Here is a 139352-nt window from a genome sequence, read left to right as displayed (position 1 = left end):
ATTTATTAGGGGTGCCCGAGTAGAGTTCAGAACCTACTTCTCAGGGTTTTTCCTTCATGCAGACCTCAAGACACACATGTCATTAGAGAATGTACAGCTGGACCTCATAGTCTGTCCTTTTGATGAAGGTTTGGCTGCAGATTTTCCTAACCAGGAGACTAATTTTAGACTCAACACGCCTCTCCTCTTAGATGCAAGGTTTGGGTTGGTTTGTGTTTTGTTTTGATCACCTCAACTAATAAGTCTTCTGTTAATTTCCTGGAGCCTCGTTCTAGTTTTCTGACTGCAAGATAGCAAAGTAATTTTGTCCTGTGTTTAACTGCATTAGCAGCACTCCTGGAGCATGTCTGAAGAAAGGCAATGAAATTGGTGAAGGGTCTGGAGCACAAGTCTGATGAGGAGCGGCTGAGGGAACTGGGGCTGTTCAGCCTGGAGAAAAGGAGGCTGAGGGGAAACCTGATCACTGTCTTACAACTACCTGGAAGGAGGTTGTAGCATGGAGGGTGTTGGTCTCTTCTCCCAAGCAGCAAGTGATAGGACAAGAGGAAATGGCCTCAAGTTGTGCCGGGGAGGTTTAGATTGGCTATTAGGAAGAATTTCTTTATGGAAAGGGTTGTCAGGCATTGGAACAGGCTGCCCAGGGAAGAGGTGGAGTCACCATCCCTGGAGGTGCTTAAAAGACGCGTAGATGAGGTTCTTAGGGACATGGTTTAGAGGTGGACTTGGCAGTGCTAGGTTAACGGTTGGACTTGATGATTTAAAGGTTTTCTGACCAAAATGATTCTATGATTACAGTTCAGGTGAAAGCCTCCAGTGGCTGCCTGCAGCCAGGGGTGAGCACTGGGGCTGACCTGGCCCCTTCCCTGGGCAGGGTGGCCCCTTGGCTGGAGCTGGGCCACGAGCCCACCACACCAGAGGCCTGTGAATGTCTCTGTTGCCTGGAATGGGGCAAACAGGACTGGTGGACACAAACGCTGCCCGGCACGAAGTAGAAGTCTTGTGTGGAGGGATGGCTTTGGTTGTCTTTGTTTCTCAAAGCTTCTGCAGCTCAAGTACTTTGTGGAAAATAAAAAATATTGTTAAAGCTACAGGGGCTTTCCTTCTAAAAGATAGATTGTACTGCTTTTACTTGAATCAGAGGTAGTAGTATTCAAAGTCACGGGTCTTGTTTAAAAACATCATCTTGTGTGTTGATGGTTGATTTCCTTAAGAGTTTTGCACTTGACATTTTGCCTTAAGAAATATCACCTTAATAGAGCTGGTTTTTTTTTTCTTTTTAGTGGCGAACTTTATTAAATAGGGAAATAAACTGGGTGCTAAGTAGCAACTGTAAGGTATATCCATAGGGACGTGCTCTCCTACTTCAGACTCCAGCTTGTGAAATAAGGAAGCTGGTCCAGCATTAGCTTCGTGGAAGCTGCTGAGTAGCAACCTGGCTTGCAAGGGAGCTGGTATTTTAAGGGTGAGTGTAACTCTAACTTGTCAAAGAGGCCGAAATAGAGCATGTAGGGAGGGAGGGAAAGTTGCTGTTAGAGTGAGAAAACGGCTGTTGCATCTTCCAACCTCCTCGTGTCATGTTACCTTCAGTATATCAAAATAATACCCATATTACATTAAAAGACAAAAAAATAGTAAGATGGTATCACAGGAACTTAATGATGTAATGTGTAAATATGAATGGAATTTGTTAATTTCGTTTTTTACAGGTGGTGCTTCAAATATTTTTCTTACAGAAAGGAATGAGAGTTTGGCTTTTTGTAGTTAATCATTTGCCAGGATTTTGCGCTTCCAGCTTGTCGGTACTTGGCATTCTGTGGAACATCAATCAACTGTCCATAAACAAAGGCCGTGTATGTTGTGAAGTCCATTCAGAAAATGTTTCTGCCAAGTGGTTTTATGAAGATATGTTTAGAGATAAAGACCACGTAATGAGAAAAGCATAGCATGCTTCAAAGCAGGATGTTATTTTTATATTAATTTTTCTGTCTTTTTTTCTACAGGTAATCAAGAGGCAGTTCTGTTTTCATAATTTGAAATGTTTGAGTACTTTTAAAGTAAAAGAAACAATAATTAGATAACTGTGCTATGACTTTAAAGATTTTTGTAGCAAAAATTGATTTGTGTTTGTGCCATGACAGCGACCCAACTCATAACTGAGGTTAAGTCATATAGCTTTTAGCTTTGCTTTTTTTATACTGATGCTGGCTTCTCTCTTCTTTTGCAAAGCTACAGTGCTTTAAAGACAACAAACCTGCATAAACTAGTCAGCAGTTAAAGAATACACCTTTTGCCTAGTAGATCTTCAGCTTTCCTGGAGAAAGGAAACTCAGGGGGATCCTGCTCCTGTGTGTAAACACCTGATGGGGGAAGTAAAAAAAAAATGGAGCAAGGCTCTTCTCAGTGGTGCCCAGCGACAGGATGAAAGGGAATAGGCACTGACTGAAATACAGAAGCTTCCACTGAGACAGAAGAAACTTTTCACTGTGAGGATGGTCTAGCACTGGCACGGGCTGCCCGGAGAGGTGTCTGTCCTGCACACAGCCCTGAGTGACCTGTTCCAGTTGACGCTGTTTTGAGCAGAGCTGGACTCTATGTACAGTCTCCAGAGGCACCTTCCACTATCAAGTTTTGTACACTCTCCTCAAATGTACCTGGCAGGGGACTGGTTATGGTGCTGTACCGCTTCTCTTGTGCATGTGAGGATACAAATCCAGCCTCTCTCCTGAAGGACTGAGGGAGTCAGCAAGTGCTTTCAAAAATGCATGTAAAACTGTAATTCCTGACAGTATTTCTATTCTGAGCAGTAGTCTGTGTGCATGTTCACACTGTGGTTGGCTGTCAAATTACTAGGCATGGAGCGTTAACCTGTGTGTGAGGTGATCCTGAACCTTTAATTAAAAATAATTAATGGGCAATTGGTTTACCAAGTCGCTACAAGCAGTCCTTGCTTGTGAAATGAGGGGGAATTCAGCAAGGGCAGTGTATGGAGCTTTAGGTAACCTTGCTCCTTTGCAAGGCAACAGTGGCGCTAAACCTTCAATCTGAACCTGATTTTCTGAGTGCAGATTAAAATGAATGCAGAGAGGAGAGGATATAGGGGTTATGGCTTCTCAAGATGCTTTCACGTGGTTAGTATTTCATGCAAGTAACTTAGCTACCAGACCAGCCTCCCTGCTGATAAAGGAGGGAGCACTGAACCATCAGGTGAGTTTACCCTGGGTCTCTTTTGATGTACCAGGCCACTCCAGCTAACTGTACCCATCACTGATAAAGGTGCTGGATGCTTGGCTTTAGTGCTCTGCAGAACTCCTGCTAGTGAGGTGTGGAACCCAAACCCCAGGAAGAGCTGCTGCCAGAGTGGAGGGGTGGCCTTTGATCAAGTAGCTGTTTCCCCGGGGCCTACAGCATGATGTAGGCTTCTGCACTGGCCATGGTCCTTCTGCTGGTTTTGTCACTGGTCCTGAACCTTGCCCCTTCCTTGGCTCCAGTTACGAGTTCTACTTTACTTACTAGAGTGAAGTGAGGCAGAATATAAGCACATAGTCTCACGCTGTGCTTAAGCCTTACTCTAGCTTAAGGGCGCAGAGCTAGCTGCATGAACCAGCAAGTACTAAGAACCAAAGCAGAAGCTGTTGAGAAGCACACCTGAATTAGCTCATCCTTATGTTGGACTGCTGTACTCACCTCTGGCCTTCCCACTGCTTGGATTAGGACTGTAACTCTATGTTTGAGTGTGTCCTTTTTCATTCCCTTCTCTTGTTCTACCCAAGAGAGCACTGATGGGAAGAAAGCAGAATTTGTTTTTCCTAAGCTAAGGATGACTTTTAGAGAAAGCCTGGAGACCCAGTAATGCTTGCTGTGGTGAGGGGAAATGCAGGGGAACAGCCACAGCCTAGGTGATCCTTCTAGAAAAGATGGCAGGAGAAGATTATTGAAAAGGGACTGGACTATGCTTAATACTGATGACTGAGGCTAATGAACTGCCGCCCACTCCCCCCATCATGCTCTACAAGTCCCAAGATAGTTGGTTCCATTAATGCTCAATTCTCTTAGGACCCCTGGTTGAGACACTCCTGGGGAAAGAAAAAGTATCAGAAATCTGAAAGGCAACTAGCACAACTCTTTCCCTTTCCTTCCTATTCCCCTGAACTACCTATAAGTAGAAAAAAAAGTGTTTAAACTACATTCATTTCCTCACCAGAAAGGACAGCAGAGAAGCATTTGAAAGACTGCACAGCCATAAACCAAGCAGATTTGTCAGATCACCTCACTTCCACAGGTGCCCCATGGCTTAAAAATAAACAAATAAATAAATAAAAAGGAACAAACTGCTTTTGTGCATTGAATTAGGATGAGCACAAGGTGAAGGAAAGTTTGAGATCTGAGGCCATTATGTGTTTGCTATAGTATGGTATCTTTCAAAAATATAGATGGAAAAGGTAGGAAAAGTCATGAATAAAACCAGCTGTTAAATCAGTGACAGTCTTACAGCTAATGCCTTAACCCATGCTAGACAGTTTAAAAATATTTTTTTATATATATTAAAAAAATAATGATCACATAGGAACTAATTCCAGTACACGCACAGTTTTCTGTCCACATCAAGGCATTTTATTGAGGTATAAACTTTGCAGAAGATGAGGTAACGATTGCATAGGACTTATGCAAAATAACTTCACAATTAAAATTTATTTGGCATTAACTACTGCGGGTGGAGAACAACTGATAATTCCCACTTGTTAGATTCTCCTCAATGCACAGTTCTGTTAATGCTAGTGGTAGGACCGTGGAGAAGGTACAGCAGTTGTAGCTAATGAAACCGGTCAGATTGAAAATACTTTTCTAACAAATTATACAGCTTCTTTGCAGAGGTTTGCATTAGAGATCACTGAAGCAGACAACGCTTGCCGGAGTTTAGAGTAAGCTTGTCCAACGCAAAACAGAGGGTGCTCACTTTCCTGTAGCAATGACAGGTGTGGTCTTGTTGTGTTGACTTTTGGTTGGTTTGTGGTGGTGGGGTTTTTTTTAATAAAGCTTTTTAAGTTAATAAAAAGCCCCTGTTTGTCAAAGTTAGTACTTTGAATTTGGCACTTGAGTTGTCAGGCTTGTTAAGGACAAAACATGGAAGTCTTGGTAAAGATACATTCTTGTGCTTTTAAATGCTCCTCTTACATACTTACGTGGAAACAAGTACAGGCTCTAATTCCTCAATTTCAGATTTTACAAAATTCTATCAAGGCATCGTTAGTGTAATCCCCTTGAAGCTTGCAAAATAGTTTCACTTCAGTCATGAAAAATACACAGAAAGTTACCTACAAAAAGTTCAGTTACTGTTTGACATGTAAAACATTCCTTGTTGGTAAATGTGAATATTCTAAGACTTAGTAGCAATTCCTGCAGACAGTAAGAATCATGATATCATTGGAACTATACTATAAAATGTACACAAGCATATTTAGAAAATTAACCATTGAAACATCAGTTGCCTATTGCAAGTCATTTTTCTAAACCAATTAAAAAAGATTATCAAAATACAAAACCAGCTTAAAAAACAGCCTGAGGTAAGAGTTAAACGCAAATAGCAATCTTTTTCTTAAAAAAATAGCTGTATTGAAATTCTAGGTACTTAGAAAGTCACTTACTGTCAATAAAAACTTTTACTAACAAATGTAAAGAGTACTTTAACTAATACGAAAGTATATAAACATTGTACACAGAATAAAAGTTAAAAAGTACAATACTGTACTTTCATTTCATTTAAAAATATATAGTTATGACAATTCAGACTTTTACCATACACACAGTTAACTGGCTTTGGATTAGCTGCTACTGTTGTCCGTGGAACAGTCAGCTAATTCTGTGTGCTGCTGACTGTCAGCTGTGCTGGGACATGGTATTTTACCGAGTCTGTTTGCCTGAGTAAGTCGTTGGCTGTAAAACAAAATGTAAGCTTGAGCCTTGCATACTTCTTCCATAGTGCACATGTTGAGTTTCGAGTCATTGCAGTGTACCCAAAATCCTGCAGCGAAGAAATACACCAAAAAAAGTCGTCAGGATACTGATTTGAGGTGATTGCATTGTATTTCGTGATTAATTACTGAGTCCCCTTTAACAAATTGTGTAGAGATATCCTACCGTTTCAGTGGATCTGCTATATTTGCCTCTATATTTTAAAAACCTGCCTTGGAGCTTGGCTTCCTCCGATTTATGAATTTATGGCCAGAACACGTTTAACGAGCCAATACAAAAACTGCACAGATTTGGTCTACAGAACTACAGTTCTCAGTCCAGGCAGTTCAGCTACATACAAATGACTCCTTTTTGCTTTTGCAAAAAGGCAGTAAGCTTATCAGTTCCGTAAGCTTACCAGTTCAAAACTGCAAACTCCCCTTTCTCCCACTCTCCTTGTTCTCACTGCTGGCTCCTACCTCCTTCTGAATTGTAGCAGTAGGCAGTGTAGTGCCCTGAGCCAAATCCTTTCCCGTGGTGCATGACCACAGCAGACAAGTCGTAGATGAAGCAGTCAGGTAGAAGGGACTTGAGGGACTCTCTGCAGCAATAAGGCTCCATGTTCAGCATTTGATCAAAGTGAACGTGCACGCCAATCTTCTCACGATGATTGCGTCCTGACCACCTGGAAAGTCAAGTTGAATGAAAACTTACATTTTTTGCAAAGCAAGAACACAGCATTCTGAATGATGTTTTAACGTAACAAGTTTTTACTATTGTCTTCATGCACAAAATAAATGCACCTTTGCACGCTTTTAGTTCTAGACTTCCTCTTTCACTTCTCCTTTATTTCAAGGCCTTACAAAATGTGTCCATAGTACCTACTATTCTCATCTTCTGAAATATCCTTTTTAAGATCTGTTTAATGGTGAGTGGCAAGTACTTTCCAGGTATTATATCTACCTCATTGGTATTTCTCATTTATTCTATCTCATTTGTATCTCATTGTATCCAGGACAGACTCTGTACTAATGCACGGACTAAGAATTCACAGAGACACTCTCCACTTCGTTACTCTCAGGCTAATGCATTAATGTATTTGGTTATATGAATATGAGATTTTTCACTTAATACAATCTCGCTTTGTGCATTAGTGAACATGAGCATTTACCTGAAGATAACACAGATTAATTTTTACCAACAGACTTCCCAGCAAGGTTAGTAGGCTTTGATTGAAAAAAAAGGATGACACAATTTTGGTATTAAAGTAGCAAGTAGTTGCAATTCAAAAGTTTCATTCTCTACTTACAGCATATCTCATTGATGTTTAAATTAAACAAGAAAAAGAAGTTTCTAATAACTATTTCTCATTATACTAGTCAACAGAAATGAAACTGATGCTGAACAACACTGATCCTAAACAATGGAAGAGTGGGACTGAATTGGTCAGTTTGCAACACTTTTTGATGTGGTACCACTTACCTGAACCGTTTAAGGTGTAATCTGAGAACCTGAGGTAGTCGACACACCATAAGCTGCTTCTGAGCTTCTGTGAGTATAACAGGTTTAGAAGAAAACTTCCTTCGTTTTGCTGAGGCCAAACACACAGTTACACAATACAAATCTTGATAACAGCCCTGTATTTAAGTCTAAGATTAATCCACCGAATTTGCATGGACCTAAATAGCTCCTGTATGTGCCTCCTGAAAAGGATACACTCCAGGAACCACTTTGCAAGGATTATTTTATGATGCAAGTATAAAATACTTGTGGTCACTCAGGTTAGTCACCTTAATTAAAAAAGCTGATGAGTATCAGAACCCCCACTAGTGTGTGATCAGACTTTATCAAAGAGAAGCACCACGCTTTAAAACTTCCTTTGAACAATTCCATCTTCTACATGGTAATAGCTTGTCAAGTGACCACACCAGGACATAAGGACTTTGTTTGCAACATGCTTTTAAGACACTCAGTATTTTTCTTCTACACTTTCACTGTCAGTTTACTTTACATTTTACACAGAGAACATATGCTTGAGTACATACTGCCTTTACTCACTGTTGCACTGATCACATGCATATATCTTTCCTTCCAAAGCTTCGGTTTCTGTAAACTTGGCCAGCATTTCTGTCAGCAGACACGGATACTGAGACGACATCTCCTTGCCGTTGCAGTGATACCTCTCAGGAAACTCCAGAGACAGGTCCCAGAAAGGTTCTACAGTATTGGATTTATTGTCACAGGCAAGACATGTAACCTGTAAAACAATATTTCACCAGTTGCTTACACTCAAAAACTTACTTAGCTAAAAGTGTACCATAACATAGCTCCAAAAAAAAAAAAAACCAAACCAAACAAAACACAACAAAAACCCAAATCATTTTATTTCCTAGTGATAACGGATGCAACCAAAACCAAGGCACAGTCATTTAACAAAAGGAATGACACATCTAATTTCCTTTATCTGAAGCAGCATGTCCAATGCTATTACCACAAACAGGTAAGTGTTCTTATGTTTTACTGAGAAAGAAAAGCAGTGTCAAAACGGTCGGCCTGGGACTGTCCAAGAGAAAGCAGCTGATGGGAGTTTCGGAAGTCTTTTCTCCAAAACAGAAACACTCCAAAAGGAAAAATTACATGAAAGAGAGAAACTATAGTTTAAGTTAATTAAAAAAAAATTAAAAACCAACAAAACCAAAACAAACCCACAACAACAGCTGGGGATTTTAAAGTCATATCCTTCTTACTTTGTAAGTCTTCCAGGGAAGCCTGGATTAGGAAGCAGACTTCTTCAAAGAAAAATGAACAGGTAAAAATAATTTATTTCTTCTTTCAGTAAGTGGATCCATCGTCACACTAGGGAAAGGACAAGCAGTAAGACAACATAAATAAAATGTCAAAAAGTGAAGTGAGTCAACCTGGAAAATGCAGATAATACAGCAGGGGACAATTAATTTATGATAACATTCAATATTTAGGAAAGTACGTTAAAGCAGTAGCTCTTCTAAGCTGAAATAGCAACACACCAGGTGTTGATTTACAACACAGCTTTATAAATGCCAGCTCAAGCTGCTCGTAGGAGAGTGTCACGTCATTTGAGTTTTCCTCCAAAGGACCTCCACCCTTCCACGATCCATGTGGATGAGTAACTTCTATCAGCAGCTGAAACTATGCAATAGGAAAACTCCATTTAGACTGTAACAACCACAGTTCATAAAGGCTATAAAGAAATACCACTAAATATTAAGAGTATGTGTGTTTGAGACTAAAGATACGTTCACCTTGGTATGTTCAATGCAACCAAGCACAATACAATCCTCAAGAGTAACCTGAGTTTTCTACTGTTAATGTATTTACTTGCTTAAAAGTTGTAGTTGACCACTAACTCAATCAGCTCCAACCTCACTGCTCTAGAAAAGAAGCATTCTGAAAATAAGCTGAATTTCAATTGGGTTCAGATAGCCAGCTTTGACAGAACTTCCAGAAGCAGACAGCATGTTCCAGACCCCTTCCCCAGCAACTAAACTTTCCCTCTAAAAAGATTCAAGGAACTCAAAATTTTCACACAGGACCTGCTGTCAAGATACTGCTATTTATCAGCTCAGAATAACAGGCAGGTGTGATGAGACATCACCACTCATGTTTAACAGTAAAAGAAATATCAAATATCTCCTTAAGTCTGCACCACAAGGGTAAACAATTGCCCAATTAAATCTCTATAAGCATGCTTCCTGTTTAGGAAACCACCACAAGTTATTTGGAACAACTAATACAAAGACGTAGTAATAAAGGAATGAAAATCCACGAGGGATCCAAATACGGTTATTTCACAGGCACGCCTTCATGTTGCTGTTCTACATAAATTCAGTGTCGTTCTCTTCAGTTAGGTTAGTACGCCTAATCAAGTGTAAAAATACACTCAGTTTTGTTCAAGAGCTCTTTTATTTTCCTTCGAAGTTTTGCTGTTATGTAATTATTCACCCTGCCTCGTCTGTTATTTCATGATCTGTCACCTTATACCACCTTCTTCCTAGGTGTTCTTTTGAGTAATTATTTAACGCATTCATTAGCTACAACAGCTTATCCATAATCTATGCATTAGCTACCTAATGCATGTGGGTATTTGTGTACCAGCACACGTGTTCAGCAGGGCCGTAGGAAAGCTGCTAGTTGCTTTAAGTTCTAAGGAGGAGGAAATGCCACTGTTTTGTTCTTAGAAAACAAAACTTTGAACTTACATGGCAGAAAAGAGGAGAATCTTCTGTTCTAATTTACACTGACAGGAGCTTCTTTTGTAACTGCTAACATCTGGCAATGTTTCAAAGCCACAAACTATTAGTAATTCAGAGCTGGAATCTAGACTTGGAGACAAAATGATATGTTTGGCCACAGTTCAAGCTAACTCCAGCATAAACACAGAATGACTAATAGATTTGTGCTGTACAAATGGGTGATTTTGTTGGGCCAAAAGTTTATTTAATTGACGAGTTACTTGAGAATTTGTTGCGCATGAATGCACGCTGAAGATTAATGGGCTCAGGATGAAGTCCATACATGAACTAACTATAGACAATTTTAACAAGTTCTGAAGTTTTAAATTTAGTGTGTAATGCTAACAATCTAAATTATTTTAAGATCCTCTTTCCCAACTAGTTAATAAGGACTATCCCAAAGAAAAAAAAAATAATTGCTCCAGCTTCCAACTTCTGCCTTTCAAAAAAGTTAAACTGATGTAATAGTGCTGCTTCTCATCTCGTCAAGCAACTGTGAGCAAAGCAGATTTGTGTTGACAAAATCCTGCGCAGCTCTGTATCAGTGCTCATTTCCTCAAATGCCAGGCACCCCTCCACCCCATGACGCTGCAGCGGAGTTAAACTCTTAAGAGTTATCTGGGATTTGCGTATTTGCCAACAGCCAAATAACCCGACGTATTTGGATAGGCGTCCACCCAACCATATCAACCGCTGTGCACTAACTGCTCCTGTGCACACTCTCACTCAGGAGGTAAATCAGGGCTGGAACAAAGGTTGGAAGTGTTTTTCTTAGCCAGGCCGGAGCTTACAAATTGGATTACTCCACAAGAAGGAGGATCCCTGCCCTTCTGTGGAATCCATCTGCACTGGGCCTGTCCATCAGCACAGCCTGTACAACACCCCCATCGCTTCTCTTTCTGTCCCAAATGAGACTCCTTTATCTCGTGCCCCACTACCATTCACACAGTGCAACCCGGATTTTTTTTTTCATGAAAAGCACTGAAATTGTATAAATAGTTGAACAAGATGTGCGGTGTTTATAAAAAAACAAACCAAAACAAACCTCAAACATGAACTCAAAAGGCTAGAAAAAAAAATTGTATCTGTCCAATGAAACTTTTTATGGTATGAGTATACACAATAGTAATCAGGAAGCGAGTCTGCTCTAGCAATGTGGTTAGTGACGTTTATCTTTTTACAAATTTAGAATTTTATTTCACCTCCTCATTATATTCCATAAATGCTATTTTAAGAAGCCTTCATGCTGTCACTTATAGCAGAGCTAGATGAGAAGTTTACATTACCTCAAAGCAAGTAAATTACTGTTTTTAGCTAGTCTGCAAACTCTACCTTATGTTCTGCCCTGGCCACCCTCTCACGCCTTGAAACACGGGTACTATATACAATTGTCTGGTTAAAGCTCAGTATTCAATCATGGGCCAAAGGCCAGACTGAAAAGAGCTGGATCAGATTGCTTGACTCAAGCTAAGCATGGAGGCCACTCAGACAAGCATCATTGTGCCCACAACAATTTGACGGACAGCCACTGCCCCGATGGCGTTCAGCCTAAATGCAGCCAAAGAAAATCGTTAACATATTGCCGCAGAAGAAGCCAACTCCATCAGCAGCTGTTTTGCCTACGTTCCCTGAGCTTGCATGGAAGAAAGACAACTGTTACCATCTCTGCTCTAATTCTTTTTTGGTTTTTAAGAACAGTAAAACAGCCAGTCCCATTTTTGTGCTGTCACTACTGCTTAAATTTTTACTATATGAGACATACTTAGAAAGAGTAGTAATTGAATTTTTCCACAGCAAAGTAATCCAAGTAGAAGGGATTTCAAGGATACTGCTATAATACGGAATTCCACGTGACAGTCCACACTGTATTTCTTCAGCTACAAAAAAGCCTAAACTTAAAGTGATGAGCATCACCAAAATGATCTGTATCTGTTTAACAGAATAACATAAGCATAACCACAACAAACCGTGGTCTGTGATTCAATGGCCTCCTATAGATTAACTTAAAATGTCACCTTCATCTAGTTGGAAAGCAACTTGACAACCATTTTGTCATTCAGGCTACACATATCATAAAAGCACAGAGACTAATACCAGAATATAGAAGTCAGTATAGAGGTCGTGGCCCGTTTTAAGTGGAAATCCTCCAATCACCTACCTGAAATTCTCATAGTCTTTAGTAGTCTATTCAGTGGGAGATTTAACACCCAGCACTGCACAAGCCAGCCGCAGCATTCTCCCCCAGACTTTAACTCACAGCATACTACCCAAAACTGAAAGCCTTCAAACAACTCAAAATTGCACATTTCCCCCTCTCTCAGCCAATCTCTCCTGAAACACGCTGGTTGAACGAGTAAATGGTGCAGGACTTGCAAAGAGAGGTACTGCCTTTTAAAACTTCAAACATAGTTTACATTGGTTAGAATCTACATCACTCACCGGGTCTTGACATACTCATTTCTCTGAGCACTGCACACTGTAATTCTGCCATGCTGAGCAGGGCTGAGGGGAGGCATTTTGCTCAGATTCCATCTTAAATATGATCGGGAAGTAATCAAACCTTTTTTTTTTAAGATATCAAAAGCTAGTTTGTACTAGGCTTTGCTATAATAAATGGTGAGTTATTGGGAAAAAACCTCACAAGATAAGTTTGTCCTAAGAAGAAACGGTAACTAATTTGCAGAGGAAACTCGTTACTAAATCAGTACAGCCACTGCTCTTCCCTTTCACTGCTATGTTTGGTGTTGCTGGAACAGAAATCTAGGCAAAGAGCTTTGCCTAAGGCACCACATTCAAAAGCAGTGGAATCCTCACAAGAGACTTCCAAAAGTCACCCCAAATAGTTTCTACAGGGTCCCTCACCACTCTAAAAAGACTTTAAAATGACATTGGCTAGGCATTTCTTTGATCACTTACAATAAATCTGAATTTACTCAACAGCACTCTATAAAGAAATCATCAACAACTACTTACTGTTTGCAACAAGTGCCAGTTCAGTAAAACACTACATTCATAATTCAACATTGATTTTTTTCCTTTAATTAGGTACTCATGCAGCTTTCACATAAATCAGCATAAACCTTATTTTTTCCCTTCCCTTACTGGGTCTTTTTTTAGCCACGGAAAATACTGATTGCCCTTCTCCATCAGTTTGCTTTGAATTAGAAGCTATCCCTGATTAAACTGTTAGAGGGAGCTGGCTGATGATGTTGCAAGGTCGCTCTTTTTCTTCGAAAGGTCCTGGCAAGGTCATGGCAATCAGGGGAAGACATGAAGAAAGCGACACTCCTGTCTTCGAGGAGGAGGATCTGGGGAACTACAAGTCAGCCAACACCACCTTGATCTGCGGGAAGGCTGATGGAACAAAACCTGGAAATCATTTCCAAAGGTATTAAGAATAAGATGATGATTGGAAGCAGGCACCACCGATTTATGATGGGAAAATAATGCTTGACCAACCTGCTGGCCTTCTTCCTACAATGAGATGACAGGTAGAGATAACCAGTGGATGAGTGGAAAACAAGGGATGTTGTTCATCTTCAGTGAGGCTTTCAACACTGTATCCCATAACATCCTCACAGAAAAAATGAAGTGCAGGCTGGATAAACAGACAGCGAGGCTGACTGAAAACTGACTGAGCTGCCAGGTTCAACGGGTTGTGGTCAGCAGCATAAAATGCTGCTGGAGCCCAGCCATAGTGGTGTACCCCAGGGATCGATACCTGAGCAAACTATTTTAAAACCCCAGCAAGTTTGCAGATGACATAAACCTATGCGGAGTGGCTGATACAGCAGAGGGTTGTGCTGCCTTCCAGAGGGAGAGGGACAGGCTGGGGAAACAGGAACCTCTACAGTTCAACAAAGAGAAATGTCACCCAGGCAGGAATAACCCCAGGCACCAGTGCAGACAGGGAAGCAGCTCCCCAGAGGTCTTGATGAACAAGCTGACCATGAGCCAGCAAGGTTCCCTGACGGCCAAGCAGGCCAACAGCCAAAGCAGTTCCCCAGAGAAGGTCTTGATGAACAAGCTGACCGTGAGCCAGCAAGACGCCCTGATGGCCAAGCAGGCCAACAGCCTCCGGGGCTGTGTGCAGCAGAGCATCGCCAGCAGGTCCAGGGAGGTGATCCCTGCCTTCTGCTCAGCCCTGGTCAGACACAGCTGCAGGGCTGGATCCAGTGCTGCCCCTCCCAGTACAAGATACAGACTTACTGGAGGGAGTCCAGCAAAGGGCCAGGAAGATGATGAAAGGGCTTGGAGCATCTGACATAGGACGGGTTGAGTGAGCAGGGAGTGTTCAGCCTGGAGAAAAGAAGCGAGTACCTTCCACAAGAGTACAAGCACTGAGGGACTGAAAAAACTACGACTTTAATAGACATATTGGCGTCTGCTTACAGTCCCAATTGGGTTGAGAGGGAGGAGCCGCTGCTCCAGCAGATCTGCCCCTGAAAGCACAGGTTTACAAGACACAGACTCCTTTGCCCAGGAACTGCTATAGTACAACTTTCTTGAGGTAATCACTGAAGGAAGACTAGCATGTGAAAAAGGAAAGAATAGAGGGGAAGGGTCTTGTAACTACATATTGTATCTTCACTTCCCTTAGATGTATTTGGTACTGAAGTTTCACAGTCTGTACTGCGAGTAAGAAGCTGTAGTCCTAAAAAGGTTATTGGTATGAATAAATAGATAAGAATAAAAAGAAGTCAACAGGCAATCCACCCATGCTATTCCTGGCATTACTCATTACCTATAGTTTAGTATTCCATAAAACACAAAGATTTCAAGTAGTAGACGAGGAAGACTTATTTCAAATCAGCTGAGAACACAACAAAACAAAACCAACTAAGTCATATAAAAGGTGTGATTGTTTTGACATCACCTAAAGCTTTTTCTAGTTATTAAAGAGTAATCTGCATAAAATCTCACACACCGAATTTTCTCCTTTCTTAATCTTATATTCTAAATTTAGTTGCAGTGCTGAACAAGGCAGCCGTTTCAATGGCAACATACCAATAGCAAACTCAGGATTATTACTTCCCCTTAAGTTAAAATAGACAGCTAGAAGAGGAGGGAAAATGTTTTATTGCACATATGAAAGCAATGTGAAACCTAAGTAAACATACAGCTTATCTGCTTTGTAAGTGATCTGTGTGCTGTAGCAAGAGCAGTTCATAGTATTCCTGAGGTTTGAAGGTCAAGACTGACTTCACTGCACTGGAGTATCTCACAGAATCAAATGTCTTTAACTAACACTTTCAGTACAAAGGGATAGTACATGTGATAACTTTTTAGTGATCCTAAGCCAGAAGACAACTGCTGCACAGAAACAAGCTTCTCAGTTACCCTTATTCACTGAATTACAAAGTAATTTATACAATACTCTAGACTAAAATCCCATCCTATTTTTAATAAATGCAGCAGGCTGTGGCTCCAACTATCTTCTAGAGAGAAACTGTAATACTGGTACAGCTTATAGGTAAAGTTAAGCCTACAAGGACAGAGCGTACACTCCTTGCTATTAAGAGATAACACTGTCAAAGATGTGGTGATACAGCAAGAACTCTTTTATATTTTTCTTCAGCCCTGCATGGATGTTTTAATAACTTTTTTTTGTTAATGTTATTATAGCAGTTGGTGCCAGTTCTGACAAACACCTAGCAAAATCATGATGCAGAAATCTTACTGAGGAAAGCAATGGCCTAGTAGAGTTCTGAAAGCTCCTCCTTCCCTGTGCAAACACTGGGGTCTGAATCATTAAGATGACCTGAATCAATTTAATCAAGGAGAAAACGTAAATCTTCAGGGGTTACCTTTTGCTTTCAATATTTATCATGCTCAGAAGCACTAGTGAAGACTAAACTGGAACAAAGGAATGGAAGAAGACAAAGGAAACATTAGTGTTGGACGCTGGCTGTGGGAACTGCCTAATGAGCCAGGGAGAAATTCCTGCGGATAAAACTGCCTCAATTCTCTTCACCTTGTTTCTCTCACTTAGAAACATTCTCAAGCTCATCAAGGCTGTATTTTGCACGCAGACATTGATCAGCTGCAGTAAAAGAGCTGTGTGCTGTAGTCACAGAAGTCACAGGATAGCTCGAAACTGTTTAATTCCCTCTCAGTCTTACTCACTGACGCTTGAGTGAATCATCACTAGACCCCTCCCTGGTTTCAGGAAGGTGGCAGGGTTTCTATAATAGTCACAAGCCTTTTCACATAATAGAGCCAAAAACATGTAAATGATGTGGTACTGCTAAAATTATGCTTAGTGTCTTCAGAGCCTTGAAAATTCTTCCAAAAATGAGTCCGGTTAGAAGGCTTGGAATGCAACCAAGCCGTGCCAGTATACTTAAGCAATTTCTTTTTTTAATAACAAAAATCACTATTGTGGAGAGGACTACGATTTTAAAATAGAAAGCTTTAATGGCATAATATCCAAGACAGTTACAATGCTGATACAAGATATATTAACTACCTCAAGGAAAAGATATATACCACAGAAACGTTCTTACACTGGGCCAAATGGAACACAGAGAATGATCTGCTTTTAATAGTAGATATAATAATTTCTAGTAGTTACATGAAACTTAACATGACCTAAAGCTAAGATATGCTGCAAACAACTCTAAAAGTCCTGTTATCTTATTATAAATTTTATAGATATCATAGAAGTAAACAATCCTACTTTAGTCAAAAACCACTTGGATTTCTGGTGTCACATACTGAAATGTTACACCATCAAACAATCAGAAAAAGGGGAACATCCACCTTTTTGTTAATTTGTGTTAAATCTCTACTCTTTTACACAATGTATCCATTAAACGCTTCTGCACTCCGTCAGCAACGTGTGCATGCATAATAAGACCAATTCCAGGGGGCAAGACCGGCTCAACCTCTGTTCCTGCTGCAATGTGGTTAGTTTTTAGATTAATTCAACATAAGCCAGCATTCGTTTGTTCGGTCAGTTGTCAGACATTTCTACACACACAGTTGGGATATGCATAATAGTAAGCGGACACACTGATGTACTTAACGGGAAGCCGAGAAGAAGAAGAAGAAAACAGGAGGGTAATCAGGGAGGAAAAAGGGAAAACAGTCGTTGCCTCCACCTCACAAATTTGGTTCCTGTGTTGACAGAGCCTTCTGTATCTTTATGTTGTAACAGAAAAGAAGTATTAGTATTCTCCGTACATAGCATAATGACATGCAAATACTCTGTAGTAAAGAATCTCAAATTCAAGCCGTAAAACTGAAATAATACCTGGCTTGGTAACCATTACTTAATCAGTTTCTGCTCAGACGAGATTAACACTTTCCTTAACACTTTTTATCTAGTATCACTATTGTGACAAGCTAGATGCTTAAGATTGCAAATTTTTTATTCCTGCAAATTAGTTGGTGCTTAAGAGCAAAGATAAATATTTCTCAATAGTCATAAAGGTTTGCTTTAAAATATCAAATGTAACACTTTAATGTGTATCAGGTGACTCTTCTATTCAAAGTTTTAGAAGTACTCAAATGACCTTTGCTCTGAAATTTTGTGTATTATATCCTTCCAATCCCTCCTCAGTAGTTATACATTTATTAACCTTTGAAGTATGACCATCACTGACCAGTTTAAATCTGTGACTACAAACCATTACACAGCTTAAAAAAAAAAAAATCATAAAACATACCTGACTTAATAGCTGTCCATGAAAAATGTTGTTAACCACATTCAACACTTGTTTTATAAGTTTTCTTTGAGAAGCAGGGATGAGAGCTGGGTATCTGGTCCCCGTAGTCTCCAGTTCCTGCTGCACTTTATCCAAAAGTTCACAGAGAAATTCCTGAGCATCTTGTTGGGCATATCCTCTGAAGGCTGGAATTAGTCTCCACACAGAATGAAGCATGGCAAAAGGAGACACCAGTGCCCATTTGCCAGACCACATAACTTGGAACAAAGTATGCAGCTCATGACAGAGAGAAATATGCTTTGAACTGGGCTCCCTGGGCTGAATAAGTTCCATATTTCTACTTTTTGATGCTCCCCCACTTAATCCAGAGGATAAACTAGGCCGTCTCACAGAAGATGATCCCTTTACTTTCTCTTGGTTCTCATTCACATGTAAAGTTGAGGCATTTTTTGACAGGTGTTTAGATGAAGATCTGGTTTTACCACTGCTTGCTGTTGCCAGCAGTTCCTGAGTTTGGTTGAGATCAAGCTTTAAAAAGCACTCTCGAAAAATAAGTAAATGACTTAATACCTGCAGGATAGAATTCATATAGCATGTATTTCCCAGGTTTCTCAGTCCTGTTATCCCAGGAGTCACCGTGGGCCTTCGCTTAATAGGAGAGTCACTTACTTTTTTCAGTCTTACTTCACCTGAGGTATACGTTTCTTTCATCTCTGTCACAGATTCCATGTTCTGTGATGTTTTTTGCAGGCAGGGTGCTGGTTTTGAGGACATTCCTATTTGATTTTGTAAACGACTGCTCTTTCTCGGAGGCATCTTTTCCATCTCTGCTTTCAACTCACGCTTTCGTTCTTGCCTTCTTTTCCTAGCTTTGTCCCTTCTTTCCTCTGCTTCTTCCTGACGCCTTTCTTCTTCCAAAATCTTTTTTCCAGTAGGTGTCAACTCAAGCCACGACCTGAATATTTTGCCCAGTAATGCACGCCTTCGGTGCCAGAGAGCTGTGAACATGCGGTCTTCATTCCGAAGCCAGGCTTGGGCACTGCCATGTGAAAGGTAAGGATCATCACTTGTACCCATAGAACGCAGAATCCTCCCACTTCGAGTAGTGCACTCATAGTTTTGACTCTTGATTGCACTTAACGTACTTCGCAACAGTTTTAAATCACCAGTTGCGTTATCGTTAAGAACATAATCATCGCAGAGATAACAGAAAACATACAGCTCATTTACTTCCAATGCCACTGGGTGACTGCTCTCCTGAAAGTGCTTTAGTGCATGTTCTTCAATGTATCTTCCACACGCCACATGCGAGCAGCTGAGGCATGCCCACACCGATTCGGTGGTATTGCAGTCCATGCAATGCCATTTCTGAGGATTCAGAATGGAGTGGTCTTGGGCCAGCCGCAGACGTCCTATGTGCTTACACTTATCCATTGTTAAAACCGAAATTGCAGAGATAGGCTAGCAAAACACATGGTCCAAACTATTTTCTGTCCATGATGTTTCAATCTGCAACAAAAAACAGAAACAAAACCACTATAAGTTAAAGTAGATATATACCCAACTGTATCACTTTCACAGGTATCAGTATACCAAACTCATACTTGAAGTTAAGATCATGATCTCCATTCAACTAAGTCCCACCAAACACATAAAGGCAGTCAGTTATATGAAGCCACATCAACATTACCAACAGCAGTTCCACGTTGAGCCTAAATGGTCTGAATACCACTGTTTATATTCCCAGTACCTTCTGGCTCAGGACTGAAACGTACTAGCTACCCTTCAGGTTAGGCCTGGTTTTGTTTGATGTTGCTGTTGGTTTTGGTTTTTTTGTTTTTTTTTTTTTAAGGAGCACTGATTTAGTTAAAATACACTGTTACAGAGTTTGGAGACTAACTCAAAATGGAACAGGCTACCCAGAGAAATTGTGGATGCCCCATCACTGAAGTGTTCAAAGTCAGGCTGGATGGGGCTCTGAGCAACCTGGTCTAGCAGAAGGTGTCCCTGCCCACAGCAGGAGGGTTGGACTAGGTGATCTTTAAAGGTCCTTTTGAATCCAAAACATTGTGTGACTCTAAAATGTTCCTATTAATTCTACCCCAAAGCATACAGGTGCAGAAGTGCAAAGTTCACTTAGATTTATTATGTTTACACAGTGCCAACAGTTCAGACAAATGAGGCTTTATACAACTCAAACCCTTAATTAAACCACACCTTTAATTAAATCACTGCACCTTTGTGCTCAGGCAAGCCCATTATACCAGTGCTTTCTACAATAATGTATCTTCAATAACTACATTGCAATATGTCATCCTAACACCTCTGAAAGAAAAAGTGTGACAAGGAAAAGCAGAACTTGATTTCTTCAGAAGTCAGGAATACCATTAGATATCTACCTCAGTTGCTGCAAACTTTATAAAAATCTGCATTTTGAACAGATGTTTCTAATCCATGTCTTAAAAATTTGACTAACACTGGCTTACATAATTTAAATAAGTTTACGTGGTAGCATTTATTTTTTCAAAGCTACTGTATTTGCTTTCTCCTGTAAGGTGCATTTACCTGAAACAAATAGGCAGGCTCTGACTAACAAAAAATAAAGAGACTATGATTCATTCTTTCTTTATGTTCTTACCATCTTTCTTTTGACTATCTCTAGCTGAGAGATATCATCTAGACGCAAATGATGCATCAGGAAGCAATTATATTTGATTTGAGGTGTTTGTGCTCAGGATGTCACTGATTAGAAGGAACAAATAGCACACAGCACCAGTATCATTAAGCACAGTGCTTACCAGATGAAACCCAAAAGATTATAGTCCAGCTATTACCCTGTTTCTCCATTTTACAGTTCTGAAATACACAAGAATAGGTTACTCAGTTTAGAACAGATGTCTGGGTTAGAATAAGCATTAGATTGAGGGAACCCTAATAAGCAATGACATGACATTGTCAAGGAAGGGAAACAGGTAAAAGGTTGCAGGTGGATAAGAAAGCAGATGTCTTTTTCATCTGGTACATAGATAAAAACTGTAGTTAAAAGATTTAACAAAAAAGTCTTTGATTGGTTAACTGGCCCACGGATAGTGCCCCTTAAAATGTTACACTACAGATACCAGCATAAGAGCTATAATGACTCTCTAAGCACACAGCCAGCAGCCAGCATCGCGTGTATTGTGCAGGTCTTATTCTGCAACGCAGTAAAGGTTGAGCCAGCTGTAGTGCAACTGCTACAGTGTACGCTGTTTTACATGTCCACATTAATCATTCCCATTTGACTTATTTTAAGAGTTGTCTTCAGTCCCTACTCACTGCACTGAAGAATCTCAGGTGCCATGACCTCTGGTACCCATTCAGTAATTCCCAGATTAAATACCAGCCATAGTGTATCACGGGGGGTCGAGATCACTCGTGTGCTGTGGTCAACAGATCACAAAAATAATGGCTTGCTGAACTTCTTCAGCTTGCTAGCATCCATAACATTAATTCCTTTTAAATGGCAGTCTATTCATAGGCTGCTAATGAGATTCTTTTACAAATGGTTGTGCACACTAAGTTTGCTTTTTTAGACTGTCTTTATCAATAAGACCACTAGCTTTACCCCATGTCTTCTCCTAGTCTGACAACCTGTTTTGCCCAACAAAGCTGAGCTTTTCTAACACTGATAAAACTCACATAAATTCCAGAATTGAAATATGTATGTTAATTCCTCCTGGAATATTAAAGTAATAACTATGTAAAGTGTGCTGCAAGAATTAAATACAGTAGACAGGATTTTAAGAGGTGAGACTCATCTTTGTGTTTTTGGGCTAACAGAAATAGATTTTCCTGCATAGCGTATTAGTAACGGTCCTTTCCGGCAGGCCAGAAAACAACACTAAACCCTGCCTTCCCACAGGACTGTCCCATATAGCAATGCTGACAGTCAGGAGTCTGACAGGTCGACCCTTTCTGGTTTTGTTAAAGACACTGTGAACATTGTGCCTAATTTTTCCTTCTTTTAAAATATTATATGGTCAAAAAAATGCATTTTTCTCCACTTAAAAATATTATCAAGGGTGAAACTACTTACATGCTTCAATGTAAGTGATATCAGACTGAGGACAAAACTGTGTCTGCTGATTTCAGGATGACTACTGTGTAAACCAGGGCTCCACAATCAAGCTCTTCATGCAAAAACAACATGATTCTATGAAAGCGCAAGATCAGCGCCTTGGAGAGAAAAAAAAACCTAAAACCCCAGCTCTCCCATCAGCAACCAAGCCAGCATGACATTCTCCCACCTACATCGATGTGTAGAGAAAGGAGCCGGGGTGGAAAGGGGGGAGGGGGAGGAAATATCTTGCCATGGGAGGAGAAGTCTTTCTTCGAAGAAAATGTGAAGAAATCAAAATGCAGAGTTGGGTCAAAAAGACAGAAATACATGAGGAGACTGCGAAGATGTGAAAAGTACAGAACTGAAACCAAGAAAACTTCAGCTGAATGTCATGCAGCACACAGACAGCACAAATGTTTTACGATGTGGAGCACTGAAGTATCGGGTCACAAAATGTAAAAACTTCACCTTAGACAAGACAGATAGAATAGCTCAGGGAAAAGCAGGAGTGAAGTGACATACAATGGTGGAGAAACCTAAAAACCACTGCATACTCGTTCCCATGCCTACTAGAAATCCGCAGCTGGAATAAAATAGTAGAAGCAAATGCTCCAACGTCAAAATTCCCTAAAGAAAGTTATTCAGCGGTAGTTTCTCCATTCTTCTCTCCCGAGGTTCAGTTCCGTGCACACACACAAAGAAACTGTGAATTAGTTGACCAGCACTTCAGGGATCAAGCCCCCCCTCCGTGTTCTTAGCACAGACCTGCGCTGTGGTAAGCAAAATAACAAGCACTAACATCCAGAATAGCACTGCTGAAAGCATTAAGTTGTCTGGGAAAACAGATATACGAAAGTCTTTCCTTGCACCAAAGCTTTACAAGCTGGAAGTAACGATATACGGGATATTTTTTTTTCATTGAGCCATATTTTAACCTTGTTAACATGCTAGTTTCCTTGGCTTGACTGAAGAATGCCTGGCAAAATGTACATTTTGGGTAACTCATCAGGTGAAAAAGTGCTCGATATTAAAAAAACAACAGCCTAGAAAACAAGAAAATAGATATTTTTCTTCCATTTGTGGTCCATGTAAACAAAATATTAAGATTAATCTGCGCAGCTGCTAAATTTTAGCATTTTAACTCCGAATGTAAACAAAAGGAAATATTTTGCCCCGAGTTACTTCCGCAATTAATTGCTTGGCATGTAAATGAAAAATCAGTCTACTTCAAGTGCTCGACTAGAAGTTCAGTACATAGTTTTACTAATATAAATATATATGTATATATATACTTTTGTGTGCTCGTGCGTCCTGTTAATATTCTGGCTTTTAATCAGATGACAGTTTATCAACTGATTTTCAGTAAGTTCAAAGTACCTGTTTAATATCTGAAAAAAACAGGAATCATGGGTACTTTTAACAACTCAACGTTTTAGATAACAAGTACGCTAACTAAAAGGCAGATGTACTGCTTTACTACCTCCTTCAACATTTAAAACAACAACAAAACACTGATGTGCATAACTTCAAGCTGCAGTACAGTCCTGCAGGCATAACAGTAAAAAATCCTAACAGTAAAAATCAAAGCAGCACTTCAAAAATAAATTTTGTGAATTGTTTCCGATTTTTAACGGTACAGCCTTTGACAAGAAAACTCTCAGCGTCCTTTCTTTGAAGCGATACAGATCGTTATTCAACTTTTTTTTTCCTCTTTTTTTTTTTTTTTTTTGCCAGCTCAGGAATGTATATCCAGTCTGCTGCCCAGAAGTAGCCACTCACCCCAGCGCACCAGACACCGGTACAGCACTACATTGTATCTACACTACAATGTATCTCATTGCACATAACCGCATTTCCTGCAGTTGAGCATTCGAGGTAAACAAACAGTTCGGATTGAAGCGCTTCCACAGAAGCATGAAAAACGCGGCGCTCCTTATGAGTCTGGATTTACACCTGACAGTTTAGGAAAAATAAGCCTCTGTGACAGCTCCCGGGACACCGCCGGGCTCCTGCTGTGACAGCAATGGCAAGTGCATGCGCCCCAGCCGAGCCCACCCGCGGCTCGGTGCCGTGGGACGGCGGGGCGAGCGCGCCCACGGCTGTTTCGCAGGGAAGCTCCGGCGCGTCCCAGCGCCCCGCGACACGGCGCGACTGTCGCCGGCAACGAGCGGCGCGCAGGGGACCCGAGCGGCCGGCCCCCCCCGCCACCCCCTCCTGCTCCCCCCGGCCTCCCTCACCGCCGGGACAGGGGAGGGGACCGGGCCCCGCGCAGGGGCTGCCCGCCACACACCGAGCGCGGCGGGGAGCCGGGGGAGGACGGGCCCGGCGGGCCCGCTGCCCCGCTACAGCCGATCCTACGGCCGCCGCCGAGCGGGGCTCCCGCCCCCGCGGCAACGAGCGGTGCCTCCTCAGGTGCCCCTCCGAGGGCACCGCGCCGCCACTACTGCCCCTTCCCCGGGGGAAGAGGTGCCGCCGGCCCCCGCGGGGCTCCCCCCGGCCGTCCCCGGGCGGCGCGGTGACAGAGCCGCCGTCCCGCTCCCGCCGCCCGCCCCCGCACGCACCCGTCACCCGCCGCCGCCGCCATCTTGGGCGCCCCGAGCCGCAGCCTCCTCGGAGCGGCCCCTCGGCGACGTCAGCGCCGCGCGGAGGCCGCCCCCACACCTCGGCCCCGCCGCGGGCATCCCCGCTCCCCCCCCAGGCGCGGCCGCCGGCCCACGGGCGGGGAGCGGGCGTCAGGGGGTCCGCGGGGAAACGAGAGCGTGGAGCCGGCGGGGGAGCGCCGCCGGGCACCCCCCTAGTCCCCCGCACACACCCGGCCCGACCCGCGCCGCTGCCCCGCACCCACCTGCCGAGCGCGGGGCGGGAAGCGCCGATCGCCATGTGCCGGCGGCGGGTCTGTCACCAGATTTGTAGTGGCAACCGAAGCACTTCCCACGTCTCCTCCCACCTCCCCCGGCCTCCCCCGCCCGCCGCCGGCCCGCGGCCGGACCAAGCGGGCCGGTCCCACGGGGCCGGGCGCACGAAGGCGGGCGGGGAGCGGCGGGGCCGCTGGCCTCGCACGGCGGGCGGGCGTCCGGAGCCGGTTCCCGAGGGGCCGCCGCTGCTCCCGGCGTGTCCCCGCTGGGCACCTGTTTTCCCTCAGGCGGGTCTGTACCGTACCGGGAAGAAGGGGCGCCTGGGGCTTGCCCGCAGCACGTTTCCTCCTTAATTTCTTTCCGACGTTTCTCCCCCGGCTCGCCGGTGCTGGCAGGAGCCACTCCTGGCCCCAGCGCTGCCGGGGGTCGGGCTGCCCAAACGTGACGGTCAAACACGCTTTAGAGGGGACCTCAAACTCCTTCATGTACTCTCCACGTGTGCTGCTTGTGGAGACTTCTGCAAAGCAGCTCACACAAAAAACAACCCAGCTCTTACCAGGCCCCTGTTACCCAACTATCAAGTACTTTTTCAGGCTCAGGTTTCACTACAGAAACTTAAATAAGCAAAAACTTGTAAACTCACATCCTGCAGATGTCCTATTTTGTAAACTAGACGCATCTTTACACTGGTCCTTTTGAAACTGAAGTTTCTGAAACGCAGCCAGCTCTTTTTAGCTCATTTCCAGTTCTGCTTGTCCTGCATTGAATTAACTGATGCTTGCGCATCCCTTCTGCTCTGTCCCGGGATCTACTGGGCAGCCATGCATAGTCCGCCTTTGTTTGGGGCAAGAGGTATCTGGTGAAAACTCCCTCCTGACTGGGCTGATGTTGTGTTTTGCATCCATTCTGAAGCAGGTTGGCTTTGGGTTTATATGAACCTGCCCAGAAAGACGTGTACGGTGCCGCCAGCAATTCCAGAAGGTGGTCAGGGTGCGTGTGCACTACTTCCTAGCCATGAGTGAGGGTTCGATGCAAAGCACGAACACTTCAGATCCCCCTTCTCGTTTTGGATCCATTATGCGTCAGGATGTTTTCATGACGACATCAAAATCTCACACATCTGTTTCTGTGTTTCTAATTGTGTCATCGCGGAAAATGTGTTTTAGTTTAAAACTTTAAATGAAATCTGTTCTCCTCCAGCAGTGCTTTCCAGTCCTCGCTGTTTCTAGTGAGGCTGCTGAGGTGGTGTGAGCAGGATGGGGCCTGGAGAAACACAATTCTTTTTTTTTTTTTTTTGCAGGGTCACTTTATCATGATGCTTTCAGAAGCTTGTAAAAATAGTATATGGCTAAAGTAAACTCACCCATCTTCTTTCATTATTCTGATGTATTACTAACTTGTAACTTTAAAGTGAGGAATACTGTTGCCTAATCAAAATATTTATGAAAACTGTTAATGCACAGTGATTGCACATATTTGCACATCCCTCTTTGGTGTTTTTATGACAAGTTTCACAGTTTTCAGATAACTATGTTTATTTTTGTCTCTTTAGTATCTCCATCTTTAACAGTAGCACGTTTTTCTTCAGTCATCGTTGGGAAACTAACCCTCCCATAGCGATACATCACTGGAATCCTCTTCCAGTTTTCTGTGTACATGTGTGTCTGTTGGTTAAGTGGATGTTGGATCTGCTCTCAAGACTGGACTGACTCACCATCCCTGCTGCACCATCTTCACCTGCATGTGCTTTCACCTGAGCTCCTCAGCCCCTGTAAGTCTCTGGAGGGGAAGAGCCCAAGCTCCTGATGCCCCCACACACGCTGGAGGTCTTGTCCATGTGGTCTGGGTAGATGAAGTCTAGGTGAGGCTCGGGGTATTTCTATTCAAGGCACTGAGAAATAATCCCAAATCCTGGTTTTCCAAAGCATCCAGGGGAGACTTGGATCCTAGGCTGCTCACAGGAAGGCTGAGGGCAGCAATGTGAATGGGAAATGGTGGCGCTCAGCTATGCATATGCTTAACCCCATTCTAGAGCCGATTACTCATCCAGAAACCGCCTGAGGCCTTGTCACCAAACTCCCTTTATGTCCTAAATGGCCACTTTTAGCAGCCATTACCAAACTGATTATAATCCTAAAAAAAATCTTATTTATTTATGCTATTTTTATATTTTGGTAGCCTATCATGTCTCTAATGCACAGTGCTACCTCTTTCTCTTTCACCAGACATCACCTATCTTTCTAAACCCTGTTCTAGAGATAATAGAGATATACCATGTCTCTGCTATCTCTGCAATATCTAATTTAACACAAAATAGATAAAGTTCCCCTTTTTTTTTTTCCTCCGGGGGGTTGGGGAGTGGATTCCCTGTGTAAATGGACAACATTTCAGCTGATTTTCAATAAGCACATTTCATACCTTTATTAGGTTAGGGCAACCTTGCTGCCACGTTGACTAATCCATTGCAAAGTATTGATTTGGAATAGAGATTTGGCTCCAGCATAACAGGTAAATCACAAAATTGCTATGTGCTGCTTTTACCATGTCTATTCTGCTTCATGTGCACCTTCAGGGACATCCTGCTTAAAATTATTCACCTTCCTTTAACCTTTCTCACAGTTTCATTTATTCTCCTAAATAATGGTCACATTAAAAACATTCAAGGCTGGTAAGAGAAGTCCTGAGCCTTAGGGACACATATAAGACCCAGCTCCTTTCCACCAAACAGACATTACAGCTAGAATGTTTGTGATTTATTGAGACAGACAGAGATTGATTTCCCATGTGTAATTAAATTTTAAATTCATTGGGCATTTATGAAAATTGATGCCAGATATGGAATATACTGCCAAGAAGCAAGCAAATGTAATAAATCCCTAAAAGTAATGCAACCTCCTGTCTTACTGTCATGTGTAAAAATATTCTCTGGAGGGGAAAACACCACCTCTGACTCAATGTTAAAACCTTTCCAACATGGTAAATTGTTTTAATGTATTTTTAAATGGTACTCGGCATTATATACACTGTGTGCACTTACAGCGTTAATGAAACTGAAAAGATATTGACCCGGTATGTTTGACAGATGGAGGCATCTTTAGTTGTTATTTCAAATGAGGCATCTAATAAAATTTTAAATTGCTGTCAAATATAAAAATAATTATAAAATAGTAATAGGTTTTGATACTCATGAACAACAAAGGGGTAGATTAACCAAGCCTTCCGAGTCTATCTGGAACAGGTTGCCCAGAGAGGTGGTAGATGCCCCATCCCTGGAGACATCCCAGGCCAGGCTGGATGGGGCTCTGAGCAACCTGATCTAGTTGCAGATGTCCCTGCTCATTGCACGGGGGTTGGACTACATGACCTTTGAGTGTCCCTTCCAACCCAAACTATTCTATGATTCTATGATCTGAAAAGAGAGTTGATGTGACACAGCGTATCAGTAAAGACTGGATGCATGTACATCTGTGTTTCCACTAGGTTTGTGTTGCATGGGTCTGGAGAAAGCCTTATGTAAGTTAAAAAGAATGAAAAGCGAGCTTTAAACAAATGCGGAGCCATCTTTTGCTGTTGCTGATGTGAAAGCTGTCACTTGTTTGCAGCACCCCAGTCAGGGGTGGTGCCCCTGCACGCCCACATCGCTGGCAGGGTATGATGTCACCCTGGCAGCCACACTGCTCGGATGTGAGGTCACGTTTGTCACCACTCTGGTCTCAAGCTGCCTGCATCCACACAGCTTGCATCAGGAAATGATTTGAGTTCAAGCTGCTTCTATATGAAATTTCTCCTCCTGGAGAGCCAGACGGCTTCCTCGAAGTGCAAGGCAGTATTGGTGACCAGGGAATTTGTCCTTTTATGACAGTACAGACATGTCCTCTGTAGACATAAGCAGATGGGTCTGACAATATGGAGTTAATTGCACATCTGAGGCACAGAAAATAGATGGGATGAGGGGAGTGATAATAAATCACAAACTTGCATAGATTAATACGAGTAGCTTGATGCTTTCTAGTTCAAACCCTAGATGATAAATAGAAGCTTTTTCTTTTTTTCTAAAACTGTGGGAGCATTTTAAAAGAGCACATAAAAGGGAGAATCTTGGAAAGCTCCTCTAAAAGCTTGGTATATATACACACCAACTTTTGCATGTTTGGTAATATTTGCATTTTTACCTTCATGAAACACCTACACTGAGTGCTTGTTGTGTTGCCGTGTTCCTTGATACAATCAAAACACTTCCATTTATCTATTAAGAGATTCAGCACTCAAAGTTAAATTCTCTGTGTGCATGACTCTGAAAATAACACAGGATTTTCTCTGGCACATGTGAAACTCTTGGGCTGCAGGTCAGTTCAAGATGAAGAACATACATGTTGGTGTCTACATAAGAACTAAGTATTTTAGTTCACCACAGAGTTGGGGAGGGCAGAGGGGGGACTTGCATAAGTTGTATCTGAGGCACTTCTGGTGTGTAAGACATTCAGACAGGGCTGGCCAACCTGGCACACAACCGACAGGACTGTAGTGCCCTTCTGGAGCAGCATCTGGAGACGAGATGGGGTTACCTATAGCCTCTCAAATGATGTTGGATGCCAAGACAGCAGAACTAAGCACTAGAAATCTCCTTAGTCTGACCCTAAGCAGATAGCATTGAGCAATTGTATCCTGCACTTAGCCTGTGTGCAGGATTTGGGTGTTTGCCTGGTGCACTGGATCCCACCCCTACTCACTTGATTGAACTTCAACTGGGTTTGAACATATAAGATACATTTTGCAAAAATGTATTTTTCACAAATGGGATGAATGTTTGGGAGGGTTCCCGAGTCTTTAAATGATCCACAGGTTTAAAATAGAGCCAAAAATGTAAAGTGTAAATATGACATTATGAATCATCGGATGTTTTTCCAAGGATTTCCCTATTTTTCTACCTAAGAATAAAGAAACCAGAAAATACTCATTTTAATGCTGATTTTAGGGAAAATTGTCACTGTCAAGGTTAACACCATGTTTATTCCTCTTCTTTTCCTCCCATTCAATTTCACTTCTTCACATTGTTTTTTCCACACAAATGCAGACAGACCTATCCCCATGGCTAAAATGGTTTAACAGTGAGGAAGTAGTTTGGCCCAGGGCTTTGAAGGCCTATTGACAATGCTAAATACACCAAAATGCATAATGACACTTTGGATTTTTTTTTTTTTTTTCTTATTATGTCTCATTTTTAAATAGCTTGAAATAGAAGTGAAAATCTTACAAACCGTTGTTTAGGCACGTGCTATTGATTTAAGTCAAAAGGTCTGAGGCTCTAAGGTTCCTTTTCATTATTAGGCATTTGGCTTGCTCTCCTTGTGCTGCTGGTGAGCTTCTGAGTCCCAGCTCTTAACACAGATATTGTTACTAAATATGTTCAGACAGGTCCTCATCCTGACAGTCTTTCATATCAACCAACTAAACATGCATTGGAAGTGTCAAGAGGCAGAATTTAATGCAAAAAAAAGTATCAATAAAATCTTGCTATTGCTCTTTGTAAGGACAAGCATACAGTGATTTTTTTTTTTTTCATTTTCAAACTCAGGGGTCTTTTCCCTAGGACTCTGAGTCCAACATATCCCACTGAAAACACACATGTCAATATTTTCTTTACCTGCTCTACTGGGACACTCAAGAGGTGCTGCAGAGAAGCATGCAGCATGATGGATATCTGATTTTGTTATACTCTCATTAGATCAGACTTTGAGTCTAGGCACCAGAATGCAGATTTCTTAGTGATGTTTGGGTTAACAAACAAAGGAATCTTGCTCTGATTAACTCGTAATTCAAGGGCAGTTTTACACTCCTACTCTGCCGACCAGAAGGAAAGACAGGGGTCCTCCTCTGCAGGCACTGCCTATGTGCACCTTCATATATTGGATGCAGCTGCCAGATGACAGAATGCTCAGAATCTCTTGCATTTTCTCTCTCCCTAAACCCCATATTCATTTTATCTTTCCCTAAGCCCTCTATTCCTCCGCCTTTGCTCTGCATGAGCCTGGAGAGCCATCGTCCCATGTCCTCCCCAGAATACAAAGCCCCGTCAGTGCATGACCCCACTCCTTGGGCAAATGCTGAGCCCTTTTCTTCTGCGCTGAGAGCTTGTTCTGCATGACAGTGCTTGTGTCTTTAACACGTCTTTTGTGTGGCAAAGTTCTGCCCTAAGATTTGCTATGGGTCTCCCATCGAGGTCAATGGATGTGGTAAGTATGTCTGCATAGCTCAACTCTGCTTTACTGTAATTGCAAAGAAAACCAAAGTGCTGGGTTGTGATAAATGTGTCATTCTTCACTCTGGATACTGGATATTGCAGCTGCTGAAGCTCACTGGCTCCTCAGAGGGAAGAATGAGGGCACAGTTTGCTTTGCCCCCAGTCCCTCTCCTATTCCCATCCTCCCAAACCTCCGATGGAGCATCCCTAAAGTCACATAGACTGTCCTTGTTCCTCCTTCCTTATCACAAGGGACCAGATCAAACAAGATCCACTGGTAGGTTTAGACTTAAAGACATGATTTTAGGTTTGGTTTGCTTCAGCCAAGCTGAAGATTCAGCTTATTTCAGCTGCTAGTGGGTGCGTCCGCGGATTTCAGTGGGAGCTGTGGCTGTCAATAGACCTGAACTGGACTTCACTTGGCCTCTAACACAATTTATAATTCCATTAAAGAGGCAGAAGGAGGACATGCTTATCCCATTTGTTTTGCTGATAAATACTTTTTTTTTTTTTTTTTAGTTTTAGTTTTGTAGCTGCGCATTTGATGGCACTTCATTCCCCTTGATTTTATCTGTTTCGTGTCTTCATTGCACTGAGTTTAGTCGTTTATTTACACTTTAATGAGCTTTTTAAATAAGCTTTTTGTTACTGAATATCTCAAGCTTTGCCTGCTTACCTCAGTGGAGAATCAGCTCCTTAAAATACCTCTGCAACTGGAAAAATCAAACCTGCAAAAAAATGGTTTGGATTTGGGGGAATTATTGCTGCCATTGCGCTGCACGATACGATACAACGCCGGTATTTCTGCCTTCAAATGGAAATGCCTGTGCAAATGCCGCTTTTCAATTAAATTGTAGTACAATTCGTTGAAGTTTAGCCAAGGAAAGCCGGTGAATGGAAACACTTAAACGATACATTAGGATTTAGTTACAGACTTTGCATTTGTTTTCTCAACCAAATGTAAAACAATTGTGTAGTGGCCCATAGGAGGGAAGATTGTACTTGGGTTTTGTCTGAGCGTCAGTGTTAACGATCAGTGCTCAAGCGTTTTGGATTTCAATCTTAAATTAGCAATTTAAAGACAACAAAGAATGATTTTCATGCTTGTCAGTTCTGATTAATGTAACATTAACCCCTAGAGAACAGTATATTGCTCCCGTACTTTATTTCAAGTGGCAAGAGACCAGCCCTGGGAAACAATGGAGGGCTGTTTGGGGCTTTTTTTTTTTTTTTTTTAGCTTGAATTGTAAAGATACCACTATCTACTGCTGCTATCACTCCTTGCGGGTCTTGTGGTTGTTATTTTCCAAGGTATGTGACAACGAGAGATTTCCTAAATCACACTCCTACCACGTTAATGCAATTTCATTGCTTCCTGCAGATCCCGGCGCTGGTTTTGCCGCTCCCGTGTTGATCCCGAGGAGCCCCAGTTTGCCGAGCGCTGGTCTGAGCTTTCAAGGGCAAAAACTGCTGGGAGCAGGCACAGGAAATTTATACGTTTTCTCCCCTGCTGAGTAAATTACAGAGAGAGGACACAAAACCAGAATGTGAAAGTGGCACATGAAATAAGAGCAGTTTTGTTGCAAAAGGGGTTGCATTTTGATAACCGCCTGTACAAACAAAATCTGCTGTAATTTCCCTGACTGTAGAAGAGCAGTTTAAATGGTGGCTGTTCGTTATCCCGATTTTGGAGCTTGTGAGATAGGTGTATGAGGAGGATGGTAGAGGCAAGGAGAGGCCATGCAATAGTGCCTTTGTCGTGTGAGGTGGATTAAGGTATGAATGGGCGCCTTCTGGTTCCCCTGGTCCCTTCCCAGAGTAGATTCAGACAGAAAGTCTGTCCATATGAGACAGCAAGAAACCTGCCACTGACACAGATACTGTCCCAAAGAATAAACTGTTGGAAACCTGGTGCTATGTTCGCAGTGTGCTCAGTCGACTCTACAGAAAATGCTCCTCATGCATGTTTAAATGAGGCCTTCAGGCCAGGAAAAAGGTGTGTTGGAAGGGGAAAAAAAAAAAAAAAAAAGAAGAGCAAGCCTTGGAAAGTTTCAGCTTTCCAAACTGCAGCAATTAGATGAACAGTTTTGTATACAAATTTCACAAGACTTCCAAACAATTCGAATATGTCCTCTGATGGTTGCAGTCTCTCTCACCCAGCAATCCCTCTGTGGGAGATGCAAATCCCATGAAACCCCAGTGAGGTGGGAGGGGACGACAAGGAGAAAAAAAGCTTCCACCCCAGTTGTTTATATCTACTTGTGTGTTTCCAGGGGTTCAGGCCACATTTTGTTTTGCTTCCCCTCTCTTACTGCCTAAACATTGGGAGTGGAGAGCCAACAGCTGCCTCACATGAGCCCATCACGCAGCAATGAAGGCAAAGAAAGAAATATCTACTGAGCAACGTGCACTTTTTGTGCTTGCTGTATTTCCCTTGACTCCAGTGGGAGCTTGAGGATCTGCAAGAATCACAGACCTGGTCTTGAAGTGTGATTTAGGCTTCATATATTTATTTTTCCATGGTATTTGTGTATTCGGAAACATTAATAGATTTGAATGCAAGATCGGTGCTTGTCACATACACGTATACATATGGAAACAAGATGGTATGTAATCCATGCAGTAAATAATCATGACTTTTCATTTGTACCAGAACATTTAGAATCATAGAATCATAGAAGGTCCTGAGTTGGAAGGGACTCACAAGGATCATTGAGTCCAACTCCTGTCCCTGCACAGGACAACCCCACAGTTCACACCATGTGTCTGACAGTGTTGTCCAGTCTCTTCTTGAACACTGTCAGGCCTGGGGCTGTGACACCTCCCTGGGGAGCCTGTTCCAGTGCTCCACCACCCTCTGCATGAAGAACCTTTTCCTAATGTCCAACCTGAACCTCCCCTGGCACATCTTCCTGCCATTCCCTTGGGTTCTGTCATCGGTTGCCAGAGAGAAGGGATCGGCACCTGCCCCTCCTCCTCCCCTTGTAAGACCATGAGGTCTCCCCTTAGACTCCACTTCTCCAGGCTGAACAAACCAAGTGACTTTAGCTGCTCCACAGCCTCCAAAACTGACTGTGGATCTTTGGCATGACTTGGTGTCTGAGTCTCCACACAAGCCTTATGCTGGGTGTGGGCAGCTGCCAGCAGATCCTGGAAGGTGGGTGCCCAAAGAGGGGCTGCAGGTTTGCCTCTGCACCTGCCTCCCATGCAGGCTTCTCCAAAGCCACTTGTAAGGCCCACAAGGAGATGCATGCTCAGGTGCTCTCACCACTGCCTCTTTCCCTTTGGATCTCCCCTACCAGCTCCAAGATGTGGCCATATCAACACTACGTGGGGCTAGCAGGACTCACGGCGGGGTGCACAGGGCAAGTGAGGAGCTGCAGCACAGCCTTGCAGGAGCACGAGGGGCAGCTCTGCAGCGGAAGAGCGTGAGGGAGCAACCACGTAAGTTCATCTCCCACAAGATGTGACAGGCTGACAGCTGCATCCTGCTCCTTTAGGCATGGAACAAATGCGTAGCAAGAGGAAGTTCCTACAGTGAAGAGGCTGCATTTTAAGTTGATGATATAGACACAGGGGGTAGGAAGGGAAGTGTATGGTATTAATTTATTGTGGTTGTCATGCTCCTTGGGCTGGTTCACCTGCATGGGGCTAGGTACCAGTAAGTTTTGGCTGACAGCTGGCTTCCCAAAACCTGAGGTGCCTTTCAGAAAGCCCTTACATAAAGAAAAATAATGAACATCTGGAAACATGCTGGAAAGCTCATGATGTTTTCTCCAGAGGGTGGAAGTTCCCTCGCCAGATGAAGGGGAGGACTTGGGGGAGGGAAGCGAAAGCTGAACTTCCGCCATGGATAGAGCTCAGGAGTTAGCCTTTTTGCTCACCTGAACCCTGGTTGCAAACAGGAGCGAGGAAGAGGAAGGCTGGCCAGATCCAGGGGCAGAGATGCTCCTTCAGCCCACAAAGGCAGCCCTGGGAAGAGGGAAATATAATGCCTGCTCCAAATTTTATACATGCATGGAGACACACGCCTTCCTGCCTGCGACAACTTTTTTTTTTTTTTTAATACATGCCTGATGCTATTTTAATAATATTGACACTAGAATATTTAATGTTTATGTTTCACTTTTAAAAAACTTTTTGGAGGCTTCTCTTTCCTCCACCATTTGTTGCTCATGGGGAAAAAACGTAAAAAGAAAGCTTTGACTTCTGAGCCTAACCTAGGATTTTGACAGCTTCTAGTTATCCAGCGCTGACATTTAGCACAGTTTACTGTGCTATTGCAGCAAAGTTTCATAAAAGCTGCGATTACAAAATCAGATGTGACAGTCCAGTTTATGTAGAGGAGGTGGTGGTGTAATTTTTGTGGTTCTATTGCCAAGATAGTCAGGAACCAGGTCTCGTTGCAGACTCTGGTGTACTCTATGTAGGCAGTGAGAGGTTCAAGATGTCACTTTAAGAAACACCAGTTGAAAAAACAATTCTGAAAATATTTCACCTAATATGGGCAAAACTATCTCTTCGGTGTACTAGAACTTGAAGCAATTCAAGGAAACGTCCTTCCTGTTTGTTTACTTCAAACCCTTAACAACACCATGGGCTTAATGAGGTTCACTGCTTGTCTCCTTTCTCTAGCTGTTTGGGGTTTTTTTGGTTCTCCTCCACACTGGTGAGACTTTCATGCAAGATGTGAGAAAATACTGCAATAAAGTGGGAGGACAAGATTGTGAAACCACTAATGGTGACAAAAGGCATTTAGCAGGCATAATCTTTGAAACCACTTTGATTTTTTTAATTGACTAGATTTCAAAGCAGTGATATCATTCTGATTTCCAAGGCTTTTCACCAAAATTAATCTTTTTGGTAGGCTTCTCCTTGAAGCATACGCTAACCTGGGAATACTGCACTGAACTAGGTTCTCCTGTACACCTCATGAGCTCAGTGTCAAAGATCTTTCGGCTTTAGGTTTAAATGTATATTCTCTATGGGGAGTGGCTTGTACAGCATATGTATCTGATTTTGTCATCTGGAAGATCACAGGATCACAGAAATGTAGGTGACATAGTGCTGGGAGGGATGTGAGGAGGTCTCCAGTCCAACCTGCCCCTCAAAGCAGGACCAGCTGTGAGATCAGACCAGGCTGCTCAGAGTTTCATTCTGTTGGGTCTTGAAAGCCTCCAGGGACTGAGACCAGACAGCCTCTCTGGGCAGCCCATCCCACTGTTTGAGTGTCTTCATAGGGAAATAATATCTCCTTATATTCCGTCTGAAAATCATGGTTCACCTCATGCCCATTGCCTTTTGTCTTCCCAGCAGGCTGCGAGCAGCCATAACCCTCTCTTTAGGGGCTGCTGTTGGGTCCCCCCAAAGCTGTCTCAGCTCCAGGCTGAGCCAACCTCTGTCCCTCAGCCCCTCCCTGTGCCTCCCTCCAGGCTGGCCTGACCAGCAGGAGCTGAGGAGGTCTCTTGTGGTGCTTGTCCCATGCTCCCTGCTCCCAGCAGGGGCTTTGCTTGGCCACTGCATCCAGCTGTGGACACTGGCATTTAAGAAACGTGGTGGGCAGGTGCAGAGAGCAACGAAAGGGATGAAAACTGATCTGTTAGGAAAGGCTGAAGGAACTGGTTTTACTTTGGCTGGCAATGAATGGAGTAAGGGTAGAACAAGGAATGAGGGGAAATGGTAACTAAGGTCTTCTGATGGGTAGAGTTTTGTTATATTGCAGGTGGTGGTCACTTGTCCTTGATAGCCATTGGGAGTAAGCAAATAGAAGTTCTGCACAATTCTCAACACAGATGATGTAGGTTGTATATAGGGAAAAATGTTCAAGTGAAGTAAAAGAACAGTGCAGTGCAACTCTCACACCGCAGGGCCTCAATCTTCATGAAAATGGCACATTTTGAGATTTTTTTAAAATCCTCTTTTTCTAGATGTTAAACTAGGAAACAGAAGGATAGCTCTTACACTGCGAGGCTGTACTTCTTTATAGCCTATTCCTTCCCTACTTATACAATCCGCTCAGGGCCCATCGACATGCACCGCAGGCCTCTACAGAAGTCAGTTTTAATCTGAATTGCAGGCAGAGCAGATTTGCCATGCTGCATTGGAAGGTTAGTGCTTGTTCTTCAGCACATCGCCAACACACAACAGTTATCTTCCCATTGCATCCGTCACGGACTAGGGCCTCATGGTCGTGGATGCTGTACTGTAAGATTAAAAGATGGTAAGATGGTCCCTCCACTGAGACACTTAAACTAAACGAAAAGCAAGGAAAAAAACATCAGCAAAGGCAAGGAAGTAGGAAGAAAGATGGAGAAAATAACGCTGCTTTTGCAAGTCAGCTAGGCTCATATTTCCTTGGGTATGTCAGCAGCGATCTCTTGCAAGCAGCAGTAGAAAGGAAATTTGTTGGTAGTGTTCACCACGATGCCACAGGCATTTCCTGCTCTAATTATAGATGTATCTTGGGCATGACACAGCGGGATCACACGGACTTGCCAGACTGCTGCCACACAGCGGATTGCACTGTACAGGCCTTAAATGGTGTGATGACTGGCGATAAGTGCTGGGGCTTTCCAGCGGTGACCACTGTAGGTATTTTGTGGTGGGAAGGATGGCAACCACAGCGAAGAGCTTTCAAATTGTTGTTTAAAGTGAAAGGTAAAACCAGCAGGAGTCTGTGGGCATTTGCAGAGACATCCAGGCTGTTGAAGGGGAAACAAAGCAGTCACTGCGGCTGCAGAAAAGTGTCCATTTTTTACCAGTGTCCTCAGTTAATAGAACTGGTTTTAAATCTAAAAATGCTTGTCATTTTTTTTTTCTTTAATCCAATTTTATTAAATACTGACCAGTATTCTTTATGATATCCTGACTTTGCTTTTTTGGGGGGGTATAAACTGACTCCTACAGGTCCACAGGTGTAGATATCGCTCGTGCTCCCTGGTAGCTGCCCCAGGGCCAGATCTGTACAGGCTCCCTGCAGGACAGCTCAAGCAGAGATTTTAATTTAACCTCCTGGGGAAAGGATGCTATCTTTCTGTTGCGTTTTCATTTGGGACTCTCAAAACACCTGAGAAACACTAATGACCCAGATGTCTTGACCCAGATGTCTTAGACGCCGGGATGTAAGAGAAATTTGAACATCCCTGAGTGTTGCTGGACAAAGCCAGGTTTGGATCTTGCCAGTCCAGATTAGAGGTTAACCTAGAGCGAAGGAAGCTCCTCATTCTCGCTGCGAGTGGCAATTGCTCTGCACCAAATTGGCCTATCCTGAATGCAGAAGTTTTGCACAGGGTTTTCCTGCTTGCCCCATATCTACTTTGTACTCGGGAGAGAAGGGAGACAAAGGAATTATATCATGTATTTAATATTTTCAATGATTTAAAAGCCATTTTTTAAACTCTCTTTAACTGGACCCTCTCAGGCACAGCTTTCCCTCCCTGCCCTCCACCGAGGGCTGCCAGAGGCTCCCAGCCACGCTGTCAAGAGTGAGGGAGGAAAGACATCATGCTGCTTGCCTACAGCCACAGGTGGAGGAAAACAGCTGGGAAAAGTCAAACACAGAACCTGTGCCTCTGCCTCCAGTATCCCCACAGCAGTATCCAACCTTTTTAAAGGTTCGCTGGGGCAGCTGTGGCCTGGGACAGATATCTGGCTCCGGGACTGGGGCAAAACTGTGGGTCCTGTGTGCAAAGCTTCAAGGTTTGTTGGATATCAGGGCATCTGAGGACAAGAGCCAGGAAACAAACTCTGCTGCCAGCAACTCCGGAGGAAACAGCTGGAAGGCAAACCACAGGGGACCCTGCAGAGCCTCCTAGGGCACAGGTAGAGACACGCTTTAATGCCTTGTCTTCAAATCTGTCCTTTTTGAGGTGCATGGTTGGAGCTGGAGTCTGGGTTTCATGTGCCAAAGTTGGCAGGCTGGGAAGTAGAGGCTCAAATGTTGTATTCCCCTCACAAACAGAAGAAAGCCTATGAAAGTCCTCGTGCTCGTGCAACCCATCATCCAAGATGAGTGAAGGCAGTAAAAGTAGTGATAATCCTCTCCACTTTATACAGAGTAAAGGAGATGGCTGAGGCTGAGAAGTGACTTCTAAGTTCCTGAGGGGAACGCAGCCCCCTTTCCCAAGCTGAGGAGCCAGCAGGTAAGGGGGTGTCTCCTGGGGGTGGGCATCTTCACAGCAGGGGCACCTGCCCATCAGAAAGGAACCAGACCTTTATTTATTTTGCTTCCTCATTGGTTTCATGCTTTGCATTTCAGTCTTCTGGCAACTCAGTGCTTTCTTGTTTATATTTTCCTAATTTCAAAGAAAGGTGTCTTGCTGACATTTATACAATAACTGTTTCTTGTGCCAAATGCTTAAGAAAGTTTTAAAGTTGCTGTCTGGGTGGCATAAATGCACTCCCTCCTCTTCTCCATGCAGGACTGTAATGCATAAACCAGGTGTGACTCCTTTTTAGAAAATGAAAGCCTAGAGTATTGCTTTTCCAGATTGAACATCTAAATAAAAGAGGTCACGTTGAGGCTTCATAACTTGGGCAAGGTAACATACACTAAGAGCTGGGAGCCAAACAGGACTGAAAAAAATGTTGATGACTCAAGTATGTGTTCACTTTCTCCACCTACCTCTCTTATCTATAAATCAGCTGTAAAAGGAAATAACTCCTTCCAGAGGGTTGTACTGTCATGCAGGCGATACTATATTCCTTCACCAGCCTGTAAATTGTTGCAGGCAGGAGAGGGCTGTACCTCAGACAGGCTGCTGGTGGTTGGGAGAATGTAGATGTATCAGTGGATTAAATAATCTCTGGCTCTACATGGCTGGAAATGAAAGAGTTTTTCTGCAAGTCAGGTCACTTCTAGTACAAGTAGCATTGCCACTATAGTTTCCTTTCTCTGCCTGGGCATTTGATTGATTTGCAAGGGTCTACATGCTGCAGGTAACGTCCTCGGCCTTTTTCCTGGTCACACAGCTACAAAAGAGCCAGGGCACTGTCCTAGAAGAAGCACTGTCCAGTGGTGGCTTGAGCCAACACCACTTGGGTGCAGAGGTTTTTTTTTTGGCTTCCTTCCAGAGCCAGACCTTACTACTGAAATGTCAGTCGAGCCGTCAGTTCCTTGCAGCTGTGCCTGCAGACTGCTTCCTGCTGGTTTTGATGTGTTTATACACACATGGGTGCATTCACCATGCCTGGGTCGCTGTGATGAACAGCTGGCTATGTGGCCCTCTCCTGCTGTCCTCTAGCGGGTGGCTTCAGAAGAGCTCTGGCACCCTGCAAGGCCCCATCTCTGGTGGAAACGCTTTAAGTCAAGAGTAACAGCCCTGAGATCTGAAGGGCATGAGGTGTCAGTGTCACCACCACAAGGCTCCAAGTGTCCACGCAGCCACTGCATTGTGGACTGTGAAGGCTCAGGTGACAGCGAAAGCACACTCTTAGTCCTCTCTCTACTCTTCGTGCAGACTGCATGGCTGAAGTAAGTGGCTGCTGCTGTTTTAAAGCATTTGCACATTGGGTTGATGCGGTGAATCCACAAATTGTCATAGAATATTTTGGGTTGGAAGGGACCTTCAAAGCTCATCTAGTCCAACCCCCCTGCAATGAGCAGGAACATCTTCAACTGGGTCAGCTTGCTCAGAGCCCCATCCAGCCTGGCCTTGGATGTTTCCAGGGACAGGGAATATACAACCTCTCTGGGCAACATGCACCAGTGTTTCACGACCTTCATTGTAAAAAATTTCTTCCTCACGTCTAACCTGAATCTCCCCTCTTCTAGTTTAAAACCATTGCCTCATCTTTCTTATAGGTCCCTTTTAAGTAAAGGCTGCAACAAGGTCTCCCCAGAACCTTCTCTTCTCCGGGCTGAACAACCCCAACTGTCTCAGCCTGTTCTCACAGGAGAAGTGTTCCAGCCTTCTGATCACCTTGGTGGCCTCCTCTGGCCCCTCTCCAACAGGTCCATGTCTTCCCTGTACTGAGGGCTCCAGAGCTGGACACAGGACTCCAGGTGGGGTCTCACCAGAGCAGAGCAGAGGGCAGAATCACCTCCCTTGACCTGCTGGTCAGGCTCCTTTTGATGCAGCCCAAGATAGGATTGTCCTTCCTCCCCACTCTTACTCTAAAACAGTGAGAAACTCCTTTGCTCTTCACTGTCAGCCCCACGCTAGCCACTGTGTGTGGGTGAGACGAGTTCCCTGGGGAGGAGCAGCCAGGACCAAAGCGTGCAGAGAGGCTTGGGAGGGCTGGGGAGGTTGCCCTGCCTGCGGCCACCTGCTTGCTCATTGCCACTCATGTTTGGGGTTGTTGTCCTGTGCTGAGCCCTCCCACATACACGCGCTTGTCTGCAGCCAGCTGAGATGGCCTCTAGGATCAATCTGGTGGCCAGCAATTTTGCCACCCTGGTCTTCTGGAGCTTTCTGCAGCAGGGAAGAGCTTGCCTGTGGGTTCAGCAAAGCCTTGTCAGCTGCTGGCCCCTGGGTTTGAGAAACTCCTTCAGATTGCCAAGATTTGGAGGCCATTGGCAACCTTCATCCTACATGAAAGACACTTTCGTGAAGTCAGGCCTTCTGTAACCTATGTGAAGAGCAGTATGTATGTGTGCGTACATGCATGAGCATGTTATAAAACTTCCCAAACACCCCGCCACCCCCCAGCTGGACACACTTCTGCTGGAGGAGGAAAGACAGGAGAGCACAAGGGTACCGGACGGTGGCCAAGCTGCTGGGCAGGGGTTTGGCAGTGCTTGGGCACAGCAGGACAAACTGGTGACAGGACCTGTATGGGGCAGAAAGAAATCAGGCAACCATGACTTCTTCTATCTTGTTGTTCAGTAATTTTTAAGACTAGAATTTTCAGTAACTGAGCTTGCAAAACCTTCGAAAAGCCTAAGGTAACCTCCAGTGTAAAATTTTGCCATAAGAGGGCAGTCTGAGATAACTGCACGATTAAGTTATCTTGCACAGGCCAGTTTTTCTTATAAAAAAAGACAAGACTGATAGAAATTAATGAGTTGTCTCAAACCAAAGTATTATGTTTAACTTTTGAAGGGAATTTTGCAAATGTGACATAAAATGAGTGTAAAAGAGGAGCATTTACAGCAAACACAATTAAATTCCTGCTTTCCTGTAGAGACATAAAATGATGTCTGAGTCCTGAACTTGGGAGTTAGAGGGATGAGATTCAACTTTGTACAGCAGTATTCTCCCACTAGGAACGTGGGGTTTTAATGTTCCCTTCAGAGGAAAAACTGCATGGTCTAACGTGGGAAGTGGACCATGGGAACACATGCTTCTGGTGAAAGAGCTACTGCAAGGCAGGGATGGGGCACTACGGCATCTTTATAGAAGTGTTTGTAAGGAACTCTCAGGTCTTGTGCCCTGTTGAGGAGGTTAAGTACTGCCAAAAGGGGACGGGCAACCATGACCCTCCTGGTTCCTGCTGAGTTTTTCCCAGCGCATGTAATCTCTAACATTGAAAAAGCCAGCCTGGCGCAGTGCTTGGAAAGGTTGCCTGCTGCTAGTCTGATTGCTGGGGTCTGGAAGAGAAAAATCTCATCCTCTTTAAGCCCTGACTTGTCTTCCTGTGGTGCTGGCCAAGGCACTTGTGTCTCCTAAGCATAAGCCACTGATGAATGGATGCAAAATACTTCCCACAGCGTCGTTCACTGGCTGCCTCTTGCGGAGTGCCTTGAAATGCTGCTGCCGCTCTTCCATGTCTGGTGGTGCCACTCCAGCCACTGGTTGCAGTTCTTGGCCATCCCCTGGCACAAAAGGTAGGTCCCGGGGAAAAGAGGAGTAGAGCTGTGGAGGCTTCTGCCTCTTGAAGTGCTGCTGAGGGACTGGTGGTGTAGCTGGAGAGAGGACAACCCCAGAGTGGGTGGCGAGATTCAGCTCCAGAGCTGGGAGAGCTGATGGGATGCCACCTCTTCTTCCCTCCTTTATTTGGGCATCACGGTGGCTCAAAGCAAGCCCCAAACATCTTTTCGCAAGAAACATCCTTTTGCTATGCTCTTTATCCAATCCAGGGTACATTTCATGCTTTCATTAGCTCAGACAAATACATTTGCTTCATGACGCAGCTGAAGGGCAGCTGTTCAGTCAATAAAAACTGAAGAGAGAGAAAATGTTGTTTGTGTCCCAGTATCATCCTGGAGGGCAAAAAAAGTCAATCTCAGCCTCTCCTGGAAGAAGAACCACGGAGGGGAACAAACACCAGAGCCAACTGGTGACATTGTGACACCAGAGCACAGAAGCAGGATCACGTTCAAACCACAGCAGCCCTCAAAGTCTGGAGACCTAACCCCTGGTGTGAATTGCTGTCATGGAAATTGAAGAGCTGTGCTCTCCAGGCTGTGCTGTAACAGAGCATCCAGCTGAGAAAGCTTCAACAGTTCTTTTTGATGTAATTGAAGCTACCAAGGAAAGAGGTTTGAACATGCTCTTGGAGGATTTGTCCTCTGGTGTTGCAGAAAACTATCTGTGCACCTAATATACTGCAGAATCTCTTCAGGTATAGTTTAGGTTTTAAGAAAATAAAGTTCTCATGAACTCTCACAATCACTACAGCCTCAGAGGTTTGCCAGATAAGCGCCTCTGCATAAATGAGCTGTGCTTTAGCTGGGACAGTGAAATCTGGAATCAGAAGGGAGGTTTGAGTCAGGGCTGATTCTAGTTTAAGCTGCTGATACTGGGTTTGTCCTATTTTATAATAACAATATTTGTTGATGAACCTCAGGGCTGCATGAGTCCCCCCCTGCTCTTATATGGGGGGAGGATGAAGCCCCATCGTGTTTCTCGCACGCTGCTCCCTGTGCTCGCTTCGGCACCCTCAGCAGAGCCCTGCTGTCCCCCTCAGCCAGCAACTCATCTTCTGGTAACATGCCTTTAGCTTCTCCTTGTCTTGAGCTGGGTGTCTCCAGCCTAGGTCAGCCTAGAGGTAATTTTGTCTGAGATGAGGTACTGAATGGCAGGGTTATAGCAAGCTGTAGCCATGTTATAGCCATAGTTATAGCAAAGCTCTGCCATGGCTTTTGGATGCAAAATTAGATTTTAGTAGTTCCAGTTAAAGGTTCTTTGCTGTGCCTTTTGCAATGTTGTTTTTCAAGAATGGAAACAAAAATATACACAAAATATTTGTTATTCCCTCCTCAAGTCCGCTTTTACTATCACATATAATGCAATAACATAAATCATTAAAGATAAACCACCAGATACTCAGAAACAACAGCCTGTGGGAGGAAGGAACTGGAAGCTTCCCAACCTGTTCCAACCTCAATAATCTGAAAAAAACCCACACCAATTTCAAGGTTTTTTGGGGAGAAGGAGATAGAAGAAGTGGGATATTTCACGCCCATGCTATCACCATGGGTTTATTGTCTGTCATGGCCAAAAAAAAAAAAAGAAAGAACAATCTTTTTATTTTGAGCTCAAGATCACAACATGTAATAGTTAATAAAATTGTTCTTGGGAAAATCCAAGGTCAATCAAATACCCACTCAGTTTTACTGTAATTATTGTGTTAAATACAATGAAGTGTTTAACTAGTAGTTAGAAATAGAGATGATCTTGCTTTTGATCTTTAATGACAGTGATCCTTTGCCATCTCTGCCTACTGTTTTACCTTTAAAACTGAGAGAGCAGGCAAATAGCTCCACAGCCGAAGGGAGTTTGCAGTTTACTATAAATGCGCACAGAGGCTTCATAAGAGCAAACTGAATTCCTCAGCTGTATACGGGCAAATTCCTTAAATCAGTGCAGTCATGCTCACAGAAGTAAAAAATGGACCTGTCATCTCTGAGGAGTGGTTAGTCCACTGCTGTGCTCCCATGGGAAAGGGAAAGGCAATTTTCCCAACCGAAGGAATTGCTCCATAATGTGAGAGATCATTGAAATGCAAGTAATAAACCAAAACAGATGAAATATGCACAAAGTAAATAGATCAAAGACATTGAGATAATTAATTAACGGCGGTCCAGTTCTCAGAGAAAGGCTGTTCATTCACAAAGAAGCTACTGTACCAAACACTTCCCAATATTGGTGTCTACAGCACGGATTTGCTGATGTTTGTTAATGAGTAAAGACAGAATTATTATGGCAGATAACTGTCTACCCTAAGAGTTTATGTTCTGTTATGATAATGCCTTGGCCTACAAATAAACTTAACTACACTAATAACGTTTTATTTAAGAAAAAGTGCCAAGTCCATGTTCATATTTACTAATGTGGGAGTTTTGATCTCTATCTGCTAATCATTTGTGTGTTTACATAGCCATTTCAAAAGAAAACTCAATGGCATTTTGAACCCAAATTCTCTTAATTCTTAGTGCCTGGATACCCATCTTTTTAATCCCATTAGCACAGTGGGAATATTTCTGCTGTAAGGACAGCAAGCGTGGAAAAGATGAAGCCCTGCATTAGTGCTGGCTCTTTGTCTGCCCGCAAACTGAGATGGTCTCATCTCCTAAGGAATTACTGGAATGATATAAAAAAATGGACTGGATTTATTTTGCGCTGCACGCTCTGGTCTGATGGGGTGCTGAGCACCTCGAAGGCACGATAAGGCTTGTGGCCACAGGGTTATTTCTGCGAGGAGAAGTGTGGTATGCACCTGGTGCGAACACTAGATTTTAGTTGCTCTGAGTCTGCAAACCCAAAGGTTTGCCAGGTGAGAAGATCTGCTGGGAGCAGGCGCCAAGCTGAAATGCACCAGGAGGAGTGAGGAAAGATGCTGGTTGCTACCTAGGGGTGGCACCAGGCACCTACCTGCTGCTGGAAACACCAAGAGCTCGATTTAGCCATTAGGTATCTAAATCTCTTTGAAGAGTGGTATTTGAAGCATTCCAGGGAAGCTGTGTGTTTCTTAGAGAGTTTCTGAGGGATGCTGAGGGTGTTCACCCTACCCATCCCCAGCACCTTCTCTGCTGTGCCCTTCAGCCCCTAATTTTGACTTTTAAACACTTGGCGGGCGGCTGAGGGCACTGGGCTGGAGGTCTGGGCCCTGCAGTTTCTCCCACTCCTTAAAAGACAGCAAAACACTTTCCTGAAGAGAGGACCAGTACACTGCAAAGGAGTCCGGACAGTGGTGGGGAGGTCAGGACAAGTGAGAGGCAAGTCTATCATGTAGGCAGGTGTTAGTGATTCAGGACTTTTGATGTCCCAGCTCTAGCTCTGTGTCTCCTGGAAACTCTTGACTCCACTCAGGTGAGACTCCAGTCTTGTGGAGCTGCCTGAAGGATGGGTGGTGCCATAGATCAGGATTTCACCCACTGACACGGGACCTGTGAGCCCATGAAGGGACAGAGCAGGTGACTTCACCATTAGGTGACAACAAGGGAGGGAGGAGGACAAATAGCTAAGGGGAGCGACTGCTGGGACGTGAGTGGGGAGAGGTGGGGAGCTCTGGGGTGGAGGGTGGCTCTGACATGGATGCAGGAGATGGGAGGGCTCTGGGAAATGGGGGGTGTACAGTGCAGTGCCCCAGTTTGGAAGCATTGATGGCTGTGGACAAGACTGGGATGATACCTTGTGGGGAATGGAGATGCATGTGAGGGGCAAGCTTGAGCTCTGCAGCACATGGGATGGGGACCAGGGGCTTTGGGGCAAGAAGGATGCAGGATTCAGGAGGAAGAAGGTGGTGTTGGGGTGGAGCAGTCTTTCCGTCCCCTCTCCTGTCTTTTTTTTTTCTTTCTAAAAAACAGAGCAACCCTCACCTAGATGGATGGAGGGATGAAGGGATGGATGGATAATTGTCAAGGGGTGACTGGTTCATCCTCTTCCAGGATTATCCCCAAACAATTATATCCCAACTAACCGTGTTCAAACCAGATGGGCTTCCGAGTGTTTTCCTGTGAAAATTTGTCACAGAGTCTTTCTCTCTTTTAACAACATCACAGCAACTATAAAAAAAACCCTGGATAAAGTGCTCTCCATCTATTTATATGAACGAGGGGGCTGCGGGACATCAGCTGTGAGACTTTGGGCTTGGTATCTGGCAAAGACTCCACCATTGTCAGGACGTAACCATGTCTCCAGCTTTAACACTTTCCCAGAATAGTGTCTTCCCGCCAGGTTATAGAGACTAAGCCAAGGGATTTCAGGAGCAGCAAGTGATAGGGGACAAGTGTGAAGGCTTAGTTTACTTGGTTTAACACAGACCTTTAAATTTAGCCATGGCAAATATAATAAGGCCTTTTCTTTATTTATCTATGCAGCCATGGGGCAGAAAGGGCAGAGGAGCTTAAAAGACTTACTCATGCAAACGAAGCTGCTGTGCTAAGTCCACTATTTACACACTGCGAATGTATTTCATTCACATTAATGCAGTGTGGAGGAAAATGGATGCAAATCATGTGCCTTCAACTCCATGGCAGCGCAGAGGCTGACAGTGCAACCAGAGGCTAGCTATCTTTGTATTCACTCTTCCACAAAATGGAAAGCTCACCTATGTACATGGCTGAAAGTGTTTTCTAAGACACCCATAAAAGAAAAAAAATTTGCTCATGTCCTGGGGCTCAGGGACTGATTAAAAAATTCTCTATCATGTCTCTGTCTGTTCTATTTTAAGTAGAATGATTTCCCAGCTAAGGGAGAAGTAGTTCAAGTCTGAGACTTAATTAGCAATTTTCAAGAATTCCTGCTTCTAGTCTCTTGCTTGTGCCAGGCAAACTGGTCTTGCTGAACTTCAGCACCATTTATGGAGAATATTTCAACATGTTACAGGCAGACGTTTGGGCTGTAGATTGGTGAAACCTTGGTACAAGCACAGAAAAAAGGCAAAAACGTAAGTCACCTATGCAAGTTGCATTCCTGAAGTAGTTTAACTGTTCCCATGCAGCTATTGTGATACTGAAATGAACTGGGATTTTAAGATGAGAAGAACTGAAAAATCAAGGCCAAAATAGCTCTTTTGCACCCAGAAACCTGTGTTGGGGCTGGGGACCAGAGGAGTGCTGCGTGACAGGATGCCATCTATTCCCAGGGGGGCTCCAGCAGCCAGAAGGGACACGGGGTCCCTGTCTGCAGGTCATGCCCGGCTGTCACCAGTCCCCCTGGCAAATTTGCCAGCCCTGCAAATGCTGCTGAAGCTGTGACAGCCATTCAGCTGTTCTTGCTGGTGCATTTTGTCCTCCACGTGGCCAGTGCCAGGCCATACAGAGGCCCTGAGCAAGGTGTCCCAGCTCTGCTCGTCCACTGGCACTGGGGACACTCGAGCTGGGGCTCCGCACAGCACTTTGGATGCCACCATGAGATGACAAAGCAGTAAAGAGACATCACCTTTCCCGTCCCTGCACCCTGTCCAACACCAGCACCCCTTTCCCTCCAGCTCTGCCACAGCCGAAAACACACCATTAACAGCCTGCCAGTCCTACTGGATGAGGATTCCTGAAATAATACCTTCTCCCACGCCTCCCTGCCTGGAGCAGGGTTATTTGCCAACTCAACACAAGGACTAACCTGTACCATGGGAGCACCTATTTAAAGAGATGATATTTTTTTAGCTACTGCTTTTCATAGCTAAAGTGCCTGGAGAGAAGCCAAGAATGATTCTCAGGCATCTCTGAGCTGCTGGGTAATTCGGCTGTCGCAGAAGCACTGGGATGTGGGGGCCAGGGTGGCAGAGGACCAGTTTTATCTGGCTCCCAGTTTTACAGTCACTCTTTCCAGGAACATGTTCAGAACTACTCTGGTTCAAAAGGTGCGTTTCTTTGCTCAGCCATCCTTGTTTCTCAGGTGATTTCCTGATTTCTGTCCTGGCTTGAACATTTCAAAAAAGGATGCCCGCTAGGAAGTCACTGCTGGAAAGCTGCAGCCTTCCTTCTTGTCTCTTATGGTTTAGCAAGGCCACGGAGACCAAAACACATGTTTTTCCTACTGCATTAAACATTCTGAATGTATGCTAAAAATGTTAATACGTTATTGAAGGGACTGGAATTTTTCCTTCAGGCGTGATGCCTTTAGGCCATTTGTGCTTCACACACGATTGCAGGTAAGGGCTTGTTACACTGGCAGAAACATGCACTTAATGAAATGTTATTCTCTGTCTTATTATAGCAGCAATGGGAAGGAGCCCAAGAAGGAGGAGGAGAGAGCACTGAAGACCAGCAGGAATAAAACCTCTGGAAATAAAAAGGAACGGTGGGGGCAAGGCACCGGATTTTGTCTTCTCTCTGGTGATGTACCAGCGTGATTTCGCTGATGGCCCCATCCTTGGTAAAGCTGCACAGATGTAGTGCCACAGTCCAAAGCAGCAAGGAGGCTCCCTGAGGGGTCAGGGCTGTCCCTGGGTGGTGTCCAGAGGCAAAACGTGCATGGGAGGGCAGATGGCCTGGGGCTGCCTGGGCTGGCACCCCAGCAGTGAGCCGCACAGCCCTGGGGGGATCCAGTCAGTCCCCATGGCCCAGAGGGGTTGTAGGCCGGCTTCACACCGGGGTTGTACGGCAAGGTTAGTGGCACAAGCCCTTGTGCTTGGAGAAGCATCATACTCCCTTTGACAGCTTTTCAGAAGTTGCCTGCTCTGCTCTACTCTGCTCAGGTAATACCTAAATGGGGTGTCCACCTCAGGGGATCCCATGGCTGTTTCAGAGGCTTTGATTTTCCTTTCTGGCTAGATTTATCATCTGTTGTGGTGTGGTCATTTAATTCTCATTGGATATTATAGGTTAAAATAGTCCCATGCTGGCTTATCTTTATCTTGAAGCCTCACAAGGCGAGTGGGCTGAGTTCTTCTCCTGAAGGAGTTGATTCCCATGGATAAGGGCTGGAGTTTTGCAGTATAACTTGAACTAGCATTGGCTTTCGTTTGGGTTTCTCAATTCAGATTTAACTTTAGGCAATTCGAAAATGCTAAGGTAGCGAAAGGCACATCCCCAGGTAGCTGCACTTAGTACATAGGCACAGGCTTTCTTGCTAGATGTTGGCAGAGTCTTATTGCATATCCACGAGCAGTGTCTTGGGGGACAGAGCACGTTCAGGGCATTAGAGGTGAATAAAAAAGCTCCACGTGCAAGGAGATGGATTCATTTGGCTTTTCAGAAGGGAAGGATTTTGGAGGGGAATGCTGGGCTGAGCAAGACCCTGTGTGCCAAGTGTCCTCAAACCTCACTGTGTGACACAGAGCTCATTGACTTGGCTGGGAGGGGAGTGTGTTCCATTCCCACCGCCATCCTCACCACCTTGCAGGACCATGCCTGTATTCTGAGTCCAAAACCTGTGGCCTCAGCGTGGCTGGGCACCGGTCCCAGCCTCTCCAGCAAGCAGAGCGTGCTGTTCTGTCCGCTCGTGGCTTTCGCCTTTCTTCTGTCCTCCTGCTATTCTATTGCTACCATAAAACGCAGTTCTGACCTTTTTGTCCTTGGCAAGCTATTCATTTAAAATACAAATGCTGTCCTCAAACAGCAGTCATTAATATGAGGCAGCAAATTCTTTTCTTTGTTCTTTATTGTTGATTTCCCCTCATTGGGAAACTGGGTGGCAGGAGAACTGCATAGCTGCAGGAGCTGCTTGCTAATTGCATACTTTCAAATACTAATTTGTATGGGTTTGTTTGGTTATAAAGGGAGAAAGAAACGAGCCAGGGGGTCATAAAAAAAGTCAAGGTTATAAACCCCACAGAAGCTCTCTAGCCTGGAATTTTTATTAATTATTTAAATGTAAATTGCGGGCCCACGGCTGCACATCCATGCCTCCCGTCGAGCACCAGGTAGCACAGTGCAATTTGCCCTACAGACCTTCGGTGCAGTACTCAACGTGAGGAGCTGAGCTCTGCCCTCAGCTGCCCGGGGGCAAGGCTGGTGAGATGCCAACCAGGCCACTGTTCCCATCATGGGAATCGCTCCCAGCTTGTGCCCAGCCAGCTGATCTGAAGGGGATCAGATCGTGGAGGGGAGCGAACCCTTTTCTGCCTTTGGGGAGCCGTGATTTGGAGTGCTACCATAGAATCATAGAATAGTTTGGGTTGGAAGAGACCTCTAAAGGTCATCTAGTCCATCACCCTGCAATGAGTAGGGACATCTTCCACTAGATCAGGTTGCTCAGAGCCCCGTCCAGCCTGGCCTTGAATGTTTCCAGGGATGGGGAATCTACCATCTCTCTGGGCAACCTGTGCCAGTGTTTTGCCACCCAGTAATGTTGTGTCTTCGATGGTCTAAGGAAAGAGGTGAAAGAAGGTACACACCAAGGAGTGTCTATTTTTACTAAACCAAGAGGGATAGCTGAAAAAAAGACAAGTCGTTGAGCACCTGTGCTGAGATTGCTGCCCAGAGTTTCCCCTGGGTGTGTGAACCTCTCAGCCATACCAAGGAAAATGCTTACGAAACATGAACTGCAAGCTCCCACCGTTCTGTAAAGCAATTGGAAGATTTGTTATGGAAAGCAAACCCAAACTTATGGATATTCAACTCTTTTAAGTGCTCAGGCCCTTGGGTACCAGTTCCTACTAGGTTATTAGCAATGTTTTTTTGAACAGATGTCTTTTTTGCCTGTTTCCAGGGTTTTTTTGCCATACTTGATGTCTTCCTATAGGTTCTCCCATCCCACCCATGGATGTCTGCCACTTTTCTTCTCTTTTTAAAAAGATATTTTTACATGACCTCTTCTAAGAAGCTCACAATGCCCATGCATGGTACTCACGCATAGCAGCGGCGTTTCTGCCTACAGCAATCAAATCTGCCCCATTTGGACATTATTATCACTTTATCTCCTGCCCTGTCTCTGTTGCTTGCAGTCGCAGGTTTGGAGAAGCACCCCAACACCCAGCAAGAGCAGAGCATCCCACGCTCACCCTCAGCACCAGCACTGCCCTTGCACCCCAGGACCGTGGCTGCTGGTGGCCCATCCCCCATCAGGGCTGCTGCCCGTGCCAGGATGCCTTGAAACATGTGCCAAGCTGCTGCAAATGTGACAGACAAATAGCTCTAAGGACCTGCTGTGGTGCTCCTCTATGAATGATGTGACAGCAGCCAGTGCCAGGAGGGACCTTCCCAGGGCAGCGAGGGTTGAAGGGACGAGCATGGCACAGGGACCCACGATTCACCATCACCCTGGTCAGAGCTGCCACCGTATCAGCAGCTAAAGATACCAGAGGGCTCCAAGGCTGTGAATGTGAGGGAGGCAAAGTCAAGGAAAAAATGTATTAACCATGTTATTTTGTGTCTGTTTGCACAGGAAGGGTAGCTATCTCTGTTTTTTCACTCTCTTGTTGTCACATTACATGATACAGAGTCAAAATGGACTTTATTGTTTACTATCTGCATTAAAAAAATAAAATTGTTTACCAGTATATACTGCAATAGGCTACCGTTTGTGGTTTTTTTCCTCCTCTGCTTAATAAAGTAACCATAGTTGCATGACAGTATCAAGGGGAAAAAAAAATATGCAGAGGCACCAGCTCTATCAAAAATAACTTATATTTCATTGATGAGAAAAAGTCAGAGTCATTGGCCAAGTCATACGGTTCGAGTGGGTTTACAGTGAAAAGCACTGTGACAGCAGGATGGCACAGCAACAAAACCAATATCTAATTATAACACAAATGTTGTGTTGGCTGGGAACTGATACTTGAAGGTTGTTTCTTGGTTTATAACAGGCAACATAGTGGATCCCTTGACAGGAATCCTTGGGTTTTTTTGAGTTATGTGATGCTTAACATAATTGAACCAATTGATTTCCTTAACTGGAAGAGACGAGCCAATAACCTTTATGGCTCATTATTATTAAAATACTGTTTATTCAAGGGGTGACAAGGAGAGAACTGGAGTGGAGGTCAGTGTTCAGCAGCTTATGAGTCATTAGGATAAAGCCACTTAGCCACAGCAAGGAGGACCCGTAGCACCTCTGGTTTTTATTAGGTGACCCTTGCTGGTTTTCAACCCCCCCCACTCTCTCAGTAGAGGGATTCTCCCTGTCCCAGTCTACCAGAGATGGGCTGTGCTGGGCTCTGGATCGACGCTTCCCATTTTGTCATGGCTTTCCTGTGCTCTGGAAAACAGAAGGTGGGTGGATTTAAAACCATAATGAGTGTTTTACTACCATATATATCTTGCTCTTAGCAGGCTAAGAATTACCTAGCTAAGCCATCACTAGGAGACCGGCTGCTGGCTCATGTGCTCCCCAGGACCAGGAGTCCTGTGGCCACATGGTGGGTTCTGCCTCTGGCCCTGTGGCATCTGTGGCTCGCTGGTGGCCTGCTGGTGGAGGGGACGGGCTGCCCAACCTTCTGCAAAACTGTGTCGGGACTGTGGCAAGTGAGAGCTGTGGTGGTCTCACCATGAGAGCACTGCTGGTTGTGAAAGCCCAGCCTTGCTCTGCTCCTGAGTAGTGCCAGAGAAAGAAAACGAAATCCAGCCAGCAAGACAAGGGTGACAACATTTCTCCCCCAAGCCCTGGTCTCCCTGGAACCCTCAGACCCTGCAGACTTTGGTGGAAAACCTCTTTGAGCAGCATCTCGTGTAACCCAGCACCAGCCTCCACCAACAAGCTGGTTGCAGTTGCTGCCCTGACCAAGGAGTGCGAATTGGGAAGACTATAGCACTGTTACTCCTCAGCCTTTTTCCACAGATATATTTCCATGGGCTACAGATAGTTAAAATGAAGTATGATGAAGAAACATTCAGAAGATTTCAGAAACTATACTAAAATCATGGTAACACTCAGTCTTTTACCAGCAAAGCATCAGTCTTCCTTTATTGCAATTCGTTCAGAGAAAAAACATCCTTAACATAACATGAAAGCAAAATCCTTGCTTCCCCAGGTGAGGGAAACTCAGGGATTAGCCATGTAGGTTTCTTATTCCGGATGCCTTTGGATAAGCTGTTGCCCAGAATGCGCTATGCTGCTAACTCACACTGCAGGAAAAATAACAGCGCAGAAATTGTAGCATGAAGCAAGGAGTTCTCTCAGTTGTGGATTTGAGCTTGAAATTGGCATCCAGCTGGCAGAGACCGGATGGCTATTAAATATGTCAACAGCCGCCGATAAATGCCAGGATAGCCTTGTGAACAGGAACTCCTGATGGTCTTCTCTCTTGTACAGTTGCTATTTCAGCTCTATTTGTTTTCTCTCTAGTTTGGATGTTACATAGAGGAAAAAAAAGATGCTGCACAGCTAGAGAAAACAGAGTCCTGGAAGGAGAAGAAAGTGGATGCCAGCTGGTCACTTCTTTGCTCCTGGCTAATATAACTGCTACACGTTCGATTTTTTCCAAATCACAAAAGGGTTTAAATGACAGGTATGGTATGTCATCATCTGCTGGGTATTCAAGGATTTCTAAGGATTTAAGCTTGCCTGCTGCTTGAATACAGGATAAGCAGCGATCCCTGTTCTCTGGCATGCGTAGGGCTTCCCTGAGGGTGGAAAGGGAGCCTGGAATTCAAAGCAATTTTCATTTATTTAGTATTTCCCTGTACAAAAGCCAGGAGTTTTCCAAAGCTGACTGGAGTGCAGTCATTTGTGGAGAACAACCTGTGGCTGCTACCTGGGCTATGTCGGCATGTAACAATACCTGTCTGCCTCATGAATGTCAGACAAAGCTGTCATAAATCTTCAAGCCCGGCAGTAAAATTAATGGGAATTGCAGAGAGCAGGACCTTGTCAGCTTCATAATAGGTCTGTGGGTGGAAAAAAAATTCTCGTGCTTTCCTTCAGGCATTAGGCAACCCAGCTACTGATGCTCAGTGGCCATTATCCAATTATAAGTGCTTTTTTCCTCAGAAGAATTCAGTTGTTATCGCTTTTAATGTGTTAAATAGTCACCAGCCTGGGCAAAGGATCAGACCCTGCTGCAGACTGTGGCAGAAGTTCCCCAGGCCATCTCCTCCACTCACAATTCGGTCTTGAAGCTCTTTGCCACATCGTGTGTATTTTGCCATTTGCGATATTGCTTTGTCATTTCAGAGGTGACCGGGGCACAGCGGGGGCCTGGCCGATCGGTATCAGTCTGGGGTGGGGTGTCCTGTTTACGTCCCTGAGCAGGACTGGGAGTGCTGGCCCGTCTCACCAGCACTGTCCCCGGTCCCCGGAGCGCTGCCACGGGGCGTCAGGCTCCTTGGAGTGCCAACACCGGGCTGTTTGTCCGTGCTGCATTGAATTGTGTTTACAGAGCCTTTTGGGATTTTTGCCGGTCACCCACTGTGACCAGAGAAATATTTTTTTCCTCCTCTGCCGCATAACTTGGCTTCTGTTTTCTTGTTGTTGTCTTTTTCCTCCTGCCTTTGTAGCTGTTGGCTGCGGCCGGGGCCAAGTCACGGGGCAGGATGTGCCGCTTCTCCGGAGGTAGGGACATGCAAATAAATTACATAGTTTTCAGGAACTTTTCCGGGCACTGGAAGGTGATGATCTGTAGTGCCACACTGTTAGCACGGCTTCCGGCACAGCTCTGACCCACACCACTTCATCCCCTCCCGATCCCCTGTCATGGGGGCTGCTGAGGGCCGAGATCCCTCCCAAAATGTCTGTTTCAGAGGTGTCCGAAGGTGCAGACAAGGGCGGTTTGAGCTGCAGAGTGGCTCTGGGCATGCCGTGTTTACACCGGCAGCTCTGTGTGGATGTTGCCAAACCCCTTTGGTGGCTGCCAGCTGCACGTGTGGCAGTGACCCGTCACAGGCTCGGCGTCAGGTGAGTGCCACCAAATTGGCCCCCCTGTTCAGTCATCTCAGTGGCTCTGGGGGCCTTTTAGAGGACCTGATTTGCAGGTCAAGAAACGACCCCCTGTTGCAGCTCTCAGGTCTCTGAGGAAGAGGCTGATCAGGTCTGGGCAGCCATGCCAAGCAAGCGGTGATGTCAGCAATGACTGAGGCTTCCTCGTCTCCCACCACCGCAGCTCCTTGTCCTTGTGTTTGCCCACAGCTGCAGAGGTGGTGGTGTCCCCGCTTGGGCCTCTGCTCTGTTTAACTTCCCTGCCCCTATGGAAGTTAGGGGAGGTTAATTCCCTGCTCTTCTGCAGGTGGTGATGCTCTTTGAGCTACAAAAGTACCTGTACACCTGCCTGCCCCCCTGACCTGCCCCTCTGGGGAAGCTGGGCAGCTCTAATGGCCTCTTAAGGGTGCTCCTGGGTCTCTTCTGCAGCCCTGGGGGGATCAGAGGACCCTTGCACAACCACCACCTGTCACTGACACCTCATGTTAGGTGGGGCGCATCTCCAGCCCTTGTTGGGGTACCCAAAATGTTTCCTTATCTCCTACAGGTGTTACTCAGGTACAGCCCAAGTAGAGATTATGCGGCAGATTTGACCACATAAATATTCAAGGTCCAGGCACGAGTTGCACCTGATACAAACAAAGGAAAGGAAAACCAGTTCCTATGAAGAGGAGACAGAGAGTAATCGTGGGGTTTTTTTACAGCCATACACTCTAAGATTATAATGTTAGAAATATTTCCTACTGAACCAGGTAGGGATGATGTGTCTGAATCAGGCATGGGAAATACAGTGATTAATGTTCTTTACTCCAGGTTAATGTCAGCATAATGGATGGTTGCTCACTTTTGATCTCTTTTTCCTTTGTTTCAGTACCTTAGCCTGTGTCCCAAGCCTGAAGCCCAACTGCATTTTGCACTTGCTGAAAGGGGTACATATCCATGTCCACAGCAAGTCAGTTCAGGGAAACATCACTAATGTTGCATTTTGGAACAATTCTATTATTCTCAGCAATTTTCATATAGATTCAAGGGCCTTTTGGCAGCTCTGTTTTCCAGATGACTTAAAATCCAGGTCCTGTGCTCAATAAATACATATGACTTCTATGCATAAGACTGAGAGAAGAGGCCAAAGAAAGGAATGACAGCAGTGCGAGCAACCTACTCTGTCAGAGGGAGCTCAGAGGTGTGAGCAGAGAAACCACCCTCTGGGAAAGGAAGCAGTCCTGTGGGGATGCTCATGCACACACCTGCACCCACACCTACAGCCCCACTCAGACCTCTCAGAAGCCTGATAAACTTCTTTTACACATCCTCTACTGCTGACAGAGCACCCAGGTAGAGCTTGGAGATACCCTGAACTGTGGATCACATTGTGGGGTATAGGACCTGGCCGCAACAAAATCTTGCCTGGCCTATGTGCATCAGTGGGGCTTAGGCCTATATGCGAGTGCATCACACCTGTGAGCACATGACACCTGTGAGTGCATCACACTTGTGAGCATATCACGCTTGTGAGCACATCACGCTTGTGAGCACATCACCTCTGCAAGCAGCCCAGCGTTATTTTATCTCCAAAGGAGTCACTAGAGTGCTGGAGAAGTGAGGAGATGAGCATAGCCTGGAGCTGGGCTGAACACACAGAGCGGCTCTCCCGATGCCCGCTGCAGCACATTGGCCTCTTGGCCATAATAACATTTTCAATACGCCTACAAGTTTCCCATATATAGTATATTTCCCAGCCTGTGAGATTTGCCATGGCCTCATTGCATTTCCTTGAAGCAATAACAGGCATTAGTGATATTTCTGTGCTGAACTGTGGGAAAAGAGTGGCAAGAAGTTGTGACCCCTGGGCAAGGGCATGCTTTGGAAACACCGTCATTGAAAAATCGACACATCAGCCCAGAAGGCCCACAGGCAGCCCATCTCCTCCTGCATTATCGGAGAGAGGGCTTCTCTGGATGCTAAGGCAGCAGCCACTGGACATATTTGAGATGTTTGCTCTATCCAGTGTTGATGCTGAAGTCAATACGATAACTAAAAATAAAGATTAAAAAATATGCTACAGCTATTTGTTCCCGCGTTGTTATGTTTACCCATACCAGCCAGGCTTTCCATTTAGGCAGGCCGGTAGTACCAGATGTTCAGTCATTTTCAGCAACATGGTCATATCCCAAAAGATTTTAGGCTGCCAGAGCAACTATATTAAACATGCCTGTAATTTTCCACTGTGACTGGAAGATCGTGTCCCTCTGGGGCGATGGCTGGCTGGATGGGCCCCACGCACGTGCAGCCGGCACAGCCTCAAGCCCTATCCCAGATCTTGCAGTGGTTGGAGGGGACACCTTTCTGTGGCTCTGCCAGGGCTTGGTCTGGCAGTTGCCGAGGATGGAGGAGGCCCCTGGCAGTAGGACCTCCTGGGACGTGATGAGACATGCTGTTGGGGTCCACAGGCTGCCCAGCCACTCTACGGCCAGCTGCTGCTGTGGGGAAGGATGTGGCCAGGGCTGCAGGCAGCTTCTCCCCCATCCCTCCTTGTATTCGCAGCCTGTAGGTGTCTGTTGAGGTGGTCTGAAGAGAAAAATGCTCTTTAACAGAAGAAAAGCAGATGTTTTACCTCATCACCTCTCTCTGGCCACCTCCTGCTTCCTGATTAATGTGCTGAGCAGAGGTACCCAGCTCACAGGGTCCACAGAGACGGGGAGCACTCACCCCATTTGCAGATGTTTACTAGCAAGCAATCAGGGGTGTAAGGTGACCTCCCTGAAGGAGGATGTGGGACACATCTGAGTACGGCCTCCCCCAAGCACCCAGCTTCAGGTTAGTGAAAACTGATGGGCAGATTCAGGTGGCTTGTCCTGCTTTCTTCCACAAGTAGCACAGGTGGCACAGAATGGTGGAGAAGGCTTCACTTGCACAGAACCATATGGATTTATCTTACTGCCTGGTCCTGACAGCCCTCATGGCACAGGATTTGGTCTCAGAGAGATGCATGGTAGAAGGAGGGAGTGAAAACTTGTTACTGGGGCTGGGTGTTCCCCTTCTCTGTGCTGAAGTGTCTGCTGAGAGCTCATGTGTGAACCCACTAGAAAGACCAAAAGATGTCTCCCATGTGTGCCTAGGGGTAACATGGGTTGGATCATGTGTAGACACACTGGAGGGGCTGTATTTGCTGCATCTGCTTTGCTGTGGTGGCAGCTGGCTCCAACACACCCAAGTGCTTCACCTGCACCAACCCAAGTGCACGTCACCAGCTGAGACTCACTCCTGCAATGCCCCCAGACAACCAGGAGCACAGGGTCCCTGGCAGCCACCCCTGGTCCCTGTCACTGACCCCCAGCTTACATCCAGCCTCCTGCACTGGAAACAGGGATGGTTGAAGACCACCAGGCTTCCTTCAGGTGCAGATGAGGCATGAGGACAGCATCACAGAATCACAGAATCACAGAACGTTAGGGATTGGAAGGGACCTCAAAAGATCATCTAGTCCAACTTCCCTGCCAGAGCAGGAACACCCAGATGAGGTTACACAGGAAGGCGTCCAGGCGGGTTTTGAATGTCTCCAGAGAAGGAGACTCCACAACCTCCCTGGGCAGCCTGTTCCAGTGTTCCATCACCCTCACTGAGAAGAAGTTTCTTCTCAAATTTAAGTGGAACCTCTTGTGTTCCAGCTTGAACCCATTACCCCTTGTCTTACTGTTGGTTGTCACCGAGAAGAGCCTGGTTCCATCCTTGTGACACTCACCCTTTACATATTTATAACCATGAATGGGGTCACCCCTCAGTCTCCTCCAAGCTAAAGAGCCCCAGCTCCCTCAGCCTTTCCTCATAAGGGAGATGCTCCACTCCCTTCATCATCTTTGTTGCCCTGCGCTGGACTCTCTCCAGCAGTTCCCTGTCCTTCTTGAACTGAGGGGCCCAGAACTGGACACAATATTCCAGATGAGGTCTCACCAGGGCAGAGTAGAGGGGAAGGAGAACCTCTCTCGACCTACTAACCACCCCCCTTCTAATACACCCCAGGATGCCATTGGCCTTCTTGGCCACAAGGGCAGAGTGCTGGCTCATGGTCATCCTGCTGTTCACCAGGACGCCCAGGTCCCTTTCCCTACACTGCTCCCTAATAGGTCATTCCCCAGCCTGGGGTTGTTCCTGCCCAGATGCAAGACTCTACATTTTCCCTTGTTATATTTCATTAAATTTTTCCCTGCCCATGGAGATGCTGTGCGGACAGCTGCTGCCACTGCTTTGGTCCTTAAAACCCCAGCACTCACCTCTCCTCTCCAGGAGCAGCACAGTCCAGAGAGGGGCAGCTCAGTCTCTGGGGGGCTGCCAGCTTTGCCTCCATTACCAGCTCTTGTCTGTAAGGCCAGAGGTGTATTTCTGGAAGAAAAGACCCTGTTGTGGATACTGCTGCCAACTTTGACTGTGACCAGGTTGGTTTTCCTGCCACTGATTTTTGTCACACAGCAGGATCAGCCAAGGCATTGCTACCTCTGGAGTCATCAAGCAACAAATCTGCTCTTCAGGCAGGCAGGGACAGACATCCTATTATACACATAACAGATAGGATGAAACAGATAAACCAGGCAGGCTGCTTACATGAACTCACTCAGCTGCAAATATTTACTGTCCAAAGAAGCTTTTCTGGCTGAGACGGCCTTGGCTGGCCATCTTGTCCCTGTGAGGTGATCTCATATGGATGGAGGGATATCCAGATCACCCACTCTCGGTAAAGGGATATTTCTCCTTCCAGTCAAAATCCCCTCACAGAAATCTCTCATGGGCACATTTGTCCTATGGAAACTATCTTTTCTTCATAAAATCATCAGTGCCCAGACCCAAGGCTGGGACGCGGCTCAGACAAGGTGCCATAAGCAGCATCTGCTGCTGGAGCCATCCTGGCTCCCTGCAGTGCCTGAGCCAGCCGGCACTGCGGGCCTCTCCGCTCACACCCTCCAGCTTCCACAGTGCCACGTTAATCAACTAGCCATTGCAAATGGAGTTTTAATGGCATTAAAATAAAATCAAGCTGAAAATACATCAAGTGGGTCTCCCCCTGCCCTCCGCCCCGCTGGGGAGATGGTGCTGCCGCAGTGCAATGCTCCGGCTGTCACTCATTAACCACCCACCCAAGGAGGTGCTGCCCACGCTGGGGTTACGCCTCGACCTGCCGGCTGCTCATTTCTGATGCTTGACTACACTCTGCAGTGTTTTTATAGACCTTTTGCCACAGTGTTCATTTCCCACAGCCTTTTTTTTTTTTTTTTTTTTTTTTCTTTTCTTCTTTACAGTTTCAGATGTAGAGAGTGAGCCTGATTTCTGCCATCCCCAGTTTGCTTTTTCTGGGTAACTCCTCTGCAGCTCAGCCATTGGGCCTGTGTGGATGCAAGGATCTGGCCAGCTTTGAAAATATTTAGGTGCAATTTCCCTTCTTCTGAGAAAAGTCTATGATTAAGCCTCTCAAAACAGAGGTGAAAGGGGATTTCTGTGAGCCAACAGTGCTGCTTGGCTTTTTACCAGAAGGTGAACATTACTCTCCTCGAGAGGAAAATATCCCCCATGGCAGCTTCTCCCCACTCAGTGCCACCTTTCTCTTGCTCTTTCGTGCAGGTGGAAAGGCTGCATTGCCAGTGGCATAAACTGTAGCAGGAGATGAAGATGTTGAAATCATATTATATTTATTACATACATGAGATATAAAAACAAATTACCAAAATAGTATCATTTTTTTTGTGAGTCCACAGGACCTCGAAAGAAAAATACATACTTAAAGCAGATTGGTAGCCTCGTGGCTTTTCTGGTGTTGTACGTCTTCCTTTTCTTTCCCCTCGCGCTTATGAACAAAATAGACTCTATGCAATGTTGTTTAAAGATGCTTTACAAAAAAGATATATTTTAGTGCTGAAAACCGCAGAAACTGTGCTATATTCCATACTGGTGTTAATGAGGAAGTATAGTGGCCGTATATGTTGCAAACAATAACACAGAAGAAAACAAATAAAATGTTCAGTTTTAAATACTAACATAAAAATAAAATAAACTCCAGGCCCACCACGAATTGCTGGGTTGCGAATGCAAGTCCTTTCCGTTCTCTGCATCCATTCCTTTTCCTGCAGGCAGAGTTTTGCTCCTCTGGCAATTGCATTTCTTATCTCAAAGTCTCTTCTTCTTCTCACACTGTTTGCGAAGTCTCGCTGGAGTCCTGCCCACAGGATCCAAGCGCTGGTCTGTAGCTGGGACTTCAGTGCAAATACTTTATCTTTCAGGTTGCAATCTCAGATATTCTGAGTGGTCAGTGCCAGGCTGGCCATTCCCTTTATACCATTAACACCGTCCAACTGAGGGGGGTCTTCAGGAGTGCTTCTGTTTCAGGAAGTTTTTTCACATGTCACCTTCAGCCTCTTCTTTCCCCAACACAATTAGACTTCCCGCACTGTGAAGTGGCAGGTAGTAAAGTGCTTTATACAATGAAATATTTACACTAGGGCTAGCTTCATTTTTTAACACTTCAAGGACAAAAGCTCAGAGATGCTGCACCCTCCAGCTTTTCTCTGTGGCTGTGCAGTGGGTGGAGACCCAGCCTCTGCCCCACACCACACTTGTGCCACGGCAGAGGGATTGAATTCACTCTGGCAGCTCCATCTCACCAGAGAATGTAGCCCCCAAAACCTTCAGCAGAGTGACCAGGGTAAAAGCACGCAGTGCCCGATTCTCTTTGAGGAGCGCCATGTCTGAACCCAAGGGGGTGTTTCTAAAGAGCAGTTGTCACTGCCATGCTGCCGCCACCACCTGCCCACTGCTGCGGGCATCGCCTTCCCCACAGCATCTTCCGGGAGCCTCTGGAAGTCGCTCAGGATCCATGCTGGCAGCATTGGCAGCGGTGTTTTGCTTCTCAGCTGTAGCTTGTGGGCATGCTTTCCCTCTCTAGGGAGGCAATTTAGTCAGTGGCTTCATAGGAGCTGCTCCGACATCGCACTGGAGCAAGACAAGTGTCCGCCCTTCCTTTTGTTTCCCTCAACATATCAACGAGCTGGGCTCAGGCGAGCCCTTGGCAAAGAAGCTACAGGCAAGTGAATGAACGTTGGACAGGAAGGAATAAATTAGACAGCGCCTACAACTCTGAATGCCTTGCTACATGTTTTGGCACTATTTTCTTACATTCCAGTTTTCGTCCTAGAGATCTTCTCTCTGTGAAGGCTGATGCATTTTGTGCATAAAGAAATGCCCCAGGCGGTCGCTCACCTCTAGTTGCAGTCTGTTTTCAAAATCTCCAGGACCTTTCTTCCGAGAGCTGACTTCCACTGATGGACAAAACTTTTCATGTTGACGATGAGTCTGCCTGTTCGGACATCCTCATGTCCCGCCACGAGATACTCCAAGCCTGCAAACCAGCAAAGTGGTCAGGGACTGCACAGAACTACGCTTAAGATGCCTATTGATTCTACAAACTTAGCCTGGATATCTAGTCCTGTGCAAAAAGCACTATTTGAACAAATATTTATACATATTGATTCTCTCCTATGTCAGTATATCCATACCTCTATCTGTATCTATGGAAAAACCCTAGGTCCCTAGTCCCTAGGACCCAAGGGAATGGCAGGAAGATGTACCAGGGAAGGTTTAGGTTGGACATTAGGAAAAGGTTCTTCTCCCAGAGGGTGGTGGAGCACTGGAACAGGCTCCCCAGGGAGGTGTCAGAGCCCCAAGCCTGACAAGTGTTCAAGAAGAGACTGGACAACACCGTCAGACACATGGTGTGAACTGTGGGGTTGTCCTGTGCAGGGACAGGAGTTGGACTTGATGATCCTTGTGAGTCCCTTCCAGCTCAGGATGTTCTATGATTCTATGAAAAACGACATCTGGGGCACATCTGTCAGTGACATGCAGCATACAAACTTCGATTTTGTTGGCTTTTAAATATAAATTGAAGCTGATATCTGGGGCCAGCACTACGAGTTTTTATACCTTGTTTGGGAACTGCTATTACCTTCATTTGGCAGTCACCTGCCTCACCCTTCCCTGGGTCTCTCCCAGTGCTCTCAGTCTCCCCACTCCATCCTGACCACAGCGGGGAGTTTGTTCATGTTTACTTGGGTTTTTGTTTTGTAGTTCAGAATAAAGGGAGGGTGTCCCCTAGTTAAAGGTCAAGCATGTTTTTCTTTAATTCAATACAATTTGTTATCTACTTTATCTGAGTTTTTGGGCACATACATCCTCTCTTCTGCCAAGTAAACACAGGATATGTGTATGGCAGTATCACCCTTTGCAAGACATTCATTTTGGCCATGTCAGTTCTGCTGTTATAAACATCACTCTTCAAGGGCTCCTAAATCTAACTCCCTTGAGAGAGAAATGTGGCGTGCACCCTCAGAGAGCAAGCAAATATTGCCGCAGTTGCTGATTCAGTAGGGCTTTCTAGATTTTTCAACCTGATGTTGCAGAAGTGTAAACTTAAAATGAATCAAACAACTGAGACGCCACAAGCCAGGACTTGAGGCTGTGTGTTTTGCTGTGCGTCGCTGGCAGACGGCTCTCTGCTTATTTGTGTCTGTGCTTGGCAGAGCCAAGGAGGAGAAGGGGCTCCTGTTCCCTTGAGTAAGGCTGAGACCTTTAAACCTTTCAGCTCAGTGTCCCCTCAAGAAATCCAACCTGTCTCTGTGGGTGGGTTTGGAGGGGAAAGTGTGTGTGGATAGTGAATATCCTCTCGTAGGAAGTTAAGCATATTTATCATCTGAAAACAGCCCACGGAGACTTGATAAATGCTTGGAGTTCTTATTTCTTGCCACAGCCTTTAAGAGCCTCCCCTCCTTCTGGTATCCTTGTAGTGCTGTGAAACAGAATAAAAATAAGTTTTGTTTATTTTATTTTTATCTTTGATCTCCTCTATGTTTGTGGAAGATGTGATTTCCACTATAGCTATATGTCAGGAAATCATTTTATGTCAGCTTGGCTTTTTATCCAGCTGTTGTTGGTTTATTCATCTGCAGGTCATAAGCTCCTACTCTGAGAGGGTTGAATCTGCTAATACAGTATTGCCAACCATTCAGAAATGAATGTGGTAGCTTAAGAAAATAATGAGATTTAAAAAAATATTTGAGATCTCTTTTTCCCTTTGAAATGACTGAATCCTAAAGATGCACGCAGTTGATGTTTTCAAGTTTCTCATTAGGACTAAGCTTCACAACTTCTTTCCAACATGAGTCATAGAATCATAGAATACGAGGTTGAAAGGGACCACAAATGAAAGCTGAGATCAATTTACACTTGTGGGACTCCAGCAGCTGTGTTTCAAGACAATATCAAACTTTGCAGTGTAAATCATAAGAGCTGGTAAGGGAGTAACATCTGATGTGTCAGACACCTGGATTACCCCTAAAGACAATTGCACGTCCACCCTTCTACAGATGTCCAAGGGATCTTCATTGATTTTGTGATTACTACTGTCTTTTCCTCTGCTGGGGAAAATCAGTGAAGTTCCTCTGAAGTCAGTGGAAGTCACAAAGCTGGGTGTCAGGTGCAGGGCTGCCCCGCACGCTCTGTGTCTGACAGCTTTCATGGTGTTCCTCCAGGTTCATATTAAGGCAGCCACATCTGGGCTTTCTTCTTGTGTTTGCATTGCATATGGGAAAATAAAACAGCTGTATCTATTTAATTGTAGATTTATGGTGTTTTACCAATATCCAAAGTCTTACTGCACTTAAACAGTAATGTCCTGCCTAACACTGCTGATTCATCTGACTCTTGCACCTCACAAGGCTTCCCGACTACAGCTGTGCTGTCACAGCAGCCGCCTTCAAAGCCAAAGACCGTCAGTCTGGTCGAGATAAAAGAAGACTGCAAACACCTCATCAATGAATAACCTTTCTGCGGGATTCAGCCTTGCAGACAGCCCTTTCCCCCTGAAGGAAGCTCCAAATGCTGCATATGTAAAGGATGTCTCAGCACTGAAGTTGATGTTTCAATCAGTGATTTCCAAGAGATGTGTGCACCTCATGGAAACAAAACCCTTTATCTGAATTATTTGGTAACTGTTGGTTTATCTCAGAGCTGTAAAGAAAGGTGTGCCAGCTGACACAGTTTTGCTCTATTGAAAAAACCCTTGAGTTTGCATCTCCTCGTCTATACCAGAGACTGGATGCACTGTTTGGCCACCACTGGTTATACTCCAGTGAAAAACAAAGAAGATGAGCAAAAAACGTGAAGCCAAAGCTGTCCTCTCACTGCATAAGAGAATCTCTTCCAAATCTTGTAGATGCAAATTAGTGTTTCTTTCAAAGATACATCTTCCCTTGAGTTTAGATTAGAACTTCAGTACAATATAATGACTCAAGTTAGATTTAAATGCATTTTTATGGATTCGAATTAGCATTAGTTTTGAAAAGATATGTCATGTAGTTGTGGCATGATATGCACCTCCCTCCCTCTGCGAACAGATTAAGACTAGTAAATCTGTTATTCTGCTTCATAAAGAGAATTGTATGTTTCAAAGTCTATAGAATGATCCAAGTATTTCTCTATAAAACTCAAATTTGATGGAGATTGCTGTTGGAATTCAAATGATGTAACAGTAAATAATTTAATCAACAATGGGCTGCAATCTCAGCTCATTGGCATGAGGGGACCGAGGGATGTGAATGAAATCTGTGTAAATGTGGTGGGGATGTACTGCTTGGGGAGTCAAACCTACCGGGATTGAGGATGGGACAAGTGCAGCCTCTGTTAGTCCAGGATTCAGGGTAGAGTGTCCTCTTGCCCCGTAGGATCTTCAGCTTTGTGGATTTCAAGACTTTCTTGATCTTCACGTTGACTTCTGCGTGGGAGCCTTTGTCATGAGCTGACAAGATCTTCGTCTTGATCACTGGGAAGACACGAATTCAAAACCAGGAACGTATAAACTATTTACAGTGTTGGTTTTTTTTTTTTTTTGGTCTAATTCAGGTGTCTGGGTGAAGCAGTGAGGACAATTACTTTGGAGTTAGTCCAATGCTCCTTGCTAGGGAGCCCAGAGTCAGTGCAGCCACCAAGGGAACACATACATAGGATGAGGGGCAATGGGCATAGACCGAAACATAAGAGATTCCATCTGAATATATGGAGAAACTTCTTTACCTTGAGGGTGACAGAGCACTGGAACAGGCTGCCCAGAGAGGTTGTGGAGTCTCCTCTGGAGACATTCAAAACTCACCTGGACACATTCCTGTGCAGTCTGCTCTGGCTGAACCTGCTTTAGCAGGTGAATTTGACTAGATGATCTCCAGAGGTCCCTTCCAACTCCAACCATTCTGTGATTCTGTGATACACCCCTATACCCATAGGCTGGAATGCTGTCAATTGGTTTGACCATGGCCCCTGGCAGCAGGAGAGGTCCAGTGATCTGATTTTCAAAACTTGCAAAAGCCTACCCCCCCAACCATGCTGATACCTCCACTGGTAGGTATCACCCTATGGTGGTGCTTTATTCGGTGCTGCACATTAGGAAGCTCAGAGAAACCTCTCCTCCTACTGTATGGCCTCCTGAAGCTCATGATGAGCCCTGTAATTCATCTGTCTCTCCAGTTTAGCTGACACCTTTGCACATCGAATGATGAAAGGGTGGGAAGACTGAGTGCACTTTAGATAAGATTTATGAACTTGAGGTTTTTGTGAGGTGTGTTTTTTTTTTTTTTAATTTCTTATCTTTTGCAAGATTAAACATGGTCACTATAGCAGCCAGGGAGCAAAGCAAAGCAGAACCAGATTTTTTCCTAATATTGTTAAGCCAGGGCTATATTTCAACAGCTGGCGGCCCCTTGAACTTCCCTTTATAGGTTGCTCCACAGCCTGCAGAGGTAGGGGTTATCTCTCTCTGCATTTTCAACTTCAGTGCAAGATGGAACAGGTGCAACAGGTCCCTGGAAGCCTGGGAAGGAAGGGAGCGCTACACAAAGCATTCCTGGCTCTGCTGTGGTATGGAGGAGGTGGTTCACTGGCACACACTGGAGAAGTCTTGGCAAACAAAGAACCTCCTCTCATTCATTTAAATCCAATAGACATATGGACAATATATAGCACCCCTTTGCAATAGCTGAGCTTTGCTGAGAGGGGGAAGCTCCCAGTAGCTGCCAGAGCCGTTTTCTCCGTGTAGTGGCCTGTGTGGTGATCACTGTCCCTTCTTACACTCAGTGTAATTGGGCTCTAGCAGTTTCTAGACCGTTCTTGGGGCATCTGGTCTACAGACAGTTTTAGTGACCTGTTTTTGGTAACAGTGCTTTCCAGTCTGTCTTGGATCTAGACAACCTCTTAGGGGCCCTTCCAGCTTTTGTCCTCCCATGATTTCAACATAAGAGTATTTTGGTAGCAAGAGGGGTGGGTAATAGAGCAAGACGCTTCACCCACCTTGATGTAGCACCATGATATCCATATATTTTAGAAAGGTCGAAGATTTGCCCCTAAGTAGACCATGGATTTGAAGGGACAGAGTGGTGCGCACAGCAGCACTTCTCATGCTTTGCACTCTTGCAGCACCTCCCTTCACCCATGACTCACCGTAGGTGTACTTCATCCCGCAGAAGACCTTGGGATTCCCTAAAACTTGCTCTTTGCATTCGCATTTACCTGGGGAAAGAGAAAGAGGCAAACAGCTGTGGATTATACTTTAAAGACAGGAGCCTTCCTGGGCAGAGCTTGGGACTTGCCAGAGGTTTCCATGTGGCCCACAATCCCCGTGCAAAAAAAAGCCCTGTTTTCAGACCTAGGCTGAATATACAATCTTAGTCCAAGGGCAATTATTCCTTGTTTACAATTAGAGGAGAAGGGAAACAAAGGCCTTATTATTTTGCCTCGGGATGCAAATAACACGCATGTCTTTCCCCGTGGTATTTTCCACGCCGTAATGTACCAGACAAAATTTTAAAAGGAAGTGTTGCAGAGGTTAAGGCAGATTAATGACTTCCGTGATCTTAGAACAAAGAATAACATGATATACTTATTTATGTTTAAAATGAAGTTGCTCAGACAAATGATGGAGCTTTGCCCTCAATTAACTCAATTATTGTATCTCTGAGATTTTATCATGCTGCTTTCTGAAAATGCAGGAAATGACGTTTGCCTGTTTGCATGCAGCGACTGCAAAGGAGGATGGTTCGATGCTGCGCCACAGGGCCAACCTGCTTCGCAGCAACCTCACGCAGCACCCATCTCCTCCAGACTGGGGGGAAATAACTTCTCCAGCTGACACTGTAGCCAAAATGCCAGGCAATCTCTAATTGCATCATAAACTGCAATTGATGCAAAATTGTTATGGGTATCAGGGAAGCACATTTTTATATGGAAACTTCCAGTTCCCTGCCCATGTTACGACAGAACAAGGGGTGATGGTTTTAAACTAAATGAGGGGAGATTCAGGCCAAACATGAGGAAGAAATTTTTTACACTGAGGGTGGTGAAACACTGGCCCAGGTTGCCCAGAGAGGTAGTAGATGCCCCATCCCTGGAGACATCCCAGGCCAGGCTGGACGGGGCTCTGAGCAACCTGATCTGGTTGAAGATGTCCCTGCTCATCGCAGGGGGTTGGACTAGATGAGCTTTGAAGGTCGCTTCCAACCCAAACTGTTCTATGATTCTATGAAAACCACCCTCTAAATAATGTTGCCCATTTCTCCAACATGTAGTACTAGTGAATACAAAGACACATTTAAAAGGTGATGGACAAAACAAAGAGTGTATTCAGCCTTGAAATTCAGAGCTGGGGATGCAAATTCAGGCAAGCAACACTTGCCTCATCAACAGCTGAACACTGCGTGCAGGCTTTCAGCATGGTGCATCTGCCTAAAGGGTCTGCATGTCCTCACATCGATAGGACCAGCCATAACGTTCCTCCAGCTCATGGAGGGGAAGGAGGTGGTTGCACAGGACACTAATGGGGGGAATGACCATCCCCTCCTGCAACTGCCAGGGCGCTAACTACAAACCAGTGCAGAAGACTGCATCTGCGCTGGCTGCTGATGGGAGGGATGGGGCAGGGAAACAGGCGTGAAGCCGCCGTCCTACCGGAGTGCCGGAGCGCTGAGAAGCCCTGCTCATCCTCCCAGCCCCAGGTGGGCTCACTGTCGTTGAGCACTGCCTTGAAAGGAGGTGCTTCGTGGTGCCAGGTCACATCTGAGCTGTTGGGAAAGGGAGACAGTTAACCTTCCTCCTGGAGTCGGCCAAAAGAAGAGTCAATACCAACCTGTCCTCTGGGCACAACGTGACTGCACATTGTGGTGGTGTTAAATATAAGGGGCAGTTTTGGAAAGTGAACAGGTTGAGTGTTGTCAGAGTGGGTCATGAAACCATTTTGTGTTTAAAACACATTATAGGAATTTATATGCTATAAATAGCCTCAGTATGGTAAAAAAACCCTCAACATATAAGATCCAGAGAGTGGGGTACTATCAAAATGTGCTGTCTTCTACAAGTCAGAAGTTGACTCTAAGTCCAACAGTCAATACAAGCTGAGTTGCAACAGTGGCACTATTAATCCTTTGGTCTTCTCTCACTCAGATGTCCCTGAGGCCCATATTTTGCTTGTGGAGAGGAAGCAGCTGTGAAGGTTATGGAAAACACCCGATACGTTAACACCAGTACTGAGAGCCAATAATCCAACATCACCAGTGCCCCACCACGGTGTGCTGGGCAGCCTCATCTCCTGCTCCACCCCCAACTCCTGACCATACCAAACTCCAAACATTTTATATAATGGATATTTTTCAGCCCGCTTGCCACGCATAAATAGCGCTGGTGCAGTGCCTTCCCTGGGTCGGGGATTGCAGGGGTCTGGTGAGGCTGGGGGGGTGGCCGAGACCCCCTAACTCACCTGCTGTTGCGGCAGTCGCCGGTGTGGGGGTCACAGCTGCGGGCGCAGTCGCAGGGGCGGCAGCCGTAGGCACCGAAGCCCCAGTAGCCGGGGAGGCAGCGGTCGCAGCGGGGCCCCGCCACGCCGGGCTTGCAGGGGCAGTCGCCGGTGCTGGGGTCGCAGAAGGTTTGGGGGCCCAGGGGGAGCGCGGCCGATCCCAGCGGGTGGCAGGAACAGGCTGCAGGGACACCATGGCGGGAGAGAGCATCTGTGAGTGCAAAAGCTCTGCGGGATGAAGGCGCAGGAGACACCGCTCTGCCTAGCGACAATGATGTTTCTCAGCTTTTTTTTCCTCTTTTCCCTTTAAATCTGACCAGAATTTCCCTGGAAACCACATGACTTTAACTTTTGTGAGGCATCTTAATTAGTCAACTTACTCTGGTTTCATGTTATGTTTTGCCAAACAGGACTTTATTACTCTCCTTATGGCATCTGGACTCCAGTCCAGTCAATTGCCCAGAGATGTGCCTGGCTCACACTGATATTTAAGCAGCTGTGAGTTCTTCCTTGGAAAAATGAATTAGAGCATAATTGCTTTCTAAAGTAATAACAACTGTCTTGCATCCAGGAGGTTAAAAACCCCCCTCAGAATGGTCATTTTAATTAAAGTGGAGGCTGAGTGAAAAGTACCCCTCTATCTCTGTCTGATTTTCTTTTAAAGCCATCATTTCAAAACATTAAAAAACCAGAATGAGGACACTGACAGATCAGAGATATGCTTTCGCGTTTACTCCAGGACATTAGTTTGCAGAGCACATGTCAGAAACGCCGGCTGCTCCTTTGTCCTCCCCCGCAGCCCCTTGCACTAGAACGATGCACTGGAAGCATACTGGGACACACTGGGAGAAATGGCCATTGTCACAAATCAGAATGGATGCCCTAAAATAGGTGATGTGAAGTTTTCCTTGCCTACTTCTTAGGATTTTTCTTTTGCATAAATGTAATTTGTGTCTGTTGCAAGACTACAATAGGTTTTTTTCCCCAAAGATGTTAATCTTTTCGAAGATCAGAAACACAGTTATCAAAAGTATGAGCCAAACCTCTGACCATGTGGCCTGACCAGGAGGCAGCGCAGTGCCCCACAGGACCAGTAGTTGGATGACTTGTGCTCTCCTTCCCTCAGGGTTTTCTTCTCTGACCAGGATGTGTTATGGTCAGCCTTGTACATTATGGCAAAATTTCCCTGCTGAAAGCTTTTGTCTAAAATTCCATTTACAAAAAAATTGGATTTCCTGAGAAAATTTTGATTGGAGGGAAAATTTTTTACCAAATTCTAATACAAATATTTAAATTTTGCACCTGTGGAGGCAGTAAAGCAGAAAAGCCACTGCATGCAACACAATCTTTCTCTTAAAATACTTATTGCTGCACACATATATTAATTTTGCTCTGACAACATTTTTGTGGTTTCAGGGATTTGACATACCTGGAGTGTTGTTTCAAAATATTAAAAGATAGATTAATATTGGCAGTTAACTTAGAGGCAACTACGATTCCAAAATCTTTGCCAGAGTAATCCCCAAATTTTCCCCACCCTTTCCATTCCCAAACAAATATAATTATATAAAATTAAAAGATTACAAAGCCTGTCCAAAAACTGCATAACTAGCTGCAGGCAGTGAACTCCGGTAACTTTAATAACATAGTTTTCAACAGCGCTCACCAAGACTCGCATACCTTTCTCCTGAAGTCTGTGAAGTGTTTTACACCTGACACATGTAGCCAAATGGTCTCTTTCCCTACTAGATGTGGTGGGTATTTCTGGCATTCCTCAGCCCCTTCAGGGGAAATATCAAGCACTCAAAGCTCTTCTATTCTCTGGTAGTCAATGAGCTAAACCCACTGCTCAGAAAGAGATTGGGCCCTGTTTCAGTCAGGTTTCAGCTGAGTTTTACACCCAAACCTATTTGGGTTCAAGCTTTTTATGTTTTAGACAATGCCTGCGCACAATTTTTTTCCTAATGGAAAATTTAATGGCAGTGGCAACACCATGGTGAGGCCAGAATACTAAATTTACAAAGGCTGTTATGAAAAATACAGCTGTAAGTTCATAGGCAATTAAAAGGGCAATTAAAAATGAGACCATAGTTGGCTGTATTTTTTAACAAGAGCTGTGAAGAGATGTGTTGCAAAGGTTGTGCACCCACCCACATGGACCCCATCCTTGGCTGCTCCCCCATGAGCTACCAAGGCACCGACCTGCTTTCCATCAGCAGCTGGCAAATTGAAGCTTTTTGGTCTTGCGTGTTGGGCGGAGGCCCAAGATGACACTAAGTGGTGCTGATCTGGATGCTTTGGGTGGCAAATTTACAACATGGTAAATGTTTGTGACATGCTGCAGCGGGAACATGCTGAGCAATGCAGAGACATGAAGTGTCACTATGCGCTGAGGGCAGAAATGAGACTGCAGAGCTCAAATGTGGGTTGTATGAACTTTGAAAGAAATGCATGAAAATAGGACCAAGTGCTTCCATACTATGGCAATGGCAGGAAGAAAAAGACCACAGGATTGATGATACGACACTTGGCAGCTGCAGCTATGGCTCCCTCATGGGCTGAGTGTTGGGTTTTAGACCCTGTTTTCCTCCTTCCACCCAATCTGCACCTCACTGCGGCACAGGTAGTAGGAGATCCACCTCTAGGAAGGCGAGAGGAGCAGCCAAGCAGCAGATAAAGCAGCTACAGACAGTGTTGATGGCACTTCATGGTGGATATACAGGCACAGAGTGTGGGACTCTCAGTGAGAGGCTTCTGGGTTGTGCCCGTCTCATGTGCTGTGGCCATCCCACCAGGGAGGCTGGAGGTTTCCACAGCCAAGGGAACTCCCATGAGAGAAAGGCTGGTTGGGCATCAGTAGCTTGGGACCAGGGAAACCTTCCACAAGCTTGATCTTAAAAGGCCAATTTATCCTGCTGTACTACATGGTAATATTCTGCACATGACTTTGACAAACACATGAATTAACAGCCACCTGTCCTGGAGTCACATGTGCTGACTGGGATCAAAATCCAGTGAGTGGGACTCCAGCAGAGCTGGATTTCCCCGCGCTGGATTGGTGATACTGTTGTGGTTTCTTCAGCTACCAGCTAACCTTTGGAAATGACAAATATTTACCCTCAAAAAACTACAGCTGAAAAGCAAAAATAAACTCGGCAATTATAAAACCCGATTTATTGTCTGCAATTATACTGTAGCTGAGGCTTAAAAATTCATGAGGAATGTAAAGAAAAGGACCGATAGCATGGTGGGGGGAAAGAGTCACCAGATTGCTGTTTTAAATGGCAGAACGTCTCGTTTTATCGGGTACACACCTACTCCTGAGCAAATATCATATACACTCTTCGCCTAAAAGAATCTTTAAAGTATCCTTAAAGATTATGGCTTAACAACTCCTTTATTTACTTTGACCTTGGTATTTTTAAATTTTCACTGCTACGCCGCAGTTGAGCAATAACGGTGCCTTGAGCCAGAAGCAAGCAGGCAACACCGTGGCCTTCCTGGGAAGAATAACAGGGCACCACGCACATCCCTTGTTATTGCAGACTATGGCACGGGCCTTGGAAATGTGCCAGGCATAGGCTGTAATTGGTCTTATATAATTGAATTTAACAGTCATTAGTAATTTCCTATGGCCCTGCAAGCTGGCGGGCTTCCCCCTGAGATGCTGGGTCCCCGGGTGCGGGGAGCAGCCCCAGCAGTAGCAGACCAGAAGGGAAATGGTGAAGAGGTCTTAGGGAGCAGAGAATTTGTGAGGCTTTGAAAAGCCCCAAGAGAAATAATCTGTGTGTTTGTAGCAATAGGGTCTCTGAAAGGAAAGCACTCAGGTAATCCGTACGTTTTTGTGGAACCCAGCCTATGCCAGGGCAAGTTGTCTCCCTGAGATACTTGAGTATTTCATGCTCTGTAATTCATAAATACCGAAAAAAAAAAAAAAGAAAAAAAAGAGCAACAAAATAGATGTACTTAATGTAGAAGGTAAATAAATGTAGACTTTTTCTCACTGTGCTCAAAGCTATCTTACAGTTCTTGTCAAATATATGTTACCTTTGGCCTTTAAATACCAGAGTTCATGAATACATAGTGGCCCATAAAGAGGCTGGATTGTTGCACTGAAGAGTAATGGAAGCAAATGTATAGTCTTTATGTCAGGCACACTTTTTTGGGGGGTAAAAATGTGGAAAGTGGAATGCTATGTGCTGATGATTTAGAGATGAAGGCGGAAAGTCAAGAGGACTGAGCACCAGCATACGTCAACAAAAATACCCATTAATCATTAATCATCTCCACAACTTCCTCCTGCCCAGAAGAAACTTTTTAATTGAGTCTCCTGGGATTTGGCTAATGTATAGCTAATGACGTGATGTAATGCCTGACTTCATTAGCGCTGCTCTAACTCGCACACAGGCACGTGCACCCTGTTGGCAGCCTTCCTTTCGAGCCATGGCCATTTTGCAGCGGTACGTCCCGAGACCTCTGCTTCCATCTTATTTTTCAAGGAAAGAGGCTCTGTGCTGATCAGCCCAGGAGGTGCCATTTGATTTCCTCTTAGACCCTCCAAGCAGCCACAGGATTTGCACTGGGTGTTCTGGCACCAGGGAAACTCTATGATGTGTCCCTTGTGAAACTCCATCTCCTTCATGAGAGGTCACAGGAGACAGTGGCCACTCCTACCATCTTTAAGGTAAAAGGCATTATTTTCAGGTGTTTAGAAGACCGCACTCAAATGAGTGCCAGAGCTTGATTTGGCTTCAACGGCCTTGGAAAAGTGTGTGCTCTTCCCTGATGGGAGCTGGCATGTAAAGAGCACCAGGAATTGCAATCCTAGCAAAAGTAGCACAACCTCAGTAAAAGAACATTTTGGAGATTGAGGGTCCCGTACAGAATTTATTTCAGTCTTTCATCCTGTGTTATCTTCCAGGAATTGATTAATCCAATGAGTTAGAAAAAACCCCTCAAGCCTCTGCTTCGGGTCTAAGTGCAAGTTTTAAACCTGTGTTTTTACTAATGAGACTCCAAACCAATAGTTTGTCACCTAAGTTCTGGTAATAATTAGAGAGGGAAAGTACCTGATGTTTCAGAGAAGGAGACTTGGAACTTCAGTGTACAGAAGTAGGTAAAGGAACTTCGAAAAGTCATTAAATTAGGGAGCATAGAATTTGTGAGGCTTTGAAAAGCCCCAAGAGAAATAATCTGTGTGTTTGTAGCAATAGGATCTGTAAGATAGCCTTGAGCACAGTGAGAAAAAGTCTACATTTATTTACCTTCTACATTAAGTACATCTACTTTGTTGCTCTTTTTTTCTTTTTTTTTTGGTATTTATGAATTACAGAGCATGAAATACTCAATACAAAAAAGTTTGTATACATACTACAGAAGTGAAATAATTATATACACAAGTAATAGAGAACTGTGGTCAATTCTGTTTTCATAAAGAGAATTAGAGTTGTAAAACAGGCGTGTCAGCTGTTGCTACTCCTCCTTGCAACAAGTGAAAGGTGGAGAGGAGGAGGAGGACTTCTGCAACGGGCTGCTGGGGCCACCGGCATTCTCACGAGGATGATGCACAGCGAGGGAGTGGGACAGAAGTGGTTGTTCCCCACCCAGCCCCACAGACAAGAGTGAAACCGCACACACCCTTCCCATTCCAGGGTGCAGCTCTGCACCCCAGAAGGGTTTCTCTTCCTTTAAATGAAGGTACTTCTCCTTTGGAGGAGAGAGATGTGCTCAGTGTCCCCTCAAATGACACAAGCAGGGTGTCAGTCAGATTTTTTTCTACCACCCATGAAGGTCCTACTCCAGATGTAGGTCAGTGAAGAGAAGTCTGGTGAAGCCGGTGGGTGGCTGTAGGTGCAGAGCAGAGAGCACGCCTGCACCCTATATTTAGCTGACCAGCGTAATGTGCTCAGCGCAGTTTGGGGATGTGGAGTCCCCCACGGTGAGTCACCATCCTCAGAGTGGTCCCTGGGGAACGTGGCTTCTGGATCGCTGCTTTTGCTTGGGAAATATTTAATTTCACATGTGGCTGAGTCATTGCCTTTGGCCCGGCCTCCTCGGTGTCACACCTTCTGGAATATCACTTAACTCGTGTTCCCGTCTCTCCCTCCATACCTACCTGCTGCTGCTGAGAACACGCACAGGTGGGTGAGGCTATTTACCAGCTGCACCCCTGTTGGCTGAGGCACCCCACTTCTGAGGCTGCGGCAATCACCAAACAAGGAGAGCATGCCAACATGATGGAGCTTTTGCACTCCAAAAATAGCAGGAGAAAGTCAATGAATCACCTCTCTTCCCCCTGTCTCCATGCTACAGGAATCCTTGAGAGATTTGTCAACAGCATCTGCAGGCTTTTGCCCTGCAAACGGCACCATTGCCTTTTGCTAACAGCATCAAAAAAGGGAATTCAAAGAGCTCTCTGTCTTTCACTGAAGCAAAAATATTACTCCAAGGAGGGGCAGGAAGATCTCACCTTTCCTTTGACACCCTCCCACTTGAGAAGCATTTTACCAGTAAAAAGGTCTCTGACTTACGTTTGCAGGCATCAGGGGCAGAGAAGGGCTTCCTGAGGTCCCGGTAGAAGCCCGGCTTGCAGCGCTGGCAGTGCTGCCCTTCCGTGTTGTGCTGACAGTTGTCGCAGACACCGCCACTGCGATTGCCTGATGCCAGCCACGCATCCATGTCAAAATGACAAGTATCAGCGTGCCCATTACACTTGCAAGCTGAGATGAAGCCAAAGGGAACAAAAAGGCTCATTAAAGCAGTGGAAGACGTTGATTTACAGAAAAGAGACACGAAAACTCAAACCATGTTTTGGAATGCGAGACTTGATCAATGAACCCATTAATCATTCAAATGCATGAAGTATCGTCACATTTTCATCCACACTTCCCAACCTCTAGAGGTGACATTTAAGAAAAAATAATTTCTTTAACTCTTAAAAATTTCCAGTACAAGTTTCCCAGTACAGGGACAGCAACTAGGTCAGGCCAGTGCAGAGAGACCTCCTGCATTCACTGGTTCTGCTGGGGCAGGATTCTTCCCTCCCTGCTTTAGAAATCAGCAGTGCCCCATACAGCATCTGCCACACAGGTGCTATCAGGATGCAGGATGCATCCTCCCCTGATGGAGGGGAAAAGGCATGTGGAGGGGATGTGTATGAGAGAAGGTGAGGAACTCCCTCTTCCTGCGCTGGCAGTGGAGGAAGTCTGGATGCCCACACATCTGAATTCAGTGGCCAAGTGAGATCTGTTCCAACCCCTGCTCCTCAAATGCTGCTGGTGGAAACAGGGAATCCCCATCATTCCCTTGGGGAACATCCATCCTGCAGCGAGTGGGACCGCAGCCCACACAGGCAGGCTGATGCCAGCTGAGGTGTTCACAGCATCATAGCCGCAGCAGGACGGCAGTCAGTACGCCCACAAACCTTCCCAGGGTGGTGTGGTTAATCCTCAGCACCTTTCTGGCTAGTCTGCTGCTGTTAGTGGAGCAGATTGCCTTGTGACCTCTGTGGTCCCCTGCAGCCTGCACTCACCCTGCGCATCCCTCCCTGGCACCACAGAAGTAATCCTCAAACCCCCACCAAAGCCCACGGCTCCTCCTGCCCCCAGCCCCTGGGGGGTGAGTAGAGCCCATGTCCAGCAGCAGAAGGCCATACCTCCTGCAAACGTGTTTGTCAGCAGTGCTCATGGAGGGGACAATGCTGGCCCCCCATCACCTCCAAAGCACCCTGATAGGCTGCAGTCTGCTCGCAGCAGAAGACCATATCTCAAAAGAGATGTGCTTGGGTCCTCCAGAAAGGACACACCAATAAATAACAGTCTTATGAGGATTTCCAAGCAAGAGGCTTTGCGAACAGGGCCATCCCCACCACACAAAGATGCAGTGGGTGCTGGGAGGAGCTGGCGTTGGTTCTCCACTGGCTGAGCTGCCTTGCAAGCAACTGCCCATCGCCCTGGTATCTGCTGCCTCTTGGAAACACAGGAGAAAGGCATAAAAAGAGAATCATAGAACTGTTTTGGTTGGAAGAGACTCTCAAGGTCATTGAGTCCAACTATTAACCTAATTCTGACACTAAACCATGTCCCTAAGAACCTCATCTATGCACCTTTTAAATACCTCCAGGGATAGTGACTCAACCACTTCCCTGGGCAGCCTGTTCCAATGCCTGACAACCCTTTCTATGCAGAAATTTTTCCTAATATTCAATCTAAACCTCCCCTTGGTGCAACTTGAGGCCATTTCCTCTTGTCCTATCACTTGCTACTCAGGAGAAGAGAACAACACCCTCCATGCTACAATCTCCTTTTAGGTAGTTGTAGACAGCAATCAGGTCTCCCCTCAGCCTAAGAAGCAGCTTTTCACCCTGACAGAGGCTCTGGAGAGCTGTTCCCAGCTGACTACTTACACTGACACTCTTTGGGGTCTCCGGTTTTGCCGTCGGCAGCCTGCCAAGGCTGGTCGTTGTAGAGCGGGGCGCAGTGCTGACAGTGGGACCCTGCTGTGTTGTGCTTGCACATACATTTCCCATGGACCTGGTAGGGGAAAGAGAGCAAGGATCACCCACAGCAAAGCCCAAAGGGTCTCTGGAGCACAGGCAAGGCCCACGTATAGGAGATACCGTGCCAGCTAGGTGCTATTACATAGACTAGAAAGAGGGCTAGCATGATGTGTGCCTTGATGTCCAATTCAGTCAAAGGCAAACATTCTGCAGTTACACTTGCAATTAGATGAGTGTTTGTGGATCTGCATGTCACGGTATTGTGTAATCATACCTTTTTTTTTTTAAGATCTAAAAGAATGTTTAGCGGAGAGTTTCCAGCTGCAGCATGAATTTCCAGGAGAAATTTAAAAAAGCCAAGATTCAAAGCATCCTTGGGAAACACTGTAAAACCTTCCACTTTTTCTCCCTCCCAAACATGAATACACCTTTGCAGTACTGTAGGAATAGCACCCACAGCCTCAGCATCCAGCTCTGTGTGCCCAGCCATCACCAACATAAATAAGTACAACAAAAAAAAATTCAAATCCCTGCAACGTAGATATCTACTCATCCTAGGCAGAATTTTTGCCCCACAAAGGAAGAACCAAGGATAGCACAAGGACCATGAGTGACTGCACTTGGATGTGTTCATGACAGAGAGATAATTTAACAGCTAGACAGCCTAGTGTAAGGGGGTAATTAGAGATGAAAAGCCAGCGTAGCACGCTTGGTGCCAGCTGTCCTGTCAGCCGCTGGCATTACTCATACTGTTGGCAAATCCAAAGAAAACAGGACGTAGCCAGAGGGCAAGAACAGCCTGGCAGCCCCTGGATGCAATGAAATCCAGCTCCGAAGCAGCACAGCTCTGCGGGCAAGGCTGAAGGTCCTGCCTTTTCCTGTGGAGCGTGGTGGGCAGCTACCTACCATAGCTATTTCAGCGGCTGCCTGTGCTTGCAGCTTTACTCTGCTAGACGTTTTGCTTGTAAATACAGCTTCACCAAGAACATTTCGGCTGCAAGTCTCTCCAGATGTCTGATGCATGGCCACGCTCGGGCCATGACCGGTGTTCTGCATTTGCTGAAGCACGAGCTGAACGGTGCCTCACCACCCTGGTGCCCTGTCCTTCCCCAGCTGCAGGGAAAGTGATAGAGAAGGAGGACAATAAACAGTAACGAGCTGGAGACCTCAGCCCCTGCCCTGCCAGCGTGGTCCCGTGCCCATGCCACAGGCTGGCCACAAAACCAACGGAGCTGGGGAGCTGCACCAACCACTGGCTGCTTCCAGCATCGGGAGGGACACAGAGTGGTGGGGGTGGCTGGTGATCTGGCCCGGAGCTGGGGCACGGCTTTAGCTGCTACTGGGAAATGCTGCCTTCCACTCTGTTTGACTTGTGGTTTTACAAATGTGCTGCTCCTGACTGTGTGACCTGCTGCCGAGATCTGCCACAAAAAAAAGGCTCCTGTGAAAAACCTGAACAGTAAACAAAACAGAAGAGGACCTTGAACATGTTGTAAACAGCTCCTGCTTGTTACATAGGTGCATACACACATACCCCCCACGCACTCCTGGCTAATGATGACTTTCGGATTTATTTATTTTTGATGAATATATTTCAGCTGCTATATCACAGGGGTTGAATGTAACCAGTACAGATAAAACTTCAAGATTGACCTTGAAAGTCCTTAAAAGACTTTTCAGGAGCAATGCAAATAGCAGCATCTTTCAAAAACTTTTCAAGTGATCCTTTCCTGCCTTATGAAAATGTCTGCATCATCAAAGCAGGAATAAGCAAAATACAGTACAGCAACTGGACTGCATAAGCAATGGACAGATACAGATGGAGTCAGACAGAATGCGCAAATATCTAAGCTAAAGTGCAAATACTAAGATAACATCGGTTTCTGTGCTATTTGGCCTCACCGCAGATAACAGTTGGTCTCACTGCAGATACTAGTTGGTCTGTCTGGCTTATCATATTGATATATGCTTAAATGTTTGCTAATGTTTGAAAAGAATGAGAAGCAAATATAGAAAAGGAACAAAACAAATTTGCAGAGGGAATATTTCATTCTCAAAGTGTGTCTTGTGTTCTTATATTTTCATTTTTGCTACCACTTACAAAACATTCCTCAAACTCTCAGATGCCTCACTTTCCTAAATTATCATTCTTCAACAAAATTTCTCTCATATAGTTTTTAGGCAAAGTCAACACACACAAACCAATGTTACAGAGCTACTTCCCACACATTATAAAGCGTCCACTTGCATGGAAACAGAAATTGGTTAAACCTGTGTTGATCATGGGGTCATCTTCTGGTGGTTTTGATGGAACCCTAACTCTTTGATGCCATTTTTGGTAGGGTTTTCTTGCAAGCCCTTTGACCATTGAGTGGGTAGGGCTAAACAGGTTGTAGTAGCCTGAATCACATCTGTGACCAGAGAAATCCTTTAGCTTGTTCCTCACAGGACTGTCCCAGCTGTTGGGGTAGAGGGACCCACCAGACCCGGGCCGTGGATGATCAGGAAGGGAAGGTGACCTGAGGGAGCCAGAGGGTGCCATGGTCAAAAGCAGGTGACCCCTTGGTGCTTTGGCCCTCATGATGCTGAAGTAAGAAGGATGTGGGAGAAGACTTGCAAACAGGGATATGTATATCTAAGACACAGGGACTCTTGGGATCACTGTGGGGACATGTGCTCCCCCTGCCTGTGCCTGCAGCCTGCAGCCTCATCCCTCAAATTGGGCTCCCCCCTTGCCAAAGCCACACAAAGAATCAGTGGGGTCTCAACCAATCAGACAGCGGATACTCAGCATTAATAATGTACAACTCTGAAACTCAGAAGCACCTAAGAAACCCTCAAAGGATTAAGGGTCCCAAGACACCAGCAGAGACTGAGACTAAACTCCCCGCCAAGGAACATTCATGCTCCCAAGGCATAAGAGCCTGCATTTTCTGAAAGCCCAAGTACTGTATAATAGAGCGTACTGTGTTGCCAGAACAGGGGGAGGTGGGTGAAAATAAAACAGAAGACGACGGGTATCCCAAGAACCTGATGTGCAGTCATTAATTTGGCACACCGAGCTAATAAGTAATCCACTGAATAGCTGTGCACTGACTTATTAATATTAATCTGTATGTGAACTCTAAAGAAAGAGGGTTCACAATCTTGAAAAAGTGCTGCACCAAGAGTGGGCCTGTGGGGTCTCAGATGTTGTGGCAAGGAGTGCTGCAAAAGAGCCACATTTGGACATGGTGCAAATCAAGCCAGCTGCTGTTTAGATAGACCCCGAGGCAGAGCAGGGCATGATGCTCCTTGCATTGCTAATAGCTAGTAAAGGTACGATGCACCTTGGGGGAAGGAAATGAATGATCTGGCTTAAAAGCTTAAAAATTAATAGAATAGCATGATTCTGACTTCTGTGCAAAGGCGAGTTTTGGGTTTGGGCTATCCAGCTGAACTCCGTGGGTGCTGCCACCATCTGGGTCAGGAGGAGCCATGTGTTCTCAGTCATAAGGGCTGTGATTTGCATTCACCTTTCCCCCAGATTTTATCACAACCAGATGCATTAGCATCTTCATCAGATGTTCCCTCCCAAGCCCAAATCCCACTGTGGACCCTGCACCCCCTCTGCTCACCTTGGCATGGGCTGGGATGGCCGTGCAGTAGCCCAGCCTGCACGCACACTTTGCAAACCCATGCACCCCTGCTTGCTGTGGGGCTGGGGACTCATCACCTCAGTGGGATTCACATCTGGATGAGCACCAAGAGAGGCATGGGACACGATGGCTCAGCTGGCCCCGCTTCTGCATTGGATGCAGCCACCCAGGCTCCAGTCTTTGGAAGCAAGCTTTGGAAAAGGCGGCAGGGTTCTCAATTCCCGCTGTGCTGAGCCTTTACAGAGGTGCTACTCAAATGGGCTGGACCTGATGAAACCTCTGCCTCTCCGAGGTCACTCCAGGTCCCACGGTGGCCCAAGCCTTCTTGGCCAGGCAGAGTGGGGTGCAGACCCACTAATGAACAAGCAAAACAGCTAAATGGCCAGTCTCAGCTGAATGAGGGGAGGGAATCGGGGTCTTTAATAACTTGTTTCTCCGTGTAACAGTTCAGTTAATATCCTTTTTTCCCTTTTTCCCAGAAATTTAACAGAAGTCGGACCTAAGCGCTTCAAAAACCTTGCCTCGGGCTGATGTATTTATTCTGTTTCAATAGCATTACAATGATTACCCTGCAAAAGAGCTCTGCTTTAAAAAAATCTCTCTATCCTACCTTTATCCCATTGAAGAAAATATCTTTTTTTCTTCTACTTAATTCCAGCATGACAGAAAAGACTTTCATGCATTGGAAACAACAAAAGAAGGTGGATGTTAGCAAGCCCTTTCTTGCAGTCCATAGGCAGAAAGGTATTTTTTTTCAGTTACGAAGAAATACTGTGACAGCTGAAATCAGGAGAAAGACAGGACAACAAGAAGGGGTAATAGAAGGAAAAGAGAAGTGCTGGCAGGTGAAAGACAGCCAACAGACTATCTACACTGGGCAAAATTAATGCCTGTAAGAACTGTAGGAGGGCCAGACTCCAGACTGCGGTGCCCTGTAAATTCCTGGTCGTGCCACAGAGCTCCTGGGAGCTGCGGCTGAGGAACCAGCCCAGCAGCTCTGCTGGGACCCAAGGCAGAGTGGGGGAATGATGTACCCAGCCCCGAGGATTTCTCCAGCATCTCAGCACCTTTCTGAATGCAGAATGTGACCCCCATACATCGACAAGGGAAGGAGGATGGTTTTTCTTCCCTTTTCCTTCACCTCCATTTACATTTAACTGTCAGGCGTACCCACTTGGGTCATTCTGGAGCATCGCTAAGTACACAAACACAATTCCCAGTACGTCTCACCCCTTTAAGCATTCACACGGCTCTTGAATCGTTTAAGCGGCAAAGCCTTCTCATACCATTTTTCATTTTGTCATGGAGTCTTTGCATCCCAGTTCACTTTCACACTGTTTCCCTTCTTAGCTCGACAGCCCCGTCACAACGTCAGTCATTAGAGGGCACAATGCAAACAGTGTTACAAAAGTTGACTTCTCTAAGATAAACGAGCGACTGATTTCTCTATACAAAGACAGTTGCTAGGGCATGCTTCCTTCCAGAGCCTTTTGTTGCTGAATTATAACCTTCCAGCACTTCCTTTCAGATTGCAAATACATAGGGTTTTTTCTTTTTTTTAATACTTCCCCCCTTATTTATCATGTTCTAAATTGTTGGGCAGTGAGAAAGAAATGCATCGAGAGAAAAATGCTTTCAGTCACCTGCTATGAACTGATTTATATTGCAAGAACTCAGCCACTATATAGAGTCTAACACAAATGCATGCTAAAAGAAAATCAATGTCCCAAAGACCTGATAGCGTAAATAGGCTAAATAGCTGGGAGGGGCAACTGGTTTTAATAGAGTTTCTTTCTTGGAACTGCTAAAATAGTATTTTCTCCATTGTGGTGGGGTTTTTTTGTTTTGTTTTTGTTTTTGTTTTTTTCCTATGTTCCTAGAAAATGGGCATGATATGAGGCTAAAGGAAAATCACAGCATTCATGCTGAGTCTCTGACGATAGCTTTTAAACTGTGTTGAGCTTGAGCCACTGTGCCAGTTTTAGAACTGATGCCTGCTGGCTGCTGTCAGCATGCCGGGAGGTATTCTTTCCCAAAGCACCAGACAACCAAATTTATGCATGAGAAAATTCTCATATCCTATCTTGCTCTTGTGAAAGAATACAAAGCTTGTTGTCCAGGGTGTGGGGGCCGTCTGGTGGGGTTTTTTTAATTCCTGGTACAATAGGCTTCTGTCAGTGCTGCTGGAGAAGACCTTCAGCATCTTTTGATGTCAATAGCACAGCGGCAATTTATAACAGCAACTGGGTTGGCCATGTGGGAAGGGGGAGGAATATTCACCCTGCTCGACTATACGGAAGTGCTTCAGCATGGTAGCACAGTCTACCAGGATCTCAGCCATAGTGTATCCTCACTCCCCTTCATAACTATGGAGGGAGCGCAGGGAGATGAGCTGGCTAACTTAGGTACATCAACTGCACGCCTAAAATTAGGTGAGGTATATATGTGCCTCAGTGCCTAATTGTCAGGCAGCTGCCAGAAATCAAGTTCAGATGCATTCACTGGTCAGTTCCCTGAAGTGGTTTGTCTGTTCAGCCTAGAAAATAAAGGACAGTTCCTGGAAAAGTCCTTGGCTTACACTAACACAGCACCTGGGACTACTACCAAAGCGTGTAAGTGTAATGGCAGCAGTACCATCTTGGTAGGGCAGCAGCACCACACCAAACTGCTTTGGGCACATGTCTTAAGTGGGTTGAAGCTTCTTCATCCCCAGGTTCTAGTTTCCCATTTTCTTTCTTCAGAGCAAAGATAGCTGCTGTATCATGTTATTAAAACTGTCATGGAGAGGAAAAAGAGAACAAGAGGAAGAAAAAAACAGAGCGCTTCGTTAGTTCTCACCCTGTTCAGTGCAGGTGAAAGACATGCAGACAGGGCTGCACTGGTGGGAGTGCAGGAGAGGAAAGGCACGACAGAACAGGAAACTTTAGACAGTATTGGATTATCAATGAGATAACGAAGTCATCAGTTGATAATGGATCTCATCTCATAGGGGTGAAAGCATGAAGCCTCAGGAATGGCATAGCCTCTAAGACTGATAACTCAGGCCATCCATGAAAACCACTCTGTTTGCATCCTGCACCCTGCCCACCCCAAGCATGTCCTGGGTCTGTATTATCCAAAACTGTCAGCTTCTAGCACACGATGGCCCATCCCTCGAGAAAAAATACATCTGATGGGGGAAATCCTGTGACAGTGAGTTGGGCCGATGTCCTGAGCTGAGTGGAGCATCCTGGCCCCCCAGGTCAGGTCCCTGCACCAAAACTGCCCAAGCAGGAGCCACCAGGATCCTTGCATCCCCACATGGCTTAGTCAGATCCTCTCTGGATGAGCCAGCTGAAATGCTTCTGGTCACTTTGCAAGATCTGCCCAAGACCTGGCACTGCACCCAGTGCTACCACGACACCCCGGCTTACTGCCCAGAGCAGCCCAAGAGAAAAACAAACACATCACGTCCAGTTTTGCTGGCCAAGGAGGGACTGAAACCAAGCCTGCAGTTAGGATTTTGCCTGTGGGCTGAGACCAAGTAGGGAGTTAAGAAAACTTGCATATACTTTTTTTGGATTTTTTTTTTAAAAGGATCTTAAACTTGCTTAAATGTTGATGTTAACTCTAACTTAGGGGATATTCTTCAGGAGTGCTCTGGTCTAAACAAGTATTAAAACCAGAGGTAGATTTTATAATCAGATTATGAAATGGTAATGTGCTTCCTGGCTTTTGCTGTCCTCAGTATTACAGTGAAGGTTCTGCTAAAACCCCATGTAGATCACTACATAAAGGCAAGACTGAAGTCCCCATCTCACCCTTGAATGACTGACCGTAATTTTTCAGAATTTTCTTTTATGCAACCTTTTCAGGTGAAATGTACAAAAATGTTTCCTCTCAGAAATCCTACTCTCTTTTCAGAAGTTTCTCTGACTTCTCCCAGCTAATCAGCCACAGACCTCGCAATCTTCTGTCCCTTTTCTGCTCCTTCACGTGTCTTGCTATCATCTTGGAAATAATTCTTTCTTCCCATCCTGAAGCAACGCACTGGCAAACCCCAGCACAGTATGCACAAATGGGGTGCTACCACAGTCCCAGATGACAGCAGCCTTGCACCAGGCAGGAGCCTGGCATGGACTGGGCTCAGCCCCAGCTGCCCTGGTCCTGTGGTGGAAAAAATGGTATTAGGAGAGGAAATATCTTACTATTCCCCGACCCTCCCTGCAAACCATGAGGCTACGTCACTCCTACGCCAGCACATCCCTTATGGGATATGTGGAACAAGCCGTAAGGCACAGTGAAATGAGTCAGCCTCACTGCAGAAATGTCACCTTTGTGACTTCTGCCACATACATATTTATAACTGAAGATGAATTTCCAGTCCCCTTGAGGCCGGCGCCGGGGCTTGTTGCTATTTCTTGCTTTGGTTTTCAGTGCGATTTTGGCACTTGATTCCTTCCCACAGCATCACCTGCTACCTGCACACTATGGTTTCCATAGGCTATAGTTGTACTGGAAGTGTATTTGGCTGCAAGCTCTGCTTTGACTCTCAGCGGTATGCCGGTGCACGCTCCTGTGCAATTGTATCCCACTGAAATAATCCCGAGCTAACAGCTCCTTTCAAAGACTTTCGCTCAGGGAACATCTGTGGAAAACAGAGCAGCGCTACTTGAAACAGCCTTATCAATCATAGCACTGCACTCTTTCAGATGGGTATATTTTCAAGACGTTGCAAGACTGGCTCTATGAGAAGGGAAACATGCTGTCTGCTCTATGTCAGAGACAATAATTTAAGTGAGAGTTTCCCGAAGAGCTGGACAGATGCCAGACCTCCTTACCTCGAGTAACCGCCTTAAGTTTTTACAATGTCTCCCTTTCTAACAGTATTCAGTGCAATATTTCTAGCTGCCTTGGATTTCCCTACTGCTCCTCTGCCAGCAAAGCCAGGACTTTCTGAGACAGGAAGAAAAGACAAGGTGTGTTGGAGGCAGCAAGAGCAAGGGCTGCCACCCAGGCTGGCAGGGCACAGGCAAGTCACAGCTGTCCAGCTCACTGGCTGCTGCCGTGTCCATCACCTCCCCAAAGGGTCAGCGGCTCTCACTTCTTTGGGATGTAGGAGGTCTGGATTTTGGGTGTGGGTCAGTCTCAAGGGATTTGAGCTCAGAGCTCTTGTGATGGGAGCTCCCTTGAAACTGGAGCACAAGTTTTTGGAAAGTGCAATGGAAAGCCTGGGAATGAGAGGCAAACCCCAGCTCTCCTGCCTTTCAGCTGAGGAGCCCACCCAGTATCTGAGGATCCTCCAGAAGAAACAGCAGTCGCAAGATCCCTAGTACCTTCGGAGAAGCTCTCCTTCCTCTCTCTCATCAAAATGTCCTGCATTTATTATCTTTTAGATATTGTGTTATTAAGAATTAGCATTTGGGGAAAGAAAGGAGTTATCAGCTTTATTTTTTTTAAGTATCCAGCTAAAATATAAAAATTACTGTGGAGTACCCTTGAAGGATGAGAGACCTGGCAGACCCTACACTGAAACATGAGGGAAGCCCAGTGCCTCAGCCCAGCGCCTCAGCCCAGCATGGAGACCAAGACCTTTCTAAAGACTGCTTTTGCTCACTGTGCTTGGAATTCAGGGCATCACATGTCAAATACCATATACTTGGACCTATACTGTACCCTATACCGTTCCCTATAATTTTTAAAACTTCTCTCCTGCAATGCAGATGTTTTTGAGTGTGGGTACATACCACGTGGAAGACACCGGCCGCCTTGAGGGGCTTGAATCCGGCGACGGGGACGCAGTGGTCAGCGTGGCCGTTGCAGAAGCAGCTGCCCTTCACGATGAAGTCGTAGACGGCGTAGTGCAGGGGCAGCGGAGGGTTTGGGGACTGGGGACCCGGGCCCGCCAGGAGGCAGGGGCAGCCCTGCCGCTCCAGCAGCCTCACCCGCAGGTTAGTTATCTTCAGCTGTGCCTGGGCTTCTGCGCTGTACGGGTCCTCTGCAGCGTAAGGTGGTGACAGGGCTCGGTAGATCACCTGGGCAGAGAAATGCCAGCAAGGGAAGCAGAAAGGAGGATGTCAGCCAGCCCCGCGGTGGGCCAGGCGGTGGGATAGCGATGGGAGCATCCCTTGGGAACACACATCGGGCTCCCTTGATGCTCCTCCCCCTCCGCAAGTGGTGAGAGCAGCAAATCCACCTCTACCCTGGTGTGTGTGAAGTGACCCCCTGTGATCCCCTATGCCCCTTTCCACATGAAGTCTGGACCCTCTAGGTGTCAAACAACATTTTGCCATTAATTTAAAGCAGAGGTGGGTGCCACTGGTGCGCAGTGTGGCCCAGCGCAGGGACCAGCAGTCCCGCAGGCAATGCTCAGGTAGGGGACTCTTCATTAACCTTCCCTCCCCCAGAATGGGTGTATTTTTTAACAAATAAAGCTCAGATTTCCAAATATTTGGCTCCTATCAGTCCCAGGCTGCTTCCTAGTGGAAAAGTGATTAGGAGCGGCAATTAGTGACAGCAAGCTGATAGCTGAGAAAACTGAGATAAGAAAGAAAGAAAAGTGGGGGGCTTCTGAAGTTTAAACAAATACTTATCAGTCAGTCTTGATTTTAACTTCAGCCTGATTGAATAGGTAAATATTGGCTCAAGTTGAAAATTGAGAGCACTAGATAAAAATAACCAATTTTCTTGAAGAGGTTTATTTCAAACTTGTTGGTCTAGCTGCCTACAGTGTGACATCAGAAACAGCATATAATTCATATAACTGCCATTCTTATAAAATGATGTATTTACAACACATGTATTAGCTACTCATACATTGAATTTACAATGACACTTTCTAAATAATCAAATAGCTCTTCACTGAGTAGCCGCCGAAGGCTGAATGAAATACGAAATTTGTACGCAACATTCAATCAGTCGCTTGACCAGTGTTTGAGGGTGTGATGCAGTCTAATGGTTTGATGTACTGTTCCTGGCAGTGGCTTAAAATGTCCTCAAACCACCTCACTGTCCCACTGACAACCTACACCACCCAAAACACCGGCCAGCCTCCTATGGGCAGCAAGGAGGTGTGTGGCAGCAAAGGGCGACTATTGTTTCTTATCACAGAATCATAGAATCATCTTGGTTGGAAGAGACCCTCAAGGTCATCAAGTCCAACCATTAACCTAACACTGGCACTAAACCATGTCTCTAAGAACCTCATCTATGTGTTTTTTAAACACCTTCAAGGATGGCAACTCAATCACTTCCATGGGCAGACAACATTGGATATGTCCAATGCCTGATGACCCCTTCCATAAAGAAATTTCTTCCTAATATCCAATCTAAACCTCCCCGGCACAACTTGAGCCTGTTTCCTCTCATCCTATCACTTGCTACTAGGGAGAAGAGACCAACACCCTCCATGCTACAACCTCCTTTCAGGTAGTCGTAGACAGCAACAAGGTCTCCCCTCAGCCTCCTTTTCTCCAGGCTGAACAGCCCCAGTTCCCTCAGCTGCTCCTCATCAGACTTGTGCTCCAGGCTCCTCACCAGCTTCGTTGCCCTTCTCTGAACTCTCTCCAGCACCTCAATGTCTTTCCTGTAGTGAGGGGCTGAAAACAGTATTCAAGGTTGGGCCTCACCTGCATCAAGTACAGTGATCAAGATCACTTCTCTAGTCCTGCTGACCACACTATTCCTGATACAAGCCAGGATGCTGTTGGCCTTTTTGGCCACCTGGGCACACTGCTGGCTCATGTTCAGCCGACTGTTGATCAACACCCCCGGGTTCTTTTCTGCCAGGCAGTTTCCAGCCACTCTTCCCCGAGCCTGTAGCGCTGCCTGGAGTTGTTGTGACCCAAGTGCAGGACCTGGCACTTGGCCTTGTTAAACCTCATACAATTGGCCTCAGCCCATCGATCCAGACGGTCCAGATCCCTCTGTAGAGCCTTCCTACTCTCGGGCAGACCAACACTCCCACCCAACTTGGTGTCATCTGCAAACTTCCTGAGGATGCACTTGATCCCTTCATCCAGATCATTGATAAAGAGATTAACCAGAACTGGCCAGGAGCTTCTGCGGGGTGCCCAGCTGTGGGGTGCCTGATGCCACTTACAGTCATCACAGCCTCCTCTCCCTAAATCCACTACTCCCAAAGGATGCAGCTGATACATTTCGGCTAGTGAAGGCTTCTTTTCTATTTCACCAGGATTAATGTATCCTGGAAATAATGCCCCCGTTGCTGCCAGCTCGCCTGCCTGTGGGCTTTGCCTGCCGGCTGCCTGGCTTTTCTCCAGGACTGCCAGGATCCAGTTGGAGGAAGCTTCGTTCTGGCCTGGAAGGAGATTTAGAACTCATTTTGGAGCTGAATAGTGGCAGTGTGCTTTTGCACATCCCCTCAACCTGCCAAGTGCGGTTGCTCCCAGCACACTGGTGACTGCAGGGCTTGGGCGTGCTGGTGCCCAGAGACACTGTACACTGGCAAGCACGTCAGGGATGCAGCCCCACACTGCCATCCTGCAGATGCTCCCTCTCAAAGGTATTTCAGCATCTTCTGCCAGAAAGACATCGATATGGGAGAAGGTTAACCAGGAGAGGTGGTAAGAGGGCAAGGCTGGTGACCTGTACACCCCTTGTGTGGCAGCGTGGAGTCTGATGAGGGATATTAATAAATAGTAACACATTTCAAAAGGGTGGGTTATTTTCTCCGCTCTTTTAGGAATATACAGTCTTTTCTGCTTTCCCAAAAAAAAAAAAAAAAAAAATCAAGGAGATACGAACGGAAACCCAGTGAACCAAATTATCAGGCCCTGCACCTCTTCCCAAGGCGTGTTATTTACCCAAATTTAAATCAATGTCATTCTGATCACATTTATTCATTACTGGCTTTGTGAACACAAGATGCTTTCAGATACGGAAAGAGAATGTCTTGGAAAACATCCAAGCTGGAGACATTGATTTTCTTTTAGTGGAGATGATGGAAAATGTCAGGCTGAGAATACTTCATAAAAACTAGCGGTTTGGGTGACTTGCAATTACATAAATTGCTTCTCAGATAATTCTTTGTTTGTCCTGATTTGGATGAGAGTGGTGAAGGAAATACATAACTGAGAAGAAGTTATGCTAGATGCAGCTGTAGAATCCTCTCATCATTTTCAGTTTTTCTTGTTTATCTATCCCCATTTAATGCACGTGACAATCGCAGCAAGGAAATCAATAATGCTGAGTGCCTTTGTGCCAAGAGAGTTAAATCTTGTCTGTGTGGAATTCAGGGGGAGTTATGCTGCTGATTTCAATGGAGTCTGTATTCCCTCTCAGGCCTTAAAACACTACAAACATTTCTTTTTATGGCTACTTGAAAACAGTGATGCTAAACATGAACCCTATCTGTAATTCCCAGGGGCTGTGGGCTCTCAGCTGCTCCCCCGCAGCTGCCCCGTATTGCTCAGGCTGTGCCCAGCAGCCCTGGCCCCGGTTTCGGAGCCACCCTGCACCCCACAGCAGTGCAATGGAACAGGGTGAGCCTGGTCTCAGTGCTGCCAAGAAAGTAAACATCCTCATCCCTCCGTCCCAAATGCTAGTAGCTTTGCTTTAATAAAACACAAACCAGTCATTATAACACGTAGGACGTCATACCAATAGCAATTCTTTGCTCTGCCCCAGCAGAGTGAGCTGGAGCCCCTAGAGGCTGTACAATAAGGTCAAGGATGTGTTTCCCAGCAGAATTTGCCTGTTCAGTCGTTAATGTTGCTCATTCATCCCAGCCTGTCCTGGGAGCCAGGGCCACACTGTCCTCATACGGCTGTTATGGGTCTGCCCAGCACCACACACACGGGCAGGTAACAGCTTTCCTGCTTTTACCTTTCCTTGGACTTTTCTATGCAATTGTCTCGCTGATAGGATGAGCCCTGGTCTGCAGCATCCCATCTATGAATGAACCATGGTTTGCACAGCAAATCTGACTGGGTTTTCACACCTACAGTTCTGCCGGCAGCCCCTGGCTGCTGCGGTCAGACGACTCCTCAACCAAAATATTCTTTAATTTTAATGGCACAGAAGAAACATGGGCAGGATTTGAGAAGCACATACTGCTAACATGCATGTGTATCTGATGATGGGGTTTTGCGAGCCCATCATCTCCCTGGTGCCACCGGGCAGGATTTCCCTCTGATAGACTCTGTCGGGCCAGTGCTCCCCAGCCACCCAGCTCCCCAAAGCCCTCCAGGTTTATCTTGCTAAAACCACACAGAAAACACAGGCGCCTGGCTCAACCCACAGGGACAGAAACTCTCCCCAGCGGCTCCGCCACTGTGGTCGTGGTCTTGGCACATGTCATGTCAGCTTTTTAGCTGTTCAGGCAGCCCCTCTGCCGGACACGATGCGGGGACAGCAGTTCCCTCTCTCCCCCCAGAGAAGTTGCTGACTGCAGAGCCATCAAGTCCATTACACTTCCTATCCCAAAAGCACTGGGAGAAGTCATGTCTGAGGGTCCTGTCAAAGAAAGCTGTGTTGTGATTACACAAGGGAGATAAATAGCTCAACGAGGTACAGGAGAACATCCTTTCTGACAGCTGACGCCACTCTTGTTTTCACAGAGCAAGGCCTCTGCCAGGAGAAAGCTCCGCAACACCCAGGGGATTTCACCCAGCCCCTTGGTAAAGGAGCAACAGCAGCAAAATCTGACCATTTCATCAGCAGCGAGCCTCACCAGAAAGCACCCCACGGTGACCAGACCTCTGACTTTCCCACTCAAGTCTGTCTGCATGCCGGTGTCTTACCAACCATATGACAAAGCCCAGCATTACAAAGCTGAGTAGACAATGTGACTTCACCCAGTAGTCAGCGCCATGTATGATAGTAAATGGTGGTAGGCCTGGATCTTTACATCAGCAGCTCTATAGTGCATGCACTAATCCAAATTTTCTATTTTGTAGAACAAGTAGTAAGTAATAAATTGAAAACCCACAGCACTTCTATGCTAGACATGCCATAATATATCCTATCAGAAAGATATTTTAATCCCCAGTGTTGCTAGCTTGCAATAAATCTTATGATATTTAGGATTGTTGATAGCTCATGATAAATCTTATGAGATTTGGGGTTGTTGCTAGCTCACTATAAATCCTACAGTATTTGGGGTTCTTCTTAAACACAATCCCAGGAACTAAATCTTTATCTCAGCTTCCATTTAATACTAAGTATCTAGCAATTTCTCATATCTGGAGTGCAAATGACACAAACCAGGAGGTAAATAAAAAGAAACTGTCTTTAAAACAAAATATCAGTATTTGGGGTATTGCTGCTTCCACATCCCATGGAATTATGCTGTTGGATAAGTGATTTAGAACTTGCATGAGGATTTTTTGGTGGGGGAGAAGTCTTTCTACACAGTCAAATAGGAACCGTGGACTGCAATCCCTGAGTGAGGAAAGCCACTGCTAGGCCTTGAGAGGGTTGGGTTCCCTGACCCTCCCAGTGGGATGCTCGGCGGTGGCAGGAGGGACCCCACTCCACTCCCAGGGGAGCAGAAGCAGAGAAGCTGCCCCACAGCACCTCACACATGCCATGGAATAAAAATATTCTGTTCTTCAGCCAGGCCGCTCCAGCTGTCTGCAATTTGGGCATACAATTACACAGACACCCTCTAATAAATTTCCACAGTGTTTCAATTTCCTTGTGGGCTGTCATGAGCAACTCTTGCTGTGTTGATTACTTTATTTTGTCTTACTGATGCAAGAAGCCTTAGCTATTTGCCATTCCACAGATGCAATAAGGTAGCCCTGTATATAAATAAAATGGCAGCCATGAACGTGGTGCACTCAAGTAACCACTTGCACCAGAATGACCTTGATTTATAAATACATAAAAGTCCCTTTGCAAGAAGTACCCTAGTATGTTTACACTTGAAAGGCAATGAAAGGACATCTTTATATATATCCACAGTGGGAAGGAAAATGCTAATGAATGATGCTGAGAGCAACAAAATTGGCTCTGAAGTCAAAGTTGCCTGAGGAAGTCAACAAAACCAATGAAAGATTTGCCGCCAGCAAATCCTTCTCGATGAGTCACAGGCACATCTCAGACCACTGGAGCCTTCACCTGCTGCAGCTGCACGGGCCCGGACCTTTGCCAAGTTACAAGTGTCCACAGAGATAAAATGGGGCCCTTTGGGTTGCAAATGCCCACGACATTGAAGAGATACACGTGATCAACAAGAAGCTTCTTCCTCACAGACCTTCAGAAACAGGCACAGTCGTAGAGGCCATGGGCAAGGGACCTGCAGCCCCCAGGCATGTGCCCCTTCCCCAGGTCTGGGTACCTGACTGGAGGCACAACCCTACAACCAGGAGACCAGCCTCAGCCAGAGCTGCTCCCCGCAAGCCTGGAAAGCATCAAGAGATGGTTCACAAAATGACAAGACCAGTAAACTACAGACAGAGGGAATAAATGGATGACAGACTCAAGAAGCGTATATGCATGGGAACAAGCCAGGTAATGGGAATACAGCAGAAATAAAAGCAATAAACAAATATTTAAAACACAACCACATTTTCATTCGGGTGTAAATGAAAACCAAGGTGGTAACACTGCACAAAGTGGTCCGTGGTTCCTTTCCAACAAGATCTTCAGATAAAAGACATTGATGGACTGTACCCTGCGTCATCCAACCTGGATGCATAAGAATGTATCTATAAATAAGCACTCTATAATAATAACCTGTCCATATTAGTGATCCACCTATTCGGCTCATGTGCATTTGATAAATTCAGTATGGCTTTATTTGATTTTTTTAAAAATTTTATTCCTTTCAACATGTTTTTCAGGAAAATGGGGAAAAAACCCAATAAGAATGAAGAGAACATAAGGTTTGTTGTCTTGTCCACATGGAGAGACAGCAAAGGCAAAGGGATGTGCACTACCATACAAAGGGGCATGTGATGTCTAGGTAAGTGTTTAAAGGAAAAGTTAAGGTTTTCATGAGGAGTCTCCAGTGTCTCTTGGCATGCAGGCACTAAATACATGTGGCTAATTGGCCTGTACTATGGGGCCCTGTTGAATCTTGATGTCACAGGAAGCTATCTGGTTCATTTAGTGAGGCAGATATACCTTAAAGGCATCAAGCTCCTAAAAGTTTCATGAAAACAATCTTGTTCCTTCAGAAACCCAAGCCTGGTGGGCTCCTTCCCCTGTGAAGAAGCCACAGTGCTGGTACCCTCTATTGGCAAAACAGACTTATCTGAGGTATTACCACAAGCAAAAGAGCTTTTAAGAGAGAAAACCATGTGTATCTCTGTGCTATGTCCATTGCAATGATCCTACGCTAAAAAAAGCCTTTCTGGTAGATGCTGTAAATTATTCACATGGTGTGGGAAGATCATCAGCCTGAACTGGGCAAGTATCACCCACTGGCTCTTCTAATATAATTTTTTTTTTGCCTGTCAGATGAAGTGGACTGCAGGGAAGAAGAGCCTCTCTTTTTTTGTCACAGAGAGGTCTGACAATCCCCTGCATGTGCATGTTCACACTTCAGCGTCACCCAGGAGAGATGATACAACATGAGAAATTGGGAAACCTGCCTCGTCACTGCAGAGAGGTGACCGTCAGAGACACTAAGGTCAAACTGAGCAGTGGAGCCTGTCTTCTGTGCAACAGCGTGAAGCACTCTGTCCATGTCCCCAAGTGATGGTGACAGAAACTCACTGTGTACCACCAGTGGTAGTTCCTGAGCGCCTTGAGGTGCTGGAGAAATGGCACTCCATTTTGGCCCATGCCTACAGCCCTACTACAGCACATAAACCAAGGCAAATAATCCCTTGTCTCACCATCCAAAAGTTAGGCAATCTTATAAAGAATTCAGGAGGAAAATCCAACTATTTCAAATAACTGGCCCTTGCAGAGATCTTGGAAAGTTATTTTATACCGAGGCAACATTTATCTTTTGGGAAAGTCAAGGCATTCTTCTGCCATTCTCAAAAGCAAGAAGCTGTATGGGATGAACTCCTACTCACTCACAGCAGCCAGCTTGTGAGGGGCTGGGAAAGGCATGAGGACAGCTAGGCAAGAGCTCTGGGATTTTTTCAGGATCCTCGACTACTCTGGCAATAATCAATCAGATGAGAGTCATCTTCTCAGCTTCCCTTCAACATCCCACCACACAATTTCATTAGATGAAAATGAAACACTGCTAGGTCATGCCTGTCTTCATGGACACAATGACCACAGAAGTAATATTCTTACCAGACAAATCTCTCTCCAGCTCAAAACAGCTCAAAATGTTTGGATTTCTTCACCTCCAGTTAACAATGCTTCTCCAAGAATCGACAGTTTATTCCACAATGGCTTTATTTTGCCTAATCACTACATTCACTCATCAAACAGATAGAAACACTCAGCTTCTTGGCTCACAAAATCTTCCAGATGCATGATATAATCAGCTATGCACTATCAAGGAAAATAATTTTTTCTCATCTTCAGAATCCCTGTTTCCAAGGCTGCACTATGCCTCATAGGAAAATAAACCAGCACATTTCAGCTGATGATACGAAGAAGCCCTTTGACCGATCAGCAAGAAAGATGGTATTTAAATACTCTTCCCTCCAGCAATTCCCCTCCTTTCCCCATCCCCACAAAGATTTATGTTCTCAGCTTTGGCCTGCCGGCAGTACCTGTTGTATGTGTAGAAGACCAAGAAAACCTGGAACTACCTCCAAAGAGCCAGAGAGAGAACTGGACTTGCTTGTTTGTAGGCAGGGCTGTAAGGAAAGCTGGCTCGCTCCCCAGAGCTGCAGAATAACCCCTTTAACAGCTTCTGAGCATGACGCACCACTGCAAAAGCCTGCAAGGCAGAAGGTTAGCGTGTCGGCAAGAATGCCTGTGACAGTACTAGGGCTCAAGGGGATTTCTTTCAGCCTAAGAGGAACCCAATTTCATGAATATTTTTCAATTGCCCTTGTCTTCAATGAAAAGGCTTTGCGCCTAGAGAGCTGGTGGCTTAAACCATCTAGTTACCATAGGCTACACTTAATTTTGGGAAAAAGAACACCTGTCTGAATTATATGTAAATACACCTAGTCAAAAGGGCCATGAAAAACAGCACTGCCCTTTCAACTCATGGCTACAAATTTTGACCACAGCAGTGAGGGATGCTGTGCAGAGACTGGTGATAGAGAACCATGGTGTATGTGTCTAGTAAGTTTGGTTTTGGGCATTAACTTCTTTTCTTCCTGGAAATGTTGCCCAGGGAGAAATTGAGGACTTCACCATTTGCATGGGATTTTGAATGTTGGTGGACTAGTTATCTCATGCTGACACCCATTGTGGATGGCAATTAATCTCAGATTAAGTCCCCATGAGATTTTGATCCAAAACTTCTGAGATGTGTCAATTCACTGCTTTAGGTTACACACTTCCCATGTAACCAGTTGTAGCCAGAAATTCCAAAGAGAAACATGGCAGCTTCACTTTCCAGACAGAAAACTGGGAGCTGAATAAGTGAGCCAGTCCTCCCTTCGTGCCAAAAATGAACTGTGAAGTGAAGCAGTGGGGTGCAGTGCCTGGAGAGAGGCTCTGGCTGCTCCTCTAAAATCCCATGGCACTTTTCTCAAGGGAAGCAATAGTCTTGCTACCAAGGCCAGATGCCAATTTAGAGAATTAAATTCTGCCTCCCCAAATTCCTCTTGTTTCATGTGGGTACAGGGTTCTTCACTTCCTACATAAGAAATTTGGAAAGGATCTCCTGGAGCCCTGGGACTCATTCCCTCCTGCTGTTGGCAGCCTACAATATACCCCCTTTCACAGACTGGTCAAGCTCACTCCGAGGAATAATTTGTTTTAGCCATAATTGGAGGCTGATCCAGAAGCCTTGATGTGCAGTTGTTAGAAACTTGCTGTTCTAAATGGAGGACTGCTGATACGCACTGTTAAACACTGGCTATGCTCCATCGCAGGGGTGGCTGCATTTCAAGAGCTGGCCAAGCAGAGGGACAATCTCCAAGTGTCAAAAGCACTAGGAAAGCCAGAGAGAAAAGGCGACGAGACCTTCCTGTGGGGTACCTGCAACGGGGGGAACAATGGTGAGGATCATCAAGCAGGTTGGAGAAGCATCTTGCCCCTTGCACATCCTGGTTCTCCGGAAATGCAGAGCACCCGGGAGGCCCAGCAAAGGGACATGTCACTGCTCTGGGACTGCCTGTGGCAGACAGAGATGGTTTTGACACAACCTGGCCCAGGGACCTGGCAGTATCATCTCTGGTACTCCATGTGCGGAAAAATTAAAAAGCAGGTGGCTGGTGCCTGGAAAACAGCAGTTGTGTTGCTCAGCCCTGATGGTGCCCAGTCTCTGGAGGGAAAGTACCTTTCACAGTAAAACTCCCTGGAGACCAAAGCTTTATCTCGATGTGTGCCCAGAACTGTCCTTGCCTCCTGTCCTCCCAGGCACAGATTAAAAACTAACCTCAGGTTTATCCTTTTTCTCTGAATCCCCTTTTTGCTGCCCCATTATTTAAAGGGAGAAGCTTCCCTCCACCCACTGTGCTAAAACCAGTGAAAACCCCACACAGGGCTTTGGATGACAGGATCTCCAGGGTCCTACATAATTTCACTGACTCCAGCCTGTCTTCATTTACATTGTCTCATTAACTTTTCCACTATAAATCATTATTCTCGGGCTTATGAAATAATGGCTCCCATGTCTAGCTAAATTCACTGATATGATCTTGGGCTGGGTCTGGCCATCACCCTCATCACTGCTGGCCCCCAGCTGAATAGACCTTCCTTTGCACGTGGCATTTCTGTACAGAGCCTGATAATTAACATTTTCCCAAAGACAGAATGATCAGGAAGATGCTGTTAAAGACTGTTTGTTTGTTTGGGGTTTTTTTCCCATAAAGTGCACTTCTACACAATGTAGAGATGGAACTTGAAAACATACTTCCCCAGCCATGTCCTCAGCCATGTCCTCACGTGTCCCTAGCATTGTTGAACATCAGCCAGGATCCTTCTTTCCTTCTGGTCAATTTGGGTCTTTGTTTTCTCTCTGTGCAGACACCAGTGGCACAGGATGATTGAAAAAGTCATTTGCAGGCCTCTAATGGGCTGACATCCCAGGCTGTTTTGAGGTTCTTGCACATTTGCCCAGGTTCTTTGTGGAGTCTCATTTCCAGCAAGTGACTGAACTCAAATCTCCCATGACTCAGAGATCCTTGGAAGATCTCAGAGCAATGGAGATGTAGCTTCAGTTAAGGACAGCAATGATAAGCTTAAAAATAAACTTATTTGGGCCTAAAAGGCAAAAAAGGCCAAAATCTTCTAGGCTGCAACAGAGTGCTTCTATAACCCAAAATTAGGGCTCTAAAACAAAGATCATTGAGTACCTTTAACTCCTGCTTGTGTCAGCGAGCATTACAATTTCTTACTGTCTATCAGGGCCAAACTTGCGAGTAGCAGGACACAATTTAATTCTCTACACAGCTAATTTCAGGTAGAACCAGTAGGGCTGGTGCTCAGACCCTTAAGGAATGGAGGCAGGCTGCATGCAGTGCAAGGCAAAACATTTGAAGGTTTTTCTGCTACAGAGACACATGAGATCAACAGAATTGTCAGTGAGACACACACCCCACAGTAAAACAGCAGTATGTGATGTTTTAGAAGTTAAAAGCACCTTAGAATTTGTTGCTGGAATACAGTCAAGCTGCAAATACGCCTCTCCTATTAATAGCAAACAGCAACAATAGCTGAGGTCTCCAAGTGATTTATTAGCAGTATTCTGAATAGATGAATGCTCAAATAAGTTACCAGTTTACTAAAATCTTGTCAAGGAGACTCTGCTTCAGTAAGTCCTTTTATCCTGGAGCTTGTCTAAATGGGGACACTCAGGCGAGCTAATCTGAATTGACCACAAATGGGAATGTAATGTGAATGAGATAATTGCAGTGCAGAGTGGACAGTCATTCTCCCTCACAGTTAAAGAATTAACATCTGCAAAGGGCCCCTTGTCCATGAGCCTGTAACAGTGATCAGATTAGAAGAAACATTAATACGATCTGAACTATGGGAGGGAAGATAGCCTTTTATGCATACTAATAAAATTGGCATTCCTGTCTGAGCACGAAGCTGAAATAGTTTATTTCTGCCTCTTGTTTACTTAGATCAGGTTATATTTGGCTGGTGAATCCAGTTCTGGTTTCCCTTGCAATAATGTGGCTGAAGGGTTACGCTCTGGAAAATGGTGGAAATACTCTGGATTTGTAGCACTTTTGTATGATCCAGGCTAAAATTTGGTCTTAGTCTTTTCTCTTAAGACACCGATGATGTAAGGCCAGCATTTAGAGGTTTCTGTCTCTGTTAAACAAACTACTGCTGTGAAACAACAGATTCACTAAATGAAGCATGGAGAAAATCTTTAGTGATCCCTCTGTGTGCAGCTGAACCAAAATTATTCTCTGACAGGGAAGGAGTTTCTTGTCCCTTTCACAGTGTTGCAAACCTAACCCCTCAAATTGGCAGATCCTTGAAGCTTGCTGGAAACCCAGGTTGGTTGTACTGAGGTTTCCTCTTCCTTCTCGCTTCTCCTTTGCCCGTACCAGACGGGTCCCATGACGAGGGACAGCCTGGCCCCAGGTGTCAAACAGTGAGCGCTCCCGAGGGCGGTGCCAGCCTGCAGGTAGGTTTCTTTACAGGAGGCACTGAGTGCCTGGGGATGCCAGGGCAGGACATGGGCACCCACCATCTGCCTCTTTTCGTCTGTTCCCTACCGAGGAGGGGTTCAGATGTTTTGTGTGGCTCCTAGATCTTTGCAGAGAAGTTTTTGCTTTCCTGGCTGCTGAAAGGGTGGCTCTTCTTTGCACAAGGCCAGACTACAGCCGGGCCACTCCAGCATGGGGCTCAGCTCAGCAAAGTCCCTGAGCACACGCTGACCTGTGAACTCATGCTTCTTTCCACCGAGAAAGCTTTTAAGACCAAACCCAGGGCATCAGTGCAGTGTTCCTGACATCACCGCTCTGCCATACAACCTTCAACCTTTTTCCTCCACAGCTCTGTCCAGATCTGCCCTTTCCTTCCTAATTCCAGCCCCTGGCCTGTTTATCCTCCAGCTCATGCCTGCTTCAGAGTAGAGGACTCAGACGCACCCACAGCAGAGGATAACCACGCCTGGTGGTTTTGCAGCATCAAGGACAGGTAGCAAAGAAGAGCAGAGACCTGCCAAGTCCCTGCCAAGGTGACTCTACTCATCAGTAGACCTGCCAAGTGCCACACAGGGCATGTGACGATACCACTGCCGGCTCCCACCGCTGTGGTGGCTTTCAGCTTGGGTGACTGCAGCACGGTGACAGCCTGCAACCGCGCCATGCAGACTGCTCTCCCAATGCCCTCCACCACCCTGGTCCCACCACTGCAAAGGGAAGCCCAGAGACACTCTACTACAGAAGAAAGATGAAAGGTGTCTCCCAGAGCCAATACAGCATCTCTCATTTCTCCACCAGCTCTGAACTCTAGATCTCTGAAATGAACCCAGGGGCCTGGCAGCCTGCTTTCTGTGGTATCATAAATCTCCTCAAGATCAACATCATGGCAAGTTGTGATGAGGGAGGATTTTTGTTGTAAGAGTTGAACTAGGCATCTAAGGAATGACTCATAATGATGAGGGCAGAAGACATGTAAAAGGCTGATTTTTCTGTTCAATAAAAATTGAAGCAGATACACCTTTGCTCCAAATTAACACATGTGATTTATTAAAAAGATGCCGTAAGTCCCTGAATACTACGAGCTTCTGCATGCTGCTGCCTTGAAACAGGGCTCGCACATGCCATAATGCTCAGCAGAAACATGGCTGGATCAGCTCTGGTGCCATTTGGGGTGAGCCATCATCTCCTGAGGCCTCCTCTGAGCTCTGCAAACTGATCATCCAGGAGGACAGCCAGCAGTGGCTGAGCTGCCAGCAGCGTGCAGACATCCTGACATCCTGCAAAACCCTGCAAGCCCTGTCTCTGCGCCTGGAAATGCACGTGTGGTGTTGAAATGTTTGAAGTGTGAGAAAGTGGTATACAGGCGGTGTGATACACAGTTTGGATCACAGCTTACAGTTGTCGCATTGCAGTTAACAAACTCTAAAAAGTTAAAGAAGAAATCCAGTAGCACTCGCAGAATTTACGTTTGTGCTTTAAAGAAAACTGCAGCAATTGAGCTGCAATTAAATAATACCCTTCAGGCTTGGACATTTCAGATAACTGTATATTTGAAACCACTGTTTCAAGTGAAATTACTTTTTCCATATGTCTGAAATTAGGTGCTACCAGAAGTGGGAGTAAAGCACAACATAACTCCAAACAGAACACAAAACTCTGATGTTTCTTTAGGTGAGATACATGTTGCTATTGGCAGTTACGAGTAATTGCTGGAATGTAGCACACTGTAATAAATTAAATGTGATATTTGCTAAGCACGCAGGCTTGCCATCTGGTCACCAGAGAGCTGCTGTTATTACTTTGCAGGTAAAAAGTGATGTTTAAGTGCAGGGAACTGAAGTGTGCCATATAAATAACATCTTATAAGCTCCAGCCCCTTGGACTTAACATTTGTTTAAAACCTGGAATAATCAAATGATTTTGACTTTTATAGCTTCTTTGCAATAACACTAAGTAAAGCAATGCCAAAAGAAAAGATCCCATGGGAGCAAGCTTGGCAAATAGCCTGTTTTTGCAGCGTGCTACTGCAGATGCATCAAACGCCACCAAATTCCTTTCCTTCTTGAAATACATAGGCACAGGTTTCTACACACACGATCTCGATCCTCCTGTCCCCGTGCACTGCACTGACCTGTGGAGGAGCTGGCCTGAGGTTGGAATTTCATAGAACCATATCATGTCCTGAGTTGGAAGAGACCTACAAGGATCACCACGTCCAACTCCTGTCCATGCATAGGACAACCCCCCAAAAATTTGCACAGGTTCTCACCAGGCACAGCCCCTGTCTTGGTATGTGGGTACATCACTGTGGTGACCACACTGAAAACTGTGCCGGGGTGCTGGCTACATGGAACCCGGCACAAATGAGGCAAATACTGCCCTGAGTGACACCCTGGGTTTCTCACCCCTGAGAATGATCCCTGGGAAAGCTGAAAAAGGAGCGTACAGGTCAGAGTACCCCAGACATGTCCCACTGGCTGGCCTGAGAGCTATAGATTTCAGTCCCTGCCCTGCATCACAGGCTGGCACAGCCTCGTGATTCAGGTGGTGGGACACAGAGGCTGACAGGAGTGCTGAGGGCCTGGAAAATTCCCAGTGAGGTACATCCATAATTTCTTTTGCAACATTTTGTAGTTAGCCCCAATTCAGAACCACAGAATGGCTTCAGTTGGAAGAGACCTTTAAACATCATCTAGTCCAACCTCCCTGCCGTGGGCAGGGACATCTCCCACCAGACCAGGTTGCTCAAAACCCCCTCCAGCCTGACCTTGAACACTTCCAGGGATGGGGAATCCCACCTTCTCCGTGCAGCCTGTTCCAGTGTCTCACCACCCTCATCATAAAAAATGTCTTCCTTATATGCAATCTAAATCAATTTCAGTTTAAAACCATTGCCAATTGTCCTGTCAGAACCAGCCCTGGTGAAAAGCCTCCATTTTCCTTATAAATCCCCTTTATGTGTTTCACTGTGAAAGGAAGTTCAGGCAGCTTTTTGGGGGCATGAGCACAGGGAGGCAGGAGAAGAGAGGAAGATAACACTCTCTTTCGCCAGCCGCCTGATTTAAACCCTTTTCTGGGTCTGTCTGGCAGGTTTGGAGATCCTTGTGTCTGAGCTGACGAGAGCACAGAGCAGCTTCTCCTAGAGCAGGACATTGGCTGCCTCCTGAGACGCAGATAAGAGATGCACTTTGGTGAACAAACAGCTCTCAGTATTTCTGTAAAGAGTAGCTTGCTAGTCAGAGCATGGCCAGAGCTGACCCCAAATGACTGCAGAGGGATCTGAACAAGTGACTTTTCTCAGACGTGAATGCTGGTCAGAGGGCAATTTTAAGTGTGATTAAACTTCCAGACAAACTCATTAAATGAGGCCACTAGAGGGAGCAGCCTTTAAAGTCCGGGACTGGTCACTGGGGGCACCTCCCCACCAGTGGGGATGTGGGCGGGCAGCCCCACGGCTGTGGGACCCAGAGGAGTCTTTCCAGCACTGTGGGACAGGCTTAGGCACCAAAGAGAAAAGTATTACTGGCAGCACCTCCAAGTGCATGGTTTGTTATCTGCTGCTTCTGATATTGAAAGTAAACTGATTTTTTCACAGAAATTTTTGCTTTTAGCAAACATATTCTTCTTCATTTTTTCAAGCTTTTTTCATATGAGAATACGTGTGTACAGAAAAAAAAAAAAGAAAAAAAGATGAGGAATAAATTTATTAATTACCTGGCTAATCTGGTTTATGGCAACCATGGTTCAGTGTGGTTAGTAGCTTTTTTCACTGGTTACACACTTCTCCGTGAAGGCAATCACTATTAAAAGTAAATCTGGACACATTCAATTTTAACGTAGCTGCATTTTAGTCAAAGTCACCCCAAAACCACAAGACTGCCAGATCTGGAAAAGACTGTCAAGAGCAACATCCCCTTTGGATTTCCCGAGAAACTGGGAGCATCCACCTCGTTTGCAGTTATGTGAGGGAGTTTCCCCGGGTGAGAGGAGAGGAGCTTTTAGGAAAGAGAAGGGGATTATGAGCTCAGCAAAGCAAGAGGCAGAGTGGTGCCTGCATCGCCTTGGAATGAATTATGTTAATTCACCTTGTGAAGTAAATTCAATGACAAGGGATGCCAGTGCAATAAATAAGCATAAAGACTGGAGTGGAGATTGCAGACGGAAAGGGGGCTCAGTGAGGGCTTTCCCTTCCTGAATCTGGCAGACCTACCTCTCCTCTCGTGCAGGGGAAGGGACTCGAATATCTGGAAGTGCAAATGGCTCCTCTCTGCTTCACATCGTCCTCCAGCCCGAAGGTGGCCGAGCAGTTAGCAGCAAAGTATTTGTAAGGCTTCCATGTCTCACCGAAGTCCTGGGAGCGCTCCAGCACCATGGCGGCCGGCCTGGGCGATTTGAAGACCAAAATCAAGTGGGTGAAGTAGAAGGCGGTTTCCAGGTCCAGTCGGATGGTCTCCTGGGGGGCGTCCTGGGCCGCCTGCCACCAGGTGCGGGGCAGGCGGAAGGGGGAGTCGGCCATGGCGGCAGGGGGGTGGGCCAGCCCTGCGTGGGCCGCGCTGCAGCGGCCGCAGGCCAGGCGCTTGCAGCGGCGCAGGGCGTCCTCGGCGTAGGCGCAGAAGGGCTCGGCGGCATGGCGCCCACAGGCCGTCTCCGTCCGCAGCGCCCGCCCGTGCGCCAGGTTGCCCATCCGGGGGTTGCAGGCTTTTTCGCAGGGGCTGCCCGCGGCCGCCACACCGCCCAGACCTGTGAGGCAGAGAGAATCATAGAATCATAGAATTGTTTCAGTTGGAAGAGACTCTCAGGATCGAGTCCAACCATAACCTAACCTAACTCTAGTGCTAAACCATGTCCCTAAGAACCTCGTCTAAATGCCTTTTAAACACCTCCAGGGATGGTGACTCCACCACTTCCCTGGGCAGCCTGTTCCAATGCCTGACAACCCTTTCCACGGAGAAATTTTTCCTAATATCCAATCTAAAACTCCCTGGGTGGAACTTGAGGCCATTTCCTCTTGTCCTATCACTTGCTACTTGGGAGAGGAGTCCAACGCCCTCCATGCTACAACCTCCTTTCAGGCAGTTGCAGACAGCGATCAGGTCTCCCCTCAGCCTCCTTTTCTCCAGGCTGAACAGCCCCAGTTCCCTCAGCTGCTCCTCATCAGACTTGTGCTCCAGGCCCCTCAACAGCTTCGTCACCCTCCTCTGCACTCTCTCCAGCACCTCAATGTCTTTCTTATGATGAAGGGCACAAAACTGAACAGTGTTCAAGGTGCAGCCTCACCAGTGCTGAGTACAGTGGCACAGTCACTTGTCTAAGAGAAGAGCAGGGGGATGAGGCTGGCTCCCGAGGCGGGTGCACCACACCTCGGCCGGAGCAGACGTGCCCCATGGCACGCTTTTTGGTGACACTGCCTCTGCCAAGACCATGTGCCGCCAGTATCGTCGACCCCAGGAAGGGCTGAGGGAGACCGTGGCACAGCTGCTCATCACTCCCCTCCATGGAGCTCAGTGTGTCTATAACAGCAAAACAAACCAAAAACCCCTCAGGGCTTCCCCGCTTGGGAAAATCACCACCGAGTTGCAGAGCAGAGCAGGCAGCATGGCAGGAGGGATGCGTCCACCTCACACTGCTGTCCCAAGGGAGCCAGAGCAGGGCTGAGGCTCTGGGGGCAGCGGCCATGGCCAAGCCGCTCCTGCACCGAGGCCTCCAAGGGGATCCAGGTGGTGCTGGGGAAGGGGAGAAGCCGCCAGCGACACTGGGGCAGCCAAGGCGGCGTGCTGGTGGGAGACCAGGAGATGGCTGTGGGGGGAAAGCATCACCGCACTCCAGCTCACCACGTGACAGATCAGGTGTTGGGGGTGCAAAAGCTGGTGGGAATATCTCCTGCCACAAATGACCTCAAATTTTCACCCCCTTTCCCACCCCTTCATCCCTAGCCCAAATCTTGCTGCAGTCCCAAACTGCTGCTGAGGCCAGGGTTGAACTGAAACAATGCTTAAGTTTGGGAAGGCTGTCACTGATGTGTATAAAGGGGGAAAAACAATAAATAATCCTTGGTTGAAATGATGCTGGCAAGCTGCCTCACAGCTGAGGCTCTGTGGTTTTTGTTCAAGTTTCTCTGGAAGCCTTGTCGATTTAAAAATCCACAGTTAAAGTGTCAAAGAAAAATAAAATCACCATGGGGTTTGGTGTGAAACCATCTGCAATGTAACCCTCCTGGTACAGGAATGTTTGATTAGCGGCTCTCCACCTCTTTATTAATAAATGTAACAGTAGGTCAAGGCTGTATTTCATGAACCGTAACTGTTTAAAATAAAAAAAAAGCTCTGATGCCTTGGATGTGGGCAAGCTAAACCACCTGAGGTGCATAATGTCTTCTTTATCACTGGGCCAGTCATACACAGTCAGCTTTGTGCACCAGTTATTATGACCTCTTCTTGGCATTTTTATGATGTTCAAAGGTTGTTTCAGTTTAGCATCCAATAAATCCTTTATTTGGGGTTTATTCAGCTTTTGTCTACATTGTCATAGTTGCAATTAAGCTATATTATGTACTAGCAGAGGCTAAGCCTTCAGAGCCTGACAGCACTTCCCACTCCTTCTGCTCCTCAAGAAAACACCCTGGAAAGAAAACATTTCTACCACCACAGGTCTATAGAGGTTTTCTATACCAATTATTCAGAACAGATGTGGACCGCTGCTTGTTATGCACCCATTACAAAGCACTTCTGAATCCAGTCTCTGGATTTCACTGGGCAAGCAGTCCTGGGAAATTCTTAGTGAACAAGAAATACTCAGTCGAGTTAGCTTCTACAGGGACCCAGTAAAACTGTGTCTGAGATGATCTATATTAACTGTGCAGAATACATTTGCTGTAGAAAAGTAAACACATATAACTGTAAAATTGATGTAATATCACTTATGTCTCCTGAACATCCTTTTCAAAGCACTGTATAAACATTAACTAACATATGCAGCTCTCCTGAGGGGTAGGTAAGTGCTATTATCATATTATCAGTTAGGCTTGCCACAAGTTTGCCTAATTTATGTCTTTGGCTGCTTTCCTGAATTCTTTGGCTACGTGTAACACAGCGCAGTTAGTCACAAAACAAATAGATGAACATTTACCGTGGTTCCCTCTGTTGCGGGATTTCAAAGCAGATTTGGAAAGACATAAAAAGAGCAGGGCTCAGTCAGCACCCTGAGACAGGTCGAGATTATTGTTTGTGTTCATCAAGTCCTTTTGTTTTTTTGCAAACCACCAATTACTGCCCCTGGGGAGGCAGTGGAGGAGGACACAGCCGGTGGGAGGTTTCCTGGTGACTGGGGTGGTGGCAGAACTCAGCATAGCTGTCCCCAGAGCAGAGGAAAGGCTCTGCTGGAGCCCAGCCAGGAGGAGTTGGCTACCAAATTCCCATGTGAGACTCCAGGAGGCGAGAGTACTTGATTGCTCCCAGCTCCTGGTATGCTCCAAGTCCGCTCACCCACGGTCACTGACTGCAGTTGTCTTTGGGCCAGGCATGGAGGGTCCCTTCCTCACCTACGACCAGATTTGGGGCCAGGGACCTCAGCTTCAATAGGGTTTGAGAAACGCTGCTGGCACACAGACCCCACTTCCCATCCCAGGGGCGGGAGGTGGGGGAGAGGAAACCCCCTTTGAAAGGGTGTTTGTTTTCACTTGAATTGGAAAGAGTTGCATGACGGATGCAGAGCACTGTATGTTATGAAAAGTGACAGCTTTCTAGTGTAACACTGGCTGCCACAGGAATTCAGTAAAAGGACAAATGAGAGCATAAAGATTTCCATGCCGTCAGCCACAAGCTCACGACTGCTCTGCCACAGCCCTGGAAAAGGTGTTTTTCCTTAGTTGCGCTTAATGAATCTGCCCAACTAAGTACTCCCATCCTATATACTGTACATGCCACGGGACGGGGATCTTCAGTAATGAGTAAGAGCATGCAGCAAATACCGTGACTCACCTGTAAAACATCCATGGAAAATCATATGCTTCCTGCTTAAGCATTTTAGCAACACTTGCCTTGTGATGTTTCATTTATATCTTGTGCCTGATTAGATGTTTGTTTCCCATCTGGGTTTTTTCTCCTTTTTAAAGAAGAAAATTGGCACTCGGCTTGCGACCGGCCGAGGAAGCGTTATGCAAACTGTTTATGCCCAATTGTCTCCGCTGTGGCGCGGCAGGACGCCGCTGCGGGCAGATTTGAGCGCAAAGTGTTTATGCTGCGGGAGGGGGCTTTGAAAACCCTGCCCTCCTTGCCTCGCCTGCCGCACTCCGCACCCCGACGGCTCGGGGCACCGTCACCCAAAAGTGATGCGGAGCCCTCAGCGCCTTTCCTCCGCGTCCCGCCGCTGCCCACCGCAGCGCTCCGCGGCCGGGCCCCGCTCCCGTGGCATCCCCCGGCTCCCCCGTGCTCAGCCCCCGGGCCGAACTCTCCCGGCCCCGGCTCCCCCCGCAGCTCCGCCGGAGCCTCGGCGCGCCCGGACCCCTCTTTGTCTGCGCCGAGGGGCGCGGGGCTGGGAGCGCAGCCCCGGCCCCTTCCACATAGATACACACATACCTACAAACATACTGTGTACGTACATATGCATACACAGCATGTACGCACATATGCGCGCATGCACATTCATATGTGCGTGTATATATATACGTGCATACATGTGTGTATATAGGTGCGCACACGGATTCGTGCTACTCGATGCAGGCGCGCACCTATGCACACACACACATACGTGTGCGCACACGTAAGCATATATACGTACCTATACGTGTATGTACACACACGCACACATACGCACGCACGGCCCCGTATCTACCTCGTACGCCTGCGGAGTACGGAGAACGCCGAGCGCCGGATGGTCGCGACCCACCTGCAGCGGCGGCGGCGGCGCCCAGCAGCAGCGCCAGCCACATCCCGCGCCCCATGGCCGAGCGCCCCGCGGCCGAGCGCCCCACGGCCGCCCGCCCTGCGCGCCCCGCCGCCCCGCGGCGCGACCGGCCCTGCGCGGCATCAGCGCCCCGCGCGGCACCGGCGGGCGGGCGCGCGCCGCCCCGCCGCCCGCCGCCGCACCGCGCCGCCCCGCCGCCCGCCGCGCCGCGCCCCGCCGCCGCCCGCCCCCGAGCCCCGCTCCGCCCCGCCGCCGCTCTGCCCTCCCCACCCTCCCCTCCTGCCCCGCCGGGGCGGCCCCGCCGCGGGGGGCGGTTGCCGGTGCGCGGCGAGGCGCGGTACTGCAGCGGAGGGAACCCCCGACCCGTCTTCCCGCACCTCGGGGCGGGCGGGCTGGTGCCCGGGAGAGAGACCCGCGCCCCGGGGTAGGGGGCTGCCCGCACCAGTCCCCGGGAGGCGCCGGCTCCTGAGCCCGGGCGCACTGTCGGGGCGGAGAGGGTGGAAGCTTTGAGCCGCAGCCTGCCTCCGGCCCGGCTCGGTTTGAAAAGAGAGACCTAACTAGTCGCTGACTAAACTCTCAACTTTGAAGACGTTTCTTGTTTCCCTGGCTCTTTCCTGGTATCTGAAGGACTGAGCGATGGAGCCACGTAAACGTAAGAGGTTTTCCTGTCTTTCCCAGGACTTGGCAATCCGTGGATTAGCTCACAGTTTTTAAGAGACAGAAAGTCCCATGCAGTCTGATCAGTTCAATAGCATCCATCATCATACCTGAACAGAAGTTTAGGGCTCTGAAAATAGGAAAAGACACAGCCATCCCTATTTTTTCCCACCAGACCATTATCTTTTAGATCTCAGCAGAGCAACATTAGGAGAACAAGGGTGGAGCGCTTCTGAGCAGTCACTTTTTTTACTTACCTGAATCTAACCTGAGAGGTGAGCATGTTGCAAGCATTACAAAAGTTTCATACTTCTTACTCCACACTTAGAACTGGGATAACTTCAGAGTGGCTCTGTTTTAAAACCCAGCCTGATTGTATCTCAAGGCCGCTGTGCTGCCTTCTGCAACGCAATGCCACGCATTTGGGGTTGCTTGGGGTTATATGGCCACCAAAATGCTCCCTGAGAGGTATTTAGTCTATAATCGACCGATAGCAGTTGAACATCTGACTCACAGGAAGGTGTTGTTGCTATTATCTATACATTAAAAGGTACAGGTAGGCTGATCTTTGTAATCTTTCAAATTTTTTAGTGCTGCCTTACATACCACAGAGAAATATTTTGCTTGCATTGCTGCTGTCATTTTCTCTGCCCTCCAGATGAGCGCGTCTAGACAAGGACTTCCAGCCCCCAGGCACCCACTGAGCCCCCATGGCTGCTTGTGAGCTACTCAGGGGCTTGTCCTGCTGCCTGCTCATCCCAGCGAGGGCTGCACCCACCCTTCTGAGCCTCCTCATGGCAGTGGCCATGGAGGAAAAGGATGTTCTGAAGTGTTTCTGCCTCATGCCTCACAAAAGGGTAATGTGTTGCTGAGGAATCACACAGGTGTCTGTGTTGTTACAATCAGGTTGCAGCAGGCACATCATACAGGGGTAGGAAAGGCAAAGTGCAAGCCATGGGCAAGGAGTTTATCTCCATCGTAACTCATCACTCATAGTTCCTCCTGCGTTGAAATTGCCAGGTGATAAGTCTTCCGTAGGGTGGTAAGTCTGGGCGGACCAGAGCAAGAGCTCACTACAGGTGTCAGGAGCACAGGGCAGTTGATGTCTGTGAGCAGGAGGAGTAATTGGAAAGGAGAAGAAAGGGCTGGCTGGGGCAGAGGATGGCTCTGGAGAAATCCCTGGGGCATGAGGGAAAGAGAGGATCCAGACTGAAAAACTGTGGAACAAAATCCTGAGGGAGTAGATGGATGATGGTATCAGCGGCTGGAGAGGAAGAGAGCAACCAGGCTTGGGCTTGAGTTAGAAATGAGAGGGAAGAGCAGTGGCCATCAAGGGAAAATGGGAGTGGGGAGGAGGGAGGGTAAGAAATTGTTGGGATAGGAGAGAGAAAGAGCGTGTAGTAAGGACAGGCTTACAGCAGGGGCAGGAGGTCTGATATTGCTGAAACAGGTCCATTGCATAAAGAACTGGAGAGAATAATGGACAATTTCCAGATAACCGCAAGTAGGACATCCAAAAGCCAGCTGGAGCATGCAAATAGTAAGAACTCTTGAGCTGTCCTCACCTTGGTAACATAAGCCTGCTCCTTCGAGATGCTGCTGGATCACATGCCTTGGTCTTCATAAGCCAAATAATTGGATCATACCTTCTTTCCTATCTAGCACCTCTGCAACCTGATAAAACCTGTTTGGTCTTCCTAGATGAATTTGTTTTACTTCCTGGAGGCCACACAGCTTGCAAGTCCAGCCACGGGCAGCTCAGATCCCCCTGACACCCCCTCCTGGCTCTTGGTCGCTCCACAGGACCTGCACAAACATGAAACCATGAGTGCACCCAAGTTGGTGGTTCAGTGAATACTCCCTGCAGAGCTGTGCATGGCCACAAGCTGTGGGCATCCTGCCAGGGCAGGCATGGTTGCCCGCTGCTTCACAGGGCTGGTGGGAGTTCAGCGGAGGGTAGGAAGCATGCATAGATGTTTCAGCACAGTTTTATTTTCTTTGTCTGTTGGTGTTGCCTCTTGAGGTGCCAGAAGAGGAAACCACATAACTACGGGGAGGAGTTAACCTCTCCCCAAACATTTTTCAGGATCATAGCCTTTTGGGTTCATACTCTACTGCTGGTTAAGCAAGAACAAGAGGTATTTCCAGCTGTCACTCCTGCAGTGTGGTTATAAGTAGCCAAGTAGATGGAAAGGCCCAGAAATGTGAAGATCGCCTGTCTTTGTCTGGTCTTTGCATTTCTCCATTACACTTAAGAAGTCTTTGAAGAGTGATGGTGTTCCCTGAATATACGTGTCCCAGTATGTTAGAGAGGAACAAGCACAGGTGACAGGCCCGGAAGACGACCTCTGCCACCTCAGAGATGCTGAGGAGGTAACTTGGAGGAAGGAGCAAAGCCTGCTCCTTTGGCAGAGGTCCCCAGAGATGGCATCACGTCCCTGGGGAGAGGTGGCAGAAACCCTTCAGTCTTTTCTGTCAGGGTGAAATCCTCACACCTGAACTGGGCGACAAGAGAGGATCCTCTGTGAATTTCTTCCCCCAAGTGCCCTGCCAAGGGTAGGGTTGAGCCCAGATTAACATTTTCAAGTGAGCGTGTGAAACTAATTTTAGAAGCAAACCACGAGTGGAATACCTCAGCTACCAGACAGTCAGAGCCATTTGGCCTAGACTTTTGTCAGAAAAATCTCAAAAATTCAAAAGATCAGATTTACTTTTTAACTAGAGGCTTGTTCAGAGGTCACCATTTCCTATATTGGCATCCGTGTAAGTATGCAGGACACTTGTTACAGTTTAACAGGAGGCCCTTGGGGCCAACACAGTCCTTCAGACACGCCTGATGGACCAGGCATGGCCCTCTTGGTTCTGTGCGGGGAGCGGAGGTGATAACCCAAATGGAGCATCACCCTTTGGCGGGGAAGATGAGAGGCTGTATTGGAGTGCTCTCTGCCAAGGAGTGTAACTGCCGGGCAGCAATTCCAGTTGAACAATTACCTACAGGCATTAACTCTAGAGATGCTTATTTTCAATTTGTTATTTTTCATTGATGAGCACTTTCAGGTGTTCTCTGGGCAGGACTGGATGGATCTCCCACACTGCTCAGCAGTAGGTTGCTGGTGGGACAGACGGGGGGCAAAGGATCCTCCCCTCACACTGGTGCAAAGTGCTTTGTGCAAGAAGAGCCACCACATTCCTGTAGAGTCCTTCCCCATGGCAGCTACACCTTGCTCCTTATCATTTTCACGGACGTGTTTTGCCTTTTCCCAATGTTTTTGTTGACCAACATAACATACCAAGTGATATCATACTTGAGCTTTGCTCTACTGTGTGGGAGATGGTGATGCTACTGTCTTTACAAGGGACCTACTGGTTTAGCAGTCCTTTTGACTTCAGAGAAAATTTGGCTCATCCAGATCTGGTGGCTGTTGCTGTCTTCAAAAGATGATCCACTCCTCCATTCATGAACAGAGGTTAACATACCACACACACATTTAAACATATTAAAAGATCTTTGTTGAAAGGAATAGTATTTTTTTTTTTGTCTAAAGAAAAAATATGGTCTTGATTGAAAGTCCACTGAAGTTAATGGAAGTTGACAACTGATCAGTGGATTTTGGATGGAGTCTGAAGCCACCTCACTCTTGTCTGCTTTGGTACCACATCTTTAATGTTTTATATTAAAATCCCCTTGTTAAGTCTTGCACTTCTCAATTTTTTGGCAAATCACTGAAAATTTTCCAGCCATCATCAAATGAGCAATGAAAACATTTCCCTGACTCATCGTGTTTTGAAACAGCTTGATTCCTCAGTTTTCTGTATGAAATTAAACCAGAGGATAATCCAGAGTGACAATTACTGATTAAAACTTCATCTTTCCCTTTTTTTTTAAAAAAAAAAGTTCCCATTAAAGCTGAGTTCTGATATATGGCACCACCATACAGACGATTGAAGAAAATGAGGGAACCAAAGTGCCATTACTTTCCCTGTGCCCAGTGATCAACTTTTTGTAGCAAAGTATTTTATATGCCGGATCAGTGTGGATCCAAGAATGGGAGACTTTTAGTGGGATTTAGTGTAATTGGAAGTCAAATCACAGAAACATTATGGCAAAGATAGCACTGTTCTTCAGAAGTCTGTAACAAGGATGAAAAGGACCCTATTTCTGCCTACCTCAGAGAAAAATACAAAGGGTCAGTAGGGAACCTGGAAAAGAGAGGAAGAAGAAACCCTGGAGCTACTCACTGAGGTCCATTTTATGTGGAGGCAAAGCTGAGACCATCACAGTCTTTGGGTAGACTTCTACACATTGCACGTAATGAAAAATGCCCTTACTGAGCACAGACAAATCCATTTACTTTGTAGTCTGGCAAAGATTTAAATAACCCTTCTCCCTCTGGTTACAGCATTACCCTTTTAGTCCGCAAAAGGGTCTCCTCGCAGCAGTCAAAGGAAACCCTGCACTGCAGCAAGAGTTCATCACCTGGTCATGAAATCAGGTATTGCTTCCACTTACAGTCTTCTCTTGGGATTCATGGGACGGACAAGAGGATTAAGGCTTGTCCTGGAGTCCAGGAGGTCCGATAGCAGCTACACTTCTATGACTAATAGCACCAAAATGCCTTCTGACAAGGATTTGTTTTAGGAAGGAAGGTCAGCCCCCAAGCCCAGTGTCTCAGGGGATTGCCTGGTAGCACACAGGGCTGGATCCAGGTGCATTAAATTCTGTGCATCCACTGCTAAAAAAAACCCCAAAAAACACCAAACCCTATATTCAACAATACTTTTCAAAGGTTCTGCTGTTTCTGGTAGTAAGGCTTGAATTGGCGTTTTGCTCTCCAGACCCTAGCAACTCAAAACCCACATCAATTATTTTTCATGTGCAGCCGGTTTTTGTCCACAAACCATGGATCCAGACATTTTGAAGGGTTTTTTTTCCTCTCTGTCTCCCCCTCTCTTCTTACCATCCATTTTGGACAAGCAGGAATGAAGGAGAAACAGCTAATCTGCCCATGTTCCATTTACAGGGGATTCAGGAGGGAAAAAAGCAAAGCAAAAGAGAGAAAGAGATTGGGAGGACTTGCTGAAGAAAGCAAAGTGTTGGTAGGCAGTTGGCATAATTTTTTGCAATAGGACCTGTACTTGCCGCATTATTGCCATCACTGTTTTCTTAGCTCCCGTGTAACCTCTGCCCCTCCTCCTTCCTTCCTTTCCTGGGTAATTGATAGGCAGATATCAAGACAATGATGAAATTTGAATGCCATAGAAATCCACAGCACCAACGCTTTCTATGGCAGCTCTCCACTCCATCCTGCAAGCTGCAAATTATGAGGAGGATTAACCTGCCAGCTGCTTCCTGAAAGCCACTTCTGCCAACTTCAGCATCTAGCCAGGAAAAGCCTCCGAAATGCTCCCGGCAGCCAGGGAGAGCAGCCGGGGCGGCGAGAGGTGGCCAGGGCAGCAAGGCAGCCATCCACGGCCACCAGCGTTAGGGCTGGCAGTGGGACAAGGCTGGGCACAGCCCTCCCGGGCGCTGGCTGCCTCTTGTTTCAGCCCTGGCGCCGGGCTCAAAAGCTGGGAGTGGGGTGCCAGAGGTCAGCCCAGGAGCCAGCAGTGGCTGCAGGATGTGGGGCCAGGAGGAGTGAGCTGGGGGGCAGAGGGAGAGGGGTTAGGTGAGGACGTCTGCTGTCACCTCTCCTCTGCCCTCTGAGCTGTCTGGGGAGCAGGTCCAGACACTGCCTTGTGCTGGGAAGCCACCAAGTGCAGCAGGGTCAGCACATCTTGCGTCTCTGAGAAACGCCTGGCTGGCCACAGCGTACTGCAGCTTGTTTCTCAATTCCTGACAGGGGAATAGGGCTCAGCGCTGCTCTGCCTCACTGCTGCACCACAGTATAAAAAGGATATAAAGCTACTGAGGAGTGTCCAGAGGAAGGCCACAAAGTTGGTGAAGGGTTTAGAGGGGAAGCCGTATGAGGAGCGGCTAAAGTCGCTTGATTTGTTCAGCCTGGAGAAGAAGAGACTGAGAGGAGACCTCATCGTGGTCTACAGCTTCCTCACAAGGGGAGAAGGGGCAGACGCTGATCTCTCTAGTGACCAATGACAGAACCTGAGGGAATGGCAGGAAGATGTGCCAGGGGAGGTTTAGGTTGGACATTAGGAAAAGGTTCTTCCCCCAGAGGGTGGTGGACACTGGAACAGGCTCCCCAGGGAGGTGTCACGGCCCCAAGCCTGACAGTGTTCAAGAAGAGACTGGACAACACCCTCAGACACATGGTGTGACCTTTTGGGGTTGTCCTGTGCAGGGACAGGAGTTGGACTTGGTGATGCTTGTGAGTCCCTTCCAGCTCAGGACATCCTGAGATTCTGTGATTCTATGACGTAAGGTGAGCCAAATCCCCAAAGCTGGGATTCAGGGTGACTGAGGGATGTGTCCTCTGCCAGGTGGCATTAATACGTGTGTGGAGACAGAAACCACCATGCTGTGCTCCCCTCTGTGCCTTCTCCAGTGGGAAGGGAGGGCAAGGCAGCTGTGTTTGCTTCTACCTCTCAGCCAGAGCATCTGCTGGCAGGACATGTTTGCAGGACCTCAAATGTGTGGAGATACAGATGTTGGCAGGGCTATGCCACCTCCCTCTGGCATTTGCTCTTTGACTTTTGGTTTAGTCCCTGAGTATCATCCTTCCACGATCCTCCTCACCCCTGAGCTGCCAAGCAGACTAGGCTCCCCGGGGACTGTCACAGCATCCAGCTCTTCCATGGTGACTCAACTGACAGGAATTTGGCACTGAAGTGCACACACAAGCCTGTTGCAGGACACCTTACAGAAAGTTAATTAAGCAGAGACAGCTGCAGGAACTCTGAGATGCAAACACGGAATGCCATTTAGAAAATGGGCTTAAAATGCAACTTCATAAGTCAAGAGCAGGCACTGGATGGTCAGCGCTTCCTCCAGGACAGTGACTCACTGCTGAACATGCTTCCTCAGCGGGACCCTTTGAGACCCATGTTACATTTGAATCAAAGTAGGTTTAATAGCCTTCAGTTACAATGACTACTCATGTGGAGGAAGGATGGTATTAGTAGAAAGCAAGACTGGAAAAATGTGCCTCTGTCTGCCTGATAACAGGGTAAGCAATGAAAATCTGACAAACTGAGTTTAGAAAAGAAGCATTTGGCAGCAGTTTCATGGCAAACTTGGGAGGAAGGAGGGTTAGGGAGTTGTAAATCATCCCCTTCAGATGTCATGGGTCAATTTAAATAATAAAATTCTATCAAACATGGCAATTAAGACAGCATTTGGAGAAAGGAGGTTGTTGTTTCGTGATCTTATTGGGCTCCATTGAAAGAGAAACAGAAATGACTGTCAGATAAAATGTGGAAAAACATTGACTTAATAGTTGCACTTTGACTGGATGAGCCATTGGAAAAGAAAGTTCCTCCCTGGGCCTAAGAGGTATCATGAGCATTGGTCCCCTCTTGAGCATGAGTCCCTTTGGAAAGCATTGCAAAGGCTCCCACCCTACAGGCTCTGCAGACTTTTTGCCAGGTGCATGGTTCAACCTCCAAAGAGGAACAGAGCTCTCTAGTCTGAATGTCCTCTCCTTCAGCTTAAAACCATCACCCCTTGTCCTATTGCAACAGGCCCTGCCAAAACGTCTGTCCTCATCTTTCTTATAGGCCCCTTTTAAGTACTGAAAGGCCTCAATAGGATCTCCCTGGAGCCTTCTCTTCTCCAGGCTGAACAACCCGAACTTTCTCAGCCTGTCCTCACGGGAGAGCTGTTCCATCCCTCTGATCATTGTTGTGGCCTCCTCTGGACCCTCTCCAACACGTCCATGTCTTTCCTGTACTGAGGGCTCCAGAGCTGGACACAGGACTCCAGGTGGGGTCTCACCAGAGCAGAGCAGAGGGGCAGAATCACCTCCCTCGACCTGCTGGTCGGGCTCCTTTTGATGCAGCCAAAGATATTATTTGCTTTCTGGGCTGCAAGAGCACATTGCCAGCTCATATCCAATCTTTCATCCACCAGTACCCCCAAGTCCTTCTTGGCAGGGCTGCTCTCAATCCTTTCATCCCCCAGCCTGTATTGATACTGGGGGTTGCCCTGACCCAGGTGCAGGACCTTGCACTTGGCCTTGTTGGACCTCATGAGGTCTGCATGGGCCCACTTCTTGAGCTTGTCTACATCCCTCTGGATGGCATCCCACCCCTCAGGCATGTCAGCTGCACCATTCAGCTTGGTGTCATCTGCAAACCTGCTGAGGGTGCACTTGGTCCTACTCTCTATGTCATTGACGAAGATATTAAACAATACTGGTCCCCGTACAGACCCCTGAGGAACACCACTTGTCACCGGTGTCCATCCAGACATTGTGCCATTGACCACCACTCTCTGGGTGTGACCATCCAGCCAGTTCCTCATCCACCAAACAGTCCACCCATCAAATCCCTACCTCTCCAATTTAGAGAGAAGGATGTTGTGGGGACCATGTCAAAGGCTTTACAGAAGTCCGGATAGATGACATTTGTAGCCCTTCCTTTGTCCACTGATACAGTTACTCCATCACAGAAGGCCACTAGGTTGGTCAGGCAGGACTTGCCCTTGGTGAAGCTGTGCTGGCTGTCTCAAATCACCTCCCTGTCCTCCATGTGCCTTAGCATAGCTTCTAGGAGGATCTGTTCTATGATTTTCCCAGGCACAGAGGTGAGGCCAACAGGTCAGTAGTTCCAGGGGTCCTTCCTACCCTTTTTAAAAATGGGTGCAATGCCTCCCTTTTTCCGGTCACCAGGGACTTCACCTGACTGCCATGACTTCTCAAATATCACTGAGAGTGGCTTGGCAACATCAGCCAGTTCCCTCAGGACTCTGAGATGTATCTCATCAAGTCCCATAGACTTCTGTATGTTCAGGTTCCTCAAGTGGTCACGAACCTGATCTTCACTTACAGTGGGAGGGACTTTGCTCCCCCAGTCCCTGTCTTGCAGTTCATTTTCCACTTGAGAAATGTGGTAAGAGAGCTTGCCAGTGAAGACCGAAGCAAAGAAGTTGTGTACTTCAGCCTTCTCCTTGTCCATTGTTACCAGTTTACCAGTCTTGCTCATCAGTGCGGAAGATACACTTTCTTTGACCTTCCTTTTCCAATACAGTGACATCACTAGTGCTTACTATGATCTTTACATCTAAGGAAACTTAAGTATCCCCACTAGAAAATTCAACATCTGAGATAGTTCGTATATACTAAAGAGAGTACGAATAATATACAGGGTAAAGAGATGACCCTCTTGATCAAAACACAAGGCTGTCTTTAAAATCTTGACCTTCAGCATGTTAGAGAAATCTGTTTATTCCCATGCCCCTTTTCTTAGTATCAAAATCTCAGCTCAGATGTTGCTTTTTCTATGGGGTCTTGGCAGCTCTTCCACTTGTTCTAGACATTGTTTTGCTTTCTGCTGGATGTACACACAGGGTGACATCATGGCTATTTCTGGTCTCTGATAATAATCTCATCTCTTTTGATAGGCAGAGGACTAAGCCATTTCATATTTACAATTTCTTGACCCATATGAGACTGAAGTGCAGGAAAATGTGTGCAGCAAGACTCATCACACTGGGATGCAGTAGAAAGCCTCTGTGTCAGAAAGAGCTCGTGCTAGTCTAGGTGCACTCATTACAGTCAGACTTAATGCTGCAGGTTACTGGGTGTGAGTATTACTGAGTTCTGCCCTAATTTATAGTGGAAAACACACCTTAAATGGGGAATTTCTTCTTCTATATGTCTAACACGCACCTAGCAAATTATCTGGAGTATATCACATAGTCAAATGAATTAGCTTCTAGTAAGTGTAAACAGAAGACCACTTAGCTCTTTAATCTAAAAGAGCTCCATGAATGTGGAACGTGCTGTGTCTGTACTGTTGCGGCGGCATCATGTAGCAGAGCTACAAATTCACGTAGCTCGTGCCTGTGAATCTGCATTTAGTCTAGTCACCCTTTGGCTGCTTCCAAGCTTGGATCACTAGGGAGCTTTTAAACATCATTTTTTATAGGTAGTTAAATATGACAGCCCTGGTTGTTCAGTGTGTTCATGGATATAGGACACGTACGGAGTGGGCAGACAGCCAGGGAACCAGCCTAAGTAACACTGGTCCTAGCTGCCTTATTCTGGCATCTGCTAAAGATGCCAGGGGCCTTATGGCTTTTGCTCTGGTTGAAAATTGAACAATTAAGCTAAATTAGCCTGTATTAAGCTCTTGCTCACAGCTAGTTTTGGTACCTCTAAAGCATGCTGCAGGCAGCAGTGAAGACATGAAATATCGTCACGGCCAGAAAGAAGCCTGATCTCCTTTGAGGGAGTCCTCTGGGGAATCTCTATCCTCCTCAAAGCAGCTCAGATCTCCAGGCTGTGGTGTGCATGCCTCTGATTCCACAACATCCAGCAGGAACATGGGGATCTGGAGATATTTTGCAGCACATACCAGTAAAATGACAGATTGTTACCAGAGGACATGCTGGCCACATGCCTTTACCCAAGAGGTTTAGGAGGAGCTCTCAGAGGAGAAAAAGAAGTTGAGCCAGCTTCACTCTGCACAGCCTCTTCTCACCCAGCATAGACAGAGGCTGATCTGATCAATTAACAGAAGGAACAGAAGGTATAGGTGCTATAGGGTTGGAAGGCCTTAAATGCCCGATTTCCTTCTGCAAATGGGCTTTGGGCACTGCTGAGAAGTCACTCATTTTGCCTGAGTCCTACGTAAGGGCAGAAGAAGATCCAAATGCCGCCAGATGCAATAGTTCATCTAGGTCTTTTAGCAAGGTCCCGCAGACTCATATAAAGACATTTCAATAGGCAAGCCTTCTTTGAGTGTTTGCTTTAAACTCTGCCTGAAATCCACAGGGTTATTTTGATAGCTGGTGGCTGAAGACCACTTTTGGTGGGCAACTGGCACCTCCTTCAAGTCCCACTACTTTCAAGGAAGGAAGGAAGGAAGGAAGGAAGGAAGGAAAAAGCACACAATAAGGGACAGATAACAGCCAGATGCCACTTAGTTTGCATGAATTAGATCGTTCTATAAACAGCCCTGACAGTCTTGCTCATAAGGGTATGCTAATTCAGGGGGCAATAGGGACATTTTCACAGTATTTTTGAAGAAGGGGCTAGAGTTCTGCGTATGCTTAGACTGCGACATGCCAAAAAGGGGAGGGCTGCTCTCTTTTTGTTGTTGCTCTTAACTTGGTTCCCTGCCAGGTTTGCTGTTAAGTCTTCGATGGGATGTCTGTTTGGGGTCAGTTGGCACAGCTTACACTGATGCTTACATTGGGGAGATTCAGCTCACTCATTTACTGAGACTCCTGAAGGTCCTTGGCAGACATGACAGTGTCGATCCTCATGGATTTCCAAGCTGTCTCAATGGCAGGCCCCTGATATCACTGAGGGTCAGGGTGCTTCTGTAGCACCTCAAGGTCATGGAAGTATCATTTGCAAGAAAATAAAAACAGCTACCTAGGACTGAGTCAGTAGCTGTTTTTTTCACTTCATCATCTGATCAGAAATGTGGTTATTTTCTTATTGGACAGCCTCACATTAAACAAATGGAACAATGCTAATCGTACCAGTTTCTTATTTCTGAAATGAAAATTGAAACACCACTGATTTTTGGAGCACCTTTCTTCACATCTTTAGATGTTATCACTGGCTAGGGTCCCTCAAAGTTTTGCTGTTTGCCATTTTCAGCTTACTGAAACACCAAGTTCCCATAGCACCTGAAGGAGTGAAAGACGCCCTCACCCATGAAGAGTAAAGTATTGGTTTGAGTCCTGGGCAGAGTTAAATCTCCTTCTCAGGAAAGCATCCTAATCAACCAGCTATTGTAGGCTGAATTGTTCTGTGTTTTTTCTTGCTCCTTCAGATTCGCTTAGCAAATTTCACCGCAAGCTGTGGCAGAAAGATTGTGTATGAGAGGATGGCTTTATCATCTGGTGCTTTGGGCACCAGACTAGGAAGAACGGCCCATCTCTACAATGATATATATCCAAATGCAAAGAGGCATCGTGCCAGCAGAAGCGAGCAAAAGCAGCATACCTCAAAACACCCACCAAACCCCAGAGCAGTGTGGTAGGAGATATGAGTGCAAATACCTGCAGGTAGAGAAAGAGCTTGAACCAAGGTCTCCTGCATCCTGAAGGATGCATCCTGGATGCACAGCTGTTTCTACTGGGATCACACCAGTCAATATTGATAATGTTACTGCTTGACTTTAAACTTTTGCCTTTATCACAAATGAGTAATAAACGTTGCTGTGGATATTATGAAAAGGTTTATTCCAGCATTTCCCAATCATTATTTCTTGTTATAGCCAAATCTATGTACTTAATCCACAAATATTTTCAGATACTTCAAACTGCATCTTTCAGTGAATGAAAGCTTTGACAGGGATTTTTTTTCTTCTTGTCCTGAGCTGATCAGCTGAAACATACACCATCCTCATCAGGGAGAAAACATTTGGTCTGTTTGGGCTGGAAAATAAAAACGAGCTTTCATTTCTATTGCACCTTTTCTTGATCTCCTCTTCTTGTTTTCTTCTTTACTGTTGATTCTCCTTGAGTCTCAAACTCTCTGCTTTTCCATGTTGCAGCCTACATCCATCCTTTACTTCTGCCATCATGACCTTTAATTCTCTCCTGTTCACAAAACCACTCCTACCGCTATAGCTTACACCTGATTTCAGTCTTCTCATCCCTGACCTGCCATTCATACCCACCCTCTGCATTTCCATTTTTCTCTTCCCTCATTCCCTTTCTGCTGGTATCTTTTTTAGCAAATTAGTGTAATTGTGTGTAAGAAATCACCTGTAAAGAATATTAGACAATCAAATAGTAAAGGAAATGCTCAAGCATGATGTACCATACTTTTCTGGCTCATTATAACATTCCTTACTTCATGCTATAAAGCATGAGTTCAAAAGCCAAGTGATCTGTGGAACTAAAATGTGTGAGATGATCACTCTTCGTGTTTTCTGTCTTTACAAAATGAGTTTAGAACTCTTGTAAAGTGTCCTATTGTTAGCCTTCAAATCCCTCCTTCACTGGACAAGCACAGTATCGCAGTGACAGAGTAACTTTCCAGATTCCCCAAGCCAGGTCCCAGCTCTTCAAAGCTTTACCCACATCCTTAGCTGTGCAGTCCCACTGAAGCTGGTGGAGGTTTGTGTCTAAAATTTTGCACATAAGCGAGTGTTACAGAGACCAGATTTGTGCTTAGCATCTGAAAACAACAAGGTCCAGCAGTGCAGTGACAAGTTTCCACTGTTATGCCCGTAAAATCTCTGAAAATCAAACATGGGAGTAGTCTTGGCACTGCAGGAGTAGTAGTGCAGTTTGTAAACATAATGCCTGATAATTTCCACTTAGTGGTCAGTGGTTGGATTTGCAGAGCCGTTCTGGCACATGAGAACAAGATTTCCTTCCAAGACTACTAAACCGGAGGCTCTGCTCCAGGTGAGCATCAGCAGCACTCCAGCACCCAGGGGCACATATGGGTTCACACAAAACGGCTGGTGCTTCGGGCAGCTATAAGCCACATGCATGACAGAGACATTACAGCCCAAAGAAAACCCTTGGATGTGTGCATGGTAGACATTGCTTTGACTTACTGATCCATCTAGCATGATGAATTACTTGCTTATGTCCAGACCCCTGCTGTCCCACTCATCCATTTACAATGAGGGTGGTGAAACACTGGCCCAGGTTGCCCAGAGAGGTGGTAGATGCCCCATCCCTGGAGACATCCCAGGCCAGGCTGGACGGGGCTCTGAGCAACCTGATCTGGTTGAAGATGTCCCTGCTCATTGCAGGGGGTTGGACTAGATGACCTTTGAAGGTCCCTTCCAACCCAAACTATTCAATGATTCAATGATTCGATGATTCTACGATTCCTGGGCACCTAGCGCTGCCCATCCCCTTACAGGGAGCACAGACAACTAACTCAGGGCAACACCAACATGAAGGTGGTAAGATGCCTACAAGGCAGATGACAGGACACTCGGATTTGCAACACTTCTATCTATTTGTGGCCCCAGTCCCAGTGGAAATTGCGTTCCTACTCGGTGAAGCACCACTAAGCCTTTCAACCCTAGTCCTTTCATTTGAGTTTTATGATGCCAGGGGGATTGGGCTCACTGCCTGCCGACGACACAGGCAATGAATTAATGCTCCTTGTGCCATAAGATCTTTTCTGTAACAGAAAAATTCCTTAGAGAGGACTTACAGGGCTGTTCACAGCCTTGGGAACTCCACTGTTGGAAAGATGCTGACACCCTGAAGGGATTCATACAAGAGCAGGAGGAATCAAAGTGGGAGGACAAACCTCTGCCAGACAGACAGAGAACTAAGTCTGATCTGGCTGAACAACAACCGTGGAGAAATACTGACCATATACTGACTGTATATGAGTCATGGTATGGTTGTTTGAGGCAGTACAGTGCGCAGCACAGCTGAGCAAAAGAAAGTCATAACTGAATGCCAGGAAAAAAAATAAATTAAAGAAGAAATAGTGAAAGAAGAAATGGAAGAAGTTTAGGGGATTTCCACCTCCATTAAAAGCCCTAATAATAGACAACACAATAATATTGCAGCACTGATAGAGTGAGACAGATGAGAGATTCCTTTTTCCGTTTCCAGTTTCAGTATCTCTACAGACTGTAAAACAGAATGTGCTGACCTGCAGAGCTGAGATTTTTGAGGGAAGTGAATAAACACATACATAGTTGCAGATGAATGAACAGTTTGTAGCAATAGACAGGATCAAAAACTTTTTTAAGACACAGAGCAGACACTAAACTGTGGGGAATATCTCTGATTATGGTCAAATAATTTCATAATTTTCCATTCTGGGCTTACTTGGCTCTTCGCCAGGTCTTGGCTGTTCTCAGAGATGGGACACTGAGTGACTGAATTATGACTAAGATAATGTTCTTTCTCTGTTTAAAAACAAAAAGCACAGGAAAAGCATGAAAAGAGATAAGTAATGCTTAAGAGGAAAATTCAGAATGATTCAGGAATTAGTAAGGCTGGGAATATTTTTTATAGCTTTGCGATTTTGGCATCGGACAAAATTATAAATACATTCCTGACAGATGAGATCCCCAAACATCTGGAAAGATACAAGACGATAAGAAGCCACTTATTCTCATTTCTTAAAGGATAAATTTAGACATTTCTAATAGCTGAAGTGACTGTGAAAGTTGGACACAAGCTGTCAGAAGGTCAGCAGGGAAATGGTCTGGAAGTCAGGCTGGAGATCAAGGCTTTACCTTGCCATCGGTAAGGGGGGGATTTTCCAAGTGCAAGGGGGTAACAAAATTCTCTCCATGTCCCACATGGACCACTGCACATCCAGGTGGTGAGAACGAGTTCCTGTAGCTCCTGTAGGCCAGTGATATCCTAACCCCCCTATAGGTACCTGGGCAGAAATGTCTCTAGGAGTCTATAGACTGAAATAATAGCTTTGAAACCTATCTGTCCCCAGTGTCCTTTGGAAACCTGCTGCTTTGGGGAGTGCACTTCTAAGAACCCTGGCAGGGACACGGGTCTCCCCCAGGTCCCTTTTTCATGCTGGGTTCTGGCCATGGGTTTCAGCAGCTTTGCATTATTGCAGCACTGGCAGCACTGTGCCCTACAAGGGAGGGGATGGCCAGGACAAGCCTCAGACCACGAACTGCGAGGTATTTTGGCACCTTACTGGCCCTGCCTAAATATGTCTGAGCTTCTGGAAACCAGACAGGATCGGGAAGACCACACGACAAATGTCTCAGGTTTTTAATGGGTTTAAAATAGGTTTGAAATCAAAGAAGATGAGATCCAGTGATCCAATGTCGACGGATGTTCCTGAGAGGCAGACAAGAAGAACAAGCTGCCTTTCAGAAACCTGCTGAAGAACAAAGGAGAGAAGCTGGAGATGAAAGGGAGAATGGAAAAAAGCATGAAGCCACCAGCTTAATACACGTATCTCGCAGAGGGCTACCATATCAGCACTAGTGCCTAATGAGGTCAGATGAAAAAGGATTTTTCTTTCAATCAAAGCAAGTTGCTGTGTTTGAAATGTCTCTGATTTTAATAAGAAAATAATTTCTAATTTCTAAACATATTTCAAGCCATGAATTCCCTTTCCAGCCTGGATGGAAGCAAAACAAGTTTGGGGCTTTGATATGGTTTAAAGGGAATTATAGGGGTAATTTTTCTTTCTCCTCCCATCCTCCAATGTATAAAGCAATATTGCCTTTATGTTTGCTGATCTGAACTGAAGTATCTCCCTTACTCTGTAGTTTTTATTTCTCCTTTCTAGTGTAGAAAGGCCAGAGAAAAGGAAGAAGCAAAAATGAAAGTCACTCTGTTTTTTCTATAAGGGCTTAAATTAAAAAAAGTTTTATACCTGTCTGAAACCATGTTTTTAAAGTCATTTCACCAAAAATTGTGTTCTAAAGTGTTCCAACAGAAAGTAATACTCATTTTGATCTGCTGTTTTATTTAACGTACAGCATGTTTCTCATTGCTGCAGCAATACATCACTAAATCTGAGCAAATTTCACTATTCTTTGAAAGGCAACGAGCTGTGGAGCCCATTATTTCTACATTTTATGGACAGGAATGCAGAGACAATGAAAGTAATCAAATTATCATGGCCTGCAAAGGAAGGTCAGAGGCAGAACCAAGTGCACAGGTTCAAAACAGAGCCTGGAGAAAAGTCAGCAGTGACTCACTAGGTTGCAGTTTTGAAGGGTTAGTTCCCAGCATTCATCTTCAGTGCAGTGATTTATATTTTCTATCTTGGGACATTTTTTTCAGTGTGTAATTATATGGGTTTGTCTGTGGCCCCCTACGCACAGAAGCTCTGTATTCTGTGGAAAGCAATGTCCAGTGGGATCGACATTGAACCATCTGTCAGCAGATTTTAGTGTTCAGTAAGCAGCAATGGTTGCTTGTATTTTTGAAAGCACAAATGGATATGAAACACAGTTTGGGTTTCTTTTCCCTAGTGAATTTTCAAGAGACTAAAGCACAACCCCCAAACCCCAGCAACCAGTTTGCCTATGTCCACTTTACAACCATAACATTCATTATGTTGCTGGGACATGCGCTGTCTTTACAGGCTCTTGGTGTAAGAATTTTAATTTATCTTAAGTTAAAATTTTAAAGCTTGTGCTAGCTTGTTCCAAAGACCTTTTGTAATATTAACTGAATTATGTTAAGTGTTTTCTGTCAGCTATAAGATTTGTCATAAATCACAAGAAATCTTGTAATAATGTAGTTCTGAGCATTAGGTCTCCAAAAAGCCCCTTTCATAATGGGAAATACTGTCTTATGTTTTTAATGTCTTTCTTTCCTCCCTTCCCTTGGGCTGTGCTTTTTTCTTTACTTTGTCCTTTCTAGGGAAATTAAAGCTTTCCTTTTGACTGACTGGAGAAAATCAACTATTTAGTTAAATTCTATGTTTGTATCTTCTTTATCTCCCTGTAATAGAGGCAATTTCCTTTCATCTGCACAAATATTTAGTACACTGGACTCTACATTTACCATTTAGTTTCTCCTCAGTAATTTCCCACTTGAGATCTTTTAGCAAAGATGGACATGAGTGAGCCTATGGAAGACTTCTAGATGCTGGGGACATTCAGTCCAGGGCCAAAACCACCCCTTGTGAATAAGCAACATCTACAAACATCCAACACAAAATACCAGAACCAGGTAATGCTGCCTGTTGAAGCAGATACTCCAAAAAAAAGAGATCTCCTAGATGTCATTGTTCTTCTTGTATGTCTTTGGGAGTCCCAGGGCAGAGGATGCTATGCCGCTGGCACAAGGATGCCCAGAGCAAAGGTAAGGGAGCTGAGCTGGACCACCTGTCCATTTGCAAAAGGTTATTCCCCTGGGCAGGGCTCAGAGGTAAGCCAGGGCCATGCACTTCAGTCCCTAACACTGAAGGAGCATGTGAAACAGGAGAAAGGAGATGCTGGAACTAAACAAAGCCACTGAAGAGCTGTCTCTGAGGAGGGAACCCATCCAGGACCAGCTGACAGGCGAGCCTGTGTCCCAGCTGACGTTACCACTCTGCGGTGACTCAAGGCTGGCAGCAGCTCTGGCCGAGCTGCACACGGCAGAGTTGCTGGGAGATGGCCATTTACTTGTTTCGGATCAAAACATGAATGGAGCAGCTGCTGCAGCCTCTTCAGTTTCAAGAAAAGCCTCACAGGAGTGTGCAAGTGTTTGGGGAACATGTCTGTGCAAGGCTTGCACATCAAGTCTCATACTGCGGACTTTGATGTACTTGTGCAGTGGACTGAGAATCCTGTTTTGATCATGTTGCTTCACCTCTTCTCCCTTCTTTCGAAGAGCGCTCGCCCCATCACTGTGTGACGGTAAGCTTTGAGGCTGGTCTGATCAATGGGAGTCCTTGCCGAGAAGCAGCTGGCTCCTGCTCAGAGTCACCTCAGCATGTGGGTCTCATCTTCAAGGAGGGACGAGTGAAGCTGGGTGACACTGTCAGGTCACCTCATGAGACAGAGACAGATGCAGCAATGCAACGAAGAAGAATTTGATTCCAGGGCTCTGCTCCAGAGCCTTGTTCAGTGTGGACTTTACGCCCTGAGGTACTCCTGAAATGCCATGTAGCCACTCAGAAAGGCTTTGAGCAGCAACTAAGTGACGGGCAGGAGCCCAATACCAGCCTGCTGCAGATCCCCTGGTCAGAGCCACTCAGGGCAGTCACGCAGCAGAGAGTGTGTTATTTTGGGAAATGAGTGTGAAGCTTTTTTTTTTTTTTTTTAAAAAACCCCATTAACTTACTATCTGGACAAATAATTTTCCAGCTATGGTTGTCCTACAAAATGCTGGCTACCATGTTCCCCTAACGAACCTTTGTGACCAGGGTGACTGGCGGGTGAGCCAGCACTGTTCCTGATTCCCTAAGCAAACACCAACATTTCCTAGCATGAGCAAGTTGAGTGGTAAGCAGTGACTAATGAACAGCTGGTATGAATTCTTGACACTCCTGGAATCCAGAAACATGTTGATGAACTCTGGCAGAAGCCCAAATATTTGCAAAGTAATGGCCAAGGTGGTAATGAACTACAGCTGACTGGCTTATTCATATTCAGAGGCTCAGCGGTTTATTCCATTGTACATGCAGCACCTCTGGCCCAGTTCTGGGTCACCTCTTCACATCTGGAAGGTGGTGGGTGCCTGGAGATGCTACAAGCACAGCTGCAGGACAGGGACCCACAGAAGTATCAGTGCTTGGCTGCATGATGCACACGTTCCATCTCAAGGCAACCAGGACTTCTGGCTTGCCTGAAGGCTCCGAGCCCCTTCATATCTACAAGGGAAGGTGCACAAGCAGCTTCACAAACACAGACCCAGGGAGAGTAGGTACCACACAGAAGGTGGCAACTGAGCATCAAATTAGGAAATGTCAGTGGCCTCACTCCGTACAAGGAGCAGTGCAGAGAAGACTAAAGCTGATGAAGGAGAGTGAGAGACTGCCAGGTCAGCAGGGACTGCAAGATTTAGGATTAGATAATTTCAAATTGGAAAGAGGATTATTCTCTGGAAATAAAACCCATACATGAACAACAGAGAAGGAGGGGAAAAATCTATGCTAAAGAGCATAGGTTCTATACTGTGAACCTATGTACTTACAGATGCTGATAGGAACTAGTAAACCTTGTTCACTTCTACTGGCTCACTTTTGAAAACAAGATCTAGGGTGACACAACATTTTTGAACACACTGCCTCCTGATGAGGCATATGCTAGATTTATATCAATGCCCTGCAGTGATTTTGATAGGGTTTCTCTTGAGATTTACAAAGACAAATATGATCAGACTGTCCCTCAGTCTTCCTGCAATAGCTGGGTACGTATCTGGCTTGTCTTCCAGCCCTCCTGTGTAAGTAGATACATTCAATATCTATGAAGACAGGCACATACCCTGCATGGGCTGGGAATGCCGCTCACAAATTTCCTTGGGTAGGTTCAGGCAGACATCTCAAAATAAACTAAACTCAACCCAACAAATGGCCTCACTTTCCCTTTCCCCTTTTTTGAAAGGAATTTATTCTAATGATAAATGAATTTAACCGGCAAGCAAAACCACAGATGGGTGAACAAGACAGATTGATGTAGCCAGATGGAATCATGTTTGTTTTAATCCGCAATCAGTAAGCATAGCAGCGACAGCCTTTTCATGCTGCTTTACAGGAATCAAGCACTCTGAAACTTGATTGGAATTACGTCATGAGAAATAAGTAGCCCAGATTGAGCCAGAGATAACAGAGGGTGCAAGGCAACAGCAGTGAAATATTGCTTCAGGGAGAAAAATGCATCTGGATGCTGTTGAATGGAACAAACTCAAGGACTGGGAGGAATAAGCGGGACATTTTGGCTGTCTCTGAACCCTTGTCAGCCAGCAGCAAAGGTCCCCACAGCATTCAGGAGCAGCATAAAAATGCAGCCCTGAAATAGCAAAAGGTATTTCTTGGCAAGTGCTATTTTTTTGCTGCTACAACTGCTGGCCTCCTCCTGCCTCACCATCAGCACCGGATGTGGACCTCCACTGTGGGGACATGAACCCCACCATCTGTGGGCCATCTCCACCGCACACATCCACTGGCCAGTGGGCTTTCTGTTGACACACGGAGGCTTTGCATCAGGGCAGGGATTTGCATCAGGCCAGGGGTTTGCTCTCGTGAACCCTTTATTTTAGTTTGCTCACCACCAGATTAGGAAAGAGGAATCTGAACCGCTGATGAAGTTCTCCCCTCTCCCCGCTGGAGCCTCTGACGCTTTTGTCAGGAACAAGCAATAGCTGTTATCGCTTTCCAAGAAAAGCAGCAGTGTTTTGCTAAAAGTGCCGGCTGGCAGCCGGTTGGCATTGGGTGTCTTTGTTAAAAGATGACAGAGCTTACGTTTTCTGGGAGAAAGAAAAGTCCTATTGATATAATAATATCATGCCAGGCAGACAGCCCTGCTTGTGTAATCCACTTTGAGCACAATGGCGTGCTGTGGCTCGAGCATTGTTTCCAGCTGAAAAGTGGCTGTGATTTGCCTGGTCAAGGGCGTTATCCTGACTGACAGGTCTACAAAAGGAGACGGTATGTGTGGCGGGCTGAGAGGCAGGGGGAGTCCACCTGAGGGGCGAGGGGATGGAGTGGGGACCAGGGTGTGGGAGCCCTCCCACATGTGTACCTCCCTCCTGCAGGCTGAAAAGGTGCTGGGGCATCCCATGATGCCAGTGGTATCCCACAGTGCTGGTGGCATCCCACACTGATGGGCTTCTGCTTCCCTGGTGCAGCAAGGATTCCCAACAACGTCCATCAGGTTAAGTAGCTTCTACTGACAGGCACATGGCCAGAGCAGAGGAGAAGGAGGAATCCACGCTGGAAAAGTTACGCCCAAGCCCAACTCTCCTTAAGGGTGATAGTTTCATACTTTACCAGAAACATGATGATGTCTCTCTTCGGAAAGACTGAAGGTGGATGGTACCTGCCCCAGTCAAGATTTTCTTCCCATGCAGCAGTCAAAATGTTCCCAGACATGCTTTGTAAGGGGTTATCGCTGAAATCCTGATATGCCAGAGATGAGAGCTTACAACTGCAGTAGCAAACTCCCAATACCACTAAGACCTTCTCCCTTTTCTTACTTTGCCACCAGAGGTATAGAAGTACTCACCTTGGACACTGAAATGGTCCTTCTCTTTCAGAGCTATGATGCCTGAGAAAGGCTGGGCATTTAAAGCGTTAATTGTTAAATGCTCATTGACAGTTGCTGAGGTACTCACGTTTTGGATGAGTACTTTCCTACTGGGGAGAAGTAGAAATGGAAATAATGGATTAATATTAGACTAGAGCATAGCAGGTGGATCTGTCCTCACACTCCACCACTAGCACACCGTCTTGTTCAATCAGATGTCCTAGAAGTCACAGTAAATAATGGAAAACATCAGCAAAGCTGTGCTGATTGTGTACATAACTAACAAAGGAGAGCTTTTTTATGTTCAAATTAAAACATATTGACAGTTTTTGCCTACCTAGAATCAGCAACTAGCTGCAAGCAGAACACTGATATTTCTAAATCTGACAGCATTACATAAAAAGAATGAGACATGATTTGCCAAAAAAATTTTCACTTCGTATTTAAAAAAAAATTACTTTTGCTGTTTACTGGCTACTGAAAAGCCAAACTGGTTCAGACTCTCAAAAGGTGTGATGAATGTGATGATGTTTCTTAACAAAGAGTTACAAGATAGCACCGTGTTGTAGGCAGGAATATGCCTTTGGTTTAGATCTGTAAATTGCCCCTTTACCTTCTGTCTCTTTTTCACTTGGGTACAATTCAGGTGAAATCAGAAGCACGTCATAACTTCAAGATGTTGATCCTGGCTTGCTTTGAACAAGACATCAATTCTGTGGCAAAGATGATGAACCTTGTGGGCATTTCTGTCACCTGATGGGATGAGCTTTGTGTTAGCAACATAGCTAGGGAATTAGAGAGTTTTTAAAGTTTTGTAGCAGAAAGTCTGCTGCAAAGTTTTGCATGTGTTGGTACTAAACTTTCTCCAAACATTGAGCATTTGTCATCAGCAAAGTGTTGTCTTCTATGTAAAGTGGTTTATTACAACCACTTGTGTTGTAATGACCATCCCTAAGCTGTTTGCAAAACCTTCTTTAGGGCTAAACTCAGCTATCAGCTATGAAGTGATAAGTCTGGTTCATACTGAAGTCTTACACAGGTTGTTCATGGGTCTCTCACTCACCATTTAGACAGAGGCTGAACTTCACTCAAACATGAGAAATATGTAGCAGCAGCATGGCCAGGTGAGTGTAGGGATTAGATGGATAAGCAGGACAAAGAATATAGGAAATAAGAGAATATTTCTCTTTGGAGCTTGATACCTCAATCAACATCCTTCCTGTAGCAAAAAATATTTAAGTATTTTACTGATGAGAAATGAGCATCTGCACCAGTCCAGCCTGAACCATCAGCTCTTTCATTATGTATTAAAGGGATGGCTCTAGGAGATGGCACTGTGCAGATGGCCAGCACACACATTCTGCAGCATCAAAGTCCTTCTCTGCTGGTTTTCAAAATCAGGCTGGTTTTCCCCCTTTGCAGGGAAAAATGAGTGTGAAGTGTTATGTATGTAATTAAACCAAACTTTGCTCCAGACATGCAAGCTAAGCGTGGCTGTGGCAGTAGCTGATTACTGAGAAAAGTGCATCACCTGCAGTCTCTGAGACCACTCCTAGCTACGGCAGATAATTCTTTGACAACTTTCCATCCAGTACTGACCGGGTCTGAACATGCTTAATTAGTGAGATCTGACGAGTACTAAGCCTGAGGTTGTATTAGGCTTGCTTCTAAATTTGGACACGTGCTTTGAACTAGTAATACAGGAGTTAAAAGTATCGTGTAAACAGGATTAGACTTGGCTCGCAAAACCTTGGCTTCTTCCTTGTTCGAGGGAATAAGAGACAGCAAGAAAGCAAACAGTAGAGCAGATGCTTCACACAAAAATGGCTAGTAACTCTTAAAAAACATAGCTTTCAGCATCTATCGCTGAGCGTGTAAGAACATGGCATACCTGGGGTCCCGCGATGGGCGCCAGCACTTGCAGGTGGGATGAGGAGCCTGGGAGGGCAGTGGGTCTCAGCTGCAGTGGGGAAGGGGTCTGCCCACAACCCCCGCTGAGCACAGGCCTGGCTGCCCCATTCAGAGATATGTGTCCGTGGGACGTTGTTGCACATTTGCAGTGACTGGAGCAGCCAGTGTAGTGGAGCAGCCTGGGAAGGTGCAGCATGGTCCTACCTCCCTGCTGAGACGGAGGTCAGGAAACACAGGGCCCATACAGGGAGCTGGCAAAAGCCACCTGAGCAAGACTTTCAGGTGGAAAACAAAGGAAGTGTCCAGGAAAAAAAGCCCTTGTGAGGTTTGCCCCATGGCTGCGACACAGCGCTCTGGCTGTTCCCTGGATCCAGATCTTAGAAGCAGAATCATAGAACCATTTTGGTTGGAAGAAACGCTTAAGATCATCAAGTCCAACCATAACCTAACTCTGGCACTAAATCATGTCCCTAAGAACCTCATCCACATGTCTTTTAAACACTCCCAGGGATGGTGACTCCACCACTTCCCTGGGCAGCCTGTTCCAATGCCTGACAACCCTTTGCGTGAAGAAATTTTTCCCAATATCCAATCTAAACCTCCCCTGGCACAACTTGAGGCCATTTCCTCTCACCCTATCACTTGTTACTTGGGAAAAGAGACCAACACCCTCCATGCTACAACCTCCTTTCAGGTAGTTGTAGACAGCGATAAGGTCTCCCCTCAGCCTCCTTTTCTCCAATCTTCTGTTGCTGGAGCTCAGAGCTCAGGGACCAGGCAACCACAGGGCTTGGAGCAGCACTGCTTCCAACCAAGGCACAGACGCGATGCAGGGAGCACCAGAGGAAATCAAATGTAGAAGCCTTCTACTCAGTGGCACGGTGCAGGCATTTATCCAGGGATTTGCTGATGCTGCAGGAAGGCACAAAGAATGTGTGGAGCTTGATGGGTCTGCAAATATGTCAGACAGCACCCAAACCCATGCACCATGTACACAACTTATATCTCAAGTATAGTTTAATGAGAGAAATTCAAGCTTTCAGGTGGGGAGTAACTTTCCAAGAGAGTGTTTTCATATGTGTAATTTCAGCCCAGCACATGAGAATCCAGATTCTGATCTGATTGCTTGACAATCCCTATGTAAGTACTAAATGATATGTCTTCTGAATATAATCGTGGTTGCCCCTCAGTTTTGCAGCTTTGGGTGACACAGACACTCTTAGAAATGTATGTTCATATCATTCCTGTCCAGTCTCCAGCATCAATCTCCCAAACTAGTCAGAATTCTTTCATTTGCATTTCCGTTTGAGAGTCAAAACCCCTTTATGTGCTATTTTGCCTTCTTTTCTTTCTCTCATTTATCTGCAGATGTTTTGGGACTGGAGCAGAGTTCTTAGAAGAAATCACTCAGCTGATGAACAAAAGACAGAATTTAATTTAGTTACTTTCAAGTAATCCAGTCAAGCCATTCAGACATTTGTTGCCAAACAAGATCACCAAGGCTAAGAAGCTTGTATATACTATTCCTATTGTTCTGGTGAGTTATTTGCCATGTACTTAGAGCAGTCTGTAATCTGTTTTTCTCTGTATAATGAGAAGGAATTTTACACATGTAAAGTATTCTCCATGTTTTGGTTTACAGATGTGATTCAACAGTTCTTGCCTTTGGAGAGCTTGACAGAGAAATATCTGAGGTATTTAAAATATTATAAGAGACGTCAGAAATGGCACTGAGAACTCAGGGTTGACTGCTTTTCTGGACTCATTTAGCCTGCTGACTTTAGGAAAGTGTTTAATAGGCTTGGAAGGAAGTGTACAAAAGCCAAAAACATCTCCTGGAGAGTTTGAAAAACATCCTCTTTTTTACTTTACATGTTTGTTTTCCCATTGAAAACTAGTTTCAGTGAGACATATTGAAATGGCTCGCTGTGAAGGCTTTCCAAACATTATTAAAATTGAATCCCAGTAAGAAGAATATTGGTGCAGATATTTTATTTGAGATTTTAAGATGCATGTGTCACTGGGGGGCTGCAACCAACACAGCTCTGTTAGTGGCTCTGAGATGCAACACTGAAACCTTTGCTCCTTTGGACTACATATCTTTTGACCCAGCCAAGTTTTGTATTTCTTTTTTCTCAGCCTTTTCAAATTCAGTGCTGAAAATGAACTTGGAAGCAAAGCACCTGTTGTCTAGTTATGGATGTTGGAAGATGGGGCACCATCAGATGGAGTCCATCCATGTGCAAGTGCAGCAACCACTTCAAACAAAAGCCTTCAGCAAGAGTGTGACCACTTTCAAATTTGAAGGCAATTCAGAAATACACAGTCATCTCCAGGAAGATCAGTGTTTTCCATCCTAGAAGACATTTCCACACCTGAGAAGATCATTATTTACAACACACTTAAAGACAAATAAATCCAACAGAATGTGTATTTTCACAGTCAGACATTTTTTTTTTTCTGCATGAGTAAGTTTTGACCACTTGAAGAAAGCTTTTTTGATATTAGTTTGGTAAGCCAGAGTTCCTTGGAAATAGATAAGAAAGCTTGTTCTCTGCTTTGTACTGTGTGCTTAAAGGCAATTCAAGCATACGAATCTGCTCCAGAAAACTGGACACTGGTGTCATTGGTGAATCCCCTGGAGGAAGGTTTCTAGAGGAAAGTCTCTCCACTGTACGTGGCTGCCTCCCTCCCAGGGCCATTTTACTGTGTACAAACCCCCAGCTGCTCTCCTGCCTACACCGCTGATCGTAATTCCTTCTGCACAAAGTCAGAGCTTCTCTCTCTAGTGACTGAGGCTTCTTGGTGGGAAGGACAAGATACTCCAGTGGTTTATCCTGACAGCAGACTCTGACTTTCCCTGCCTTTGGCAAAGCTCACATCTACATCCACAGTTCTGTCATTCCTCTCCTATTTGAGTCTTCCATGAAGCATCAGGGATCTTTTTTATGCCTTTCTCAACCTGGACACAATCTGGGACCAACGTGTGCCTTGTTTATTTAGCAGTATCTCACCACAGTCTTAGACCATGTCAGTCAGCCTTTTCCTTTGGGTTAATTCAGTTTATTTTTCTCTCTTTGCACATTTTTCCATCAACAGCTGTGTTTTAGGCCAGCAGGAGAGTACCAGTTGTCACTTGCCAGCAGGTGATGCCACTTTGATGTACATCTGCTGGGCTTCTATTTTTACAAGTCAGTTCCTCCAGCCCTCTGGACAGAGTGCATGTGTTGTGAGGAGCAATGTAAAACCTGTACCAATATATTTGGCTTCCTTTTCAACAGTTAAAGTTGCCAAAACTGAATTATTTCAATTCTGCCAGGTCATTTTAATCCCCACATTTGTCTCTGAGCAATTTTTCTGCCCGCAACATAACCAAATTCATAATAACATTTTCTACTAATATCATTGACATGCTCCTCCCTTACCAGTTCATTAATAAAGTTGTTAAAAACCTTTCATTGGCCTCCAACATGATTTACTACGTGTTGTCCCTTCCATGACTAAGGGGACTATTAGTGGGTCTGGAATGTCTCCAGTGTGCCTGGAATATCTCTGTAACTCCATAGTTTAAGTCTTGCCTGTAAGACAGGCTGCTTAGAAGACAGAAACAATAAAATAACACAGTCTTAGACCACTGCATGTGGATTCATGCCTTTCCATTTCCCTCCCTTCTGAAACAGAAGTTGTTTTGTTGTGATTTTGCATCCCCCTGAAACTTCAGCCATACCTATGAGTCCTTCCTGACCACAACGCTCGAGTACTTTGAGAGTTGTGGCTGAGAAAATCTTCATTCTGATCTCCAAAGCAGCTGAGCTATGGGAACAGCACACTGTGATGTCTCTTTTTATTTATTTACTTATATATGGTCTGAATTGGTTTTTATTTTCTTTGCTGTCGAATTTGGTCTTGCTGACATTTGCTTTACACTGACTGTCTCCATTCCCAATAGATGGTATTTCTCAGCAGTAGTGCTTAAAATTATTTCCCCTAGTGAAGACATTTCTTGTTTCTGCACTAGAATGTGTAGAAAACTCACTAAATTTTCATTGTCTACCAGTATGCAGCCAAACACCTTATAAATCAACTCCTTTGCTCTTTCTGATCCTAATAATTAAACTTGGAATCACCAGTTAGAAGAAATGCAGTCCAGGCTTTCAGTTTGCAGAGAAAATTGCCTCTGGTATCACACAAGATATATATAGCAAAGGTAAAATATGTGAACTACTTTAAGACTCCCCATGTCTTGCTCCCCTCCCATTAGAAGCAAGGGCACCTCCTGCCCGTAGCAACCAATATACTCCACATTGCCCCTGTTGGGTACTTTGGGTGACAATCTCTCCTTTGTGAGCATCAGTCTCTAAGCTGGAGATAACAACATCCAACAATAACTGGAAAAACAGCTCTTCGTGGACAGCCCTCCACATTCCCTTCTGCTTAACCAGACTGAGGAAGTTCTAGTTCGTGGTCTTCGGAGACCAGTTACACCCATTTCTGCCAGACTCAGAAGTGCTCTGTCTACTGCTCCAGTGATACAGGGCTGTAGGCAGGATCTCACATGTAAGTGGCTAAAGTCACTGGTTTTGTTCAGCCTGGAGAAGAGGAGACTGAGGGGAGACCTCATCACGGTCTACAGCTTCCTCACAAGGGGAGGAGGAGGGGCAGGTGCCGAACTCTTTGGTGACCAGCAACAGGACCCAAGGGAATGGCAGGAAGATGTGCCAGGGGAGGTTTAGGTTGGACATTAGGAAAAGGTTCTTCCCCCAGAGGGTGGTGGAGCACTGGAACAGGCTCC

General features: G+C 45.9%; 2 protein-coding genes across 6 annotated transcripts; both read right to left on the bottom strand.

The window, feature by feature from the left end:
• Positions 1 to 5684: 5684 nt before the first annotated feature.
• USP44 (ubiquitin specific peptidase 44) lies at positions 5685 to 24922 on the bottom strand. 3 transcript variants are annotated; one of them, XM_065640583.1, is made up of 6 exons: positions 24835 to 24922; positions 17891 to 19399; positions 8008 to 8206; positions 7432 to 7540; positions 6429 to 6634; positions 5685 to 6019 (listed from the first exon to the last, which is right to left on the bottom strand). In XM_065640583.1, the coding sequence occupies exons 2-6, from the start codon at positions 19322 to 19324 to the stop codon at positions 5820 to 5822; spliced, it is 2148 nt and encodes a 715-aa protein (XP_065496655.1). In that variant the 5' UTR covers positions 19325 to 19399; positions 24835 to 24922; the 3' UTR covers positions 5685 to 5819. The 3 variants fall into 3 exon arrangements, with proteins under 3 accessions (XP_065496655.1, XP_065496657.1, XP_065496656.1); XM_065640585.1 differs by having other exon boundaries at positions 7432 to 7498; XM_065640584.1 differs by lacking the exon at positions 24835 to 24922 and adding an exon at positions 24551 to 24586.
• A 36475-nt stretch (positions 24923 to 61397) lies between these two features.
• NTN4 (netrin 4) lies at positions 61398 to 110312 on the bottom strand. 3 transcript variants are annotated; one of them, XM_065635469.1, is made up of 11 exons: positions 110189 to 110248; positions 105570 to 106099; positions 88439 to 88726; positions 78982 to 79108; positions 77108 to 77296; positions 70542 to 70758; positions 69737 to 69849; positions 68234 to 68302; positions 66396 to 66566; positions 62951 to 63089; positions 61398 to 62141 (listed from the first exon to the last, which is right to left on the bottom strand). In XM_065635469.1, the coding sequence occupies exons 2-10, from the start codon at positions 106041 to 106043 to the stop codon at positions 62953 to 62955; spliced, it is 1785 nt and encodes a 594-aa protein (XP_065491541.1). In that variant the 5' UTR covers positions 106044 to 106099; positions 110189 to 110248; the 3' UTR covers positions 61398 to 62141; positions 62951 to 62952. The 3 variants fall into 3 exon arrangements, with proteins under 3 accessions (XP_065491541.1, XP_065491550.1, XP_065491532.1); XM_065635478.1 differs by having other exon boundaries at positions 61398 to 63089; positions 110243 to 110312; XM_065635460.1 differs by having other exon boundaries at positions 61398 to 63089.
• Positions 110313 to 139352: the final 29040 nt, after the last annotated feature.

Source organism: Caloenas nicobarica, chromosome 1 (genome assembly GCF_036013445.1).
Source record: "Caloenas nicobarica isolate bCalNic1 chromosome 1, bCalNic1.hap1, whole genome shotgun sequence".
NCBI lineage: Eukaryota > Metazoa > Chordata > Aves > Columbiformes > Columbidae > Caloenas > Caloenas nicobarica.
The sequence above is the reverse complement of the archived record's forward strand: the minus strand, read 5'-3'. Positions and strand labels throughout refer to the sequence as shown.

Coding starts and splice junctions, on each gene's coding strand:
- NTN4 (XM_065635478.1), bottom strand. CDS start 110,297: ATGGGGCGCGGGATGTGGCTGGCGCTGCTGCTGGGCGCCGCCGCCGCC. Junction 69,850..70,541: donor GGCGACTGCCGCAACAGCAG/GTGAGTTAGGGG, acceptor CTTTCCCAACAG/CTCAGATGTGACCTGGCACC. Junction 66,567..68,233: donor CGGGATGAAGTACACCTACG/GTGAGTCATGGG, acceptor GTGTCTTCCCAG/TGATCAAGACGAAGATCTTG.
- USP44 (XM_065640583.1), bottom strand. CDS start 19,324: ATGGATAAGTGTAAGCACATAGGACGTCTGCGGCTGGCCCAAGACCAC. Junction 7,541..8,007: donor TGCATGTGATCAGTGCAACA/GTGAGTAAAGGC, acceptor GTTTGGCCTCAG/CAAAACGAAGGAAGTTTTCT. Junction 6,635..7,431: donor TTACACCTTAAACGGTTCAG/GTAAGTGGTACC, acceptor TTGACTTTCCAG/GTGGTCAGGACGCAATCATC.